At 44.2% G+C, this 112,515-nt stretch overlaps 3 protein-coding genes across 10 annotated transcripts; 2 read left to right on the forward strand and 1 right to left on the reverse strand.

Moving 5' to 3' along the window:
* The first annotated feature begins 263 nt into the window (after positions 1–263).
* FXN (frataxin) lies at positions 264–12,291 on the forward strand. Of its 3 annotated transcripts, XR_010608950.1 has the most exons (6): positions 264–460; positions 2,103–2,185; positions 3,550–3,670; positions 6,520–6,617; positions 10,620–10,838; positions 10,982–12,291. XR_010608950.1 is itself a non-coding variant. In XM_065664009.1 (5 exons), exons 1-5 carry the CDS (start codon positions 329–331, stop codon positions 10,771–10,773), a joined length of 588 nt encoding a protein of 195 aa, XP_065520081.1. In that variant the 5' UTR covers positions 264–328; the 3' UTR covers positions 10,774–12,291. The 3 variants fall into 3 exon arrangements, 2 of the variants coding, with proteins under 2 accessions (XP_065520081.1, XP_065520082.1); XM_065664009.1 differs by having other exon boundaries at positions 10,620–12,291; XM_065664010.1 differs by lacking the exon at positions 264–460 and adding an exon at positions 1,620–1,724 and having other exon boundaries at positions 10,620–12,291.
* A 4,350-nt stretch (positions 12,292–16,641) lies between these two features.
* Positions 16,642–83,230, forward strand: TJP2 (tight junction protein 2). 6 transcript variants are annotated; one of them, XM_065664005.1, is made up of 25 exons: positions 17,200–17,287; positions 29,657–29,777; positions 58,429–58,519; positions 60,605–60,658; positions 62,609–62,733; positions 64,314–64,416; positions 65,103–65,682; positions 67,317–67,420; positions 67,577–67,730; positions 68,688–68,796; positions 68,917–69,056; positions 69,551–69,614; positions 71,588–71,738; positions 72,498–72,606; positions 73,269–73,479; positions 74,715–74,902; positions 75,874–75,969; positions 76,077–76,156; positions 77,196–77,406; positions 77,831–77,931; positions 78,301–78,513; positions 78,877–78,987; positions 79,921–80,253; positions 80,682–80,767; positions 82,323–83,230. In XM_065664005.1, the coding sequence occupies exons 4-25, from the start codon at positions 60,614–60,616 to the stop codon at positions 82,489–82,491; spliced, it is 3,483 nt and encodes a 1,160-aa protein (XP_065520077.1). In that variant the 5' UTR covers positions 17,200–17,287; positions 29,657–29,777; positions 58,429–58,519; positions 60,605–60,613; the 3' UTR covers positions 82,492–83,230. The 6 variants fall into 6 exon arrangements, with proteins under 6 accessions (XP_065520079.1, XP_065520080.1, XP_065520077.1 ...); XM_065664004.1 differs by lacking the exon at positions 58,429–58,519; XM_065664007.1 differs by lacking the exons at positions 17,200–17,287; positions 29,657–29,777; positions 58,429–58,519 and adding an exon at positions 16,642–16,897.
* Positions 83,231–88,522: 5,292 nt separating this feature from the next.
* LOC136005966 (interferon alpha-2-like) lies at positions 88,523–89,775 on the reverse strand. Its single transcript, XM_065663861.1, is given in 2 exon segments — positions 88,523–89,090; positions 89,699–89,775. Coding segments are annotated over 2 exon segments (645 nt in total).
* Positions 89,776–112,515: the final 22,740 nt, after the last annotated feature.

Genomic DNA, 112,515 nt, shown 5'->3' on the forward strand with positions numbered 1-112,515 from the left:
ACGCGCTGCCAAGGCCGAAGGGTCCGGCCGGCGGCGGAGGACGATGCCCCTCAGAAACACCCCCAGTCCCCTGACCCGCAACAGCTGGGGAAGACCCGTCCCGCCCGGGCGTCGCGCTTCTGCCCGGGAAGGACGAAGAGATGTGCCCGTCGGGCCTGGCCCGCTGCTCTAGGCCTCGCCGGCGGCCGCCGCACTCCCCCACCCCACCCCACCCCAGATCAGGCCCGTGGCGCCGGCGGAAGAGGGGTAGCTCCGCGCCGCCTCCCGCTCGCTGCCGGCGCGGCGCGTTGGCTCCTTCCCGGCCTGCTCCGCGGCGGGCAGCGGCGACATGTGGAGACGGGGGGCGGCCGGCGCCGTTAATGCCGCGCAGCGGGTGACGGCCATAGCGCCCCGGCGGCAGAGCGGAGTCCCCGGTTGCGCCCCGCTGGCGTTCGCAGCCGCTTCCGGCCGCGGGCGGACGGTGAGCCTGAGGTGGCAGGGTAGCGAGATGCGGCCAGTGACGCCAGGAGGGAGGAGGCGAGGTGGCAGCGCTGCCACTGCCCCGGGGTGGCTGGGGCAGCCTCGGCAGCGTCGGCCCAGGCTGCCGTTGCGAGTGGCCCTTGCGGAGGGGGGGAGAGGGGAGGAAGGGCAGGGCGGCCGCGGAATATCCGACGCTGGTCCCGTGCCGGTGCTGCAGGCCCGTGGGGCTAGTCAGGGCGGCCCCGGTGCTCCCCGCTGGCCGGCCGGCGGCGGGGAGCGTCATTGCCTGAAGCGGCGCCGAGGCGGGCTGCCAGACCGAGCAGTGCTCCGGTAGCGGCCGGCCTGGCTGGAGCGTGGCTCGGCCCCCCCCTGCTGTACGCGGGAGCACCGGAGCGCAGAAATGTGGGGCCGGCGGTGTCGGCCTTTTCGGAAACATGCAAATACACCAGTTCTGCGCTGTGGGAACGGGAACAGCGAGAGCTGTCAGAGGGAATCATACAGCTCCTCTGGGCAGCCTGTGCCAGGGCCTCGTCACACTTACGTTAAAGAATTTCCTCATAATACCTAATTTAAATGTACCCTCTTCAGTTTAAAGCCATTCCGCTTTCTCACTGCGTGCCCTTGTAAAAAGTTGCTGTTGAGGTTTCATGCGCGCCCCCTGGAGGCAATGGAGAGCAAGTACAAGGTGTCGCGGGAGCTTTCTCCGGGCTGAGCAAACCCGGGTCTCAGCCTGTCTTCATAGGAGAGGTGCTCCAGCCCCTTCCCGGCCCTTCTCTGGACTCGCTCGGGCGGGTCCACATCCGTTTTGTGTTGTGGGCACAGAGTTGAATGCGGTACTCCAAGTCTCACGAGAGCAAAGGAGAGGGGTGGGATCACTTCCTTCAACCTGCTGCTCGTTTCTATGCAGCCCAGGATATGGTTGGCTTTCTGTGCTTTGAGCACACACCGAAGCCAGCTCATGTTGACTTTCTCATCAGTCAACACCCCCCAAGCCCTTCTCAGGGCTGCTATCAGTCCACCTTCTGCCCACCCTGTAGCTGTGCTTGGGATTGCCCCAACCCAGGTCTAAGACCTTGCACTTGGTCTTGTTGAACTTCATGAAACAGCGTTTTTTTGTTTTTTTTTTTTTACAGAAGAGATTTGGAATGTGAAGTATGATATTAGCTCTTTTCTAAATTAGGAGGATTCAGGGCTTCTGTCTCCTTCACTTGAAAACATTCATGGCTTCTAACAGAGGGGACACAAAGTTGTTGATAATGAATCATGTGAGTAGTGGATATTTGTGAAGATCTTGGCCTGAGCTAGTTGTCTGAAGTTGCTCAGTAATTCTGTAGGAGAGCAATAGGAAAGAAAACAGTTCTCTTTCCTAATTCACTATTCTATGAATAAGATCCTTTTTTTTCTTTTCTTCTTTTTTTCATTAGTTTGTGTCAGAAAACAAGGATATTCTAGATTGTGTCAATCATTCAAAGACTAAAGCTACATAATTCTTTCCTTATTAGCTCTGTGACACAGAGTATGAGTATTTTACTTGGGGAGGATGGAAAAGTGTTCAAGGATTTACCTAATTTATGTGACAAATATGTAATTTATAATTCTTTGTGGTTTAACTTTTAATTCAATTTTACTTACCCTTTCAACAGCAATTACAATATGCTTCAGAGGTGAAGAGCAAGACTGTTTGGTTCATGAATTTAAGAAGTGCGGGAACTCTGAATAACACAGGGTAAATTTTATTTTGAAATATTCATATGATAGTGCTGTCTCTGCATGTTTTTAATAATCTGTAGGTATGGTAAGGGTATCAGCTAATATAATTTTGATGTGATGATGGAAAAGAACAGTTTTAACAAAAAGCATTTTGGGTGAATTTCGGAAGTCACTTAAGAGATAATTGATGTACCTAAACACAGGTGTCTAGCACCATTACACATATGTCAAAATATGTGAAATTTCTACTTGTGTTGAGAGGATGTGACACAGTATCTGTCAGAGTTTTCTCCCATCTGATGCAGCTGTTGGAGGCCCAGTGAAGGATTCTGCAGGTATCTAAGATAGTTCTTAAGTACCTGAACTGCACCTTGAACCAGTATGTGAATCCTGCCTTATTCTGAGGCTTTCCATTCTCCTTGCCCGTAGGTTTTTCTCTGGTGTTCCTCACATAAATGGCATAGAGTACATTTCAGTAACAGACTAGCAAGAAACTTAAAAATATCTGTATTATCAACTGAAAGATACTGAGTCACCATAGTCCATAGTAACTGTTGTATTGCTGTACCCATTAGCAAAAACTGAAATGATTTCATTAAATTCTCTGCTGCTAGACATATCCACCTACATACTGTATTAAAAGTTAACACTGATACAGGTGGAAAAACTTAAGTGATTTAATTACATTTGGCTAATTAAACTAACCTAGACTTTGTTCCCACTAACTTTTTGTACTTATTTAAAGAGGATAACAGAAGCAGTCTCACAAGTGCTGTAAGCCTTACGTAATGGCTACAAAGGTGCTTTAAGACTCTCTGAAGAAGAAGGTAATTGTATGTATTAGTTCATAAGCACACTTTAAATAATGTCTAATTACCAGGCTGTGTTGGTAATTTAAGCTGAGAAGTCAAATGCCGTATGTGGACATGGCATGTGATAATGATGTTTCTAACCTGGTTATAGCTATAGCAAGTTTCTTACAGTCAAGTAACATTCGCTTCTGAGCAGGAGGTTCTTGTCTCTTCATAAAGTTCAAAACTAAGTAATTCTTGCACAAAGTCCTTTTATGAAAATCTCTGGTTTTGAAATCTAACTTTCTCCTCTCTCTCTCCTCTTCGTAAATAGAAGTCAGTATAACTGAGGAAAAAAATACATACTCCTCAGTTAAGAGAGCTCTACTACCAAAATTTCTAAGTTCCACCTACATTTATAAGGTGGATAGTTAGCTACATTACATAAAAAAGAACCCAACTTACTGCTTGTTTTATATGCTCGTTTCATGGACACTGTTTCCTCCAAGGTCATTATATGTTTTTATTATAGGGAAAATACTGTGTTCTACAGATTTCTCCTAATTATGGACTTGTATGTTATTTATAGGTCTTTAGATGAGACCACTTACGAAAAACTGGCTGAAGAGACACTGGACTCCTTAGCAGATTTCTTTGAGGACCTGACAGATAAGCCTTTTACCCCAGAAGATTATGATGTCTCTTTAGGGGTATGTTTTAAGCATTTTATTACCAGTGTAATTACTGTACTTTGAGGAAGAATTTTAAACTAGTCACCTTAGTGCAAACACTTAGAATGCAGTCAGGTTTTACAGCTTTATTGTAAAAATATGCCTGTTTATACTGACTGGAGCAACTGTTCTGGTGAAAAGTAGCACATGCTGCTGTATGATTTGAGGATTTAAAATGTTTAGTATGTAGAGAAAGAGATAATGTAAAATAACAAATGAGCACAAGAGGAGACAGCAACTGGTCTATAAATATTTCTAAGCACGCATAAGCACCTGACATCAGCCATCACTTCTCCCTGGTAAATACTCCCGTAGGACAGGCCTATGTGGCCTAGTACATGTACATGACATGTAGCTGGTACAGCAGTTTCTTTGGTTGCCCTGAATACCAAGAAGTACATTTGTCTTGGCCAGGCAGAGTACATTTATCCTGGCTTTCCGCATGTCAACCTGTGGTATAGAGAAGCAACAAGAGGATGCAATATTTGGATAGTTGCAAAAGTGAGACCAAAGAAAGCTACTGTCATGAGAGACATTGGGCAGCTGCTAGCCTGGTAATTGGAGTCTTTAATAGGTTGCCTAGTCAAATTCTTTTAGAAGAGTGATAGATTAAAAATGTGCTGTCGATTTGTATATAGGAATTTATTAGCTTTATATACAAGCCCTGGAGTGGTTTCTATGTTACAGCCCTCTACATGACTTGGAGGAGAGTGCAGTTTCTCCCTATGCTGCCATCTGCAACACAGGTCTTTCGCTGCCGCATTTTTTTGAGGTCACATAACTTCTGCTCCCTGTTCATGTCTTACCACTAGGAGGTTGCTTTCTAAGAGCCCTGTCATTTAAGGTTTTATGCTCAGGGACCTTGAAGAGATGGTCTGGGTTGCACTGTGAAAAAAAACAACTGAAAAAAACAACCAAAAAAACCAAAACCCACACAAACACAAAAAACCCCAAACAACAAACCACCACCAAAACAAAACCACAAAAACACCCCACAGACAGACCCTTGTAGTTTTCTGACTTGTTCCTTCTTAACTTTGTCATCAAAATGTTCATTCTTTATTTCTTATAGCCAGGATAGAAAATAACAAAATAACACTCTTAGTAGGATTCTGTTGTTGCCCTTAGTAAGTACTGTTTGTTGCTTTAATTAAGGAGTTAATGTTACAGCTAATTGCTTTTCTGGTGAAGAGCAAAACATTGTTTAACCATTACTGTTTGGTGTCTTTTAGCATATTAGCACCTGTTAGCCTGATTTAAAGAGCTTAGGACAAAAATTAGCAAAAAGATTATGATTTACCTCTTTAATATTCTTAGACACTTCATTATGTAAAGATGAGATGTCAGAATTTTACCTCTAGCCGCTGTAGAGTGGATTGTGTTTGACTCTGTGAGGTTCAAAAGGAATTATTTTTACATCCATCTTAATTTTTACCAATTTTCGTTTGTCGCATAAACTGTATGATGACATAATAACATTGCTCTTTCTGAAAGAGGAAAGAGTGAAAGGTTTAAAGAGTCCTAAGTTTCCATTCCAAAGGCTAATGCTGTAGCGCGCCACCAGGTGGCGAACGTGATAAAGTTCTGCCCATGACATGTTATGAACTTGATTTCTTTATACAATTTATATAGTATCATAGGTCATGGCTTAGGTTGGAACGAACCTTTAAAGGTTGTCATGTCCAGGAGAAAAAAAACTTTCTTCGAATATTCTTGTTACCAGGAGCTAACAAACATACATCCAGTAGTACGAAACACATACTACAGTAAAAGTATCTTGCAGTTTAAGGTCTTAAAAGCTGCTGCCTGTGCTACAGGTTAAGTTTGTAGGCAGTAGGTATTCATAAATGAAAGTTTTTTTTCCTCACAGTAAGTGTTTATACATAGCAAATAGCCCTAGCAATGATAGTGGCTGTCCTGACTAAAGCATGAAAAGTGTGATTCCCTTAAATGGAATGCTATAGGGTATGAAGTATTTGAGAAACAGTAGATAAAATACAACTAACCTGTTACCTGAATCATCAAACTGTAATTTTTAATCAGCATACTTTGGATCATCTTAGGTTACCTTTTGTCTAAGTGAGGTTGTTCTTTTAAAGTTAGGACATAAATATTTTTGTCAGACTGTTAACGTATGCTGTTCAAATGCACTTATGAAAATGTCAGAGAAACATGAATCATGTTGTCAGTAAGAAATGCAAGTAAAAAAAGCCCAAATGGTCTAAAGCTGGCATAACTAAAACAAACTAGACCTCATGGACTTCAGAAGTGGAACATTTTCGAGGCATGATTCAGGATATAGGACTTCTTCAGAATTATTGGAGAAAGAATTGTGTTTATTCACTGGGAAACTGTTACAGTTACTCAGGAAAAGTTAGGTAAAATTGCATGGCTCAGGAATCTAGCAGTGATACATAAAGCTGCTTGATTTTGAATCACGCCACTTCTCGATTGTTCAGGAATAGAAAAAGTTGTTATTGAATGATGTTTTAATCTTTGCAGAATGAACTAGCAGTCCTTCCAAGGTGACAGATCAAAAGCTCAAGAATATTATTTCAGCAGTGCCATTGTGAATTGTGCAAATGCAGTAAATCAGACTCTGACCAGAAGGTATAAAATCTAGACCAGACTCAAAGATATGCAGGTTGTCCTAGGTAATACAAGTTTTTGATACCTAATGATCATTCTTTCAAACTATTATTGTTAGGAAAATATTTGGGAAAGTGATACAGAAATGTAAGTTTCTGTTTTATCTACATCAGATACTGTCATTCTTGTCAAGGAACTGGAGACAAATTTTTAACTTCTCTCTTATTTTGTGTTTTGAGAGTGGAGTTCTAACAGTTAAATTAGGTGGAGACATGGGAACATACGTAATCAATAAGCAAACACCAAACCGTCAGATTTGGCTGTCCTCACCCACTAGGTAAGTTACATGTAAGTTAGCTATGTAATGTCTGCAGACTAGGTCGAAATGTAGCGCCCCCTCTTTTATAGCACACCATGGGCTATGTAATATCCTTTTCATAAGTAACCCTTTTGCTCAGTGTAGTCTCAAAATATGATATAATCTAACCATTCGGTAATAATTTGTTGCAGAGGTTTGAGGCACAGTGCAGTATACTGACACATCTAATTAATCCAAGAAATGTGTAATACAGAATTTTCCTATGCTGTTCTGGTCCAAAACCACTGTCTGCAGGAAGATAGCCTGCTCACATTAAAAATAAACAGCATGATTAAAAAAAAAAACACAAAGAAAACAACCCAAGGCTTCTGTTGGAAAGAGTGATGATGATGATGTTATGATCTAAACTTCTCTTTGTATTTAAACAGGGTGGCTCCTTCCCCTTTAAGCTTGTGGGATTTCCTGCTTTGTATGTTTATGTGCTCTACCACTAGTTGTTTTTGTCAAGCACCTGCCCTTTACCAAGCCTTGGCTAGCTGTTCCTTCTGCCTTCTCTAATGCTGTATTTTGGTCCATTCCAGATTTTCTGGTTGGTTTCAGTGGGGAGGACAGGCAGCTAAGTGGGAAAATGTTGTAGCTGTCTCCCCAGAAAAATTTGTGTTCTCTGCCACTGTCTGGACTGAGGGAGTTGGTCAGTGTTGCTGGTGAAGGAACCAGTTAGCTGGAAAGTATGAGCACTCCCAGTAGCTGTGCAGGCATACCTCTTTAATGTTGTTCATACAGAATGTATTGATTGCAAAACTGGGAATAATTTTGCAGTTCTAGAATTCTGTAGCATGGTTTGTGTCTTGGGGGAAAAAAAGCCCACAATGGAATTCAAGATTTTAAGAGAAACAATTTTAATAGACATGAAATTTACCTAAAGAAAAGTCTGGGATACTTCATAAAGTTACCTAAGGAAAAGTCTTGGGACACTTAATAAAAACAGAACTGTAGAAATACCTGAAGATTAATGGATGAAGACTCGTCAAGTAATCAAGAAGATCCAGTTAGGAACTGAATATGATTTTAAAATAATTCAAAGACTTGTGGGACATTTAAACTGCTTGTTGCCTTTTGTTAAATCTACAATTGATGTGTTAAGACCTATGTATATGGCTGTTGCTGCAAAATGAAATTTTTGTTTCACTCAAGAATATAAAGTTTTACTGTTTAAGCTTTGTAAACAAACATGTTTTGTAAACAAACAGTTTCCTTCTCTGGAAGGAAACTAAAGGAAACTGAACTCCCATTCCTATGTTTCCCATTTTTGTCATCAGCAATTCTGGTCCCTCTGCCCTGGTCTCTCAATAGGAGTGGTGTTGTCCTTGTCCCATGATGATGTTCAGAAACAAGGTACTGCTGTTCCCAGGGCTGTGTTTTATTTCTCATCTATAAGGGATTCCTGCTTTGAACAGCTTATACAAATAAATGTTAACAATATCCTGATGACGTTTCTCAAACCCTGGGTACTTATTAACTTTGACTGTCTTCCACTGGAAAGTAGGAAATGCTCTTGGGCCAAAATCTGGCTGGGATCAAATATTTCCAAGCATGACTCTGCTTTAGTGTACTTATGTACTGTATGCTACACATCACACCAGGCTAGTAATTTTTGTACTAACTCCTATCCCAGAATCCTTTTATTAAATAATTTACTTAGCAGGTATGTAACTTGCTAAAGAACAGGTCTAGCAACCTTAACAAACTGTTTTGTTTAGACAGATGTAGGGTGAGTGTCGGAATTTGTCCATTCAGTATATTTTGAAATAGCATAATTTCTGAACCTTGATTCTGTTAAAGATGACTGTAAGATTTTTGTGTCATTGACACAAAGATTTCATGTCTTTCTGAAAACCAAAATTCAGAGAATTCTTTCCAGTTTAGAGCCAACGCTGGTTGAGCTAAGACATTAATGCTCCCGAATATGGAATTTGTGAATAAACATTAAACTTACTTTTTTTTATTGTGAATAAAAATACACAAGGAAAGAGATTAACTCAAAAATTCTCTTGGTGGTATTTTCCATCATCTGCAAAGAAAAATGATTCACCTACAAATGTTTTGTGCTTCCTCAGCTGGTATCATGGTAAACAGTGGTATTTCCTGAAATATGATGCTGCATGTTCGTTTACTTCCTAACATCTAAAAAGCTACTCCAGCACACACTGTATGATCTGGAGTGACATACTTCCTTACTGCCATATACTAGGAACTGAAAGAAGCAAATATGCCTGCTGGTGGTCACTTGTATTGAATGTTATTTGTACAGTAAATATAGCATCTTGGGTTTTTAAGAACATATTCTGAGAGAGATAAATTCTTAAGATTTGAGAGAGAGACATTTTCCTGAATTTTTTTGACCTTCAGTTTGCTATTCTGCATCTATACACTGAAGTGCACTTAAGCTTGCGTTTGCAAAGTTTTACTTAGTCAACAATTTTAAAAGGGGGTTTTAGGGGTGGGTGTAACCTGCCAGCAGTGTGACTGCAGTAATTTCATGTAGCTCCTTTGACTGAAAATACTTCTAAACCTTACACAGTATCTCTTAATAATACCGTAATGTGATATTTTAATTCTTCTCTCTTGCTGTTTAAAAATGTATGCAGACTTCCAATGAGAAATATAATTAGTCTATATTTAACTTTGTAGGCATTTTATAGAAGTCACAAGATTCTTGCTTAAGTTACTAATTTAAATAAAAAATCATGTTTGTACAGCATTTTGAATATTCAGAGGACAGTGGAGGCATTTCATATGCTAGCTATATCACTGATCCTTTCTATGTAACATTTAAAAACAATTCAAATAACTTACGCTTTTCTTTGTCATTAATTAAATAGCCTGTCTTAGCCCACTTTTCATGAATGGCTGCATCCCATTGTGTCATTCCCTAGGTGCAGGACCGTATGGACATTAGGCCGGCGCTGCACAGACAAAGAAATGAAAAATGCTTAGTAAAGTAATTAGAACACATAATCCTGATTCCAAGTAGTTACCACTTAACATACAGGAAGTGAGATTTCACTGGTAGTGACTTTGATTTGTGCTTGCATTTTTGACTCCTCATAGTTTGTTTAGTAGTTGGAAATTTCTTCATTTGACTATTGTGAGTAATTCAGGATATCCAAGTTTCAGATTATGTTTGTCAAAAACCTGCAGATTGTTCTTGTGTATATATAGGATAGTCTCTTTTCCAACAGATCTTGTGCATGGATTGTCTGAATTCCAAGGCATTTTGTCCTGTGAGTTCAAGGATAAGACTGATCATTTGTCTGTTTATCCTAGACAACTTTTTTTTTTTCCTTAGTTTCTTAGCTAATGTTAACAGTAATGAGAGCCTTTCAATCATTCTCTTATTTCCAGTGTGGAGAATTGGGTAGATAGAGAGGTCTGGAATAGAACCCAGGTGTTCAAGTTTCTGTGTTGATACTTAACGTAGGCCTGAAAAGTCAAGCCAACAACTGCATGATAACACAGAGGAAAACAGCATTTTTAAATACAAACCTCCTACATGCCAATATATTTGCTTTCAGCTGGTAAATTCTTTTGTTTCATCTAAGAAGAAAGAGAGAGTGGTGATTTGTGTTCTGCTGTGTTTAGAATATCTGCATGTGGCTGCTGCAAGAACTAATTGATACCATTCATTCACTGTTACACAAATATCCCTTGTAATATTTGTGTGCAAGAAGATTATACAGGTGAGGGAGTAAGGGGGTGAGGGAAGAAAGTGGGGAAATCTGTGCCAAAACCAAGAAGGGAATGAGCTTATGTCAGCGACCAATACATCTTTTCTCCATTCAGGGATGGATATCTGTTGGATGGCTCAGCAGTATCTGTCTTCTGCTCCACTGCCCCAGACTGCCCACCAGCCCTTCTCTGTGCTGTCTGTTCTTTTTCCTGGGGTACATTACAAATGCAGGCTTCCAGCAGCTCTCCATGAATAATCTGTACTTACACAGCATGTGCTTTGTTTTCTAGTGGGCCCAAGCGCTATGACTGGACTGGACGGAATTGGGTGTATTCACATGACAGAGTATCCCTTCATGAACTACTATCAAAAGAACTTTCAACAGCGCTAAAAACTAAGTTGGATTTGTCCTGCTTAATATATTCTGGGAAAGAAGATAGTTGATGATATTTTACCTCATGGAATTTAAAAACTTCAACCACAAGCCAAGCCCTTCCTTGTTTTCTGAGGTACCTGAGCTTAATTCTGTTTTTGTTTTTTTCTTGACATCACTATTTTGTTTTTGTGCAACAAAAATGAAAATACATATTTCTCTAGTGCTTAGTCTTCGGGCTTCTCTGTCACTGCTTCACTCTCTGTTCATGTAGTACAGGTGGAGGAGGTCGCCCTTCCTGTCACTGCATTCCTTACTTTCTTACTGCAGAAGACTTGAATTCTTACTGTCTGTAGTCTTGTTCGATGTACGGACTGACCAACCTGGTGACTTCTGAGCAGCGCACGAATGCTAAACTTCTTTTGGTGAGACATTCACCCAAAAGAAATACCTGTGAATTACATTGATGTAAGTTGTGGTACTGTGAACACATCACATTAAAAGTGAATAACGCATCACAGTCAGATGAGCATGTCGTAAACAAAACGGCTGTTGCAGTAAAAACATTTCATTTTGTGTAATGCATGTAAAAGAGGAGCTTTTCTCTTGGTACTGCTGAATTTTCTCTATTTTCCAAATTCTGCTTTCTTTCACATTATGTTTTGGTTTTTGATGGGGTTTTGGAGTTTCTATTTTTTTAAGCTAAACTTTAAATTACTTCGAGGTCTGTATGGTTGTAAGCATCATATTGAACTGTAAAAGCTGGTATGTCAAGTTTAAGCTGTGCAGCAGTATCTCTGCAAATTTGTTGTGTGAATTTGCAAACTGGATTTCTCTTTCTGTTCCCTTTTGTTCTTCAGATAGTAAAAATACATACTGACTTTTTTTTTTAGTTGGGCAAAATTAAGATTCACAGTAGCAAAAATTTGCACTACTTTTATTCTGCATTTCTTAAATTTGAGCTGAGGTTCACCATCATACAACCAGGCTCCCCTCAGTACCATGCTGATTCAGAAACTTTTGCCTTTTTGCTTCTTATACTTCTTACAATATTTGGACTGATGATGTGTTTTTCAAGCTGCTAAAAAAATAAGGATGAAATAGATTATGTACTTAAAATCTTAAACCAAAAAGCTCTACAAGAAATTACGAACTGCAAAAAGAACACTTCAATGCTTGCACTGGTGGGTCATTACCACTTGTAGGTTTTAATTGCCTGTGAAATGGGCACTCAAGAGTTGTTGACCAATTCTTGAGGAAACAAGTTATACCATACTCTTATAAATTATCTGTATGAAAAGATACTCAGTGCGAAGTGTTTTTCTTCTTGGCTCCTCTGGTGCTTGTGGTTAGTTTTACATGATTCTCTGGCTAGCTAGAATTATTACAGATGTGATTAGTTTTGTCATTGAAAAATAATACCTATATAGCTATTGTTGTCCAGTATTTGCATTTAAAATATAAGCATTGTTACCTGCTATTTCCCACCATTAAAAGAGAGTGTTTCACTGGAAGCAGCTCTTGGTTAATTGTGCATGCCGCTCACCTGTTGTTCAATCAGAATAAAAAAATATGGCAGTTACCTGAAATTTCAACTCGTGTGGGTATAATAATAAAAGGTTTTTTGTTTTGGTTTGGTTTGTTTTTTTAACAAAGGAAAGCTAAAAATAGGCCATCTTTTTACTGCTTTGAACTTAGAACACTGAAAATAATTTACAGCATGTGGAAAATAATAGTATTTAGCTCAATCTGCTAATAGTTCAAATAGCTATTTAAACATATTTGCATAGATGTTAATGACTTGGTACTTTACTCAAGAATACTTTCTCCTTGTTCTTCCTTTGCTTCATCACATACAGCTTGTGTAATTATTTTTCTGTTCTACTTTTCAAAAAATCATTTTCTTAGGTAACTTGCATGCAACATACTAACACTCATGAGAGTCATATTTGGACTTCATTCTACATTCCTTTACCTCATGTGCAAATGTTTATGCCAAGATAAAGTTGCATGTGGAATTCTTAATTCATTATGTAAAGGTGTGATTTCATGCCATGATGATAATGCTGAAGACTGCAGCATTACGTACTGTTTTGAATTCTTTGTGCTTCTTGAAACACGTACTGGAAAGATTCTGTTCAAAATTTGGCCAGTTAGGGTGGATTTTATAAGAGCGCTTCAGCTTTCACATTTGATGTGCCCTGCACTTCATCCATAATGCTACTGCTATTTGTGCAATTTCCTGCCTTTAGGTATCTGAGTAACAAATGGATTTAATCTAACTGGTAAAGATAAATAGTGTCAGCGAGTTCCAATGAGTTTTATCTCGGTGTACATGATGAATCATAGGACATGACTCATTCTTTGCTCTAATACTTGCATCAAACTGTTAAGTTAAGGGCAAGGCCACTGTCAGCCTTCATGCTTCTGCAGAGAGGCTCAGGATGAGCTCTGATCCTAACGTCAAATTGTGTTCTACTAACATAATTTACTTGAATACTCGGATTGTTCTATGGCTACAGACCTGACATCTCATCAATAGTTTCTTGCTTTGCCTCTCCTAGAAGAAATAACTGAATTAAAATCATTTGATACACACTGTGGTCAGTATTGGTAAGAACCAACCAGTTTGTATTGGGGCTGGCACCATTTTTCTCACAAGACAGTTACTCAATTTTTGGTGAAGGAAAACATACTAAGTGCTTTTGAAAGACGGGATTGGCATTTGTAGCTTTATTGGATGCTCAGGCTTGGCAGAGAAAGTGGAATGTGTTGGGTTTTTCTGGGTATATCAAAAGTCTTCACCAATAGCCAGTCACTGTGATGATTGTGGTGTTCTGGCCTACAGTCTGAAAGTCCTAGCATGTCTAACCTTGTTAAAACTCCGTTTCATGTGTGCCAGTGATTTCTTTGGAAGTCTCAGTTGATTCAGGTAGTCAAGCTTACAGCAACCACTCACAGTCTGTATTGCTCACAAAATACAACATTTGTTTGACAGAAATTGTGCCTAAATGTTCGTCTGGTGTTCCTTGGTTCATTTTCCTTTCCACTTAATAATCCTTAAGAAGCATTATCCTTAAGAAATATTACCTCTTCCTTGCAAGACTGTTCCATCATCCTGTCTTGTTCCTTAAAATTCCCAAAGTCTTTTACCAACTTCAATAAATAGGATAAAAGGCCTGTCCTGAAAAGGTGGCAGATAAATAAGGGAAGGGGGATTTGTAGTGAGGTTTGTGTTAAATTACTTTTAGCTCCTGGTTAATGGTTGAACAATGATTGTGCTAACAACCTGGAATGTGTGGGTGTCCTGAGAAGGAAGGTGGAGGCTTGCCAAAATACCTGGAAGAACATTTGAAATAGAAGAGGAAGCATGGGAAGGGCAGAAGCAAAGGCTATCAGGGAGAGATTAATTTTGCCCAAAGGCTGATGTTGGCAGGGCAAGGAAAGACTAGAGGCAAGCAGCAGCATGTCTGGCCCCTCAGGAGATGGGATTTTAAATTTGCTGTACACCATTTATAATTGTAACCAATCAAACATGCTTCAGTCCATTTTGCTATTCACATTACTTTTCTTTAAACTCCTGTTTAAAGCTAAGAAGAAGTCATCCTTGAGTTATGTCCCCCTTTGTCCCAAATTGTCGCTTGTGTAAACTCTGCTGTTGTCAGGCAGAGCGAAGACAAGGTTTATGACCTCCACTTAGGAGAGGCTGTTTTGCTGGGGATAGAATACAGAGAGCTATGGACAATTAAAACTTTTTTAAACAGTTACTAATTACAAACATTTTTTTGGAGTTCAGGTTAAGGAAGGAGACACTTAGAATCATAGAATCGTTAGGGTTGGAAAGGACCTCAAGCTCATCTAGTTCCAACACCCCTGCCTTGGGCAGGGACACCTCACACTAAACCATCCCACCCAAGGCTTCATCCAACCTGGCCTTGAACACTGCCAGGGATGGAGCACTCACAACCTCTTGATAAGGAATACTCACAACCTTCTAGATAAGGAAACAATAGGTGTTTCAAACGAGATGTAATATTGCTGCTGCCTTCTCCAGTTTGCTGAATTGTTTTAAAAATGGTTTGAGCCATGGTAAGTATGCTACGTGATCAGTCTTAGAGTGAGTAATTGTGTAAGCATTGGTAGTTTCGAGGTGTAGGCTCTTCTGCTACTCATTGATGTTCTCTCCTACTAAAAAAATCAGGAATACACTAAATGCCAATAGTATCACTCCACAGCATTTTAGAACCCTTAACCAGGCACGGTAAGGGCACTGTTACAAAAGTAACTTCAGAAAAACATTTAGAGAACTGAGAGATGAAGTTTTTAAACACTCTGTAAGGAAACATGCACCCATCACAGTGTCAGCTGAGTGATCTGACAAACACCTGGAAGTAAGGCTGAATTTCCACTCCTCATGCCTTGGTTCTGCCTGAATGCAATATTCTGTTGTGTGCTGATGATTGAGCCTGTCTGTAGCTGATAGAAAATGACAAGTTACTCAACTAATCCTTTCCGCCCCCTCCTCTGTTTTGCTGTTTGGAACTTTCAGGCTGCAGTTGTCACTTGAATACTACAGTATGCCATGCACAGGCATGTTAATTATTAACTATTGCTACAAGGAGACTTTTTCAATACAACGACTGAACGCAGTTTCGTATTTGCTGTCACTAAAATGGGACCTTTCGGTGCCCAGCCTTCCAAAGTCCAGTGTCTTTGTGAGGAACACTGCCTTCTTTATCTTAATTCCTGTATCAGGCATACTGTACACACCATCACCTGCACCTAACCAGGAAGAAAACAACCTGAATTAGAATGCAGTGGGAATCTAGAGTATTTAGTGTCTGTCGAAAAGTCATCTGCCCGTTCTCACCAGCAACTAACAGCAAGCCACGAAAAACTTGTCAGTAGGTTTTGTGTCACAGGCCTGGTGCTGGGGGATTACACTGATTTCAGAGGGGCTCCTGTGAGGGTTAACCGCCTAAGAGCGCAGATAAGGCATTCCTGGTGGCATTTAGTGCTTTACAAGGCAGAAGAAACACGACTCCAAAGAATCCTGTCAGGGCTGCTTGGCCTCATTTCGGCTGCAGGACATCAGTGATGCCGGGAAGCTGATACCCGTGGAATGCCAGCCTCAAGTGCAGCTCCCTTTTGTAAAGTTGCGGTTTCGGGAACAGTATCGGTACGGCTCGCACGGTGACACTGCGTGTTGTCGCCTGGAAATGGAGCTCCTCCGCCTTCTGCTAATCTTGGGTGTTTCAGCTGTGGGTGACGATGTGAACACCCGGCTCCTCGGAGCTGCCAGAGCGCACCAGTCAAGTGGAGGGAAGTTGGCCGTGGCTCTTCTGCGATAAAAAGCAGGAAAGAACCCGACCCAGCAGCATACGTGCAGAACCACCACTGTGCGGTGGTTATGGAGCTGCCTCAGGGGTCTTCCGGTTAGAGTTCAGCTGGGAAACGATCCCAGGTTCCTAACAAAACCCGACGGAAACAGCACACGCACGCGGCGCTGCGCTCCGGTGCACCCCGCGAGCGGTAGCGGCCGAACAGCTCCGCTCCGGGCCAGCCGCGGGGCGCTTCGGGCGGAGCCGGCGGGCAGAGGTGCGGCCCCCTCCCGGCAGGCAGAACGGGCTGAGAAAGGCCGGGGGGCGAGGCGGCCCCGCCGCGGTGACTCAGCGGCGCTGAGTACCGGGCTGCGACCGGTATTTCCTGTTCTCCCACCCGGCGCCGCCGCCTCTGGGCGAGAGACAGCGTGGGGAGCGAGCGAGCGTGTGTGTGTGTGTGTGTGTGTGTGTGTGTGTGTGTGTGTGTTAGTGAGGGAGCGAGGGCCGGCGGCGCCGGGCGCGGCCCCCCTCAACAGGGGCCAGGCGCAGCCCGCGGACGCGGCCCGGCTCCCGTCCCCCCGCCACGGCACCCCCGGCGCCGCCTGCCCCACCTGGGGGCGAGGCCGGCACCTGCGGCCGGACCCCGCCCCGCCCCGGCCCGGCCGCCCCCGCCCAGCAGGAAATCGCCCGACTCGGCGGGAGCGGCCGCACCGGCTCGGGGCCCGGCTCCGCGCTCACTCGGGCTCGGCGCCGCTGTGGCAGCCGTCGGGGACCTCCGAGGGTAGCGTAGGGCGCGCAGCGCCAGCGCCGGGCCGCTCTCCCGGGACCTGCCGGCCGCCGGCCGCCGCCACACCGGGGCGACCTCCTCGAGCAGGCGAGTACCGCCGCGAGCTGCGCCCCGCTCCGCGCCGCTCCCCTGCCGCCCTCCCGCCGGGCAGGTGCGGCGTTCCGCCGTCCGCCGCCTGGCCCCGCCGCTGCCTCCGCTCCGCGCTCCAGGGGCCGCGCTGCGGGAAGAGCCGCGCGGGGCTCCTCCAGCTCCCTCCTTTGTGTGCTCCGGGCCCGGCTGCCCCCCGCTCGCTTGGTTCCTCGGGCGCACTCCGTCCGCGAGAGCCGGAGCGGGGTCCGCGCTCCCAGCGTTTGCGCCCGCCGGATTGGCCCCGCTCCGAACGCCGGGAGCGCCCCTGGGGCCAGCGAACAAGCGGGTTCGGGCCGGGGATCGGCTGTTGCTAACGGGATTAAGCGGCTCTCGGTGACTTTTCCCGTGGTAAGTACTTCCCGGGAGAGCGCGATACTGCGTGGAGAGCGGGAGCGATGTCACCGGGGGATCAGGGGTGGGTTTACCCCGGTTTTGACCATCGGGAGCGGGGGGGTCGGGTCTGCCTTTCTCGTGCACAGAATGCCTAAAGTCTGTGTGTTGGCACATCCCGAGTGGATTCCAGCCGTGCCTCGGGCTTTGGCTAACTAGGTCAGGGGAAGTTTCAAGTTAACAGGGAACTGTAAAACAAAGGAACGGGCAGTTCCAGGGGCCAAATGCTCGATCGCTCCTTAAAATGCTTTCGCATCGGTCTTGTTTGCCGTGCTGTATCCCAGATACATTAGATTTGAATTGTGGAGTGTTGAGGTTGATCTACCAGTGGCATGTGCTTGCGTTATTAGGCAGCTCTGCCCTTACTTTCCCCCTACTTGAAACCTGTGTCCTCTGCATATTTTTCCAGTGTGAAAAAGTACATACTGTCTGAACATACCTGTGCAAGAGTCGTACAATCAAACAGATTGGTTATCTGAAAACTTCCATACCTCCAACGTTGCTTTCTAATAATAACTCACTTTAAACAGCTGGAATCTCTGAATAATCTGCTCCCTGGCTTTGATTTATAACCTGGTGTTGAACCCAACAGCTAGGATGGTGTTTGAAAGCTCTCAAACCCACAGCTGTGCTCCCACAGAGGCCAGCAAAGGTCTGCGTTGCTTTAACCTTTGGCTGTAGTTATAAGATGGGATGGTTTGAAACAAAATGACTCACCTTTTATTTTGCTCAGCAGAGTTTTATTTTAAAGGTTTAGGACTGTGATTCAGCTGTGGTTCAGAGAAAAGAAAACAAACATGTGCTATGACTGATAAAATAGCTCCTTTTGTTTCTGAAGCATTCATAATCTTAAGGATCCGTCTGTAAACTCTTCCAAGCTCTGACCCTTGTCAGGGTCCATGAGGCCTGCATAGCAAGGATCAGGTACTGGACAGCATGGGAACTTTGCCTGTGTAAGTTGATACTCATTGCTAGATAACCAGGCTGCTTGAAGAGACTTTGAAATGCATTTAGTAAGCATTGTATGCCATTTAGACTTGGTAGGATTTATGCTTAGCGTAACCTAGTGCTTATGAGGACTTTCATCAGGCTTCTGCGGAAGCGTTTTCCATGTATTTGACTCTTCAGTGAGTTTACTGTTATAATTGCTTCAAGGCTGTTATATGCAAACATCTTGTATACCCTGAACATTGCATTCAGGTACTCGTAGTGACTCCTCTTCCCTTTGCAAGAGGAAGTCACTCTGGCTTGGAGAAATTGCTTCTACCTTCAGTTGCATTCTTCATTGCTCTGTATCACAGTGTCAGTAAAGGCTGCTGTTCTCAGAGCCACTACACTGCGGTTTTGTGAGACTAAAGATGAGTGCTGAGAATTACGCAGTGGGGTTAGGATGATCCCAATACTTTGCATGAACTATAATCTCAACAGAGCTCTTCAGAATGAAGCATCAAAATAATTAAGTGTCTGATACTTTTTTTTTGATTGCTTAATCCCCACTTTCATGGTTCAGTGCCTTCTAAGGACAACCAGGAGGTCTTTTCTAGTGATTAAAATAATGTTTAGGCACTGACATGGTTCAGAAATGGGATGTCTGTACCTTTATAGAAGCTGGATGCTTGAAAGCATCAGAAAGTTCCTGGATCATAGTAATGCTCAACTGGGGAATGGCATAATATTTCAGGATTACTTCAAAACTGCATTTAAATTGGAGCAAATCTAGATGGCAGATAGCATTTGTCTGTGTGTTTTAACAGTTACCAACGTTGTCTGTCTCCAGAACTTCCTTGTAGGGTAAAAGAAATCTCTTGTTACAAGACTGTTCTCTCTTAATTGCTGAAGTAACAGTATTTACATTCTCAAGGACGGTGTAACTTTTGTCATGCCTTGGCTGCATCAGTTTCATCCTTCTGTAGTAATTCTGGAACCCATCTAATTCTAATAGGGGAAAGCAAGCATGGTATAACAGCTACTATTTATGGAGGTTAGATGTTTTCAAGTCTGATTTATTTTCAAACAGGTATGAAAATACTCATTGCTGATAAAAAATATATTGAATCTGGCAACTGTTACTTGACATCAGCTACATAATGTCTGTGAATCCTAATCCCAAATTGCAGTAAATTTCTGTGATTTTTGGAACTATAATCTATATGTAAAACAAACATTGATGCCAATTAGCATATAGGGCATAATTATAAGGCCTGTCTTCAGTATGGATCTTGCCATAGTGAAGAATGTTTGCACATGTTGACTTACTTACCTAAAGAGATTGCAGCCCAGCATGGGTATGACTGGTTTTGTGTGGCCGTGCTGTCATATGCACAGCAATGCATGTTATCTGTCACAGTTAAAAGTTTGGTTTCAGTCCCATGACCAAGGAAGTTTACTGAGGTTTAATTTCTACACAGATTTATCTCTCAGATTCTATGACAAAACAGAGCTGCTCGAGGGCAGGGTGCTTTTCTCAGTCACCTGAACCATCCTCTTGCTCAGAAGGAGCAGCGCTGTATTAGATATGTATTTCTGCTGCACTGTAAGCTATGCTTATTTCTTGTCCCAGAGCCTTTAGAGCCTTCTGTTGCTCTTTATTATCCTTTTATCAGTACCAGGGTTATCCTGGTCCTGCCGCAGAATTTTTATTTTCTGAATAGGTAAATCGTGATTTAGAACTTAATGTTATTCTGTGTGCGTGTGTGTGTATTGCCAAACAAAGCATATATTTAACAGTAGAGGGCTGAGGTGGTTTTGGTTTTTTACTTAAATGTATAATCAACACAGGTATTGACTGCTGTATAGGAATTAAACAACTTCATGCAGAAGTAAAGACCACATAGTTTCACAACTTAGACTATTAATGTTTGTGTCGGTTTTTAGTTGCTTTCGTGTTGGTGGGTTTTATTTTCTTTTGACTCAAATTATTGTTTTCTGCAAGTGCCTGTTGCTAGGGAGTGTTGCAGATTTCTGTTCTAAATGAGAACGCAGGCTGTCGCAACTCCTTTCTGTCCAGTGTTATGTGACCCTTTCAGATGTGAATGTATTTAGGATGTTTATTATCCAAGCCTGGTAACAACCCAGTGAGCTGTGGGAGGTTTGGTCTGATATCTTGTATGGCATCTGCACTGGTGTATATTCATCAGCTGCAGGTTTTGTTTTTAGGAAACGTGAGCTACCTAAGTCTTCCTGAATTGAGGTCAGCATTGTCATTGTCCGGCTGAGTGTTGGATCCACATGTAACCATGGATTCTGATCTAGGAAGAAAATCAAACTCAATTAGTGCTGTGTTTTCGTGTGTAATGGGAAAGCGATTTACAAAAATACTGTGTGATACAGTAGTAAGGCCAGTAAGTGTGCAAGCTAAAAAAATGTAAATCCCCTTTTATTCTGGTTAACCCCAATGCCTGCTTTATTTCCGTGCTGTTGTCTTTGCTTCTGTCTTGCACCAGCTTTTTCAAAAAGCAGAACTGCTTTTGAGAAATTTCTTTTTATTTCTCAATGCATATTATGGTATGGAGATTATCTCAGGCGTGGTCTACATACACGTGAAATGTCAGATTTAGGATGTCTTGTTAGGTGTGGGTATGTTTTCATTAGGCTGGGTATGAGTTCAGATATTTTGGGCCATTTCAGATTTTTCGTCAGAATGGCTTGGTAATATCTCTCCCCAAAGTGTTTTGTTGTCATTACTGTTAAATAAAACTAATTCGTTAACATCAGCCTGCATTGTATTGGTAAACTGGGCCTGAACTCAGTAATGTCTGGCTTGGCTTCATATAAACCAAGGTTTTGCATGTTTCTCAGAGCTATTTGTTACTTGCTTTGCTGCCTTGTTGTTTGTTTTCTTTTCTTCCCCCCCCCCCCCCCCTTTTACTTTTCCCTCCTCCTTAAGACACATTAGAGAAAACCCCTAAATCTCCCCTGCATATCACTGTTAACAGCAAGGCTGTCAGTAGTCTGGCTTGCTCTCTCTTTTCTAACATCTGCTTCATCATCTAGCTCTGCTTAATAGCCAGCAGATTTGACTGCTGGTGTCTCTAGCCTCCTTAACACAACTTCGTGTAAGCTGATTCTGAGAATCTCCAGGAACATATGGACTGTTCAGGCAGTGGGCAATCTCTTAAGGAGGGGCTAAAAGCAACTGCAACCTGTGATGCTGTGTGAAAGATGTTTCCACGTCCTTCTCTTTCCATGAAATCACTCCTGTCCCCATGCCCCCAGTCTCATCCTTGATGCTCCTTTGTCTCAAGATTTTTTCAATGGATCAAGCTTGACATACGTATTGATTGATTTTCAATTTTCATTTTTTTTTTTTTAGCTATATGGCCCAAATGAGGCACATATGTTCTGGAAGTTAACAGTTGTCTGTCATCGTTATTCTTGCAACCTGAGAAAAACCATGCAGGAAAAAAATCTTTTCCTTTGCTTTCTTCAAAAGAAAATCCTTTGGTCTGTACATTTTACATCTATTTTTGCTGAGAAATGAGAAAGAACAGGATTTTGTCACGTTCCAAAGATGGAAAGTAATTTGTGGCTATGTTGGGCAATGGTTGTCTCCTCTGTGGGTGGGTCCAAAGTGACTAAAGATGTGATCATGCTTCTGTCATCAGTTTACATGAAGTATGTTCTACATCTCATTAAGGGGAGTATGACTCTGTTTTCATCTGTCAAGGATTAGAGCAAAAGGCAGCTTTTGCTTTGATCTCGTAAATGTTTCTTTAATGCAGAGAAGAGTTTCTGTCATTCTTTCCCCATTCCTGGAAATATGTATTGCTTTCCAAACCGTCCACTGTAATTGAATTTACAGTTTTTACAGGGTGCCTGAAAATAAGGAAACTTCAGAACTGCTTTTGCAAAAGTCATCTGTAGAATTTCAGCTGGTTTGAAATCATTGCTCCAAGACTGAAACATTAGTGGGGTTTTCCTTGCTGTTTCAGCTATGGAAGCACAGAAAAGAGTAGGGAGTTTTGGAACAGAGAAAGAAAAGCTGGCAGTTTTCATGGAGTCCTGTTTTCCTGTAGCCAGTGTACCTTGGTAAGGCCATGACAAGTGCTTGAAGCCTCATGGCATGTTGCCACAATGTGCTGTACCTGTTTGATAGACATGCATGTAACTGGTTTTTCTGTGTTTGGTAAACTGATTAGTAATTAATGTGAGAGATTCATGGGGAAAAAGATTAGTGGAGAATACCAATATAGTGAATAAGCCAAGAATCTTTTTAGCTGAACTGTGGGGTGGTTTCTTACTGTTGTCTTTTGAAATTTGGCTGAGGAACACGAATTCCTGAGGTTGACACAAATATTTTCTTATACCTTAACTCTTAGATGTTTGTTCACTTCTGTGTTCCCAGATAGGAAAATTACACTGTGTTCTTTCCAATAAAACTTGGTTTCCATTCTTCCTGAAAAAATACAAAGCCAGAAGGGGAGTGGATGGTAACTCCCCAACAGGAAGCAATGGAAGACTGCGTGTTTTAGACCTTCTGTTAGTTCTGCAAAAGCCACCCTTCTCTAACAAGTGATGTACTAGCAGCTTTGAGTTTCTGTTTTCAAATAAAGTGAAAGGAAGTTCAGTTGATGGGCCGCCACATAAGAAGGATGTGGAGCTGTTGAAGCAAGTCCTGAAGAGGACTGTGAGGATGATCAGAGGGCAGGGGCACCTGTCCTATGAAGACAGGCTGAGAGAATTGGGTTTCTTCAGCCTGGAGAAGAGAAGGCTCCGGGGAGACCTTAGAGCAGCTTCCAGCGCCTAAAGAGGCCTACAAGAAATCTGGAGAGGGACTTTTTACAAGGGAATGTAGTGACAGGATGAGGGGGAATGGTTTTAAACTGAAAGAGGGGAGACTTAGATTAGATACTGGGGGAAAAAGTCTTCAGTAAGTGGTGAGACACTGGCACAGGTTGCCCAGAGAAGTTCTGGGTAATCCTTAAGGTCCTTCCCAACCCTAAGCTCTATGAATGCTGGTGCAAGGTCTACTGTGTTAGAGCACGTGTCCTATTTTACTGTGAATTTAAAGTATACAAACCTGAATTGCAGACAATAAAGGTACAATCTGATTTTTGTGGGGTACAGATGTGCAGGGTAATCGCATAACTGAAAACAGGTACTACATTTTAGGTTATTTCATTGATTAGCTATTAGGAGGAAATTCTTCACTATGAGGGTAGTGAAACACTGGCACAGGTTGCTCAGAGAAGTTGTGGCTCCTGCATCTCTGGAGGTGTTCAAGGCCAAGTTGGATAGGGCCTTGAGCAATCCGGTGTAGTGTAAGGACAGCTTGGAATTAGATGATCTTTAAGGTCTCTTCCAACCCAAACCATTCTATGATTCTGTGAAGCTGATAAACCGTGAGTCAGTCTTAGTCCCTCTAGATACCAGCAGATTTCATGAACAATTTAATCAAAAGCAGCGCTTGGGAGTAATGCGTGCTTATTGTGTGAGCTTGGCTTTTCTGTGTACAAGAGCAGTTGCGGGGCACCTATTTTAGTAAGAATTTATACTCTTTGCCCAGAGAGACAAGAGATGGACCAGAGGTGCACTGAATGCTTTTTAGAAAAGCATTTATTTTGAAAAATACTTTGGGAAAGTTTTTGCAAGAACTGTTAATTAGATCTGTAAGGGGAAAATTTAGTGTTAGAACATTGTTACAGGGGAGAGGAGTGATGGAAAGAAAGAAGTACCAAAACTTCGTAGGAGAAGTTATGGCAGTACTGATCTTCATAACAAAACTGACTCTGAGGAAAGACTGAATCTTATATAGATTAAAAAAAATCTGTGTTTAAGTAAAACTGCATTTTCAGACTGCATATTCCTTACATATCAGCATGCAGCTATGTAGGTGAAAATTAAGTTTTTTCACCTCTAACAGTTGTTTCGATTTGTATTCTGTGAATCTAAAAGATACTCAATTTTATTTTGCTCTTCCAAGATCAGACTCACAAATTATTATTTGGTAATGACTTGAAATAGTTCCATGTGTACATATGTTAACCTACAAACGTGAATGAATATTGAACACCAAATAAGGTAACACAGGATTGTAAGTAATACAGGACCTGCAGTGGTATACAGATATTGCAAGAGCTTAGTATTCTACCAAATAAGTAATGAAGACTAGTGGGTTACATCTTACCAATTTCTAAAGTAGCACAGAATGTTAGGTCACCCCGACAGAAATAGAGATATGCCTAATAATACTAGGGAATAATTAAAATGCACAGTTCACGGAGTTGTGGCTGAAGTCTTCAGTCTTCCTGTCCCATCTGTTCTTTTTACATTTTTATCTATAGTACTGCTTAAGTATGTAGTATTTATGTAATATATATATAAATCATTCATATCTTACTATCTCAGATCTAAGTAGCATTACAACACAATTTCCTTAGTCTTTTTGCAATCAAGTACGTCTCTCTTAATACTGCAGTTTGACAGTACTGCAGCATTTCCAAAATGTCACTGTTACTTCAACATGTACATCTGTCTCCTCCTTTGTAGTTAGTGCCTGAGGTCTTTGGCATGTACAATTACTTACCTCATGGCTAGAACGATTTTGACATGGGAAGTATTTTTGGCACTGTGTGAGGCATATTTGAATGACAAGTAGGCATCATAATGGAAGTGTTTGTCTTTCATAATGCTATGCAAGCCACATAAGGAAATTTCTCCATGCCTTTTCTGAACAGGTCACATAAATCTCTTGTAACACTTCCAATGCACAGAGCTTTGTGGTGCTGAGGAAAAAAGTTGAAACAAAACCTGTTGTTGTCCATCGCAGTGTCTAAAACAGTCTCAAGTTTTCTGTGCAAATCTCTCTTATTCCCTGGTCGGATTTTACAGAGGAGTTACCTAGTGCTCCATTAGCAGTTGAAAGATTATAGACAGTGGAGATTTAGCAAAGGATTAGTCAATTGGAGAGTGTGCATTATCCGGCCAGGCTTAGAACCGTGATTGTCTCTTCAATCATTTTCATTAGTGTCTTATTCAAAGATTGAGTTACGTAACAGTGACGTTTCTGGGGAATCTGGTAGGAGTTTTTCTTTGGTTTCTCTCTCCTAATAACTCTCCAAGCCTGGGAGAGGAAAAATCTTTACTTTTATTCTTCAGACTCAGCGTGTTTTAAAAAGCACCAGTGATAAGTGCTTCAGATAAGTGAAGAGGCATGACTTCAGTTGCAGCGTCTACATTTGGATGATAATTTAGCGTGGTGGAACTCTTGAGAGAGGCAGGATGCGGTACAAGAAATACATAACTATTTTAGAAGCAGCGATAGGTATTACTCCCCTTAACAAGAGGGAGCTGCTTCCTGAGGGTAGACATGCAAATCTGTGGCAGCATCCAGGGTAAGTGCTAAAAAACAATCAGTATGTAGCTGTGGGCAAACCTGTCCTCACCTTGAATCATGCAATTTTAAAACTTGTTAGCAGAAGAGAGTTGAGTCATTTATAAAACAGTTAATCTTTTTTTGTACCTTCCAAATGGTGTATCTCCTGCAGTTGTGGTTGAACTTGGTGGTTTCTTTGGAGATTTATGTGTACTTCTTGTCCTTGACCAGTAGAATAAGTAGGAGAATGTGCTGTTTTCAAATCTTAAGTTTGCTAAAGAACAGAAAGGATAAGCAGGTGTATACTTATCAGAATGAAAATTAAATGGTTGTTTTGTGTTTGTTGCTTAATACTAACCTGATGTGTGTACATGTGTGTTCTCCCTCACTGTCATTTAAGAAATACATAATTTAGTCCATGACAGAGCTAGCACCTTCTAAAAGTGGAAGACCATTTTTCTCTGTGTGTGCAACTGTTGTTCTTTGCCAGGAAGCAGGAGTTCATCATATTTAGGAATACTGTTTCCCTAAAGGAAAGCTTCAGTTACTATGAGAGAAGTAAATTAATGTTATTACTGTTCAAAATGTGAAATACCAAGCATTCTGGTTTTGTTAAAAAAAAAAAGTCAAGAGTGCTTTCTTGTACCACACAACTTGAGTATTAGGCTTTGGAAAGTTCTTTCTGTTCATGAAGGTTTCCCTCAAAAACTTACGTGTGTGGAAGGGGATTGTCGCTCTTTCCCTCCTGCTCCTGTATAAGTAGCATCAACTTCTTCACAGCCCTTCTAGTCTCTTTGTTGTACATTAGAATGTTTTTCACACATTGCAGAGGAGTGCAAAATGTCAGAGGCTTTTGTTCAAGTGCAATTAATGTTTCCGCTGGTTTGGAATAGTTTCATGTTTAATAAGACTTCAAAGAAGTAACATTGGCTGTTTGGCTATAACTGAACTCAGATTTGTCCTGTAATTTTTCCACAAGAGCACTTCCTTTTAGCAGTGGCAGCAACAGCAGAAGCAATTAAAATGCAGTTCACTGTATGATTTTTTTTTTTGCTAGTTTTATCACCAAAATAACAAAAACTAGTTTAGAAAATATGCTGATGCCAACAGTTTCCAGCCTGTCATGAATATAAGTATTCTTTAAGTTGGTTGTAAATTTCCTATATTGTGTTAATGAGTACTTGTAGGGCTTTTTGTTAAAAATCTGTCCATTAAAAGGGGTTCTTAGTACAATGTATTTGGACACAGGACATTGGAGTGTCCTAGACTGTGACTTCCTTTAATTGTTTCATGTAAGTTATCTACATGCCAATCTGTTTGAATTTTGCAGCCACTCTTTGCATGTTGATTAAATGGTACATGACTGCTCTTGATACTTTGAGAAGCTGGGTTGGAAAGTAATGGTACATTCCTGTAAAATTCCTCTTTGTTTTCAAGTAGGTTTGTTTGGCCACAGTCACAGCTTGAAACAAGCTGTCTAAAAATGAACCTTACTAACTGTAGTATTCATTATTCTTTTGTTTGTGACTGGGACTGCTTGGCTTCCATCTACTTCTGAGTATAAGTCAGTATCGTAAGTGCAAAAGACACTACCCTGTTAATATGTGGATTTATTTCCAGCATGCTTAATTGGGTATCTCCCTCCTTTCAGGAAGGGAGAGGTTTAGTTAATGTGATTGTTGTGCACACTTGGAATTCCAAACTGGTTAAGATGTATGTGGATTATGTTTGGATTTGCCATTCCAGCCATTTCACAAAAGCAGAAAAGCTGTTGTCATTGGACTATAATAGGGATCCCTTTTATATTTTCATTAAAACTTTCAGGGAACTAGAGGTTGGTAACCAACAATTGTGGTAAACTGTGAGTTGAAGAAAAAGTGCTATTCTTTTTTTGTAGCTGCAGAATGCTTACTTTATATAACTGGAACAAGTAAATTAATAACTCACTTTGCTAAATATTAGCTTATTGCTTGACTTCTGGAGGTACCCTGTCATGCTAATATAAAGAAAGTGTTTTAAAAATGTGTATGTGTTGGAAAAAAAACAAAACATGAGGCAGTTGCCAAAGCCTAATATTGAATATAGGAGATATAGAGATCCTCATCTGTCATTATCCCACTGCACAAATCCAGGTGCATGCTTAACTCATATGCTTCCTTTATTTCTCTTACTCATCTCCTAAAATTTAAAAACAAAAAATAGTGTGATGCTAGCTTCAGTGCCATCTCTTGAAAGTTGTGAAAAATTCTGATTAAAAACTCAGACTAAGGTGCTAAAGAAAGCCAGAAAGGCAAATACTTTGTTTCGCTAAGGCATTCCTTTCCATTTCCATATAAAAGGCATTACAAAGTGTGGGGGTCTTCTACTTCTGTTTTCTTTGGAATAATGATGAGATTTCTGTGACAAATCAATTTTCATAACTTTTGGCATCTTCATGCAGGGGCAAAGTGATGGCAGAATAGTTTGGACTTGGCTTGCTTGTGTAACTTTCCTGCAGCTTCCAGAATAGTGTTCCATGCACAGCCTGAACAATAAAGCTGATGTTTGTTCATAATATACAGCATAGCTCTTGCTGCTCTTTATTGTTCACAGAAACTCATATTAAGCACCCTTTTGTTGTGCGACTTCTGAAATCATGCCTTGATTTAAAACAGCAGCTGATTACTTTCAGAAAGATGCTTTTATGCTGGAAGAAGCAGAAGACAGGAAAAGACCTGCTAGCTTCACCAATGTGATGTCTGGCAGGTGCTTACATTTGTTTTTAAGAAGTTAATCTGCGACTAAATATGTTTTTTTAAATATCTTAGAAGTTTTAAGTTTGCTTTTTTAATCTTGGACCTCATTATGATTTTGCTTAGGAAAAAGGGCGTGCCCCACACAAGATGCATCAATAAAATGCGGGGTAGACTTGAAGATAATTGGTGAAGCTCTGCAGAATTCTTTCAGTATCTCTTATGGCTCCCCTGTTATCTATAAATGGGTAATGGGATATTAACCAGACTAAAAGAAGCAAGCAAACACCACCACCACAAAAAAAACCAAACAAACCAAACCTCACCCCCAAAAAAACCCACACAAAAAAACCAAAACCAAACAACCAAACACCCCCCCCAAAAAAAAAAAAACCAAAAAACCAATCAAAATACCCAAAAAACAAAGCCAAACATACACATTGGAGAGAAAAAAAGATTAAACCAAGCCTGTTACAAGTACAGCTAAGATACTCTTCCAGGAAAGTCTGGCTATATCCTTTTTTGAAGATGGAAGACTTTGGAAAGGTGTTCTTTCAGAGGAATTTAGATGATCAAGATGCATGTTTGTTTTATTTTAAAAACAAAGCCCAAAGAGCAAACCCTAACAATTGGCTTCTTTTTCTATTTTTGTCAAAAGTTCTTCTTTCATCTTAGTTAAACCATCCATTTTCTGTTTTCCTACATGGGATAATCAAGGGCTGGGACAAGGGATGGGGTGGAGGAGGAGCCCTCTGACATGGATGCTGAATGAAGGCTAACATACTGCTTGTACAGAAGAGGGGTAGCTGAAGTGCCGTGGAGCAAGGGAAAGAACTGAAAATTACATTGGGAATTGCTTCTTTTCTATCATTTGGCAACTGTTAAGTTACCAGTTGAAGTAATGGAGTGCATGTATCTGACTGTATCTTGAGCATAACCTCCGTAAGAACAATGTTCTTGCCAGTTTAACTTTTTACAATCCAATGCAAACTAAGCCATCACACTAAGACTAAAAATGCATTGCTTCTTGGTGTGCAGGCTTGTGTGAATGCCTTGTGAGGATAGTTTGGAAGTTTGCAGTATTGCTGCAAGTGTAAATATTGCTGAGTATCTCCTCTCTTTAAGCACTGTTTCCACTTGATTCCCAGGGAAGGTAAAGCATGCCAAACTAACCAGGGACGTGTATTTTATATCTTCTTTATATCTAGGACTTCAGTGTCCCAGGCTTCACAGTCATTCTTTTGTGATTATATATTACTGAAACGAAACTTTGTTTTTCAGGGAGCAAACGACTGCACTGCCATCTCCTTGTGAGTGGGACTGGGAGCACAGCTGTACATCGAGCCCAAAGCGTCTCACAGAGAGTAGGCAGAGACATTCAAAAATCGTCATTCCTCAGAAGGTACTAGTCAAGTTGCGTTAGTTAGAACTGACCATTAGTTTAAAACAACAGATTCTCCTCATGTGCTAGCCAGAATGTTCATTCTTTTATCTATGTTTTTAAAAGTTTTTAAGAAACTGTGGTTAATAGAGTAATGTGTTGAAATTGGAACTAATTCTCTGGACTCCCAGACCAATTAGAATGAGCACATGCACATTTGCTGAAAGCTTTGTGATGCAGAACAGGTCGCCAGAGGAGGAGAGATTCCTGCAGTGAACTCAGTATTCTGCTAAAGTTATGCAAATAATAATGCACAGGGCTGTACTAGTTCATTTCTTAGTTAAACAGGGGTAAAGAATGGATTTAATCTATGGTGATGTCCACAGCAAATATAAATATTTAGCATGGATTTGGGGATAAATAAATTCAAGCAAGGAGGGTAGTATTAATGGGAATTGCTTAGTGACTCAGTTAGAGTCCTGGGAAACAGAATAGCCACACACAGGGAGAGTTGTTTTGCTGCATATTTTCTTACAGTGTATCATTAAGGTAAATATAATCCTCTTGGCATCTTAACCTTGCTGTAGAAACCTTCTCAAGTGCTTCCAGAGAGAATATTAAATGCATCCTTAGTTTTATGTGTTGGTGAAACATGCTGGGCTTGTTTTTTTAAGTCATTAACAGATGACAATTTTAAGAGAGTTAAAGGTTTTTATGGTGGTATGTCACAGAGCTGTAATTGACTTCTATTATTGAGAGATTAATAGCTATTGCTGCCTTAGTAATTTACTTTGAAATGTGGAAATCATTTGTACTGTCTTTCTAATTTGTGATACACTTAATCAAATCTACTTACCTGTTAGTTCAGTGTTCTAGGGGTGAGGGGAGAGGGTGCTAGATTTATTAATTTTAGATTAATCCAGATATTAATTTGAGATTAATCCAAATCTAAAGACATGATAAAAAGGAGGAAATAGAAGTCATTATATAAAATAACAAACAGGCCCTGTTCGCTTAGGGCACTGTGTGTGCGAAAATGCGATACAAGAATATTAGTGAAGCGTAGCTTGGCAGCAGTGTCCCAGTTGAAGTCTCCAGCAAGCTCCCCTCAAAATGAGAAACTTTCAAGGATATGATATGGTATGCCAGCCTTACACCAGGGAATGTGGATACTTGCAAGACCAACTGTTAGTGAAAGAAACTCCAGAACTAAGTATCTACTAGAAAAGCTGCATCTAAACACTTTGCCTGTGGGCCCCCAGGAATTGTGGAACTGTCGAGTGAATGGCTGTGTCTATCTGCTTTTTTCCCTGATGATTGTTGTCACTGTTCTCCCTTGGACTCTGACCAGCTCATTTCAGTCCTTCCTGAAAAACAGCACTCAAAAGTGAGCATAGTACCTCTATCTGGGACCTTGCTATTACTGAATAGGACTGCAGAGCTGCTTTGTTTCTTAATGAGGTCGTCAGCAGGAGGTTTGCCAGGGTAAATAGGATGGAGAGAGGCAGAGCTTTGAAGCGCAGTTTTAGTGTTCTGAAGGACTAAGTTGGCTGAAGAACTGCTGTCTGGAGCTTTGTTTTTTAAATTAACCTCTGTATCAGAAAAAATTAACAGGAAAGTTTTGTGTATATTTTGTCTTGTGCATTCTGCATATTCTTTTGCTTGTTCTTAATAAGTATAATGATCTTCATGAGAATGGGATCTTTGTTGTGTTACCTTAATTTGAGCCATAACAGTTGGTTACTTAACTTGGTAATGTTTTTGATGTGGTAGGGCTTGACTTCAAGTGAGGGAAGGCACATAAATTGCTTAAAGCAGAAGATTGTTTCACAGCCTTGAAAAGAGTAATCAAGAAGTGTGAAGAAGACAGGAAGGAAATTAGATGTAAGCAAAATGAATGTTCAGACAGAATGTGCTCAGTGCAGTGCCTTCTGTTTAAAATGAGCAAGCTGGGGGTGGAGAAGAGATTTTTCTTTCAAGTGTCAATATGCAATTTTTTATGGTGTTTGAGGAGAAAAGCAGTACACACCTGTGTGATTTGGACCTGTTTAAACTACATTATTTCGTTCTTTAGAATAGCAGTATTAGGGTTTTTTTAGCTTCTTAAATTAATAGAGGTCAAAGTGCTTGTGCCAGAGAAAGTTGCTTCAGTTTTCATAGCCTGTACAGTAGAGTCACTGTTAAGTTCCTGTTTCACTCCCTAGCAGTAAGTCTTACTACTTCATTTGCTTGCCTTATCAGTTTAGTTTTTAAGACACTGCAGTGTAATTTAAAACATTGTACAGGTGAAAATGTGCTTAGAATAAATAGACCATGTTTCTTATTCACCCCACTATAGTTTTTATGGACTATTATCAAACACCTCTGCATATTCTTACACTATTTTCTATCTATCCTGTGAAATGTGCTCTACAGCTGTTTTCTAACTCACATACTCTTTGCAAAGTAGCAACAAACAGAACAAGCAGTCTTCTGGTTTTAGCAGAGTAAAGTTGTGATATATGAGACCTAGTAGATTTTTGAGAAAAATATACTATATCACTGTATTTGATACTGTTACTATCTCTAGTGCTTTTTCTAGTTGTTCAGCATATAACAGTGTTTGTCTGCATGTTTTAAATTTTGTTGAAGTGCCTAGGTAAATCTGTATGTCTAGGTTTAACAAAAAAAAAAAAAAATCTTACAATGAGAACATCAAAATAAGTGTCCGTGTGAGCCAGAGAGGATCTTCTTCTGTTGATCACCCCAGAAGAAATTGCATGAAGTGGGGGATGCTGTATATGTTGGTGTCTTGTTTCTTCCAGGGTCATCTGTGCTGTCTAAAATAACATCCTGAGAATTGCTGCTTTGAAACTTGGAAAGTGTGTATAGCTGTGCATCCTTAGATTACGCCAGAGACAGCCACCACACCAGACCTTGCAAGCTGCATATAGGTACAAGCTGTACTTAGGAAGTGGAGACAAGAGGCTGGATAATGAACATGTCGCTCTGCTTTAAGCTGGCACCTGAGTCATGTGGTAACCCAGGAATGATAGGCTAATTCAGGTGGAAGGGGACCTCAGGAGGTTTCTGCCATAACCTCTTGCCTAAAATGGGTTCAGCTGTTAGATCAGAACAGGTTGCTTGAGGCTTCAGCCATCCAGGGTTTGCAAACCTGCTAAGACAGAATCAGTACAACCTCTCTGCACTGGGTCCCTGGCTTGGCTACTTTCAAGAGGAGATTTTTTTTTCTCCTTATGTACATTTGAACTTCTCTTGTTTGAACTTTTGCCTGTAATCTCCTATCCTCCCACCACGCAGCACTGTTAAGAACCTGGCTGCATCTCCTCAGTCTCCTCCTGTCAGCACCATCTTGGTAGCACGCCAAGGCATTCACTTATACACATGGAAACAAGTGCAGGGATAGTATTCATGGCTTCAGTTCTTCAGTCCTCTCAAGATAGGTTTTACTCTGCCATATGTGTGCTTAACCCCAGTGGAGAGCTGCATGTTTGAACCATATGTAGCTCCTGAGCAGTGTGAGAGTCAGAGGTCAGGTACCTACACATCCTCTAATCCTGAATGTTGAATCTCTTAGAGCCCCGTTTACTACCTAGAGAAGCAGATGTAATTGGATTTATGAATCATTTAAGTAGGACTGGGCTGACTTACTTGTGTGATTCTGCAGGCTGATGAAAAACAGCAGTGTAAAGAGATTGCCTGGAAGGGAAGGGGGAAAGGTTGTTTGGCAACATGGTATTTTTAGAAACTTCTACAGTGCCTTTCATCAGAGGATCATGAACAGTTGCGTAAAAACAAAAGCAAAACTGACATCTCTGTACAGACAGTTCCACAACTGTACAAGCAGCCTACATTCCCAGTATCTCTTGTTGAAATCCGTTCTCAGTTTTTTAAGGAGGTTGCCTATTTGTGGTACTGTCTAGCAGCACTACTAAGTGTTGAACTTTAACATTTAAAAATAAAACAACCCAACAAAAAAAAAAAAAAAAAAAAAAAGAAAAACCCAAAACCAAAACAACACCCTGTTTGTTAGAGTGGCCAGTTAAAAGGCTCGATGGTGGGGAGGAGGCAGAGAAAACCTGAATCACGGGGAATCCTGAATTCTTGGAGAGAACCAGCAGTCTTGGTTGCTGCAGGCAAGTTGCTAAATAGCCTTACTTAGTTGGCAGGAGTAACTGTGAGAGGCAGCTGCTTGTTTTAAATTTGCATCCTGTAGTGTAGTGTTAAATGGCTCTTCGCTGTGCTGACGTTGGAAGCAGCACAACTGCTTCACTCACAGTAGCGTTAGAGAATTTCGGGGATATGTTCTAGGTTTTGCATGACTCAAGCTACAGCAAGTGATCTTTCTAAATCAGTGTTACAGACTGTGGACTGAATCTGATTGTAGGCAAACAATGTTTGCATTGATTACTTAAACTGAAAATCTCAGTGGGAAATGTGGTCACTAGAAGTTATTTGCATGTTTCTCATAGAGTTAATACCAATTAATCTTTCCATAGAAGTGAATTTAAAATCTCTACATACCCACGTAACACTTCATGAAATCCATATTACATGAAATACAGTTATTGCATATGCAGAGTAGCTGGTCCTAAACACTGCAGAGGACAGCTGCACATTTATAATCCTATTCATGTGATTCTGACATGATGTTAGTAGCCAGCCTCTACTTTTCATGATGCAGTATCCCTTCCAGGACTGATGACAACTGTACCTACATCTCCTGTTTCAAAGGGAGACACTGAGTGAAAAGTGCATGCAGCTATGCCTCCATACGCCATGAATTGTACAGAGATCTGCATAGACAGAACAGACCATTTTGCTGAGTCCCCCACCCCTCTTCGGCTTGTACTGCTGTCCCAGGTCATTTTTATCTGGTTTGTGGGTATTCTGTGTAAGTCACTCGTGATCCACAATACAAAGTCTTGTGGTGGTTAACAGAAGCTGAGTCAGGAGAGGTTACATTTAATTATGCATTTAAAGATGTGCGGCTTTGAGCTGCACTTCAGGGGTTTGGTTTCTTTGGTAAAACCAAGAAAAAAAACTTCGGAAGAGAATGGTGATGCTCCTGCGGAATAGCTGTTAGGTCAGTTAGGTGCTTTGAGTACCTCTTCTCCCTTTTGCTGCCACAGGAGGAAGGAGCTTGTACTGCCAGAGGAGTTCCTGCAGCTCTTGTCACTGGTTACACTGCTATTTTGTATCCTTCCATTTTTTGTTTAGGAGGCATTATCCTTCCCTCACAAGGTCTACTTGGTATCTACGTTGGGAGCATAGTTCAGTCAAAGGGCAAAAAGTACCCAGGAAGTCCTGAAAGTCTGTTCCTTGTGGTTGAATTGCAGGATAAGTAACTTGTAAATTGTTATTGTATGAACAGTTGCATCAGTCCATGTCATCAGTATGGCTCTCTGGGCATTTGTCCAAGCTTTAGTGTGAGCATGAGCACTAGAGGTCACTTACTGCTCACATTTGCAGGCTGGTATGGGATGATGTAGCTGTTTGTTTTGAGAAAAGAACTAAGAAAGTAGGAAAATGTGTTCTCTGTACTCCTGCAAGTGAGAAATTTTATGGACAAATGTGGAAAATATTTTGGTAAGCCACATGTATTGTTTTCTATCTGTTATTGCAAGAAAGTGAGTGAAGGCAAACTGATAGACCCTTATCAGGTGATGATTTGTGGTAAGGGATTGAAAACCAGCCTACTTTGCCTGCATCTGTGGTGCACTTACCTCAGGCTAGTTAAGTGTGCTAACCTAGGTTGCTGGGGAACTTAGCTCAGAGAAGTACAGCCTGGTAACCCCACTGCTAGTGATAAAACTGTGTGGCTTTGATAAGCACACACAACATGCCAAAAGGAGGCTTTAGGCCAAGGCACAGCTTTTGTCTGGAACAAGAAGTAATTGTCCTTTGTTTTGGCCAGGATAGGTGGACCCCTGCATTGCTCTGACTGGCACTCCTGGACTTCCCAAGGCTGTGTCTAGTGGGATAATGGAGTGCTAGCCCTTCGGCTTCTGCCGGAGCCTGTGTGAAGAGCGGTGGCTGTAGGAGGTTGGTGCTCTACCTTATGCTGCTACAAACTTGGCATTTGTGTTATGAGACTGCAGTCAAAGGGATCTAGTAGCTTCTCTTTCCCCTGTCCCACCTTACATCTGACAACTGCTTTCTTTGGAAGAAGTATATTACCATCTGGCTAAACACGAAACTTCATCTTGCTTCTAAAAACTACATAATCATCTGCAGCAAAATCCTACCATATCCAATCAAAGTGAAAACACCTATTTTCATCACATTTCAAGGAGGTAAGTGTTAGATGGTGGTTTTCTCTGCTGATGCCATGGCGTAATGTCCTATGCTGATGTCGCCAACCAGTTCTAGCTTTTTGTCAAGTTTCCTCCAGAGTGCATAGATGTGCAGAAGTGCTCAGCAGTGCAGAGAGTGGCGGCTGTTTTGCCTTGCTCTACTGAGTCTTGTGAATAAATCCTTGATGCCAGATGTTGTCACAGAACCTCTTGTGTGGGGAGTCTGGCCCCTTGTGCTTCATTTGTCCAAGTGGTCTTGACTTCAGTTGTATACTGAACTGCTAGTGTTGCAACAAAAGCTGGATGGTACCACTCACTTGTAAAACTGAGAGGAGAGACCAGCCAGCTGAAGGAAGAGTAAACTTCATGCATTAGCATTTTTGTGCCTTTTTCCCTCCAAATTACATACAAAGTAATACGCTGTTTTGTGTTCTTTTTTTAAAGCATTGGCTTAAGAAAGCTCTTCCCTTGCAATTTGTCCTCATTCTTAATTTCTTTCTTCCAAGAGCTGATTCAAGTATTGACTTGTCCACCCAAAATAATACAACTCCAGGAAGACTGTAGTACTGGGAAAGAAGTCTTTTATTTCTGCATACAGGTGTGGCTGAGCTTCTGTTAGTCTTCTCTTGTTTAGTGCTTTTTGTGACCGGTCATTTGTGCAAGCTCTTGAGAACACTTACCCCAAATACGTGCTTTTTGAAAATACGTAATTATAGCCTGAAAACTGTGCAGTTTGGCGTCTGAATTAATAGCAGCAATGTGGACTTGGAGACTAGTGTGGAAGGGTTGTTAGGTGGTGGGAAGGAAACCCAACCGAAGCTATGGACTTGGGGAGGCCATCAGGTCTTCCTAGAAACACACAAACGGAACAGGTAGAAATGACTGGCATGTTTCTGTGTGGCAGCCCTGGGCTGTGGATGCTGCCTGAAAGCCTCGCTTTGTCAGAAATGCTGCCTGGTCTTGGGCCACGGGTCTCATCTCTCTCCCGTTTACCCCGTGATAGGCGTCAGCCACTCTCTGCTGCCAAGGGCAGGAACACAAGAAATATTTTTGTAAATGGAGAATAACAATTCTTTTCTTCCCGGGGAGAATGAAAATGTTTCTTCGCCTTCCCGGGGTGACCGCGGGCTTGATTGGCTGGCAGCGGAGGGCGACCAGGCCCCGACAGTACAAAGTCGCTCTGTGGCGGGTTCCTCAGTACCGGCTTTGTTCCTGGCGGGCTCCGGCCGCCCCCGCCGGCAGCGGCCTGACCGGCTCCCTCCAGCCCTTCCTGGGCAGCGGGGGCGAGGCGGAGGAAAACCGTGCCCGGGGCTAGCGGCCGGGGCCAGGGGCGGCAGCGGCCTGGCCAGCGATGTTACTATGGGAGCGATGCAGGGCTCCGCCGGGAGCGAACCACGGGAGGCCGCAGGGGGGGCGGAGCAGGTCGGTAACCTCCCCGTCGCCCACCGCGCTTCTACTCCTGACGGGCTCGCCCGCTGGCACCCCCCGTCCCGGCCGTGGTAGCGTCCCCCCGGCAGGGACCCCGCGGTCGCGGGGGGCGAAGCTGGGGTGGGAGGAGGGAGGCGGCGCGCGCGTGCACAGGTGCCGGCGCGGCCGAAGCCCGCTCTAGCTGTGCCCTGGCGGCTGCCCGGGGCCGCGCGTGTGAGGGGCACCCGGTGCTCGCGGGCGCCGGGAGCGCGGCGGTGGGCCCCGCTGCAGGGCCGAGCACGGCCCGGGGTTTCCCGGTTAAATCCGCGGGGGGCAGGAGCAGACGGGCGGCGGGCCCGTGCCTCAGCCTTTGAACACCGGGACAGAAAGCGTAATTGTATGGTTTAGATACGGGTTGTGCTCGTTACGCAGGTCAGTGTCTTAGTCGAAAATACCCTTTTCTACGGAGAAACACACCAGGTTTGAAAAAAGAAAATCTTGTGCTTCCTGTCCCTGACACTTTTTTTCGTTTTGTTGGTTTCTGTGTTTTTGTTGGGTTTTTTGAAGACTGTTTAGTATTTATGGGAAAACATGCTGGCGTATTGCTGAACAATCTGTGTAGCTACAAAGGAGCTGCACTTAGGAGTGGGCAGCAGCACGTGTCAGGCCTGGAGAGGCAGTGTGGTGTGCATGTCAGCGTGCAGGAAACTGGGTTTGTCTATAGTCATCTTCCCAACCCCAGTAAAACTTGGACGGAAGCTATAAACAGAACTTACTTGAGCGTCACAGTTTGTCTTGTGGCCTTTAGAATAATTAGTAAGTATCTGTCCTTTAAATACAGTGGTTGTGTGTGTTAGCCAGTATCCCATATTGCACATCTTATGGGTGTTTATTGGCCATTAGCTAACTTACCAGTTGATACTTTCTTTCATACTGTTATTTCTAGTGTGTGTGGTTTGGGGTTAGTTTTCTTTTTGGTTTTGTGGTTTGGTTGGGGATTGGGGTTTTTGTTGTTTTGTTGGGGGTTGTTGTATTTGTTTGGGGTTGGTTTTGGGGTTTTTTTGGGGAGGGGAGTTCTTTTTGTGTGGGGTTTCTTTTTGCTTGTTTGGTGGTTATTCTTTAATAAATCACAAAGACTCTGTGGGTGATCTGAGAAGCTATCCCATGCTTATTCTAACCTTCAGTTATCTTCCTCCTCTCTTGTACTTGTCTGTTTCATCTCTTCTGAATCCGTCTTGTTAGCTTTTTGACACAGATCCCATTGTATCTGGCACGTTGCTGCAGTACATTTAATAAGTAGGTGTAATCATTTGCTGATGGTTCTGGTGAGAGAAAAATATCCATGCCAATGTGTCAGTGATTTGTCTTGCATGAGGTTAAAGTGTGTTGACCTGAGATGGACGGAAAGCCTAACTGTGTGTGAGCTATAGTAGTTACAGAGCTTGTATTTACAGGTGTACAATTTAGATGTAAAATTTAACTGGCTATTGCTTAAATACTTGTGAGTATGGAATGGTTCCTGAAGTAAGACACCTTGTAGTGTGTATCAGCAAGCAGTGTATTGGTAGACGTGCTATCCGTCTCCTTGCATGTGTTTCACGTACCCATATCTTTTGGACCTGTTTTTATCAATATTGCCTTTTTGAAGTAATGACAATGCTTGTTGGCTTGATTCAAAAAATGTGGGTTGTCAGGTCTCTACTGAGCACATGAGGTTTCTTCAAACTGTTTTAGGGTCTGCCTTTCATGTAAAGAAAGAAGAATTAAATGCTGCTTTTCGTCTCATATCTGAGTTCATGCAGTATGGAAGTAGGTCGTGTTGGCTATGAATTCAGTGGCAACTTCTCTGATCAGCAAAAAGGGATTTTTGGTTGACCTTTCCCTCCTGCCCATTGTTTTGAGACTGAGAAAACTCATGTTTCTTATGCATCCTGTACTTAAGTACAATTTAAAAGGGGAGAAGTTGTCAGTATGGCTCCTGCAGTGATTATATTCCTTATATTATGGTTAATAATAAACCACGAGCCTGTTTCTTTTATAAAGGCAACAGTTTGCTAAAAAGCTTGGGTTTTTTTGTATGTTTGTTTATTGGGGGGGCGGGACAACAAAACAAAAAGCAAACAACCAAAAAGCAAAACACAGACAGAAAAGTAATCTGGAGAGATACTGCCGCTACAATTTTTAGTTTCCTCTTTGTTTTTCTTAATAGGTTATGCAAACGATGTAAAATATATTACTATACTAGGAATTCTATTTTTCACGGCTTTTGAGTATTAGAACTGCAGACAAATGAGGATTCAGCTGACACTGGAAACATATTTAGAGTTCTTAGTGTAACAGAAAGTGTCAAGTTGCAGTATTTTCTTAGGAAGCTGATGTCATTGATGCTGCAGGAGTCTGTTTTTGAATGACCTGAACTGTATATGGTTTATGAGCCAAATAGCATAGTGCAATTCATTACTGTTAAAATTGCAAATGAACTTAATCACTTTGCATTTTAAAAACATATTTGGAATGCATTCTTACCATGAAAATGAAGAACTTGCCAAGGATTTTGTGATCTGTGCTGATAACAGACCTGTACTGCAAGTACCAGCCTTAAGGCAGAATTATGTTCCTGAATGTATCTTAACTGGAATGTACAGTGGAAACTAATATGTACATGCAATTATTCTTGATGCTGTGTAAGAATAAAACATCATCTAACTTAGTAAACAGCAGGAGAGGTGCCTTCATGAACCCTCCAGGCATCTTTATCCTATCTAATAACTTAATACAATAAAGATGAAAATGCTCCTTCAAGGCTGACAGTGGTAGTAGTTAACTAAGCAGGCAGATGATTGTCAGCAGCTTTCTGGGTGTTAGTGCCTTGCGTTGTGCCCCCTGAGATAATGGGAGCAACATCTTCATATATTCCACTCTTTGAGCCTGTAAGATCTGATAAACAATACTGCGTTAGTGTTTTACAAGTGCAGTTTGGATAAATGTTTCTTGTTAGAAAACCATGCTGTCAAGAAAGGAAAAAAAAAATCTTGAAAAATAGCTGTGCACTAACAGCTTCTTTAAACAGCTACAAAAAATAGTACACCTATCCATTATTTATTTATTACTTAATAATGTATGTACTCAGCCTACCATGTCTTCCCTTGCACATGTGTGCCTATTCTGTGGTGGGAAGGCATTTCAGATGCTCACCCTTTATGATTCTTAGACAGTATGAGCAGAATGTCCAGCTAGACTGTCATTCCGGACTCCACAAACAAAGCTGTGAGAGGCAAATTGTTGGCCTTTGCCTGAACTGAACAGTGCTTGGCACTAATTGCTCTTCTTTCTACGCTCTAGCACTGCAAAAATCTGCCGGATAATGTGGGTTTCTTCTAGTGACCAGGGCTGAGGATTCTTTTGTCAGTGTTGCAGAAGTTTTTTGAAAATTTGCAGAGCAGAATGAAAAACAGATTACATTTTTTATTACACTCTTTTGCCAAGTAACTTTTATTCCAGAAATAAAGTGGTCAGTAGTTTTGATTATTCTGTTCATAAAGTTGATACATTTTTAAAGCAATTGAAGTAGCACGGTTGATTGGTAGGATAGCATGTATGCATGTGCTTCTTAGATGATGCCATCAGAACTCCTGTTCGTGTGTCGAACTGTACTTGCATTGTTTTGTCTGTGGGCTAATAATTACAGTTTGGCTGTAAATTTTTATTTTCTAGCGCTTTGTTTCCTAAAAGTCTTGCTGTTCAGTGTCGAAGCAGGGACGCTGTTTCTGACCCGGTACTTCAGCAGGAGCTCCTTTGCAGTGCTTTACCTTAGAATGATGTTACAGTAGATCTCATTGCAAACAAACAGGCTCAGACTTTTAAAGACGTGGTATTGATTGCAGATGGATGCCTGCTGACCTTTCCAATAGCTGCTATACACTCAGAGCCCCTCTGGCAGTCATGCTTCACAGGCTATTGGTGTGCGGTGCCCCATACACCTAAAAGGTTTAAGGGTTATATAGGTTAAGATGGGAGAAGAAGTTGGGGAGATCTTCGGTCATCTGCCTTAGACACACTTGTCAAGCTTGTCATGTAAAACATGGGAGGCCCTGCACCAGAGTACTGTTGGTTGCTTTGGTGTATGTCAAATTCTTATACTCTGACATATGGGGATGCCTTGAGTATGTTTTGTTGTTTTCTTGTAGGGCTTTTAATTTTTTTTTCAGTTTACTATGATGCCTTTTTAATTTTAGCATTGCTGTGGTGTTAAGTATAGAATTTCATTCATTAAACTTAATCCATTAACTGCCTGTTATAATAATTTGACATAATTTTCCATTCTTTCCCAATTTTTTTTTCCTGCTTTACCTTGTAGAAGCTAATAGACACATTCCTAATGTTTTCTGCTGCAATAAGGATGAACTAAAACTCTTGGATCACAATGATTTGAAAAGGGATAAAATTTCTCTTACCTTTTTGTAAGGCTTGTTTGTTTGTAGACAGGTATATAACTTCTTTTTCTTTCAGATGGAAAAAAAACAGAGCACTTTGTTGTCACGGTTTGCTTCTGCTTTATGCATCAGAAGGCCCTTAAAATGCATAGTGCTCTTTTACGTGGCTCAGACCACAACGAGAAGACTTTCTGGTGTGAATGAACTTTCAGTTGCTACCAAAGTGAGCTTTGCTCTGGGTGGTAACTTAATGTAAATGTTTATGATTCTGAGATGTTTGATTTCCTTTTAGCCAAATATGCAAACAGATTCTCTTGTTTTTCTTTTCCAGTTCTTTTCAAAGCCTCATGTGGTTTATGAAAGTGACTTACAGTTACAAAAGGAGGAATAAAATTTGATCTGTCACTTGCTGATTTGGTTCTGGTAGTTTATTCTTTGTGTTCTTCAGTTTACAGTTCAGTGGAAATAGCACTGTTCCATAGGGCTGTGTCAGTTTGGTTTCATTTAATGGTTGAAGCAAAGCCCAGAGTTTCCTTACGTTGGTGTTACATACCTGTGAAGTGTTGACTTGGTAGAGAGATTGCATCAAGGGCTTCATTTTCAAGTTGTTCTGCTGGTGTGCTTTCAAGTGAAGCAAGAATGGTTGCAGATAAACTTGGATTAGTGCTTTGGGAATGAATCAGCAAAGTGAAAGTTACTATCTCAGTACTAAAGAAAAGGGACAGCTGATTTCACCTCCCTGCACCTTATGTTGATTTGTAAGTGATTGTTTGCTGTCATTAACGCTATAGATAGGAATAATTTCTATGTGAATTGGGGGGTGTTTGAAATGGCCTCCATAATTGCGTGTTGAGATTTAGCAAAGTCATGCACGTAACTGCATGGGATACTTCAGCTTCACATCCAAATCTGCAAAAGGATGGAGGAGTGAATTTTACTTTCGTTTTACCACTGTCATCTGCCCATGTGTTGCTCTCTTAATGAGGTTTCTGAGTGTCATCAGATAAATGGTAAGTTTCAGTGTAACACAGCTGTGTATAGGTTGCTGGTGATACTGTCCCAGAAAATTTCAGAGCTGCGGGGAGCATTTGTGCTTAGTTTTATTGTTTGAGGAAGGAACTGTACTCCTTTGGAGGCCCTGAGGAGGAAAACGCTGTGAGCAAAGGGATTCTGAATGTTTTACTGGAGCAGGTGCAGCTGGATTAATCCACTGTCTCATAGTAATTGAGATGTTGGGAGGGACTTGGTGATGTTTTGTTTGTTTGCTGTTTCCTCTTATTCCAAATGTATTGGCAGGAGTATCAATGTAAGACATACCCTTCATACGCAATTCCCAGATTTTTATTTACATTTGTGCATTCCGCTCTGTATGACAGGAAAATTACTGAACCCCCTTTTGCAACAGGTTTTGCTTTAGTTTTATCATGTCCTGTGTATGCCTAAAGCTTAGGGGTAAACTTCAGCTGTGCTTTCTGGCACAACTGAGTGGGCTGTTGAGACATCTTGAGAGGGAGAGGCGAGTTGCTTTTGGAACCTGCAGGCAGGAGTATGGTAGTAGAAAAGGAATGCAGAGCGCTGTGACTGGTGTGACTAGAAAACACATAGAGATGGCTAATAAATCCAGCTGGCTGTTTTGGCGTGTATCTGAATGCTGCTGAACTTCAGGCTTAAAGCTCAAACCAGCTTAATTTTATAGAGATGTGATATAATTTGAATTTTCAATTTTTAACCTTTAACAGAAATTTGAATTACTTTCTTACTGTTATGGAGATTTAAATGCATTTGGAGCTTTTATTTGTCTGCCTTGTGTTGTATCAAACATTCTGTTTGACATTTCTGTTTTGTGGGGTTAGTGATATGGCATTGTAGTTGTATGGAATTTTGCATTGTTTTATGGAGTTTTAGTCTTAGATGTGGTCAAGTGTACTAGTAACATTTATGTATTAGCACAGATCCGTATTCAAGTTTATTTCCATTGGTCACGAAAAGAAAACTAATGTGACAATCCTACTGCTACAGGAATGCTCAAACAAGATTAAAATGCTTCCAGGAATACAGCATACCATTCTTCTATTAATAGAATTAGAACAAAGGATACTGGAAACCTTAAGAGGGGAAGAAAATCTGGTTTGGGATGAAGCTCAGAAGCTAACAATTGTATTGTTTGAATTGTCTTCCATTTGTGACTAGATGATTAAATATATATGCTGCCCTGACTGGATTTTATACCAGCAATTAATTAGCCTTTTAGAAGCAGGTGAGAGGAAGCAGTAGACAGGTATCCAGCTTGTTTTTCTCAGATTCAGGAGGTGTAAGTGTTGAATAAGAACATTTGAGCAATTCTGTAAGAACCATGGCATAGCAAAAATGCAGTTTCCTACAGTAGTTGATACTAGCATTGGTCACTTTTACTGCTTGGTTTGCTATTTGAATATGGGTGCAGGAAGCTGAGGCATTCAAGAGCAGTAGCAGTAGAAGGTGTATCAGTAAAGTTGAATAAAACTTCAACTTTATAAAACTACAGAGCTTTGCACTGTATCATGCATATGGTGCTTTGTTTTTTTTTCTTTTTTATTTAAAGATGCTTCAAGAGTAAAAGTTGTGCTTTGACTGCAGAGAGTAACTGATTCTGAAATGAGACTTGAGGATTGGTGGCTCCACTTATATTTGTCACAGTTTTTTTTTTTTATTGGTTTGTTTAGCATCATGAAATTGATTATGCACACCTAGTGAATTTAATTTACCTTCCCATCAAATCCTGATACTGCAAGTATATAGGAACAAATTATTATTATTATTATTATGATGATTATGATGATGATGGTGATGATGATGCCAAGCAGAAGGTGTTCTTCTTGAACCTAGCGTATGCCCAAACTGCTGAGGCACTTATTATCAGACTTAATTTGCATGGGCATCATGGCAGGGAGGTTGTAACTAGATGATGTTAAGGTCCTTTCCAACCCTAACCGTCCTATGATTTTATCTTAAGGAGCAGAAGGTACAGAAACAGTGTGGCTGGAAGGAAATGTGGTAGGTTTTACAGCTAAAGTAAATGGGGATGGTTAAATCAGAGATAGCCTTTAAAGCTTGTGTTGATTAGGTGAACTGACAGTTTAGTGCTCTTTCAGTAGCATTACCATCTAGTGTATTTAAAAAAATTGACTAGCACCTTAGTCTGTCAAGGTGCTTAGTGACAAGGTGAAAGCCTAGGAAAACCGTTCAGAACACAAAACAGGAAGTGAACTCTTCTTTACTTTGCAGTGTGTGTATACATATGCTACGTTGATCTGTCAGCATCCTACCTGGATTAATTTTGATCTTTGACTGGAATTGCTTGGCTTCCAGGTTTTTATCTCCTGAATCCTTGCTGTGTTTTTGAAAGAAAGGTGCGGGGAAAAATCTCCTTTAATACGAGATTGGAGGAGTGAGGTTAGTTCTTTTCTTTAGAACCCTTTCATCTCCTGTGGGAGAGTGAATTAGTGTTTCCAGGGCTCCTCTGCTGGACTGGTGCTACACATCCTGGAATACTTCGGGAAGACCAGCTTACCGCTTTCCTCTGTGAAGCAACGTGTGAAAGGAAGAAAATTTTGATGCAAAAAACACCAAAATGTTGGTTCCCAAGCTGTTATTTCTTAAGAGGCAGAAATAGTTTTTGGTCAGGGGTCATGGAAATAGGTCTGTTTTCTTCTCAAAAATGACAATTTCATATTTCAATGGCAGTTACTCCCTCACAAATTTTTAATGATTGGTTGCTTCCTGCTGGAAGCAGTGCACCAATTGCATGTAATTTTCACCCTTCTTGAATAGGCTTTAATTTGTAAAGGAATACTGTACTTGTTTCTGATAATGCATGTGTATGGATCTAAGTTCAGTAGAATTCAGCTGTAAACTACTCTGCTCATGTCTTCCACCTCATCCCAGAAAGGTTTGGAAGTTTTACATATATATTTTTAATTTGTGTAGCATGCAAAGGTATAAATTGATGCTGGGTTTCAAGTTCTGAATTTGTCACACTTTTCTGGGTAAATACTGCTTTTTGTTCTTCTCACCATTCCCCCTCCCTACCTTGTGTAGTAGTAAATGAGGACCAGCTCCTTGTAGCATACCACTAAAGCAGTTCAGGTGGCTGCTTTAACTCCCTTCCAGTAGTTAGAGAAGGAACAGGCAGTTGTTAAAAAGACTGTTTGTTCAATAACCATCACCATTTTAAGAAGGCACCACACAATCCTAAATCATTTCTGTGTACTGAAGTGGTTAACTGTTGCGCTTACTAGTGGAGATCAGAAGTACTGTGAAGTACAAAAGAATGAAAATTCTGAGTGGTGTTGCTTGTCTTTTCTGGTATGATGATAAATTATGACTTATATGTCAGCAAAATACAGACCTTGAAGGACCTCATTTTTCTTCCTGAAAGTGTAAACTTATGTTCAAGTTAAAAGTCACCTGGAAGCAGAGGCTTCACTCCAAAAATAACAATAATCAACTATACTCCTTTTTATTGTTAGTGCCAGAATGTAGCATTCTGACTTCAGGTACCACTGTCATGTTCAAAATCTCATTTAGGATTTTTCAGCTACCCATTTTGGCGGTGGTGCTTTGGTATGATTGATGAATAATATGCATGGTTTATCTTTGGAGTACCAAACGTTTCTCTCTTTTTCAGAACATAAAACTGCTTGGGGAATATTTTTATTTCCTTCTTATAAACAGTGAATAAATTCTTGCATTTAAGTGCCTTAAAATAATAAAGGCACTTTAACTTAATGAAGTTGGAATTAAAGAAATATCTGCTTGACTGATTGTGGGATATATGTTTGAGATAAAAGAAACTAAACAAAAAAGCCCCATACATCTAACACTGTGCTTTAACATAACATTTCCTACAGTTTGTAGTGTGAAAGGAAGGTTTTGAAATGGGATTTTGGCCTAACATCTTGTTGGGCCTTTCTCAGAATTTTTGAATTTACACAAATCGTAATTACAAAAATTACTCAAATGCCAGTTTGAGAAATAAATAAATTAAGATACTGTATAATATTGACTCTAGTTCTTCCGAGCAGTAATACCATACTGTGTGCCAAAGCAAAAGCCTGAAATTGTCATCCTAGAGCTCTAAAGAAACTCTATACTTAACATCTTTCTGGGCGGGGAGCGGTATGTGCCTCAGCTGCAGCATCACTGCACCACCTAGTGTCTCCCTGGGCTAGCTGTGAGTTGTACCCCTCGAATCTCCACTCTGGCTTATACGGGTTGTCTGTATTGTGCAAAAATAACTTGCCAAAAACCTTGGGGGTTTCTTCTGGAATATGATGTTCCTACTTCTTTGTCCAGTCTAGACTTTTAAGTCCCCTGCAAATTCAGAAGGAGATGGAAATGCAGCTCCTGGTGCTTCTGTGTCTTTGCCCCTTTCATGCTGCATATCTTCTGCTTGTCTGTTTTACAGAGAAGATAAATTTAGTGTGTGTGTATATATTATGTATATAAAATATGCTTGTATTACTATATATTAATATATGTATTATATACAGACTGAGCAAAGAAGAGATTCAGAGCGGCCCTGCAGAAAAGGACTTGGGGGTGCTGGTCGATGGGAAAATGAACATGAGCCGGCAGTGTGCGCTTGCAGCCCAGAAAGCCAACCGTATCCTGGGCTGCATCAAAAAGGAGTGTGACCAGCAGGTCGAAGGAGGTGATCCTGCCCCTCTACTCTGCTCTTGTGAGACCTCACCTGGAGTATTGTGTGCAGTTCTGGTGTCCTCAACATAAAAAGGACATGGAACTGCTGGAACAAGTCCAGAGGAGGGCCACGAGGATGATCAGGGGACTGGAGCACCTCCCCTATGAAGACAGGCTGAGAAAGTTGGGGCTGTTCAGCCTGGAGAAGAGAAGGCTGCGTGGAGACCTCATAGCAGCCTTCCAGTACCTGAAGGGGGCCTATAGGGATGCTGGGGAGGGTCTCTTCATCAGGGACTGTAGTCACAGGACAAGGGGTAATGGGTTAAAACTTAAACAGGGGAAGTTTAGATTGGATATAAGGAGGAAATTCTTTCCTGTTAGGGTGATGAGACACTGGAATGGGTTGCCCAGGGAGGCTGTGAGTGCTCCATCCCTGGCGGTGTTCGAGGCCAGGTTGGATGAAGCCTTGTGTGGGATAGTTTAGTGTGAGGTGTCCCTGCCCATGGCAGGGGGGTTGGAACTAGATGATCTTGAGGTCCTTTCCAACCCTAACCATTCTATGATTCTATGATTCTATATCTTGGCATTACATTAATACCTGCAAAAGCCTTCATAAATGTTTCTTCTGGAATATGTGTAAATAGACACGATACATAACTTGTTAATGGTGATCAGGATGCTAGAGTAAAATCTATGTGTGAGGTTAATAATCTGTTGTTTTATCAAAGATAGAATAAAAAGCAGGAGATTATGTTTTTCTCATAAAGTACCCTTAAAGCCACTCAATTTTTATGTCTTTCCATTAAAAATTTTCTGTGTGTTGCTTTTATTTCCCTGCTCCTGTCTGGATGGGTGGGCCCTAGGAGTTGTGGTGAATGGAGTTAAATCCAGCTGGCAAACACGTGGTGTTCCCCAGTGCTCAGTACAGGACCCAGTTCTGTTTAATGTCTTTATCAGTGATCTGGACGGGGGATCAAGTGCATTTTCAGTAATTTTGCAGATGACACCAAAATGGCTGGGAGTGTTGATATGCTGGAGGATAGGAATGCTCTGCATAGGTATTTGGACAGGCTGGACCACTGGGCTATGGCCAGTGGTACGAGGTTCCACAAGGCAAAGTGCTGGGTTCTGCATTCAGCAGCATTCTGCATCCTGGCCTGTATCAGAAATAGTGTGGCTAGCAGGACCAGAGCAGTTATCATCTCCCTGTACTGGGCACTGGCAAGGCTGCACCTCAAATCCTGTGTTCAGTCCTCTCATTACAAGAGAGACATTGAGGTGCTGGAGCAGGTCTAGAGAAGGGCAGCAAAGCTGGTGAAGGGTCTGGAGCACAAGTCCTTTCAGGAGCGGCAGAGGAACTGGTGTTGTTTAGCCTGAGTAAAAGGAGTCTGAGGACACCTTGTTCCCTCCAGTTACCTTCTCCCAAGTAACAAGTGATAGGACAGAGGAAATGACATCAAGCTGTGTCAGGGGTGGTTTAGATTAGATAACAGATTAAAACTTTGTCACTGAAAGGACTGACAAGTGTTGGAACAGGCTGCCCGGGGAAATTGTTGAATCAGCATCCCTGGAGACATTTAAAAGACACTTTAAAGATACCAATAGAGCAAACCAGTAGGAAAAGATGAGCAACTTGTTGATGCTTTAAGAAGCTGTTTTGGCTTACTTTGAAGAACCAAACAGCAGAATTCATGGAGTGAGTCAGGGAGCCACATGTAATTGAGAAGGAGGAGCATTGGAAAGCATAGTGGTCAAAAGGAAGTTGTTTCGTTAGTATCTTCCTAAACCGTACCCAGTTAGGTGTGTGTTTCAGAAAAGAAACCTGCATTACCAAAGATGCAAAGAGGTGTTGGTCTTCTGTGAACCTTCTAAAGGTGTGTTTCTAGAGTCAAAAAAACTTAGTGAGCCTAAGAAAGCCTCTAGAAAGCATGCAAACAAAAGCAGAAAACCACCCCACCTTGGATTTTAATTAGCTATTTCTAAGATAAATTGTGGATTGAACTCTAAATGTTTTAAGAATGTCCTGATTCTCACCTTTTTTAGCAACATAGACTCATAGAACAGTTAAGGTTGGAAAGGACCTCAAGATCATCTAGTTCCAATCCCGCTGCCATGGGCAGGGACACCTCACACTAAACTATCCCACACAAGGCTTCATCCAACCTGGCCTCGAACACCGCCAGGGATGGAGCACTCACAGCCTCCCTGGGCAACCCATTCCAGTGTCTCATCACCCTAACAGGAAAGAATTTCCTCCTTATATCCAATCTAAACTTCCCCTGTTTAAGTTTTAACCCATTACCCCTTGTCCTGTGACTACAGTCCCTGATGAAGAGACCCTCCCCAGCATCCCTATAGGCCCCCTTCAGGTACTGGAAGGCTGCTATGAGGTCTCCACGCAGCCTTCTCTTCTCCAGGCTGAACAGCCCCAACTTCCTCAGCCTGTCTTCATACGGGAGGTGCTCCAGTCCCCTGATCATCCTCGTGGCCCTCCTCTGGACTTGTTCCAGCAGTTCCATGTCCTTTTTATGTTGAGGACACCAGAACTGCACACAATACTCCAGGTGAGGTCTCACAAGAGCAGAGTAGAGGGGCAGGATCACCTCCTTCGACCTGCTGGTCACGTTCCTTTTGATGCAGCCCAGGATACGGTTGGCTTTCTGGGCTGCGAGCGCACACTGCCGGCTCATGTTCATTTTCTCATCAACCAGCACCCCCAAGTCCTTTTCTGCAGGGCCGCTCTGAATCTCTTCTTTGCCCAGTCTGTAGCTGTGCCTGGGATTGCTCCCACCCAGGTGTAGGACCTTGCACTTGTCGTGGTTGAACTTCATAAGGTTGGCATCAGCCCACCTTACAAGCGTGTCAGGGTCCCTCTGGATGGCATCCCTTCCCTCCAGCATATCAACTGGACCACACAGCTTGGTGTCATCGGAAAACTTGCTGATGACGCACTCAATCCCACTGTCCATGTCAGCGACGAAGATGTTAAACAAGACCAGTCCCAGCGCCGATCCCTGAGGGACACCACTCGTTACCGGTCTCCAGCTGGACATTGAGCCATTGACCACAACTCTTTGTGTGTGGCCATCCAGCCAGTTTTTTATCCACCGAGTGGTCCATCCATCAAATTGATATCTCTCCAATTTAGAGAGAAGGATGTCGTGTGGGACAGTGTCAAGCGCTTTGCACAAGTCCAGGTAGATGACATGAACTGCTCTGCCCCTGTCCATCAGTTCCGTAGCCCCATCATAGAAGGCCACCAAATTGGTCAGGCAGGATTTCCCCTTAGTGAAGCCATGCTGGCTGTCACCAAGCACCTTGTTGTTTTTCATGTGCCTTTGCATGCCTTCCAGGAGAATGTGCTCCAAGATTTTGCCAGGCACAGAGGTGAGACTGACTGGTCTGTAATTCCCTGGGTCTTCCATTTGCCCCTTCTTGAAAATGGGGGTTATATTTCCCTTTTTCCAGTCGTCGGGAACTTCACCTGACTGCCATGATTTTTCAAATATGATGGCCAGTGGCTTAGCAACTTCATTCGCCAGCTCCTTCAGGACCCGCGGATGGATTCCATCAGGTCCCAAGGGGTTGTGTACGTTCGGGTTTTTAAGATGGGCTCGAACCAGATCCTCTCCCACAGTGGGCCCAAGGTCTTCATTCTCACAGTCCCTGCATCTGCCTTCTAAGACCTGGGTGGTGCAGTCAGAGCCTTTGCCAGTGAAGACCGAGGCAAAGAAGTCATTCAGACCCTCAGCCTTCTCCAAATCCAGGGTAGCCAGTTCTCCCGAAAGCTTCCTCAGGGGGCCTATGTTGTCCCTAGTCTGTTGTTTGTTTGCTACGTACCTGTAGAATCCCTTCCTGTTATCCTTAACATCCCTAGCCAAGTTTAATTCTAACTGGGCCTTAGCCTTCCTGACCTGGTCCCTAGCTTCCCAGACAACATCCCTCTACTCTACCCAGGCCGCCTGTCCTTGCTTCCACCTTTTATAAGCCTCTTTTTTCCTTTGAAGTTTCCTCAGCAGCTCCATATCCATCCAAGGAGGTCTCCTGGCCCTCCTGCTGCACTTCCTTCTAGTTGGGATGCAGCACTCCTGAGCCTGTAGCAGGTGATCCTTGAATATCAGCCAGCAGTCTTGGGACCCCCTGCCCTCTAGGTCTATATTCCATGAAACCTTGCAAAACATGTTCCTGAAGAGGCCAAAGTGTGCTCTTTTGAAGTCCAGGGCAGTGAGCTTGCTGCACGCTCTTCTCGCTTTCCTGGGGATCTCAGATTCCACCATCTCGTGATCGCTGCATCCAAGGCTGCCCTGGAGCACCACATTCTCAACGAGCCCTTCCCTGTTGGTGAGCACAAGGTGAAGCGTGGCACCTCTCCTTGTCGGTTCCTCTATTACTTGCAGAAGGAAGTTGTCTTCCACACAATCAAGGAACCTCCTGGATTGCTTGTGCCGTGCAGTGCCATCGTTCCAACAGATGTCAGGGTGGTTGAAATCCCCCATGAGAACAAGGGCCTGCGAGCGTGAGGCTTTTCCTATCTGTCTAGGAACAGCCTGCGAGCGTGAGGTCACACCTGGGTCGGAGCAATCCCAGGCATGGCTACAGATTGGGCAAAGAAGAGATTCAGAGCGGCCCTGCGGAGAAGGACTTGGGGGTGCTGGTCGATGAGAAAATGAACATGAGCCGGCTTCAGTGTGCGCTCACAGCACAAAAAGCCAGCCGTATCCTGGGCTGCATGGATGAAGCCTTGTGTGGGATGGTTTAGTGTGAGGTGTCCCTGCCTGTGGCAGGGGGGTTGGAACTAGATGATCTTGAGGTCCTTTCCAACCCTAACTATTCTATGATTCTATGATTCTATCTGTCTGTAAAGCGCTTCATCCACAGAGTCCTCTTGACTAGGCGGTCTGTAACAGATCCCCACAATAATGTCCCCCATTGCTGTTCTCCCTTTAACCCTGACCCACAAAATCTCTGTTGACTGCTCACCTGTCCTCAGACAGAGTTTCATACACTCTAGCCTATTCCTTTTCCTTTCAAAGTGTTTGTCCTGCATTATCAGAGTCTTCAATGTAATTAGTAAATGTTTGGCTTTAAATATATAGGAAGCACAGTTTTCCTAGGCAGTATCTTCCTGGCATGGACAGGTAAAAATTTCCTTGAAAAAACAGTTGGGTTTTTTTTTTTTTTTTCCTCAGATGAGACTAGTGTATGCATTACTTGGATATTTATACATGGAGCCTTCCAGTTTTATTTAGGTGTTACTTTAATACAAATTTGGAACGAATAAACCTATTCAGAGATTACGTTCTTTACTCAGTAGTCCAGCAAAAGGATGCCTTCTGCCACATTCTTTACGGGTTCTGAATATGAAATAACTGGTGTCCAGGTTACTTCTTATTCCTTTAATTTTTCTGGAATTGCAGAACAATTAAATGTTTGCAGAACTCAAGCCACACACTCGTATTTTGATGTGTTGCAAATTTCTGCAAAAATTCTTAAACTGTAGATGCTACTTCATGGGTGATCCATTCGAAGAATGCTAGTTCAAGGACTGCTGCTGTGGGCTTACAGTGTGATACCCTGTGTTACATTTAAGCATAATTCGTCACTGGCGTGCTGTGAGCTGGATTAAGTGATATATTTTGAATTTAAAAAGTGCACAACTTGTCCGAGCTCCAGATCAGCAGAGGTCTTCTGGGCATATGCAGCATTTTCCCACCTCCTTTTCTTACTCTTTTTTCAACAGTCCTTGTGCACTAGAAAATCTGGGCATTATGCAGTGAATGTTAGTAAAAGAGTTTACAGTGCAAATAAGACCTTGATGTGTTTGTTGATTAATATTCTCAAAGGTCTCGTGAACGGTGCTGTTGCCCTTCATCTCATCTCATCTCATCTTCATCTCTGCATAGGACTGAGTTTTAGTTCAGTTTACAGTCTGGAAGGCATTTGGAGTCATCGTGCAATGAGAGGTAGAAATGAATACAAGTTCTGACATCCCCGGAATTTTTCCTCATCTGTTAGCTGGCTAAAAGTCCCACAATGGGAGAAAGTTGACCCCTGTTTTCCTATGGCAGGGGCTGTTGTAAGACTTCTGATTGATAAATACAGAGGAAATCACAAAATCACAGAATTGTTAAGTGTTGGAAGAGACCTCTGGAGATCGTCTAATCCAACTCCCAACCCACATGTTTGCTTCTTTGCACAGCACATTTCAGTGGAAAGGCTATTCAACTTGAAGTCAAATAGCCTGAATTATGCTCTTGGCTCTGCTTACAGTTTTGGCACTGGGTATTCTTCAGGAAAGCATAGTTTTGCTAACTGAAATAAAAATTCACAGTGAAATAGTGCTGAGTACAGTGTCAAGTGATGACTGTGGGTGTTGTTGTCATGCCAGATTCTAACTGTTCCCAAAAGAAGTAAAACAAAAAAACCCTTAATTATTGCCTAATAAACAGTTCTCATTTGATGGTTTTGAAAGTTTTTGTGCAACTCAAGAAGTTTGGTCCTTGGATCCCTGGAATAGGCATGTTGTACTTGCATAGCATTTGCTCGTGCTGTTCTAGATAAAGTTTACAAACTATACAAAGTGATGAGTTGTCCTGGGTTCAGCAGTAGCAGTCATTTTTTTCTCCTTAGTGGCTGGTGCAGTGCTGTGTTTTGATTTTTTGGCCCGGGAACAGTGCTGATAACGCCGATGTTTTCAGTTGCTGCTCAAATGTTTGGTCTGGCCAAGGACTTTCTGAGCCTCATGCTCTGCCAGGGAGGAAGCAGAGACAGGACACCTGACCCAAACTGACCAAGGAGGTATTCCATACCACAGCACGTCATGCCCAGGATGTAACGGGGAGTTACCCGGAAGGGCTAGGGCACTGCGGGGTTGGACGAGGTACCGGTCGGTGCTCGGTTGGGTGGGGTTGGGCGAGTTATCAGTCGGCTGGTGTTAAGGTGTTGTATTCTCTTTCCCTGTTATTTCCCTTATTATTATTGGTGGCAGCAGTAGTGATCTGTGTTATACCTTAGTTACTAAACTGTTCTTATCTCAACCCGTGGGAGTTGCATTCTTTTTGATTCTCCTCTCTGTCCCTCCGAGAGTAGGGGGAGGTAAAGAAGGGGGGAAGTGAGTGAACAAGCTGTGTGGCTGGGTTTAAACCACGACATTAGTGTAACTTGTCAGTGAAATATGATTAAGAGAAGTTTTTGATGATGTAATCTCTTTTGCATTAAAACCAGTTCTGTTTGTGTTTCTGTGTAATGACATTCAACTCACCATGTCTATGAGGAACAAATGATTAGAAATGTTATGCTGAATTTACATTTTCTTTAAGTGGGTCTTTTTAGATAATCCTTATGTTTAGATTACTGCTTCTAAATGCATTTTGGGGAAAAAAAGTGTTTCTCACATAACTGTAGTATCTTGGGTCTTCCATTTTCCCTGTCTTGAAAAGGGGGGTCATATGTCCCTCCTAGATCCTAAGCAAAGATCTGCTGTACCATACACAAATACTTCATGAAAGCATATCTGCAGAGAGGAAGAGATCAAAACAGGCAGTGCTAGGTGTAAGACTTCTGACTGGCTTTTCTGCTGAGGAGACTAGACTCTGCTGAGGTAAGGAAGCTGGTTCTTCACCTGAGTGGAGGAGTTGAACTGGATGATCTTTAAGATCCCTTCTAACCCAAACCATTCTATGATATGATATGATATGATATGATATGATATGATATGATATATGATATGATATAATATGCTATGATACGATATATGTGCTCTAGAAGCGGGAAGCTTCAGTCAGAGGCTGGTGTTAGTGTGTTTTTCCTGGACCCCCTTGGTGCAGGCTGAATGGATTTCACCCTTGGCAAGTTAGCACTGAAGGTGCAAGCCTGTGTTCATCCTAGTTCTTCTGGCTAGTGCAGAGATGAGGTCACAGTCAAAACACAGGATGTTGTATTCAAACTTGATTTTAAATGGAAAAAACTAAAAAAAAAAAAAAAACCAAAAAAAAAACCCTCAAAACAAACAAAAAACCCCGCACACCCACACCCAAAACTTGCGCATTTTCTGTTGCATCCTGAATTCTTACTCTTCAACAATTAAATTTGTTCCACTAATGAAAAAGGCAATCTATGAATGGAGGTTTTGGTTAGTATTGTGTTAGTATTGTGTCCATGCCAGTATCTTGACATGTTCCTATCTGTTCACAGCCTGTGAAACTTACATAAAGCAAGGGGAAAAGTTCACTTAAGGCTTATTAAATTTCACAGCATTCATGCAGTACAGCTGGAACCGATAGCTTCACCTATTTTTCAATACAGTCATCTGTCTGGCTGTGTGATTAGCTTGTCATTCTTATACATAACTTACTAAAAGTGTAAGGGCAGAGGGAGTGTCTCTTATTTGCAGCTTTTGTAATTTTTATTCTCTTTCCGTTTTTGTTTGTTGGAGCCAAGTCCATAGTCCCACAAGTGTTTAATTTTACATGTGCAGTTGAAGGGGTTACTCAAATGTGTATGGTTATTTCTTCATAAGGACTTCCTGGATTCAACAGTTAAATTAGTAAGATTTGCTCTTTGATAGAGGCTGCTAAACCACGGTGTTACTCAAGATAATAGAGTCAAATGATAATTTTTACTATAAAATATTATAGCCAGCATATGAATTTTCAAATAATCTTCACTGTGCTTTTTAAGCCTTTTTTTCTCTAAAGTTTCAAGTAGGCTCCTGGCGGGGTGAGCCCAGATGTGCTTGGAAGAAGACTTAACTTGCTACATATCAATCTGTTTCTGACACTGATTTTTTTTTTTTTTTTGACAGAAGATTACAGTATTGCTTTTTCCTGGGGTCTCTTAAAGTGAGAGTTAAAGTCCCAGTAGATTTCTCTGCTGTGGTTTTGATGTGTTTCTGTGTGAAACTGAGAGCAGGATTTGTTTGAGTATGTAGGCCACTATTGTATTAGAATTACATAACCAGGTTGAGTGGTGGAAACAGATGAAAAGGCGGGGATGTAGGGCGTCCCCTCACAGATTATATCCTGCAACAATGAAGACAGCTCAAGCTCTGCAGAGAATGTGGTCACATGCAGTCAAAAAGTTGGGGATTTTGAAAGGGCACGTGAGTTGCTTTTTGTTGCATCTTGCTCCAAATCTTCTCCCTCTTCCCCTCATAAACCTCTCCCTTCTCCAACTCACTTTTATAGCCAGATAACTGTTGTGGCACGTCTTCTGGTTTCGTTCTTCTTTCAGTGTAAATGAAGTTGTCTTTGGTGACCTGTGATAGCAAGTAATTGCATAAATCTCTGATGACTGTCAGAGTTGCAACAGCTGCCTGTTCATAGCACACAGATGATTTTAGCACTTTGACTAGTTTCCTGCCAAAGATTCTGTTAAGCAGTTTATTTTGGGTATGTAGAAAGCACCTCTCATTTTGGTATATGAGCATTAGGCATATTTAAGTAAATCCTGACTACAGTGTTCTGATTAGAAATAGACTGACTTTAGTCACTAAAGAATTTTGACTAATTCCAGTAATTTGCATTTACTGCAGGTAGCTTGGTATCTGTGTGAAACCTGGGTAGACTTGCAAGACAGTTACTAGGACCAACTGGAGGGGGGGTTCATAACCATTTTGCCTGCCTTTCTCTCTCCAGTGTTTTGGAGTGCAGTCTCGCAGTGAAATTGTGATCCTATAAAGGGATGCACAGGCTGTTCAGGACCCCTTTGTCTTTCCTTACAGGTGAAGTATGAAGAAATTGGCAAGGTGATGGAGGCTTTTTGTGACCCATCACTTGATGCATTCAGATGAGAGTCATATAATTAGATGTGAAATACAGAAATACTGTGATTGTGTTGAAGACTTAAACCTTAGCTATGATTGAGTCCTCAACTGATGATTTGTAACATTTGTAGTCTCTTCCTCCCTCTCAATTTTCACTTCTCCATTAATCTGTCAGTATGGGTTAGCATTGTGGCAATGGCAAGCAGAAGTACGTTTTGTAATGTTAAAGAGATTATTGCTTAGAGATTTGAGGGAGTACAGATGTGTTTTCTGCCTTATGGGCTTCCAAGGTGACCAGTTAGTTCTCTGAAGTATGTTACAGCGCCTGCATAGCTTTATCAGTATGGCAGAACTAGTGCTGTTGTCTTGGTAATTCTGTTGCACAAAATCAGTTTTGCAAGTACGTTGTGTACCTCACTAATATAGCATACAGCAAATGGGAGAGTTTCCCAAGGAGCAGTTTCTGAAAATGTGTTAGTTTAACAATCCCTTATGAATTTAAAAGTGAATTGATTAATTAACTTTTGTTTAATGGTCTGTAACAGTTCCAAGCTAAAAATAATCCCCCAAAATTTACACCTAAAGTGTCTGAGGGAGTCACTAAGGAACTCTTTCTAGGCACAGATGAGATGAAACTACAGGTCAGCATCTTGCAAAATCTTAATTGTACTGTCTGTAGAGAGTAGTTTCTCTTACTGCTTATTTTTCTACTAGATACCAAGAGACTTACTTGTCTGAGCAGAATGATCCTGTTAGTTTATGATGCTTTGATTTACTACATGATGCATCTCTCAAATTGTGCAGAAGGTATTACTTGTGCCGCTTCTCATGGCAGGCCTAGTTTTCTGGAATGAAAATTTCTGTGAACTTGCCTGTTTCATACGCTTAAAACTGTCTCTGACATTTTTACTGTGCTTTTCTCAGTCCTTTTTCTGCAGTATTGACTACAGCAGTATTGACTATTTGTTCAGTGCAGTATTTTACTGAAAAAGTAGTCATTTCTCAGGCCTTCTTTCAGTAGGTAGTATACTGAAAGACCTGATGTTAGAGTTCCTGGAAGAGTAAGGCAACTATGCTGCTCTTTGTCCCCACAGGTAGTAAGCTCTGGTCGATTGCATCCTGCCTGCCTTGCTATTTTGCCTGCACAGGGCTGGACTGAGTATTCTAGGCTGGGAGGTAGTGTTGGTAAGAACTGCATACAGTACAAACTGAATATAAGTGATGTTCTTGTTACACATGTAAGTTTTTGAGGCTTTTATGCAGTGAGAAGGATAGAAAAGATTTTCCATCTCCCCTGCTTCTATAAAATTTGATCCCACCTGCTTGTCCTTCAGATTTTACCGGTCATTTGATGCTGTCTTTCATTTCTAAAACTTTCTTCAGTTAAGTCAACTGGAATTTAAAAAGGCACTCAGGCCCTTCTTTAGCACAGACTGGTTTTCTGCAGAGCTTAAATATATCATATAGACGAGCAGGACAGTGGTGGTGGAGCTAAGGGTCACTAGTAAGTAAACTGTTTACACATTTTCATACAAGCCAGACAAGCAAGCCTAGTCACTTCTGTTTATGGCAGCATAACAGCAGCTCAGAAAAAGCGCTTAGTTAAAGGACAAAATTTTACTTTTGGAAAGTTCTTTCTGTAAGGGAATATATTTAGTGAGACAGTTCAATGTCAGCAAGTTGAAGGATTAGACATGTCAACTGGTTAAATGGGAATATTGGATAAAATAACTTCACCATGTGCTTCAGCAGAGTAATTCCTTGACCTGAGACATACTGATATAATAATAACAGTAACAATTATAAATGTGACTCATTCTTGGCTGGTCTAGACAAGTAGAAATTTAGAAATACTTTGGTTATTTCCAGTGCAAGCCATCCTCTGTTCCAGCTATTTTTAATGAATTTTAATAACATCCAGAAGGTTCTGGAAACTGGAGAGCATTGTGCATTTTCTGAGAGAACAGTGGAAATTTAACCCAGTTCAGTTTTATAAAATTCCTGAAGAATGCTGAATATCTTGCATATTCCCTCGGAAATTCTGACCAGGACTTGTGTTTTAAGGGTTTTTTTTAATACAGTGAATGTGCAATGGAAAACGTAAGCCTAGTTCTTCTTTAGGGTGCTCAGAATCCACTGAAGAATACACTGTAGGGTTCTTTGCATTCCAGTGACAATGTCCATAGCTTCCTAAAATGTCATGTACTTGCAGAAGACTTTTTCTCTGGAAATTGGGGAAGGTGCTTTAAAGTACAGGCATACCCTTCTTGTGCCACTTCTCTGTCTATTGTTTTGGAGTTTAGTTGCCAGTAATTCCTTTTAATGCCTTTAAAAAGACCATTTAAGTCAAAACTGAGCTTCTGTCTGAACTTCAGTTTTCTAAGCAAATTCTTAACAAATTCCTGAAAGAGATCACCGCTTTTGGCAGTAAAAAACAGATAAACCTACAGCATGTATGTACTCCTGTAATTCCTGGATTTTTTTTTTCTGGAATGGATGCTTTGGATTTTGAAATGTTTGCATTGCATCAAACATTGTGGTTCATTTTTCTTTTCATTTTAAAGGCACAGAAGGGGTTGGCTGTATACTATATGATGCATCGCAATATGATTATCCTGTACTATATTTTAAGCTGTGATGTTGGAAAGATTTCAGGTTATATCAGATAAACTGATGAGTTCAGGACCAGTTTTAACTGGAAATGTGGAAAAGAGTGTTTCTGAGAAGTGTCACAAAACTGAATATACCAGTGCTATATAGTGACATACTGTGCTTTCCTGTAGAATTTAATTTTTCAAGTGGAACCTAAATACTCAGTTATGTAATTCATAGTGGATGAACATTTTGTTAAATCCACATGAACAAGAAGCAAAAGATTTGAAGGCGAGTTCATTTTGAAAGCCTCACTTTCTACTGCTAAACTTACTGCATACTGGAGTAGAGAGTATTTTGTGTGTTATTTGAAATGGGGCTGCATAATGCTGGTATGATCTGAATTACATGCTTTTGCAGAAAATTAAATACTTTTACAGAAAACCAGAATGGGCTGTTAAATAGGAGAAATGTAAAGGGATTCTGCCACCCTGGACCTATTAATATTTTTGAAAGAAAATTTATAATTAATTGAAATACATACATTTCATACTGACTCTACGAAATTATCAGAGTATGCATATTATATTTATACCCATGTTTTAATAGGATATTTCACATTTTAATTGAGATGGTTGTATGCTTTGTGTTTTACTAATTGGTTTCTGTGTGTAACAGGCCCCAGGCATGGAAGAGCTGATATGGGAACAGTACACTGTGACCTTACAAAAGGTGAGTGAGTGCCTGTTATATTTTTAGTTAACAAATATTCAAGCCCTGGTTTACTCTTTAAGTGTATTTTACGATAGATGTTATTAGCATATCTTAGTCTGGAATAGGATTCAGTCATTGTCCAGATCAGGTATGTTTTCCATTTTCAAGGTTAATTGCCAGTTAGTTACTCATGCAGTAGTGTGACTCTTTAATGTTAAGAGTAAATTAACAAATTAAGTGTTAATATATTTGCTGATGTTTGGTCTTTGTCATGACAGTCTAATGTACCACATGCCAGCCATATCTTATAGTAATAACTGAACATGTTTGTGCTGCTTTTATTTTTTATATACTGTAATATCTACCAATGTAGAATCTAGTAGAAAACTACTGTCACCGAATTCTAAAGTGTGTGGGCTACAGATGTCACTTTTAGCAATTTTTCTGAGGAAAGAGGAACTATCTCATTATATAGAGTCCTCCTAAGTTATAGTAGACCGCTTGTTTACAATGGCTAGGCTGCCACACAGTGATACAGGATAACTTTGATGGTGGTGGTCTTCTCAACTGTTCTGATGATCAGAGTTCAGTGAGTAACTTCTACTGTGCTCATTACATCTTTTCACATGTTCTGCAGTGAACTCAACTTGGATGACCTAGGGTAAAATAGTGGTCTTTCTTGTTTTATGTGCTGAATTGTTGAGAAAGAATTGGTTTTTTAGGTTACAGGGGTGGACAGGAGAAACAGTGTAGAACCAGACCTTAGTTCCTGTAATGTCCAAGTTTTCGGATCTTGAATGTAGTGTAAATGAGTATTACTTCTTTGCCTCAGAGACAGGCTTAAACTACTGAAGTGGCAAAGACTTTTGGACTTGGTGCTTCAGCCACTACCATTGAATTTTACTGTTATTCTGAATCTGTATTGTTTTGGCTCAAAGCATCAAGCTGCTTCCTGTAAAACAAAAGTGTGGTAAGTGAAGTGCTGTTTAAAATTCCTCAAAGGAATAACCAGTTAATATTGACATTAGTGAAATGTGAGCTGGCATCTGATAAACTGCACACTAAGTGTGAGTTAGGTGAAAAGCGCCACTCAATTTTGGTGTACTGGTACTATGTTAAAACATTTTGTTAAATGTAGCATAATTCGTATGTTATAGTGATAGGAGGTGTATGTTAAATAGCTGATAAACATAAACCCTTGCATTTAACAAAATGTTTGGTTTTACACACACCTTCTTGTCTGCAGTTCAGTTATGCTAGCAGTTCTCAGGTCTAGTGTTACAGATGTGCTTCCTTCAGACCCTAATTGTTTTTCCCTGATTCTGTGAATGATATTATGAATGCCATCTTAGGGTTTCTATGAATCTGGTATTTCTGTGACTATAAGTTTGGCATAAATTACGTACTTAAAATAGTTGATTGTGAGAGAGGATAATTATAGAGAATTTACAAGTTCACTGATTGCTTTATGTAATCAGCCCCAATATTGTTTAGTCTGGTGAAAGAGTAATTATTACAAACTAGATAGCAATATTGATAAAGATGAGATCCTGGAAAAGCTGTTACAATTTTCCAAGCATCACAAACAAAACAGATTTATCTGACAGTAAATTTGATATGAATAGCTAGTGGGATGGTGGAACAAAATGCAGGCTAAGTTAGTGAGTCCTCTGCTTAATTACTATCACAAGGCTATAGACTGAGGTTGTGGAACATGGGCACATACTGTTTTGTTACATGGATCTGTAAATGCGTTCCTTTTTTAAATCTAGAGGTGCTGTGTATTTCTGCAACTCGCTGCCCACAGCTATAATATTTTAAATAATGTTGAGGTAGGGTGCCATTGCAGGAACATTCATGTTCTAGGAATCATTCTGTGATTCTATGATTCTATGTTACTCTTACTTCTCCTTATCAAAATACATATGGATAGAATTGATTTTTGTTGTATTTGTTTTTGTTGTAAAGGATTCAAAACGAGGATTTGGGATTGCAGTTTCCGGTGGCAGAGATAACCCTCTTTTTGAAAATGGTGAAACATCAATAGTCATTTCGGATGTTCTCCCGGGTGGTCCAGCAGATGGATTACTTCAGTAAGCAATTTCTTTGGTTTGTAGCAGTGACCCCTACACAACACCACTATCATCCATCCTGTTCCATAATTACCTGGATTTGGGAATAAAGTAATGTCCGCAAATTACGTAAGATACTAGGTAAATTGATGATAAGGTAATACCAAGCAATTTTGGGCACATTCAGACAAAATACGTTCTGAAGAAAACTGAGTGCAAAGCCGTTCCTCCAGCAAACCAAGGAATATAGATCTAACCTTCAGAGTGGAGAGGGAGTTAAAAGTCTGCAATCCTTTCTAAGGTTGAGCGAGCATACAGAGATCAGAGCGCTTAAGGTAGTGTTACAATATTTGATACTATCTTTGGACTGAGAAGAGAATTATTTTAGCTCTCACATAAAGCACAGATGAAATGATACTGGAATAAAGCATGCTGTTCTGGCATACTCATTCAGTAAAAGTAATTGGAAAGGTATGAAAAGATGCACAAAAATCATTCAGGAATTGGAGAAGGTGCCTTACAAAGAAAGGCTTAAAGAATGTAATCTTATTTAAAAAGACGATTGTGATGTGACTTGATTACAATGAAAAGAAAATAATGGGTACTAGAGATTTCTTTTATTTAGCATAAAACAGTACAGTAACCAGTAGTTGGTTAAGCTAATGGTCTGACTGTAAAGTTAGTACTGAATAGTCACCAGAATAAACTAATACAAGGAATGGTAGATTTTTTTATTATCCTTTTTTTCATTTCTTCATTTCTTGTACTGAAATGTCTTTCTGGAAGAAAATGTTTTTTCATTTAATCGTTCGCTATGGGGCTGTCTCCTGAGGGTGACTGAGTTAAGTCTTAATGGTCTGTTTGACATGCAGGAGGTCTGAATTGCCCAGTTAGTAATCTCTTTTGGCCTGTGTTTTAGGGCATGGGCGACTTTTTGTGGGTTATAGTGTCATTGTTCCTCCCCTCTCCTCCTTTCTCCTTCTCCAGTCACCTTTCTTCAGAGTAGATGTGACCTGAATACCAGTCTTTCAGAAGAGTGTACTGGAGTGATACTTGTCTGGATTTGTCTGAACAATGCTGTGGCTGCAGCAGTTTGAAGCTCTCTTGAAATTCTTATGTTGATATGAAAAAAAAAAAAACCAAACCCCTAGCACTAGATGTGAAAGACAAGGAGTTTTGAAAGAACTAAAATAAAAATAAAAATTTTAATGGTTATCACAATCCTTTTAAAAGAAAATCTTCTTTGACATTCTGGCAAGGTACTTAAGATGGGCATAGTACATGTACAAAGATATACACTGCTTCCCAAAGTCTAGCTTCTAAACATACTAAAAGCTTCTTCTAGTATTCAGGTATTGTAGTGCTTGTATAACAAACACAGTTTTAAAACAAAACTCCCTGTTAAAGTGAACGGAATCTAAAGGTTCCCGTGGGAAAAAAATAGATTGTTCCAGTTTTCATGAAGACTCAAATACTTCTCTTTTTTGTTTGTTTTGGGTGTTTTTTGTTTGTTTTTTTTTTTGGGGGGGGGGGGGTGTGTGTTTGGTTTGTTTTTTTTTTTTTTTCTTATTCTCTTGTTTTTTGCCTTCTTCCTGTTCCAGAGAAAATGACCGGGTGGTCATAGTTAATGGGACCCCAATGGAAAACGTTCCACATTCTTTTGCAGTTCAGCAGCTTAGGAAGAGTGGAAAAGTTGCCACCATTGTAAGTAAATTACGGATGTGTTCAATTTACATTGATATGTACCTGTGTAAGATTTTGGTTTTCTTCTATGAAGTGGACTGTAAGTGCATAAAGCAAAGCAAGCCTTTGCTCAATATAGTGTAGACAGTAAATAAACCAAAGCAAAGACATAGCTTCTACAAGTGAAACAAGGGGAAATTAAACAGCATCATAAAGTTACTCTGTTGAAAAATGTATATCCTCAATCTTCAATTTTAGTGAGTAATGAGTGGTAGTTAGAAAAAACAAAAGTTATGTGAGGCAAATGATGTCTTGCATAACAGACCTTGTCCAAGAATTTGCTGTCCAGATTGGCTTTCATTAGTTGAGAGTCATCTATAGTTCTTACGGGGGCTTGTCACATTTTTTACAAGTCATCTAAAAAAGAAAATAAGTATTTATTACTGATACTCTTGCAGAAGTAAAATTATGTGGTCACTGATCTGATTTTATTTTGAATTCTTCTACTATTCTTTATCCGCCCAGTTAGTAAGTATCTGTTACGCACATCTATATAATCTAATTTACTGGTTGTTCTGTAGGTAGAACATTTTTCTCACCCTCCCGTCTACCCCCATTTGAAGTGTGAAGAATATTCATCTGTTGAATTTCACATTCTGACCATAAGAGGGTTTTTTTGGTTGTTTGTTCTGTATTGCACTGAACAGGTCGTGAAAAGACCAAGGAAAGTGCAGGCTGCAGCGCTGAAGAGATGCCCCTCCATTGATTACGACGACAGAGCTTTAGATGTAATGGATGACCATGCAGAATTTGATGGCAAAAGTGCTCGAAGTGGCTACAGTGACAGAAGTTGGCATAGTGGTAACGGAGGGCGCAGCCAAAGCTGGGGAAACAGCCTGGATCAGAGCTATCGAGATGAACAAGACAGAGGGCGTAACCGAAGCAGAGACCGCAACAGGGAATGCAGCTACAGCCGTGATCGAAGTCGTGGTAGGAGCATTGACAGGAGCTTGGATCGAGACTACAGAAGAGATCGGAGCAGGGGAAGGAGCATTGACAGGGATGGTGGCTATGAACGGGACTACAGAGGAGACTACAGCCCACCCAGCTGTAGTCATGGATCTCAACCTGATCCTAGATACGGGAGGGAAGTGAGGAGTCGAAGTCGGGACAGGCTTCGTTCCCGAAGTCCTTCTCCTGAAATACACCGTCAGTATGACTACCTAGGACCACAGGATCAGAATGGACCAATCAGCGTTCTCTTAACTAAAGGCAGACACAATGAAGGTACAGTAGGGGAAGAGAGGAACTGTCTTGTAATACAACATGCTACTTTTGTCAGGGAGGGAAAGGAGCTGAATATTCTCTGCTTTTGTTGAGTTTTCAAACTGATTGCTTAGGTTGTTCCTTTATTTTTTGTGGCTGGTTTGGGGTGCATTTTCCCCCAGCACCATGAACTTGTATTTGAACAAAGAACTGTTCACCCACATCATTTCAGTCCTTTCAAGCCACTGTGTCCTTTCATTTTCCATTATCTCTGCCCTGTTCTTCTGGTTCTGGTGGGAAACATGGATCTGCTCATGATTCAGGTTACACACAGCACATGTATAAAAGGGTCAGCTACAGTGGGTGGAGAGTAGGCTCTCCCTTCAATAGTGCACTTCTGCCCTTCAGTATAATTAAATTAGTTCCAAGGACTGTTGAGTTGTTTGGTTCTCATACTTCAGGATGTAGTTAAAGAATACTGAAATAGCAACAGCTGAAACAGCCTTTTCTTGGCTGAGTATTAGAGTGTGTAAATGAAAGCCAAAAGCCTAATCTTTCATTTGATGTGAAATACTCTTGTGCTATAAAGTGTATCTGAGATTAGGTTGTACATCTTTTCTGTTTTGGGGATTTTCTTGGGTTTTGTTTTTGCTGGGTTTTTTTGGGGGTGGGGAGAGTTGGTTGTTGGTTTTGGTTTTGTTGGGTTTTTTTTGGCAGGAGGGAGTGTCTTGGTTTGTGGAAGTTTTGCGGGTGTTTTCCGTATTTTTCATATCTGTTACGATTTGTAAGAATTTTTTGCTCACATAATCTTTGCATGCAAGAGCTAACCTTTTTTTTCGTGGACTGTGGCAAGGATCCCTTTCCCTCCTTCCTCTTCTTTCCCTGCGCATAATGTTTCTACTGTCAAAGAAAATGCAGATAGGTATACAAATAACGAGAAACTTAAGGTGTCTTTGTGAAGTTTTATATGTAGGTAGTAATTCCATAATAATTTCTGCCATTCATATGGATACACCGAAGAATCATTCAAATGTGATTTTTATTTTTCATTTTTTTTAAGCAGATGTTTCTTTCCTTTTCTGTTGTTCTAGGATGTATGTGCTGTAAGACTGTTGCCTTTATTTTTAAATAGTAAATATACTATTAATTACTATTAATAGTTACTAATAAAAGTAACTTGGATCAAAGAGAATAAACGGGCATGGAATGCCCTTTGCTTAAAACAACTGAAACACTTACTGGGCTACAGATGGGACAGGTCAGCATGCAATAGCTGGTTTAAAAAAAAAAAACAACAGCCTCTCTTCTATTAGCACTTTTTGACCCTTTTTGCTCTCTACACCATGTAAAATATGATACAGAGAGAGAATCTAGTCCAGCATGTTAATAAGCACCTCTAGAACAAAGGTGTTATATTGCTGTTGAAGGTACAGACTGATCACCAATCTGTGATTGGTTTAGGACTGCTGTTTGTTCTCACTATAATGGCACCACGGAGAAAGAATAGTTAGCCTAGGGTTAAGTGGGTTTACTAGGTCTGCATTTTTTTTATTTTCTCATGGTGTAATGAGGTGTGCTGCATATATACTGTAGTGTTAAAAAAATGCGTCCTCACTCATCTTCTAAAATGCACTGGATTATTTCCCTGATTCCAGAATACGGTCTCCGACTTGGAAGTCAGATCTTCATAAAAGAAATGACCTGTACTGGCTTAGCTACCAAAGATGGCAACCTTCATGAAGGGGATATCATTCTCAAGGTTTGTTCTGGTTTTTACTTCTAGCTGTTTAGCTGGCACTTGTTATAGTGGTTACTTTAGAGTAATCATGTTATAGTTAAGTTCACTGCTAAACTTGAGTACAGTATGGACTTGTTTGTTTACTTGTTCATGTTATTGTTGCCTTTTGATGTCCAGATCAATGGTACAGTGACAGAGAACATGTCCTTAGCTGATGCCAGAAAACTGATTGAAAAGTCACGGGGAAAGCTCCAGCTGGTTGTCCTCAGGGACAGAAAGCAGACGCTGCTCAACATTCCTTCACTGAACGACAGTGACTCAGAAACGGATGGTGAGGTCTAATGTGGATAAAAAGTTCTGAATTCTATGTAGAGTGGAACTAGGTTCTTAATAAATATAACTAAACACAAAGAAACCTAACTAATGGTCAATTAAGCATTAAGCTCACTTCCTTTAGGTGAAAGAAAAATTTTGTAGTAATCACATGATTATATTTTGGGCAGGGGTATAGAGAAGCAGTGTTGTTGGCATAGCAAAGTCAGTCTTCCTGCTCTGAATAACAAGTCAGTTGCTTTAATAAAAGAGTTCAGTTTTAAAAACAAATGGGTTGACTGCTCTCTTCTTCTGGGGGCATTAGCATTCATGGCAGTGTTCAACAGGAGGGAAAAATTTCCAGAATAAGAGGAAATTAAGTCCCTCTGGACAATTGGTTTCTATTTCCAGTGTCTGTTCTGTACAAATGATCTCTCATGGTGTATGTGCAATATTTCTCAATATAATCTTGCTTTGGAAAGGGCATAGAATTTTGAGGAGAGCAGGATGTTATTTATTGCAGGATATTTGCATCTCTGATATCAGAATACTGGGTGCAACTTTCGTAAATTTTACTGTGAAGACAGATACGGTTCAGGTCTAAGAACTACTCTGTTTCTTTTGTCGCTGAAAAGCAATGATGGAATGACTCCTAACATGAACATGGTCTTCTGCTTGGGAACCTATATGTGACCCCAAATAAAAGGCTGCTAACACCAGTTAGTGAGTTTGTGGTATGCTCAAGGTAGTTTTGTGATGTGTGTTTCCTGTGAAACCTCTCTGAAATATTTTCAGGGTGATGGGGGAGTGGAAGCACTACTTTCTGAATGCTAGTCAAATCCAATTTGTAATGAGAGTAGGTTTAAAGGTTCAGTTTATGTTAAATGTGAAAGCTTTGTAAATAATGTGGGATCAGATGCATGTGCAGATAATTTAAACAAATCCTGCATTTCTTAATTTGCTGTTCTCTTCACAGACATTTCTGAAGTAGAATCTAACAGGTCATTCTCCCCTCAAGATGATGGATTACATCATTCTGATCAAGATTCACATTCATCCAATGAAAAGCTGAAAGAGAAAACAAAGTAAGAAGTGACTTCTACTACTTTTGTAGTCCACTATTCTAATGCTTGTCAAAGAAATTATTAAAATACATGGCATTCTTATACAATTTCACTACACTTTTTTCTTTTTCTTTCTTTTAGTGCAAAAGATGATCCATCCAGTAGGATGTCCAGGATGGGAGCAATGCCTACACCATTCAAGTCGACTAGTGACATTGCCACTCCTACTGTTACAGCTGCAGACATAAAAAAAGAACCGAAGTACCAAGATGACCCTGCAGGTCAGAATCTGAAGCTTTTGGTTGTTTTTTCCCCCCTGGCCACAGAATGTCTACTCCCCCAGTCATGTTGACATATCTGGTATACTCTTCCTGTTAATCCTGTCCTTACACACAGAGACAAGGTCTGTCTTTGCTTAGTGGTGCAGGGAGAGAAGAAACACCTGAGATTGTTTGAAGGCAGTTTATCAGAATTACCACCTCAAAAAGCAAGTAGTTTACTAGAGCATCTACTAGCCTATTGCTGTAATCAACCAAATGAAGCTATACCTGAAGTCTTATCTGACTTACTTGAAGGAGTTGTGTATCCCTCCTTGAACTTTGTTCTTTTTTCAAGAACAAAAAAAAAGGGAAGTAAATCGGTCCTAGTCGAAGAGATGCTTGAAGTTGAAATCTGGCCTGGAGGGGTTTGGTTGCTATCAGATAGTTAAAAATTGCTGCCACTTACAACTTCTTGTAATAGCTCAGTAACTTCTGTTGGGCTTTTTTACATCCAGGATCTCAACCAAAAGTTACAAGAACAATTCTTAAACCCAGCCCTGAAGATGAAGCCATATATGGGTAAGGCAGCACTTGCTGTGTTCTTTTGCACTGAGTGTTTTTCCAGTGACATCTACCTGGTTGTTGGTTGCATGGGTTTGGTTTTGAAGTTCTGGCTTTTTGCCTAATTGGAGTGATACTCCTTTTATAGCTTAATGCCAAGAAGAGATGACATGGTTTTTCACCAACCACATTTGAGTTAAACTTAGGTTTAGAAGTACCCGCCTGGAAGTAGAGACTTGCCTTCTACCCAGAAGATACAGAACTATGCTTCTGGGCTTGCATGGGAACATACACAATGGTATATTTTTATTCTGTTCTTTTTGGCAGTACTTGGATCACAGTATTTGGAGTACTGTGTCCATTTTGGGGCTCCGCAAGATGAGAAATATATTGATACACTGGAGTGTATGACAGGAGAAAAGACTGAGAAAACTGGGTTTGTTAAGCCTGGAGAAGAGGGCTGCAGGGGCATCTTACTGCTGTCTTCAGTGAACTAATACATAGTGAGTGTAGAGAAAACGGAGCCATACTCCTCTCAGTGGGGTACAGTGGTAGGACAAAGAGCAAGGGATGCAAACTGAAGTATGGGAAATTCTGACTTGATACCAAGAAGAAAGCTTTTGTTACGAGGTCGTTAACCACTGGAACATCTTTCCCTTGTAGGTTGTGTTATATCCACTGCCAGAAATACTCAAAAACATAACTGGCCAAGGCCCTGATCAGCCTGTTTTGAGCAGAGGGCCATTCTAACCTGTGCAGTTCTATGGAAATGTATTTTACACCTCTTCTGTTATTTTATGTGTACACAAAAGACAAACCTCCCTTTCCCCACAGTACTAAGATACAAAGAGAATGTCCTCTTTAATTTGTAAACTAGGTTCTTGCAACACAAAGCCAAACGTACGTGTGTTTTTTTACAAGCTGGAAATTTCTATGCAGAATTTCTTTTCTTCAAATGCGAGCCTGTTGCAGTTCTGGTCTCCGCTTAGAAGTGAACCAAATGCTGCTTTAAAAATTTATGCGTGCGGGGGTTTTTTTTGTGATAGAACCTAGTACTGGTGATTCTTTAATAATTAAGGTACTTAAAGTTTCAAACTGTATTAATAGTAAATCAGTTTCTGTGTTTTCCTTTGAGAGTTTCTGAATAAAGAAGGGAGAGGAGCACTGAGATTTTAAGGAGAAGCCTAGAGATAAGGTTTTGAGGATATTCTGTAGCTTGGAGTATTTTCTTAAATGGATTCTCTTCTCGGATCTTTTCTGGGTTGGACCCTGCATATGTTGTCATTGATGTGAAAATTAATCAAGTGATTATTTTGGTGAAGGGGAGTTTATAATACAGGCTTAGGGTATTACTGAGAAAGGCTGACAGATAAGTACTGTCCTCTGTTGGAAGGTCACTCAGACATACAGCTTTTCTGACAGCAAAAAAGCTGAACCTAGTTCAGTAGCCACCTCCCACTGCAATATGAAAGGACTGATTGTTAACACACCAATAGAGTGTACTTGGAAATACTTCTTACTACAAGAGAACTTGAAGACTTCCTTCTAACAGACATGTTAAACTGCAAATAAAATAGGTATACATTGAATTCATATGACAGTTCTTAAGCATACAGAGGAAAGAACAATAAGTATGATTATTTACAACTCGAGTATTTTCACAAAAAAACCCCAGCCTGTGAGAGAGGATCTAATACATAGGGGACTATTCTGGGACTTCAAGAACAGGGAGTTGTTCTGCTCTGTCAAGTCTCTGTATACCACTTGGATCCTCTTCCTAGTTCAGTTTTCACTCTGAAAAATGCAATTCTTTGCTTCCTTCCTTCAGTGTTTACCTGGGTAAATATAGCCTAAAGAGTGAAAGAAGGGGACCAAGAATATTATTAATATGATTTTGTTGAATGGGTTGCAGTTATTTTTCTCAATAACCTGTTATTGTCATATGCCTGACATCTGGCCTTTCTTCCTTTTCCTGTTTGTAAATCTTGTAGTCCTAATACAAAAATGGTGAGATTCAAGAAAGGGGACAGTGTTGGTCTACGACTGGCTGGTGGAAATGATGTAGGGATATTTATTGCTGGAATTCAAGAAGGCACCTCAGCTGATCAGGAGGGACTGCAGGAAGGAGATCAGATTCTTAAGGTATGAGTAGAAGTATGTGTCCCTGGAATGCAAATCACCTTTATGTGCTTTGTTTTCTTCTTAGTGGAAATATGGAAGAAATTATGATCTTAGGAAGTCAGGTGATTGCTTTAGAAGTGTATATGTGTGATGGAGAAATGAGTTTTCTAGGGAGATTGCAAGCCAAGCTTTAGTTTGTTTAAAAGATTCTGTGAAAGGGGTAAGGAGGAAAAATACTAATAAAGAAAAATGTCCCAAGATAGGAGAACAATTTTTCTGTACAATGCTTCTTCCCTAGTGTTGGATGAGGGGAAAAAATGAGGCCAGGATATTTTTCTTCTTTCATCTTTCTCCAATTTCCTTGGGTAACAGTAATTTATTTTCTCAGTTTCTGAATTATATCATCTATGTCCTTCTGTCCTCTTATATTCTTATTTTTTGCTGAAAATTAAAATAGAAAACGAATGTAATTTTTTTTTCTGCCTCTTTTCTCTTGTGATAGCCTTGATTTTTCAAGGTCTTTCGGAGCCTGTTAAAGAAACAATCTAGCCATACACATCCCAGACCTTATTACTTCAGAAAGATTGCTGTTAATTGCTGTAATAAAATATTTCTTATGGCAATGGACATCAATATTGCCTTGAAAATAAAGTATAATAATGGAAAAGAGTATTTAAGATTTTTTTTTTTTTTTTTGACACGAAACAGGAATCTATGGTTACTCCTTTTATTGTTGATCTTTCAGGTGTTGATATTTAATTTGTTGGGTTTCGTACTTAGGTAAACACTCAAGACTTCAGAGGCATTGTTCGGGAAGACGCTGTTTTGTATCTCTTAGAAATTCCCAAAGGTGAAACAGTAACAATTTTGGCTCAAAGTAAATATGAAGGTAGGTTCTTTGAACAAAATGTGTGTGTATCTATGAAGCTGTTTTGTCAGTGAACCACAGATAATCTCTGTTGTGCTTATTCCTGATAACATTTTAGTTATCCTCATTTTCAGTCCTTTAGAAGATAGCTGTATTCCATACCATGAGGGTCATACAGGTGTGCGTGCGTAATGTGTTTTTCAGAGCACTTCTCCATCTCTCATTATTAGCAGATAGCATCTATGCTTAATCCTGAAGCATGGCAATTTAATGCTTGTTCCTTCTGCTTTTCTGTCTGTACCAGCTGGCCTAAGATCTTATGATGTTAGCGTTCCTTTTCTGGCAGTCATAAAGGATTCAGTCAGACAGCAGCAAATGGACAGGTTTATGGATGAACAGTTAAGGAGCAAGCAAAGCCTCTTGCTTTCCTGTTGGAGACACAGCCTGCTGTAATATTGAAGCTGCCTTTTGCTTTGGGAAGGTGCAAGTACCTTTAAGGACTATATGTGTTCAAGTATAGAACACTTTGGATAAAGTATGTGTAAGGGCAATGGGTGTGAAGGCTGGTTTTGGGGGTTTTTTTTGAGTGTGTGTGTGGGAGGACTTCAAAACTGTTCTCTAGAATGACAGCTTTGTATTCTTTCATACTTGAAAGAGTAAATAAATGGAAATTCCTGTTCTAGTCTACAGAGACATCATGGCCTGTGGCAGAGGAGATTCATTCTTCATCAGGACTCACTTTGAGTGTGAAAAAGAGTCACCACAGAGCTTAGCGTTCACCAGAGGCGAGATCTTTAGAGTAGTTGATACACTGTATGATGGCAAACTGGGAAACTGGCTGGCTGTAAGAATTGGAAGTGATCTGGAAAAGGGCATCATTCCAAATAAGAGCAGGTAAGGTGGCATCCTGTCTTCCTACCCATTGTTAGAAGTAAGATTATTTTTTTTTCCAAAAGTTTTTTCTTCCTGGCGTGTGTTTTTTCCTTACTGGGCCTATAAAACTGTAGATTATAGAACCCCATGGCATTAGGTGAAGTGAGGATGAGAGAAGATGGCAGTACCTCCATATAGTAGATCAGGTATTTGCAACACAGAGCTAGAGCTCCTGTCTCAGCAATCAATGAAGCATGGACCAGCTGCTTCAGTTCATCTTCTAGAAAATGGGTGCAGGGTCATTTTTTTGCTTTTCCCCCACTTTTCTTCCCCTCACACCACACCCTTCCCTCCTTCCCTCCTCCCCACTCCCGTTTTCCAAACAAATCTAATAAAGTGAAACAAAAAAACCCTATACCTTAGGAGCTCATGACTGTGTGTGCAGGAATTCTCTGATTAATCTTTTTTTAAAGGAACTTCAGTGCTTGAATTTCTTTTGTATATCCTTATGAAAAATGTTTCAAAAATTTATTCCAAGGTTATTATTTCTTGGTAGCTGTAGTCCTTATTATTGTGTGAAATACTGAGTGAACCACAGCAATATTGTTAGCTTAAATAGCTTTCCTAGTCAAAATCCATGTGAGGGAAAAGTAAGTGTTCAAATGTGCACAGTGCATAAAAGTATTAATTCACACACACACAAAAAAATCACAGTATTTTTAGACTATAGCTTTTCCATTCTTGAGGATGGTTGTAACTTTAAGATGGAGGGGAAAAATGCGCACAGTTGCATTGTACTGAAGTTCCTGAAATATGCTGCTTATGCATCTCCCCCGCCTCTTTCTGAGTACATTCTGTCCTCTGTTAATTGATCTCACAAAACTAGCCTTTGTTTGTATGCTGTAGTAACTTGACTTATAAGGCCTAATGGAGAATAAAAGAGTGACAGTAATTTCTTAGGCCTTCAGTTCTGACTTGCACTTTCACCACCTCTTTGCAGTTGCATTCTTTTTACGCTTGAGAGTTACCAGTTTAAGGGGACTCATTCCTGCCCAGCAGTCTTGTAGCTGTGGCAAGTCAGCATTTTTCTGACACTTTGTTCCAAGGCAAAAGAACCTGGACTTCTCCATTCTTTCCTCCACTCATGGCCATCTGGAAAATTACCTGTTGCAGATTCAAAGTACGTTCTTCAGTGAAAGCACTTTTACCCTTTTTGAGTAGTTCTGTAGAAATTAACAATGTGCTTTCTCTGTCAGAGCTGAGCAGATGGCAAGTGTTCAAAATGCCCAAAAGGATGGCTCAAGCGATAGGGCAGACTTCTGGAGAACACGTGGTCAGCGATCTGGAGGGAAGAAGAATCTGAGGAAGAGTCGTGAAGATCTGACAGCTGTTGTATCAGTGAGCACAAAATTCCCAGCTTACGAGCGAGTTCAGTTGCGTGAGGGTAAGTGGCAGTGCTGTAAACCAGCTGCCTATTTATTGCTGGCTGGTTTCATGTACAATATTTGGTTAGCTGAGTAAGTGATTTTGAACAACTTGGGTTCAGTGTTAAATCTGAGCAACTTGAGCTTAAAAATTAGTAAAGGAAAAAAATGAGCAGGATTTTCTTGTTTCCTCAGCTTCCCCTTGGCTAGCTCTGAAAGTACAATCCATATGACCACGATGATTCACAATCTTCAGCTTCCTCATAAATAGCAAGGTAGTACACATTACCTTGAGGCCAAATAAAGGCCAGCTATTCTCAGGAGGGTGTCCAAGTGTAATCAAGGTTAATGTGGTCCATTATCTGTAACTCTAAACTAGGTCTATTGCTAGTGATGTTGAGCAAGTCAAGATAATTTTCAGGACATTCACACAGGATAGTATTATGAAACTAAACAAATAATATAAAGTATCTTAAAGGTGCTCCCAGATGTCAAGATGAAGACTGAGCAATAGAATGGCAATCCCCCATTAACTTACAAAGACTGTCTCTGTGCTTGTTTTGACAAAAGCATAACAGAATTTTGCATTTCTTTGCTTTTTCAAGCTGTCCTACAGCTGATTTAGCATTTGTGTCTTTATTCAAACAAAGCCTACTGGTCACAGTTCATGCTGTGTTGCAGGATGGAAACATTACTGAAGATCTGCATGTTTCCAGAGTGCAGAATCCTTTCAATACATCTTCATTAGACAGAATAAGGAACCTGTTAAGTTACAACAATCTCTTTTGCTTTCTCAGCTGATAAAGTTACCTTTCTGTATGAGTTATGCTGTTGCACAAACTTTTGAAAGAATTTTTTTAATATATTTTTTACTATCTTCCACTTACTCATAACCTTGTATAGTAATTGAGGGTTTCACCTGTGCCACTTTGCTTTTGGTATAAAACCAGTCTTATCTGACTTGGCTTTTCTGCAAATATTTTTCTTTCAGCTGGTTTTAAGAGACCTGTGGTAGTATTTGGCCCTATTGCAGATGTTGCTATGGAGAAGTTGTCAAATGATTTGCCTCACCTGTACCAGACAGCAAGTAAGTTGTCCTCCTAGCTTTCTTACCATCCTTAACTGAGAGAAGGGATAACTTAATAATTGCAGCTGCCTGGCCACTCTAAATAAGTTAAAATGTTCTCTTTGCAGAGACAGAGCCCAGGGATGCAGGTTCAGAGAAGTCAACTGGGGTGGTGCGCTTGAACACTGTGATGCAAATCATTGAGCAGGTGGAGTATTTTTCTGTGAAAACTGCTTATGATCGAAGGCATGTAATTTGATTTGTTTGCTCTTAAAACTTGGAGAGTCCTCACATCTTCACTGCATCTGTTTTGGAGTTGTTCAGCAACCATTTTTATACTTTTATTAGCTATCTTCCAAATGGGAGGCTGAACCCGCTATTAGAAATTAAATTCTCCTATCTTAAGTCCATTCTAAATTTGAACAGTTGGCCATCTGTGTTTTACTGCATACTTTCTGAATTTGACGTGGAGGCTTTACTGTCATGCAATGCTCTTGCTCTGCTGTGACCAGAAACTTAATGGTTTAGATTGCCTCAGAGTTACTGAACTGAACTACTATTGAACTGAACAGGAAGTGACTATGATAACTAAGTCGCATCCACTGAGACTGCATTGGCTCTTTTTATAATACTGTTTAAAGATCAGGTAAATAGATGTAATTCAGAAGCCTAAAAGCTTGGGCAAAAAAGTATGTATTCAGCTTGCCCTGAGCCTAATAAAACCAATGCCAGAGGGGTTAGAATGTCACATAGAAGTCTGCTCAGAGTTCAGGCCCCACTGAAACACATATTTGAAATCCCCATTCATCTTTGCACTAGAAATACCTGAGAAGGAAATATTAAATGTGAAAAAAAAAAAATTACTTCAGCTAGTAAGTATAGATAAAAGCTTACAGATAGCAGACAGAATTATTGTGGTAGTGGAATGTGTGGTAGGGGGAGGTAGAGAGAAAAGCCAGGGAACTTTCACCACCTATTAAAAAAAAAAGGTGGAATAAGTGCACTTAACATGAGAATTAGTTAATGTAAGAATGTGGACATCCAGGCAAAAGCAGTTCAGAAAAATGGAGCTGAAAGAAAAAGGCTGCTTGCTGCGGCTTCTGAATGTCATATAACTGGGGGGAAAAATCCCACCAATTTCTGTTCTTATTTGGAAAAAAAATCTTGTTTTTCCTAAGATACTATGTTCCAAGTACCTCCTGTTGTTCTCCACAAGCAGCACACTGACAGGCCTTTCTTGTTAACAGGATAAACATGCTCTATTGGATGTAACTCCTAAAGCAGTGGACCTGCTAAATTATACCCAGTGGTTTCCAATTGTAATCTTCTTTAACCCAGATAGTAAGCAGGGTGTGAAAACCATGAGACAAAGGCTGTGTCCCACATCTAACAAGAGCTCAAGAAAACTTTATGAGCAAGCAAACAAACTGAAGAAAACTTGTTCCCACCTCTTTACAGGTAAGGAAGAATGTGTGTCTAACTTGCTCACCCAGAGAGTAGTGGATGTGACTCTGTAAGTCTTGAGATATCCACTTACTACTCTGTATATTACCTCATGTAGGCTGGAACTAAAAGGATGTGAAGGTATGGTCATAAGCAGTCCCTTGCCTGACTTTTTCCTAAATTCCTTATTCTGCCAGATTCTAGTACAAAAGAAACTGTGAATCAGCATACTGTTGTCAAATGATAAGTGACTTAAATAAGCTTGGGAAATGGACAAACAATAGAAATACCATGCTTTTGTCAATGATCTAAATTAAATGGCTCTTCTCACAAAACATTCTCACATAACTAGAACAAAAAGTGTTAAACAGCAAAGACTGGATAAAGGATCACATTGCATTTGCTGTGTATATATACTTTTTCCTTCCAATTCTTGCAGCCACCATCAATCTAAATTCAGCCAACGATAGCTGGTATGGTAGTCTGAAAGATACAATTCAGCAACAACAAGGAGAAGCAGTATGGGTATCAGAAGGAAAGGTAAGCAGTCAGTCCGTACTGTACTAAGCTGTACAGATGTCTCAAGACATTATTTGCCAGTAAAATGTCTTCAAAATTTTGTTTGCCAGTGTCAGATAGGTGAGACATGTAGTTTGCTGATGTCTTTCTTGGTAACAAAAGATTACTTATTGTTGTTCTTCCTGTTAACCTTTGGAGCTTTCATCACTAGTGCTGTGGCTAAAGGAGAATAGTTAGGAAGAATAAACTTTTACAGAACTTTCTGATTCTGCATTAGAGTTTCTTTCATTTTACGAAGTTGTTATTAAGGAGTTGTTTGGCATGATGTTAAGACCTAACTAGAGTCTAATTCTTATATATTTAATCTTCTTAATTCTTACTATTTTGTAGATGGACAGTATGGAAGATGATGCAGATGATCGTATGTCTTACCTTACGGCAATGGGTGCTGACTATTTGAGTTGTGACAGTCGCCTGATCAGTGACCTGGAAGACACAGATGGAGAAGGAGGTGCATACACTGACAATGAACTTGATGAGCCTTTGGATGAACCAAGGATTTCATCTGTAAACCGGTCTTCTGAACCTGTACATCATGAGGAGGTGAGATGATTGCATTTTCAACAGAAATGTGCTTTGGACTTTCTGAAAGCCCTGTATGTATGGCTTAAAAGTGAGTTTTTTAAACTGCAGCTTTGTCTTACCTCTGCTAGTGTTTAGAGCTACATTGTGTAGAGTAAAATGGCAATAGCTCTGCTTTTCTGCCTAACTCTGTAGGTTTCCTGATGATGTCTCATCACCTTGAATTTTGCAATTATACCTGCAGTGATTTTGGTCAGGTTGCTGACAGTCATTTGACTCCTGCTTACTGTTCCCAAAATAGTAAAATTGAGCGAGGGGTGAAAATTATTGAATTAGTGGGTACTGCAGTGACTTTTATCTCTTTTTTTTTTTTTTCTTTCATAGAGTTTAAAAAAAAATAATCCAGAACCAAGGGCACAGTTGAGAAAAGCTGGTAGCAGGGAGATCCTTAGAGAACCAAGTCCACCTCCAGCATTCAAACCAGAACCACCTAAGGTAAACTTGTAGAAACAAATCTTAATACAAAGTTGTTCTTCCCAGAGAACTCTCCAGGTGGGACATCAGGAAGAGCAACAATAATGATTAGAGTCTAGAAAACATTGTAAGTGCAGAGAGAAGGAAAGACTGGGGTGTTGCAGGGTAAGTCAGACAGAAAACTTAAAGGATAACAGTTCTTTTCAAATATATTTGGTCTCTATATGCAATAAGAAAGTCTGTTAACAAATTCAAAGGCACCTTTTTAATTCAGCAAGACCACATGTAGGCTGATCATCAGGAAAACCGTTATCTGATGGCCATTATTGTGAAGCATAAAATCAGAATCTGCCACCTCTGAAATCAGTCTCCACCACTGGAAACTCATGGTAACTGTTTATTCCAGCCTTGCTCAGGAATAGTGTGGGGGAAAAGTGACACCAAATTCTAGCAATTCCTGATTTACCCTGAACCCAAAGTTCTTTTTTCATGAGGATGGATGCCCTTTCATACTGCATGTATTCGGAATATGTTGAAGTATACCTTGACAACAGAGATTGAGCAGAGTAGGACATCTGTAAGTTAAAAAAGAACAGAAAACAGATTTGGGTCCTGTGCACTTCTCGTAGTGATATTCTACATTAGGTAGTACTGACGAATCATTTGGGAGGGCAGTTTTCTCTGTGCTGTCCCCTAGCACATGTTGTAGTTGTGTTAATCTTTAACAAATGGGGCAAACATGTCTAAATGTGCTAGTCTTCTGCAGGTTGATGTGTAATATATGAGCATATGCCCAAAATGTTGCAGCAGCGCAAATAACTTGCAAGTGTTTCTTTGGATGAAGATTCACACTATGAAATGCATAGACAAATTACTAATTTCAGATCAAAGGCTTCATTTGAAATGAGAGTTATGAAGTTGCTGATGTAAACTTTGCTTATTTTATATTTACAGGGAAAGTTACAAAACAAAGAGGATCTATATGACTTCCCCAAGAACTATGACTCCAGGTCAAGTAATGTTGCTGTCGGCAGTGAGACTTCATGTGTATCAGCTAAAGCAGCACCACCACCTGTTTCTGTGAAACCTGCCTTTGGGCGTCCCATCCTGAGAAGCTCTCAGCCCGCAGTCCCACCTGCAGAGGAGGAGGCAAAGTTGGAAGAGGAAGGAAGTGAACAAGAAAATACTCCAAAATCTGTATTAAGGAAAGTAAAAATATTTGAGGAGATGGATCATAAGGCGAGGAAGCAAAGAATGCAAGAGCTACAAGAGGCCCAGAATGCCAGGGTATGAAGAGATGCATTCTCCCCCTGCTGTGCTTTCCACCATATAGAACAGACTGCATCCTGAAAATGCAAATCATGCCCTTGTGTTGTGTTGCTTCTGGAAGGCAAAGTTTGGGAAACCACACATTCAGACATACTATTGTGTGGATTGGATGTAAAAAGAGGACATATTTTAAGGCTTCCTGTTGTAACTATAGAAAGCTGACTTCTAATAATCCTGTTGCTTTTGGCAGTTCATTGTTTTCATGTGCAGTTTGAATTACAACTCCAGCAAAAGATAATATAATTGTAGGAATATGAATAACATTAGTTCCCAATATGTGCTTTAATTGTTCCAGATATAGCTGTGACCTGCTAGATCTACCGTCTAGGATCCCTAATAGTTAGACTTAAAAAGAACATTTATTTTTCTCATACTTTCTTTTCAAGCTTGAGATAGCCGAGAAGCACCCAGATATTTATGCTGTCCCTATCAAAACACAGAAGTCGGAACAGAACTGGCCTCAGCCTATGAGGTAAGGTGTACCCAGTTTAAAGCGTTTTGTCTTGATTGTTTACCAGGAGGAGGAAGACTGATCTTGCCAGTTTTCAGGCATACAAATAATCCTGCTTGGTATATTGCTTTGTTGTTGTGCCTCAAAGATTACTGTAAGGTGGGTCAGAATTTCAGTGAATTCGTTTTGTTTTTCAGAGTATTTTTTTTATTTCTGTTCATTTGTGCTGTTTGAGTCACCTGTTCTTTTCTGAACTATATGCAGAGCCAGTTTTTTTCCTAGATCAGTATTACTCAGCTTTTCTGCATTCACATCCTCTGATGTCTACTCTTTCTGTGCTGAAAACTTGATGACTGTTAGCCTATCCTAACAAAAATTGCTGGTTTAATTACTTAATAACACTTAAATGTTTATTCAGTTACAGATGTATTGTGTGGATATGAAAAGTGAAGCTGAAACTTGTCTGAGGTCACCCATCAAGTCTCATCATAGTAGTAGTCTTTCAAAATTCAGTGACCTCTGGACTGCTTGACCATTGTGTCATCTTACCCTACACACTCTATATTTCCGACTTGGGCAGTCACCTGTGCAAAAGCTAACAGACTGTATGATGTCTTCTGCTTTGCAGGACTTTGTTTTTCTCGTCTCTTAGTAACAGCCAGTAGATGATGATGTCATAATATATAATCTAAAACACAAAAAATTATTATTTTCAGATTTTCTTAGCGGGTTCAGAAAAGCATACCTTTTTTTTTAATAGCTTCAGAAGCTTTTTAGAAGTAGCGTAATCTTTAACCACACACACACAATGTTTGCTTACATACAGAAATCAGTGCTATTGCCATTCTATGGGAATGTTAATGAGTGATTCAAGAGAGTATTTAAGTATTGGGATAATGTGGAAGGAGGATAACGTCTTGGTTTTGTACACTGGGGATTGCAAAAATCATGGCTTTTGAAACTGAGAAAATGCCTTTCCCTGGCAGATTTTATTTCTATATATCTGCTTAGTGTCACATTAAATGGGTAGCACCACAGTGTACAAAAACCAAATGTGTGGATTATTTCTGCCCACTTTTAAGGATAAGAGCCCTACTGAGAGGCTTGAGTGAGGAGAGAAGGCTGCCAATGTAAGAAATGTCAGATGAGAAGACTTTGAGACAGGAAACTGGGGACACAAAAGAAGCAGCAGGCATAGAGAGAATCTGGTGTGAAAGAAATTGAGGAAAATGTCAGTTGAAGTAGCAGCAGTGGCTGAAAACCTCTATGCTCAGGGAATAAAGTTCTGTAAAGCACTTTGTGGGGGTGTGTGCAGTGGTGTTTAGTAATACTACCTTTGGCATTCCTCCAGATAGATTGAGTAGATCAAATCTGAACCTGAAATTCCTGATGGAAATAAAATGTCTCTTCAAATAGTCTTATCATGACCATGCAGTTGTTTATGGTCTAGAAGAGATTTCATGAACCTTTCTAGGTTGTTGTGCATGGCCATAAAGCCATTGCTAAGTGTAATTATTTTTCAGACTAGAAGTAAAGAGCCTCTCTCTCTCTCTCCCTCCCTGTCTTGCCATGTTAGCTCTAGACCTCCAGAACCTCAGAAACCTCCTATTAGACCTTACCTGGAGAACCGTGGCAGTTACGGCAGTGATGCAGAGGAGGAGGAGGAGTACCGTCGGCAACTATCAGACCACTCTAAGAAGGGCTATTACGGACAGCCATCCAGATACCGGGACACAGAATTGTAGGCTTGCTAGTATGTGCATGTATAATGCTCTTTTGAGGTTTCTTCCGTCACAGCCAAAGTGGAGCAGTAGTTAGCCTTGAAAAGCTGTATTTTTATTGGGGGTGGTGTTGGAGGGTACGCTACTCTACTTAGACATATCTATACACTGGAACTGAAAGAGTTCATTTTTGGGGATATCAATTATTTTGTTAGCATATAACAGAAGAAATCTCTTATTGCCTGAATGCTGTTGCCTGTTTTATAAGGACCAAATCCAGAAAGTTTGTGTTAATTTTTACTATTTTCATACTTTAACATAAACCCCCTTTTTTCCCTTTTTGCTGCCTTTTTGGACTGATGTGTTATTAAAGTATGATCTCAGAGATACACTTCTTCATGCTATAGAACTAAATTTAAAAGTTTAACCAATAGTAAGTGCCTTTAACAAGAAGCATTTAAAACTGTTTTGACATCTGATACTTGGTGCAAAGCCATAACACACTAAAAGGGGATTGACTGTTTTACCTATCTTTTTTTATCAGTTTCACGGTAACAGTTTCCTTTGCATGTTATTTTTCTAAGTTCATAGATGCATATGCAATATTTCATAAATACTGACTGTACATCATAAAGGTGCAATTGACTGGGTTGTTGGAAAAGACGAGGCTGTACTTGAACAGAGATAGATAATGATGTAGAAATTCAATCATGTATTAAAATTTATACAGACTGCAAATAATAAAGGATATATTCTAGACAAATACTGTGTATCTTATTTTTCCTTTGAACAGTATTAGTCTTCTAGTCTCTGACTTTCATGAGTATACTTACAGCAGTACACTGTTCAGTTCAGAGTCTCATCTCCTGCTGTTCAAGTAGTGGGAAATGTCACTGTTGATGTTCCTTCCCAATGTTCTGAACGTGGTTTTAAAATTTGTTGTGATTTAAAAGAGAACTGATGGAGAACCAAAGACTTCCTGCAAGAGACTTATCTTTTAGAGTATTAACTTCTGCCTCCCCATTCCTGTTCTTTATCCTTAATTCTCCTACATGGAATAAAAGTCCTTGAAAGGGTCAGAGAGAAATTTCTTTTTGCTAATGCAATAGAAAAGATGGCTTTCTAACGCTCTTTTAAAATAAAAGAAGGTAGAATTCGGCCGGCAAATGGCAGCAGTGCCAGGGGGGAGCAGCAGATGCTGGGCCCTGGGCAGGAGGACCCGAGGTGGGTGAAGACCGGAAGCCACGGTGAGAGGCTCGGGTCGGTGGTGAGCTCCTGCCCCAGCTGCTGGCAAGGAGCCCTGTGCTCATATCCCCGGATGCAGAGCGATCACGGGCAGAGGTTTAACGGTGCGGGGCCCAGATGGTCGTTAAATGAGCAACAGGCAGAGGAGGACGGAGTTGAACCATCAGAAGCAGAGCTGTGAGTATCGCAGTGTAACTGATGCAGCAGCAAAACTGCCCTTGGCTTGAGCTCAGCCCTGGCTGCTGGGGAGAGGGTGGTCACAGCTGCAGCACTGCCCACCCGCACAAGGAGAATCCATTGGGATTTGATGTGCCGCAGTCAGCGATGCACCTGCCCCGTGGCAGGGTGCGGGCATTAGGGTGCTGGGAGGCAGAAACCACTTGGGATGCTTTTGCAGGCTGCCATCTGTTGCCACAGTCTGAAGTAACCTGGTTCTGTTGGTGGAGACAATAAAGAACAAGAGTGGGCAAGTGGAGCCATTTGGAACCTACTGAATAAAACTGGGCTGAACTTTCCCCCCTCCAAATGCCCCAGTCCTTGACAAGAGGTTAAATTCTATGGGGCTTGGGGGTAGCAGGAGCTGTTGCAGTACCTGACAATAACCAATAAGGTGTTGAGGAGGGGCAGGCCCCGGATAACACACATAATTGCAACAGCTGTTAGGCCCATTAGCTTATTGGAGAGAACACACAAACATGGCTTTTGGGTACTTGCCCACTAAAAGCTTGCTTCAGAAAAACAAGGGATGGGACTGGAATTAATGTAACCCCTTAATTCTCTGAAAGATGAAGCATTTAAGACTGCACCTGCAGGACCCGTTTAAGACTGCAGTAGGGATTTGTTGCCAACAGTTCAAACTTGTGAGGCCTGAGCCTGCTGCCTCTGACAAAGCCACACAAGGCCCTTGGGAGCAACATAAAACAATTCTATATAATTACTGGAAAGGAGATCGTAGTGAGGTAGGGTGTCCATCTCCCAAGTAACAAGTTGCACAAGTCCAACCAACAGCGATCACTGTGCAGCACCCCTTGAAGGAGTCCTCTGGGCTTGGGGACATCAGCAGCGCCCTGCTCAAGAAGGTTGGTCTTGGAAAATTAATCTACCTTGAAACTTCTTAATGGAGAGAACTCGGGCAGGACATGAATTTTTCTGTACTCATACTCATCCTTTACCAGTTCACTCTCTCAGGCTCCCTTGAAATCAAAGCAGAGAGTTGCCAGTTCACATGAATTCGGGATTTCAAATTTAATATTGCACAGAGACAGAATGAGCTCATCCAGGACGCAACCAATGAAGAGCTTAAATAGCATCTGGAAGCAAATGGCAGTGCATAGCTGCAGTGGGAGAAGTGCAGGAGTGGCAGGAGTGCAGCTGCCCTCCAGTTTGCAGAATGGGCTGTAGCACTTGCATGTCTGCTGGCTGAGAAGAAAGGTTGTCCTCATTTTCCCTGTCAGAGTTTGCTCCTCTAGGAACCCTCAGCACTGAAAAGTTCTTGCTCCTTACCAGAATTTGCTAATGGCAGTTGAAATGTGGGAAACGCTGATATAAATGAGTCATCCTTGCCTATACGAGGCTTAGCAGGAAGATTTTTGGATGTTAAAAATCACAGTCACCTTACTGGGAAGTATCGAATGCAATCTTACTTGTTTTGTTCACCTTCTCGTGCTTTGCATTAGATTTCTAAAGCAAAGTAAATTCATTTTGCCAGTGAAGACTGTATGCTTGTCACCCTCATTTCTTGGTCTCCCCTCCGGTTGCTTCCTGGAAGGGCCCAGAATTATTCCGTAACTGGGAGGGGAAAGACAGTTCAGGACCACCTCTGACGAGGGGCAGGCTGGGTTTGAAGTGAGGCCTCCAGCATGCAGCAGCCCATGGGCACTGACTCCCCATGAGCAGTTCCTGATGCTCTCCCAGCCCACACCCTCAGCCTGGTCTGCCTGCTCCACCACAGGCACTGGCGCAGCTTCCTCATGGGTGCTCGGGAGGAGTTCACAGCTGCCCTTCCTAACAACATGGGCTAATCCTGGATGATTATGCGGAGAGTTATTTCCAAAGACTTTTGTCCTGTTTTGCTTTGGGTTTTTTCTCTGGTTTGGGTTTGGGTTTGTTTTGGGTTTTGCTGGTTGGTTGGTTTTGTTTATTTTTTTTCCCCCAATTTAAAAATGAAGTAAAGCCAGAGCTGACAGAACAGCGCAAACCCACAGAAGAATTGCTTTGGAAAGCTGTAGTTGACTGTAACTTGTAAATACTTTTTTCCAGACTAAAGTCTGGAAAAAGCATTTTTCAGTTCTGCTGCAGCTATTCTGAAGTTTCATGTGGGGTACAAGACATTTGACCCCAATCCCGTAACTCCATTCCAGAAAACACTCTGCATAGATGAATCTCGATCAATTTTAGTGCAGCAGTACAGCACATGTAAACAAGGGCAGTGAGACAAGCCATGAGAACAGCCCCAACTGGGACTGGGACCTGTGCAGCACAGCACTGCCACACCAGTCTTTCAATAAAATTTATGAAACTTTTTTGACCTACAAGCAGTCCCATCTTGGAAGGATTTTGCTTCATGTCTGTTAGATTTTCAACCAGGATTTGAGACTTCACGTTCACTATTTTACTCATTTACATTTGAAAATTATGTACGTAAAACCTGTATTTTGCTACATTTGTTTAAATGCTAGGAAAAATATAACTGGAAAAAAAATAACAGAGAGTTAGCCAGGAGTATAATATACAGCCAAGGTGGTAACATGACAGTGATGAAATACAGATAGTGCCAAAATGTTACAGTGGCAAGAAGAGAGAGGGTCGTCTTCACCTTCGGTTTTCTCCCTTTACCTTAAGGACTCTTAAACTTTCTTGAAAAAGTGAGAATAAAGCAAAGATATATTGGCTTGCTATTTTCTTTTTCCTTTTTATGTGCTGAGCAACTATGTCTGTTCCAGGATCCCCATCTTTAAATGAGTCTTCTCTCTCAGTACAAGTAATTTCTACTAGGTCAAAATTGCCCAAAAAGTAATTGAAATCAAATGCTGGTTTATGAGCTCATGCCCATCATCTCTTGAGATTTCCTTCTTTTGGTAATCATAGAATCATAAAATCATAGAATAGTTAGGGTTGGAAAGGACCTCAAGATCATCTAGTTCCAACCCCCCTGCCGTGGGCAGGGACACCTCACACTAAACCAGGCCACCCAAGGCTCTGTCCAACCTGGCCTTGAACACCGCCAGGGATGGAGCACTCACAGCCTCCCTGCGCAACCCATTCCAGTGCCTCACCACCCTTACAGTAAAGAATTTCTCCCTTATATCCAATCTAAACTTCCTCTGTTTAAGTTTTAACCCATTACCCCTTGTCCTGTCACTACGGTCTCTAATGAAGACTCCCTCCGCAGCATCCTTATAGGCCCCCTTCAGATACTGGAAGGCTGCTATGAGGTCCCCATGCAGCCTTCTCTTCTCCAGGCTGAACAGCCCCAACTTCCTCAGCCTGTCTTCATATGGGAGGTGCTCCAGTCCCCTGATCACCCTCGTGGCCCTCCTCTGGACTTGTTCCAGCAGTTCCATGTCCTTTTTATGTTGAGGACACCAGAACTGCACACAATTTCAAGTCTTTTCTGTGAACCCAATAGCAGTTTATTGATAAGCAATGCGCTTATAAAGAGCTGAAACACTGTCTTTCCAAAATATATAGACATTCACCTACAGTTCTTACACTTGTCTATAAATTTCAGTTTGCCCTCTAGTGACCATTCTGGGTTTTTTTCCTGCACTGAAAAGTACCCTGTTGACTGAAATATGTCAAAACATTTTTATTTGGCAATGAGATTTTTAAGGATAGTTATGAACTAAAAGAAAGCTAAGAACAATTAGTGGGCCAAGAATTAATGTATTCCTACTGCAGGCAAGTGAGACAATAAAAATTTGGATTCTTCAAGAGAGAGCAGCTGAAAATATTTTATGTTACTTCCATAATAATAAAAATGAGGCCATTTCAGTAACAGTTTACTGCACTGAAACTAGGATAGCAGAACCAGAAAGGTAAGTAGCTTGAATGTGCTTTGACAGGCTTGAAGCGGTGTAAAAAGAACCAAGCAAGCGACAGAAATAATACTGAAAAGTCTTGCAGTGGGGCCATTTCAAGTGCTGTTCGTTACAAAGCCCAAGAAATGTACACTGGGTTTTAACATTCGTGGCAGGGTGTCACCAGGTGGAAAAATGGCTCTTATTCTTTGCTCTGCTTCTTTGGTCTTTTCTGTTGTTCTGGACCACGGTGAAGTTCTTAGCTGGCTTTATTTCTGCTATTTCAGCTTCAGGCTCGATACCTGTGTCTCTTGTCACTTCTTTAGCTTGCATTCATGAATGATAGTGGGTAGAGTATGTACACCTGCAAAAGAGACCCGTGTCATAGGTATGGTACCTGAGATCTGGCATGCCATTGCTGCTGTTCCTACCAGTCAATTTTTCATTTAGATGTACTTTTTTTTTACTATCACCACTTTGAATGATACTCTTCTTGATGGCTGGAGATCAGGAAAAGTTTTAAAGTGGTTCCTCAGCTGATGCTTAAACCAATGTGGCTTTGGGATACTTTAGAGAAGTTATTTCAAAGAAGCTTGTGAAGTAAGTTAAAGCGAATTGGAAGAACAGCATTTACTTAAATGCATTACATTTGCGAAATTAAATTCCAGCAACATAATTATTTAAATACAATCAAAACTAATAAGAATCACTGCCACAAGATAGATCATAGAACAAATAATAAATACAAGTATTTTTAAAGCTAAGTTATGTGAGGTCAAAGTCTTTGTACCTTAGTTGTTGAGCTTCCTTACGACTTTATCAACCAGCTGAAGACATCTTCTCATTTCTGCACGACTGATTTCCCAGGAGCACAGGCTGTACTGTTTGTCTTTAAGAAAACAGTCTATTTCTTTGAAGTACTTCTTCAGTTTCAGCCTGTTGGCTTCTTTACTCCAAAAATGCTGGGTCTGCTTCTTGATTGCACATGCCTCCAATTGCTCAATTTGCTGATAAAGTCCATTTTGGAGCTGTCCTAAAGCTGTCTTATCCCAGGCAGCTAGAGTCAGGTTCTTGCTAAAGATGTAGAAGATATGTTGGAAGATCTCTTCAATGGCCACTTTGACAGTCTCTTTCTGTCTGGGCTTTAGAACCTGCTTAGGAAATCTGAAGGACATTTTCTCTCTTAGACATTGTCGAGGAAACTTTTCACCCATTTTGTCCAAAAGTCGCATGCTGTTCTTGACCACTTTTCTTCGCTGTAAAGGAAGGTGATTACACTGAGGACAGGAGGTAGTGCTGGTGCACAACAGTATGATGCCAATTTATATTAAGCCAAAAGCATTAAGCCCCGGGGAGATCCTGGTTCAGCTCTCCTGGTTCAGCCCCCTGCCGTGCTTCCCCCATGCCCATGGGGCCTTCCCATGCACAGTCGTCTGGCCTGTCTGCGACATGGCACCCCCAAAGACCTGGCCCAGCTGTGGGGGCCTTGTGGAAGGGCTCTGGAGGAGTCAGGGGTCCCAGGGTCAGGGAGGCCTTGAGGCAGTGGGAGTCCCAGGAATGGGACGTGGGAAATCTCAGGGAGCTCCTGGGAACCTGTGGGGTCAGGAGAAGGGAGGTAGGGAGCAGGGCAGCCACGAGGCCTGCTGGCCACACAGAGGCACCTGGCAGGCACAAGAGGTGCGGTGCTGTGCTGGTGGAATCACCCAAGGGACAGCATGCAGGGATTGTAGTGGTAGGACAAGTAATGGGCTCAGACTTAAAACAGAGGAAGTTCTTTACTGTGAGGGGCGTGGGGCACTGGAACGGTTTGCCCAGAGAAGCGGTAAATGCTCCATTCCTGGCGGTGTTCAAGACCAGGCTGTACAGGGCTTTGGGAAACGTGGTCTAGAGTGAGGCGTCCATGCCCATGGTGGGGAGGGGGGGGAGGTTGGAAACGGACAATCGGAAGGTCCTTTTGTGAGGTATACAGGAATGATTCGTGCCAGCAACTTAGGAGTTCTTGTCGCCACTGCACTTTATGTGGAATCGGAACCCTTGTGACCATTGTACCGTGTGTGGGATGTATAGGAATGATCATGATTATGACAAATGTTCCTGTCAATACAATGATGAGAGAGAAGAGGAAACCAAGGAATAATCCCTCTTACTCAACCGCTTAGTTTTTCGAAGGGTGCTTTGTTTAACTGCTTGGAACCGCTTTGTTGTTTAAAGAGTGCTTTGATTAACTGCCTGAATGCTTTAAGAGGGTTACATAACTAAGAGATAGATACATCCTGTTACAGGATAAGTAACCAGATAAGGAATGCAATTTATGGGGCTAAGATGGTGGTTAATTGCATGTGAAAGACACCTCCCCGTTAATGTATTACCAAGAAGTTCAGCAGCCTCTTCACTGGAGAAAGACCCCAGCAACAAGAAAAGAATAATGGAAAGGGGCCACGTCGGCATCTGGGTACAGAAGAAGGGATTGGCTGAGACCCCGCACCAAGAAGTGTAAGAGAGTAGACCCCAAAGACCCCGGTGTTCGTCTCTGGTGGAGCGGAGACTCCCCGGCGCACCCAGCGCTGCTTGCTTATTGCCTCTCGATATTAATCAATTGTAATAAAATAATTGAATCAGATCATGGCTAAGACGAAATTTTCATAACGCTTTCCAACGCTAACCGTCCTATGATTCTATGATCCTGTGCCTTGGCACAAGAGGCACAGCTCCTGCGGCCTGTGGACCCAGGTGTAAGGCGTCAGGCAGCAGCACCCGGCACAGGCCCAACAAGGCTCAGGAGCTCGCGTGCTCTGGCTCCCGCAGCAGCTGCCAGGGGAGCGAGTTCTGCCTCTTGGGTCGCGCCTGTGATGGCTCCAGATGGGCTGCACCAGGACAACTGCAGCGTCTCTCCCATTCTGCCTCGTGCCCTATTATGACGTCACAGCCATAACCTCATCCCTTGTCTCCCGGGCCTGCTGTGAGGTCACTTCCACGGCTGCCTGCCTGGAAGCAGCTCGCGCTGTCCTGTGGCACTGTGTGGCTGTGGTGGGAGCCCTTCTGCGGGGTACCGGCTTCAGCTTTTGGCTGTGCGGCTGTGCCTTGGACAGGCAATTCTCTTGGGGCTGAGGAGCTTGCTCTCTCCCCAGCATGCGGCAGAGAAAGGCTCCCTCAGAATCGCAAGGGGTACCAAGATCCCCTTCCAAGAGGAGAGCTGCCCACAACATGGAGATCAGGTGTGTTAATGGAGGATTTGTTCCTCCTGGGGGCCTCAGCTTGGCGCGAGCACTGGCAGAGCCTAGTGCGGGCCTGGTGGGGGACACGGTGGAAAAGCCGACAAGGGTTCTATGCAGAGCAGGAGCCGTGGAGCTTGGGGAAGTCGCTGAAAGGCCCCGTGAGGCCCCACGTCCAACTCCAGCGCTGTTGCTGCCAGTGCCAGCCCGGGGTCCTGGGGAGGGGGACTCGGGGATACCCCTGCTGGTCTGCTGCACAAGCCGTCTTAGAGTGCCTCCTGCAGGCACTGGGCAGCTCCGTCTGCGCAGCCTCTAGCAGAGCCGTGGGACAGCTCAGTCCTCTCCTCTTCCCCTGGGCCTCTGCTGCAGAGAGCAGCCCAGGGGACTTTTGGGTGCTGCAGGGATCTTGGAAAGAGGTGAAGGGCTTTGGAAGAGCCTGTGCCCTCTTCCTGATCGGCACAGGGCCCCTGGAATGTCCACCCAAGGCCAGGCTGATGCAGAAGGGCCCGGGGGGCAGAGGATGACAGAGTGGAAATGGCTGTGACACCTTGCTGCTGCACCGCCTGGCCCCCACCATGGCGGGCCTGTCTCCTGGGAGCCTTCGCCAGCCCTGTCTCCCGGTCAGGGTTTCTGTGCCGGCAGCTCCCACCTGCCTCAGATTACACGGCACGGAGACAGAGCGAAACAGGGCTCTCTCTGTCTTTCTGCTCCACAGGTTCACCTGTTCTCAGGCGGCCCCGGCCACGACCCAGCAGTGGACTGCACGCTGCAGGGACAGCTCACAACAAGAGGAGAGTAAGTTCAACTCTGCTATCCCCTGCAAAGTCCTCTGGACTCCTGCAGAGCTGGAGGAGATGATGCTGGCATGACCGCAGCACACTGGGGACTGCCGGCTGCCCGGCTCTGGGCGCGCATCTGCCCAACAAGTTTTTGCTGGGAGCTTGAATCCAAAGGGGACTGTGAACGCTCACAGGCTGTTACCACCTGACCACAGACAGGGTGGGCAGCTTTCTCAGGAAAGATGCCAAGATCCTCCCGTGCCCTCCTGCCTCCCCCCGGTGTTAACTGAGCCAGAGAGGGTGAGGTCAAGAGGCCGCCTGTCACCCCATGTTTGGGGCTGCACCCAACAGCCTTGCAGAGCCGGCATCATCCTGCTCCAAGGACAGCCTTGCACCAGCTCAGCTGTGCAACTGCGGCAGCGCTGGCTACTGTTCCCATATCCGTGCGGGATCCTCCACCAGCCATGGGCTACACCCCTACGGTGGCAGCCCAGAGGCTGAAGCCTCGTGCTGCCCTCCTTCCCTGGACACACTGTCTGTGTTGTGCCTGCAAGGGCTGCTGCCTGGCCCTCACTCCTTTGCTCCCAGAGTGCACACAGCTGCCCCCTCCCCAGAGCAAAACTCTGGCCCTGACCTGGCCACTGTCCTGGGGAGAGAGCGCCCTGCCCTGGGACCAGTGCCCAGCTCCTGCAGTGTCTGTTGCTCATCCCAGTGGGTGTCCTCAAGCAGGCTCCTCAGGCTTTTGTCTGGTTATTTTCCAGGCGCGGTCTTGATCATTTCTGGTCATCTGGCGCTGGCTCTGCTGTGCCTCCAGCGATACCTCAGTACCTGCATCTGCACTGTGTGCGTACAGCACGTGTTCACTGTGGACTTGGGAGGGAGTGCGATGGGTTGGGGGAGGCTGGCAGTACTGCGGACCAGGAGAGTGTAGCCCCTGCTGGCAGCTGCCAGGGCTGGGTCAGCTGCTTGGAAAGCAGCGAAAGCAAAACCCCTCAGCAGCCCCACTTGCTGTGCGTGTCAGTGGCCGAAACCTCGGCCACCAGGGAGGTGCCCTGGGCACAGAAGAGCGCTCAGCATCAGGGCCAAGGCTGTGCGGAAGAAGGTTGTGCCATGGCCTTGCAAGTGATGACGCCCCTGTACAGGGCTCTGTCCCGGACCATGAGCACTGGTAACACCAGGATTCCCTCGCTTTCAGGAAAGAGATGACCCGGACAAAGAGCGGGTGCTTGATGATCCTGTGCCTGATCTTCTTAGCCGCTGTTGGTGAGCACTGACCACCTGCTGCTTGTGGTAGCGCAGACACACTGGGTGCACATTTCAGATGAGGGAGAGGTGCAGGAACCTGTGTGGCGGCCTCCAGGCTCCCTCCTCTGCAGCTCAGGGACCTCCCTACATGCAGATCCCAGCCGGCCCAAAGACAACTGCAGATGCGCACAGGGAGGAGGCGAAGCGAGTAGGACCCTTTAGAACAGAGGTCCCTGCTTTTGTACAGCTTTCCTCTGCGGACAGGCTGTGCACAAGGTGCCCCAGAACGACTTGCCTAGTCTGCAAACCCGTGCACAGAGGCAGTCCGTACTTCCAGCCTAGCTGCATGATCAGGACGTGCGTGTGGGAGAGGCAGATGGGCAGATCTAGCTGGAGAGAGCAGCCTGCAAAGCTGTGAGTGGGGGCCAGCGAAGGTCTTTCTCTCTCACGGAAGTAAGAGCCTGGTTGCTCCTGTAGCCCTACTCTTAGGGGTGTGCTGGAGGAACCAGAGATAGTGACAGCTAGGGCCAGAGCTGGGCATCGCTTGGGAAGCAGAGCCAGCTGAGGTGAGGGAGGCTCCTCGGCAGTGCTGATCAGGGGGAGGGACAGAGAGATGGCTGTCTCACAGCCCATGGAGCCCCATGTTGGTACTCAGCTCACCCAAGAGAGAACCTCTCAGCGAACCTCTTGCTACCCTGGTGTGGGAGGAGACAGCAGGAGTATGGGGATCACTAGAAACAATAGCAAATTCTCTCTCTTGCTGAACTGCAGCTGGTGCCTACTTTGGGGCCTTTCTGCCAATACGGATGGTGCTGGCGCAGGAGGCGTCACAGGTCAGTGACTGTTGTGGGACAGGAAGGTCCCGCAGAGGAATGCTGCGGACGGTGGGTGGGTAAAGTCGCCAAACCCTCTGTCTCCAGGCCGTTTCTCTGTCTCCAGAGAAACAGCAGCAGCTGCTGCTACGCCCTTCTAGAGCTGCCAGCTCAGGAGGGCCCCTGCAGCTCTGGGACTCAAGCAGAGAGCCTTTCCCTTTCAGGTCATGCCAGACAAGCCTGTGAATGAGCTGATGTCTGTGTGGTAAGAGCCCTCTCCTGTCCCAAAGCTCATTTGGTGTGGGAGTGGCAGCTGGGCCTGTGCTGTTTGCACTCCCATGCAAGTGCAGCACCCAGGGCTCGTGCCTTTCCCTCTCTTTGCCTTCTGCTCAAGCTGGAGGTGAAGGGAAGCACTCCCAAAGCAGGGAAAGAAAAGGCGGCGGGAGCACCTGCGTCTCTACTGGTCTCTGAGCTTGCAGGTGCAAGAGGGGCTGAGCAGCTCTCTGACAAGATGCCCTCTGCTGTCTGCAGGAACTCATTCAGTGTGCTGGGGAAACAAGTGGAGGGGGTGCAGCAGCTGGGGAAGGAGATTACAAGCCTGGTTGCAGAGCTGACAAGTGTGAAGAAGGTGATCCTGCACTTGGGAAAGAGGGCTGGGATGGGCAGGACCCCACAGAGGATGCTTTCCTGGCACCGCTGGTGTGGTTTTCCTCCTCACTCTGCACCCCATACCTCACCGGCGGGCTTCTGCTGTAATGTCAGCATCTGCTGGTTGAGCTTCTCTGCTGTAATTCCCCTTCCCCTGGCCGACTTTAATTGGGCGTGTCCGGCAGTGGAGGACCGCCCAAATCCGTCTACCCGTGCAGGGGAGCCTCTAATAACTCTGTCCTGGCCCCAGAGAGCGGTGACATTGCATGCCCTCTCAGGAGTACCTGGCCCTGGCAAGTCTGAGCCAGTCTGCAGGCTGAGCTGGACAGAGGTGCAGAAAAGGCTATTGGGCCCACACCCACACCCACACCTTGCCTGTGGATGCAAACACTGTTGCCAGGCCTTCCCTCTTCTCATGAGAAGGCTTTGAGCCTGGCAGCTGTTCGGACAAGGCTTGTCTTCTGCCTCCTGACTCAGGCTCCTTCCTTCGCTCTGTGCCAGCACTCCATGCTCACAATGACCATCCTGCTGAGGTGGTTGTCTGGCACGCTTCGTTTCCCCAGGAATTTCAGGACCTAAGAATGGCAGTGTCTGCAATGCCTTTGGAAGAGAACATCTGGATGTCTACCTGGACTCTGAAAAGCGAAGGTATGGATGCTGGCAGGCAGGTCTTGTTGCGCTGCGCTCCTCTTTAGCACTCCCAAATGAGGCCACGCTGCAGACTCCACCGAGCTTTCCTGGGGCCCGAAAGAAAGTGGTTGGGGTGTCCTTTGTGCTCCACACAGTGGGGCCTCAGCTTCGGCCCCCTGCCCTTGCCATGGGGGCTCGCAGTCTCCCAGCGCCCGCAGACCTCCTCTCTGTGCACTGTGAGAGAGACGCTGTGGCTGGTCATGGCCATGCCCTTCTTGCCTGCATCACCTCTGAGGGCACAGGGCTGGGGGGACTGGTAGGCAGCCTTAGAAATACCCTAGAGCCACCAGACCCTTGGAGCCTGGGGCCTCTCACAGACAATTGCCCTCTTCTCCCTTCAGGGGCCATCATCCACCTGCAGAGATCACCCAGGAGCTATGCGTGGCCCTGCAGTGTGTTCAGGTTCCTTTGTGGTTCGAACCATCTGGATACTTTTGTGCAGGTATGGTAGCAGAGGGCTTCAGTGCTGCTTTTGTGCCCCCTAGTAAGGTGGAGGGCAAGCCCCTAGGGTTCTGTTTAGCCTGAAGAAAAGGAGGCTGAGGAGAGACCTTGTTAATCTCCACGACTACCTGAAAAGAGGTTGTGGGGAGGTGGTTCTTTTTCTGTCACCTGAAATTTGGTTCAGGGCAGGGATGGTCATGGTCTTTTGGGGTGGATGCAGTTGGGCTGCAGCAATACAAGAGCAGGGTCTCTCCCCATCTCCTGCCCCCTCATGGCCCCATCTGTGGTGTGAAACACACGGAGGTGCTGGAGCACATCCGAAGGAGATGAGCAAAGCTGGTGAAGGGTCTAGAGAACAAGGCCTCTGAGAGTGGTGGAGGGAAGTGAGGTTTTTTAGCCTTGAGACAAGGAGGCCTAGGGGAAACCTTATTATTCTGTACAACTATCTGAAAGGAGATCGTAGGGAGGTAGGATGTCCCTCTGTTCTCCCAAGTAACAAGTGATAGGACAAGAGGAAATGGCCTCAAGTTGCAGCAGGGGAGGTTCAGGTCGGATATTAGGAAAAATTTCTTCACCGAGAGGCTTGTCAAGCACTGGAACTGGCTGCCCAGGGAAGAGGCTGAGTGACCATCCCTGGAGGCGTTTAAAATGCATGTAGATGTGGCACTTAGGGACTTAAATTAGTTGTGGGCTTGGCAGCGTCAGATTTACAGCTGGCCTCTATGATCCCGAGGGTCTTTTTCAACCTAAATGCTTCTAGGATGCTCTCATTTCCCTTAGCAACCCCAGTTGCCTCCCCCAGCTCCGAGCATCCCTTTTTAGATAGGGTACGGCAGTAGTCAGGGATGAGGCAGTGCGCTGGGCAAAGAGAGAGCTTTCTCCAGAGGTCTGGCTCAGGTGTGCGGTTGTCAGACATTTCAAGATGGATGTTTTCCTCTCCTGGGGAATTCAGCAACTCCTCTTTTCCCATCTGGGAAGATGTCTGGGCACTTCTTCCGTTTCCCAACACACCACTCATTTCAGCACAAGTGCTCTGCCGCCAGTACTACCGGCTGCGGTGGTAGCAGCATGGGCCATGCCACACCCTCCCCGATAACTGCTGTTGCCCTCTGCTTTCAGCTGGATATTTCCCCAGGATATTGCTGGCCTTTCCAAGCATCTTGGAGCCAGGTGGTCATTCGGTTGCCTGCACGAGTCCACCCAACAGCGATCACTGTGCAGCACCCCTTGAAGGAGTCCTCTGGGCTTGGGGACATCAGCAGCACCCCGCGAGACTTCACCGTCTCTGTAAGTCTCTGCTGGACACCGGGGGCTGGGCTCCAGCCACGGGAAAAAGCTGTAATGGGGGCTTGCTGCTCCCTGTGGTCTCTCCCAAGCACTGCTGTGCCGCGAGGGGACGTTTCAGGGAACGCGCAGGGTGGTGTCATCCCATCTGAAGGCTTGTGTTTTAGCTCAAGAGCTCGTCTCCACCATATCTTGGGCCAGCATGCACTGGAGCCACGTGAGAAGGGCTGGGTTGCGGGCACGGACCCGGCTTGCATGTTTTCTCATGGCTTAGTTGAGCCTGACCCCTGCCCTGTGCTTTATCTCCCAAGGGAATGGATGAAGAAAAGGAAACTCTGCTCGGGACTTTCACCTATGACACAGCGGAACAGCCGACCCAGACCTTCCCTCTGCAGGTCTGGGAAGTGTGTGTGGGCAAGACACCAGGGTGGAAACGTACTTTTGCCAGCAAGTCCATTGCAGGAGGAGTGTTGACGGTCCCTCCAGGGGCAGAGCTCCCATCTTGGCTGAGGGAGACGTGGCTGAGCAGCCCTCAGCTAGGGCAGCAAAAGCAGAGCAAGACCCATATTGACCCTACTGGGGGCGCAGCTGCCCAGAGCTCCCCACCTATGCCTGCTGCTTCTTGTGGCTTTGCCAGCGACACACGTGCTGCACGCTGCCCTAAAACACAGCGTCAGGTGGCGAGAGCCAACGGGCAGCACTGTGGGGATGCCCAGCCGGCAGTTGCAGGGTGGCCACATCTCTGGGCCTGAGCTCTGCCGGGTATGCAGCTGGAGGAGCCTCAAGGTGCTGCCACAGCCCCTGCACAGCACTGCTCCCTGGCCACTCTGCAGCACAGAGGCCACGGCGAAGGGTAGGGGTGGCAGGGCAGGTACCGAGCCTCAGCCAGACAGGCGGTGGCAGGGAGGACAGCAGCACCTTGTCCCAGCAGCAGCAGCAGCACTTTCCCCAGGCTCCCTTTTGGCCCTGACCCAGCAAGCCTCAGGTCTGCACAGCGGCCCAGCCTGCTCGCTCAGGCCAGGGCTTTGCTTTGCAGAGGCACAGGGGTGGGAGAAGGGAAGGAGGGAGAAGCTGTCAGCCGGGCCAGGGCGGCAATGCACCTCCCAGAGCAAGGGCCAGCCTGGCAGGGGAAGGCGCGTGGGGCCTCCTGCCGCTCCCTGCGCTCCACAAGTGACACGTCTCTTTGCTATGTTTGCTTTGCAGAATGAGCTTCCCAGAGCCTTTCAGTTTATCAGACTTACCATATGGAGCAACTGGGGCAACTCGGGCAACACCTGCATTTATCGAGTGCAGGTTCACGGGAGGGTAGCGGGAATGAACGCTGCCGGCGGGGGACAAGGAGACCTCCTACTCTAGGAACAAAAGGAAGGAAAAGCCTCCGAGCCAAGGAGCATGGCTGTTTGTTAGTGTGGAGCAGAGCGATGTTGTTCCACAGGCCCGCGCAAAGACAACGCGGGGGTTGGACACAGCGGGAAACCCGGGCAGGCCTGTTGGAAACTTAAGAACATTTCTTGTAACGGCTCGGGCGAGGCACAGCAGTGAAGCAGCGATTTACCACGCGATTTTGCGAAAACGGGTGTCCTTGACCGCCATCTTGTGGTCTCGTTCTGAAGGTTACATTCGTTTAACGGCTCTTGATAAGTTTTTACAGGCCCCAGAGGTGTGTGGAGACCTGGGCGGGGGCAGAGCGCAAGGTATTGCCCACAAGGAATTCCTTGCAGAAGCAGGGAGAAACTCCACTGGGCGGTTCAGAGGCGCAGCAAGCTGCTCAGGTGGCTTGTGCCCGGTGTGATGGGCGCTTCTGTCCATTGCTGAGGCTGCCGGATCCTCCAGTGTGGTCTGTGCACGCTGATGTGGCAGCCGCACACACAGGAGCCGCCCTCGAGGAGCAGGCAGAGCCCCGGGGAGATCCTAGTTCAGCTCTCCTGGTTCAGCCCCCTGCCGTGCTTCCCCCATGCCCATGGGGCCTTCCCATGCACAGTCGTATGGCCTGCCTGCGACATGGCACCCCCAAAGCCCTGGCCCAGCTGTGGGGGCCTTGTGGAAGTGTTAGCGTAAGAATAAACACATAACCACCGGAATGGTTATATGAAGTGCTTTATTGCAGCGCTGGGAAACCAGGGGCACTCGCCCAAATCTGGCTTCCACCTCGTCACACCGCGTCCGCAATTTATATCCTAAAAGTTTCACAGTTAATACATATTCATCATAGGTTACAACATTTAACTAATACATATGCATTAGGGATTGCCATATCCATCTATTACGACATCAGCCTCTTCTGCGCTTGCGCGGCCCCTTCTGGTGGTCGTCTGGTGGTCGTTCCGATGAAGTAAGAGTCTTCCTCAGATGAAGTAAGAAGTCTTCCTCTGGTTGTCCTTTTCACCTTTCCCCCACTTGAGTATATTCCAAACGTTAGCACCCTCTTATCTTCTTTCTGGTATGCTCTTCCAGCTATCTTATACACAGGTTCCACTTGGGTATAGTCTCCAGTACATACTTTTCTAAATCCTTTTATACTCCTTTTACCATATTTGGTTATGCTATGTTTTTGTAGCATTGGGTACAAGACAGCTGTGATATATTGCAACATTAGAACCGCCGTGATACAAAACCACGAAGTCACAGCATTTTCTAATATACAAAACCTCACTATTAATTTATAAATTTCTCAAACATAGTAATTTCTACTATTTTATACAATTGTTTTATCATACAAAATTCTGCTCTTTCCAACAGAAGGGCTCTGGAGGAGCCAGGGGTCCCAGGGTCAGGGAGGCCTTGAGGCAGTGGGAGTCCCAGGAATGGGACGTGGGAAATCTCAGGGAGCTCCTGGGAACCTGTGGGGTCAGGAGAAGGGAGGTAGGGAGCAGGGCAGCCACGAGGCCTGCTGGCCACACAGAGGCACCTGGCAGGCACAAGAGGTGCGGTGCTGTGCTGGTGGAATCACCCAAGGGACAGCATGCAGGGATTGTAGTGGTAGGACAAGTAATGGGCTCAGACTTAAAACAGAGGAAGTTCTTTACTGTGAGGGGCGTGGGGCACTGGAACGGTTTGCCCAGAGAAGCGGTAAATGCTCCATTCCTGGCGGTGTTCAAGACCAGGCTGTACAGGGCTTTGGGAAACGTGGTCTAGAGTGAGGCGTCCATGCCCATGGTGGGGAGGGGGGGGAGGTTGGAAACGGACAATCGGAAGGTCCTTTTGTGAGGTATACAGGAATGATTCGTGCCAGCAACTTAGGAGTTCTTGTCGCCACTGCACTTTATGTGGAATCGGAACCCTTGTGACCATTGTACCGTGTGTGGGATGTATAGGAATGATCATGATTATGACAAATGTTCCTGTCAATACAATGATGAGAGAGAAGAGGAAACCAAGGAATAATCCCTCTTACTCAACCGCTTAGTTTTTCGAAGGGTGCTTTGTTTAACTGCTTGGAACCGCTTTGTTGTTTAAAGAGTGCTTTGATTAACTGCCTGAATGCTTTAAGAGGGTTACATAACTAAGAGATAGATACATCCTGTTACAGGATAAGTAACCAGATAAGGAATGCAATTTATGGGGCTAAGATGGTGGTTAATTGCATGTGAAAGACACCTCCCCGTTAATGTATTACCAAGAAGTTCAGCAGCCTCTTCACTGGAGAAAGACCCCAGCAACAAGAAAAGAATAATGGAAAGGGGCCACGTCAGCATCTGGGTACAGAAGAAGGGATTGGCTGAGACCCCGCACCAAGAAGTGTAAGAGAGTAGACCCCAAAGACCCCGGTGTTCGTCTCTGGTGGAGCGGAGACTCCCCGGCGCACCCAGCGCTGCTTGCTTATTGCCTCTCGATATTAATCAATTGTAATAAAATAATTGAATCAGATCATGGCTAAGACGAAATTTTCATAACGCTTTCCAACGCTAACCGTCCTATGATTCTATGATCCTGTGCCTTGGCACAAGAGGCACAGCTCCTGCGGCCTGTGGACCCAGGTGTAAGGCCTCCCCAGCATGCAGCAGCACCCGGCACAGGCCCAACAAGGCTCAGGAGCTCGCGTGCTCTGGCTCCCGCAGCAGCTGCCAGGGGAGCGAGTTCTGCCTCTTGGGTCGCGCCTGTGATGGCTCCAGATGGGCTGCACCAGGACAACTGCAGCGTCTCTCCCATTCTGCCTCGTGCCCTGTTATGACGTCACAGCCATAACCTCATCCCTCGTCTCCCGGGCCTGCTGTGAGGTCACTTCCACGGCTGCCTGCCTGGAAGCAGCTCGCGCTGTCCTGTGGCACTGTGTGGCTGTGGTGGGAGCCCTTCTGCGGGGTACCGGCTTCAGCTTTTGGCTGTGCGGCTGTGCCTTGGACAGGCAATTCTCTTGGGGCTGAGGAGCTTGCTCTCTCCCCAGCATGCAGCAGAGAAAGGCTCCTTCAGAATCGCAAGGGGCACCAAGATCCCCTTCCAAGAGGAGAGCTGCCCACAACATGGAGATCAGGTGTGTTAATGGAGGATTTGTTCCTCCTGGGGGCCTCAGCTTGGCGTGAGCACTGGCAGAGCCTAGTGCGGGGCTGGTGGGGGACACGGTGGAAAAGCCGACAAGGGTTCTATGCAGAGCAGGAGCCGTGGAGCTTGGGGAAGTCGCTGAAAGGCCCCGTGAGGCCCCACGTCCAACTCCAGCGCTGTTGCTGCCAGTGCCAGCCCGGGGTCCTGGGGAGGGGGACTCGGGGATACCCCTGCTGGTCTGCTGCACAAGCCGTCTTAGAGTGCCTCCTGCAGGCACTGGGCAGCTCCGTCTGCGCAGCCTCTAGCAGAGCCGTGGGACAGCTCAGTCCTCTCTTCCCCTGGGCCTCTGCTGCAGAGAGCAGCCCAGGGGACTTTTGGGTGCTGCAGGGATCTTGGGAAGAGGTGAAGGGCTTTGGAAGAGCCTGTGCCCTCTTCCTGATCGGCACAGGGCCCCTGGAATGTCCACCCAAGGCCAGGCTGATGCAGAAGGGCCCGGTGGGCAGAGGATGACAGAGTGGAAATGGCTGTGACACCTTGCTGCTGCACCGCCTGGCCCCCACTGTGACGGGCCTGTCTCCTGGGAGCCTTCGCCAGCCCTGTCTCCCGGTCAGGGTTTCTGTGCCGGCAGCTCCCACCTGCCTCAGATTACACGGCACGGAGACAGAGCGAAACAGGGCTCTCTCTGTCTTTCTGCTCCACAGGGTCACCTGTTCTCAGGCGGCCCCGGCCACGACCCAGCAGTGGACTGCACGCTGCAGGGACAGCTCACAACAAGAGGAGAGTAAGTTCAACTCTGCTATCCCCTGCAAAGTCCTCTGGACTCCTGCAGAGCTGGAGGAGATGATGCTGGCATGACCGCAGCACACTGGGGACTGCCGGCTGCCCGGCTCTGGGCGCGCATCTGCCCAACAAGTTTTTGCTGGGAGCTTGAATCCAAAGGGGACTGTGAACGCTCACAGGCTGTTACCACCTGACCACAGACAGGGTGGGCAGCTTTCTCAGGAAAGATGCCAAGATCCTCCCGTGCCCTCCTGCCTCCCCCCGGTGTTAACTGAGCCAGAGAGGGTGAGGTCAAGAGGCCGCCTGTCACCCCATGTTTGGGGCTGCACCCAACAGCCTTGCAGAGCCGGCATCATCCTGCTCCAAGGACAGCCTTGCACCAGCTCAGCTGTGCGACTGCGGCAGCGCTGGCTACTGTTCCCATATCCGTGCGGGATCCTCCACCAGCCATGGGCTACACCCCTACGGTGGCAGCCCAGAGGCTGAAGCCTCGTGCTGCCCTCCTTCCCTGGACACACTGTCTGTGTTGTGCCTGCAAGGGCTGCTGCCTGGCCCTCACTCCTTTGCTCCCAGAGTGCACACAGCTGTCCCCTCCCCAGAGCAAAACTCTGGCCCTGACCTGGCCACTGTCCTGGGGAGAGAGTGCCCTGCCCTGGGACCAGTGCCCAGCTCCTGCAGTGTCTGTTGCTCATCCCAGTGGGTGTCCTCAAGCAGGCTCCTCAGGCTTTTGTCTGGTTATTTTCCAGGCGCGGTCTTGATCATTTCTGGTCATCTGGCGCTGGCTCTGCTGTGCCTCCAGCGATACCTCAGTACCTGCATCTGCACTGTGTGCGTACAGCACGTGTTCACTGTGGACTTGGGAGGGAGTGCGATGGGTTGGGGGAGGCTGGCAGTACTGCAGACCAGGAGAGTGTAGCCCCTGCTGGCAGCTGCCAGGGCTGGGTCAGCTGCTTGGAAAGCAGCGAAAGCAAAACCCCTCAGCAGCCCCACTTGCTGTGCGTGTCAGTGGCCGAAACCTCGGCCACCAGGGAGGTGCCCTGGGCACAGAAGAGCGCTCAGCATCAGGGCCAAGGCTGTGCGGAAGAAGGTTGTGCCATGGCCTTGCAAGTGATGACGCCCCTGTACAGGGCTCTGTCCCGGACCATGAGCACTGGTAACACCAGGATTCCCTCGCTTTCAGGAAAGAGATGACCCGGACAAAGAGCGGGTGCTTGATGATCCTGTGCCTGATCTTCTTAGCCGCTGTTGGTGAGCACTGACCACCTGCTGCTTGTGGTAGCGCAGACACACTGGGTGCACATTTCAGATGAGGGAGAGGTGCAGGAACCTGTGTGGCGGCCTCCAGGCTCCCTCCTCTGCAGCTCAGGGACCTCCCTACATGCAGATCCCAGCCGGCCCAAAGACAACTGCAGATGCGCACAGGGAGGAGGCGAAGCGAGTAGGACCCTTTAGAACAGAGGTCCCTGCTTTTGTACAGCTTTCCTCTGCGGACAGGCTGTGCACAAGGTGCCCCAGAACGACTTGCCTAGTCTGCAAACCCGTGCACAGAGGCAGTCCGTACTTCCAGCCTAGCTGCATGATCAGGACGTGCGTGTGGGAGAGGCAGATGGGCAGATCTAGCTGGAGAGAGCAGCCTGCAAAGCTGTGAGTGGGGGCCAGCGAAGGTCTTTCTCTCTCACGGAAGTAAGAGCCTGGTTGCTCCTGTAGCCCTACTCTTAGGGGTGTGCTGGAGGAACCAGAGATAGTGACAGCTAGGGCCAGAGCTGGGCATCGCTTGGGAAGCAGAGCCAGCTGAGGTGAGGGAGGCTCCGCGGCAGTGCTGATCAGGGGGAGGGACAGAGAGATGGCTGTCTCACAGCCCATGGAGCCCCATGTTGGTACTCAGCTCACCCAAGAGAGAACCTCTCAGCGAACCTCTTGCTACCCTGGTGTGGGAGGAGACAGCAGGAGTATGGGGATCACTAGAAACAATAGCAAATTCTCTCTCTTGCTGAACTGCAGCTGGTGCCTACTTTGGGGCCTTTCTGCCAATACGGATGGTGCTGGCGCAGGAGGCGTCACAGGTCAGTGACTGTTGTGGGACAGGAAGGTCCCGCAGAGGAATGCTGCGGACGGTGGGTGGGTAAAGTCGCCAAACCCTCTGTCTCCAGGCCGTTTCTCTGTCTCCAGAGAAACAGCAGCAGCTGCTGCTACGCCCTTCTAGAGCTGCCAGCTCAGGAGGGCCCCTGCAGCTCTGGGACTCAAGCAGAGAGCCTTTCCCTTTCAGGTCATGCCAGACAAGCCTGTGAATGAGCTGATGTCTGTGTGGTAAGAGCCCTCTCCTGTCCCAAAGCTCATTTGGTGTGGGAGTGGCAGCTGGGCCTGTGCTGTTTGCACTCCCATGCAAGTGCAGCACCCAGGGCTCGTGCCTTTCCCTCTCTTTGCCTTCTGCTCAAGCTGGAGGTGAAGGGAAGCACTCCCAAAGCAGGGAAAGAAAAGGCGGCGGGAGCACCTGCGTCTCTACTGGTCTCTGAGCTTGCAGGTGCAAGAGGGGCTGAGCAGCTCTCTGACAAGATGCCCTCTGCTGTCTGCAGGAACTCATTCAGTGTGCTGGGGAAACAAGTGGAGGGGGTGCAGCAGCTGGGGAAGGAGATTACAAGCCTGGTTGCAGAGCTGACAAGTGTGAAGAAGGTGATCCTGCACTTGGGAAAGAGGGCTGGGATGGGCAGGACCCCACAGAGGATGCTTTCCTGGCACCGCTGGTGTGGTTTTCCTCCTCACTCTGCACCCCATACCTCACCGGCGGGCTTCTGCTGTAATGTCAGCATCTGCTGGTTGAGCTTCTCTGCTGTAATTCCCCTTCCCCTGGCCGACTTTAATTGGGCGTGTCCGGCAGTGGAGGACCGCCCAAATCCGTCTACCCGTGCAGGGGAGCCTCTAATAACTCTGTCCTGGCCCCAGAGAGCGGTGACATTGCATGCCCTCTCAGGAGTACCTGGCCCTGGCAAGTCTGAGCCAGTCTGCAGGCTGAGCTGGACAGAGGTGCAGAAAAGGCTATTGGGCCCACACCCACACCCACACCTTGCCTGTGGATGCAAACACTGTTGCCAGGCCTTCCCTCTTCTCATGAGAAGGCTTTGAGCCTGGCAGCTGTTCGGACAAGGCTTGTCTTCTGCCTCCTGACTCAGGCTCCTTCCTTCGCTCTGTGCCAGCACTCCATGCTCACAATGACCATCCTGCTGAGGTGGTTGTCTGGCACGCTTCGTTTCCCCAGGAATTTCAGGACCTAAGAATGGCAGTGTCTGCAATGCCTTTGGAAGAGAACATCTGGATGTCTACCTGGACTCTGAAAAGCGAAGGTATGGATGCTGGCAGGCAGGTCTTGTTGCGCTGCGCTCCTCTTTAGCACTCCCAAATGAGGCCACGCTGCAGACTCCACCGAGCTTTCCTGGGGCCCGAAAGAAAGTGGTTGGGGTGTCCTTTGTGCTCCACACAGTGGGGCCTCAGCTTCGGCCCCCTGCCCTTGCCATGGGGGCTCGCAGTCTCCCAGCGCCCGCAGACCTCCTCTCTGTGCACTGTGAGAGAGACGCTGTGGCTGGTCATGGCCATGCCCTTCTTGCCTGCATCACCTCTGAGGGCACAGGGCTGGGGGGACTGGTAGGCAGCCTTAGAAATACCCTAGAGCCACCAGACCCTTGGAGCCTGGGGCCTCTCACAGACAATTGCCCTCTTCTCCCTTCAGGGGCCATCATCCACCTGCAGAGATCACCCAGGAGCTATGCGTGGCCCTGCAGTGTGTTCAGGTTCCTTTGTGGTTCGAACCATCTGGATACTTTTGTGCAGGTATGGTAGCAGAGGGCTTCAGTGCTGCTTTTGTGCCCCCTAGTAAGGTGGAGGGCAAGCCCCTAGGGTTCTGTTTAGCCTGAAGAAAAGGAGGCTGAGGAGAGACCTTGTTAATCTCCACGACTACCTGAAAAGAGGTTGTGGGGAGGTGGTTCTTTTTCTGTCACCTGAAATTTGGTTCAGGGCAGGGATGGTCATGGTCTTTTGGGGTGGATGCAGTTGGGCTGCAGCAATACAAGAGCAGGGTCTCTCCCCATCTCCTGCCCCCTCATGGCCCCATCTGTGGTGTGAAACACACGGAGGTGCTGGAGCACATCCGAAGGAGATGAGCAAAGCTGGTGAAGGGTCTAGAGAACAAGGCCTCTGAGAGTGGTGGAGGGAAGTGAGGTTTTTTAGCCTTGAGACAAGGAGGCCTAGGGGAAACCTTATTATTCTGTACAACTATCTGAAAGGAGATCGTAGGGAGGTAGGATGTCCCTCTGTTCTCCCAAGTAACAAGTGATAGGACAAGAGGAAATGGCCTCAAGTTGCAGCAGGGGAGGTTCAGGTCGGATATTAGGAAAAATTTCTTCACCGAGAGGCTTGTCAAGCACTGGAACTGGCTGCCCAGGGAAGAGGCTGAGTGACCATCCCTGGAGGCGTTTAAAATGCATGTAGATGTGGCACTTAGGGACTTAAATTAGTTGTGGGCTTGGCAGCGTCAGATTTACAGCTGGCCTCTATGATCCCGAGGGTCTTTTTCAACCTAAATGCTTCTAGGATGCTCTCATTTCCCTTAGCAACCCCAGTTGCCTCCCCCAGCTCCGAGCATCCCTTTTTAGATAGGGTACGGCAGTAGTCAGGGATGAGGCAGTGCGCTGGGCAAAGAGAGAGCTTTCTCCAGAGGTCTGGCTCAGGTGTGCGGTTGTCAGACATTTCAAGATGGATGTTTTCCTCTCCTGGGGAATTCAGCAACTCCTCTTTTCCCATCTGGGAAGATGTCTGGGCACTTCTTCCGTTTCCCAACACACCACTCATTTCAGCACAAGTGCTCTGCCGCCAGTACTACCGGCTGCGGTGGTAGCAGCATGGGCCATGCCACACCCTCCCCGATAACTGCTGTTGCCCTCTGCTTTCAGCTGGATATTTCCCCAGGATATTGCTGGCCTTTCCAAGCATCTTGGAGCCAGGTGGTCATTCGGTTGCCTGCACGAGTCCACCCAACAGCGATCACTGTGCAGCACCCCTTGAAGGAGTCCTCTGGGCTTGGGGACATCAGCAGCACCCCGCGAGACTTCACCGTCTCTGTAAGTCTCTGCTGGACACCGGGGGCTGGGCTCCAGCCACGGGAAAAAGCTGTAATGGGGGCTTGCTGCTCCCTGTGGTCTCTCCCAAGCACTGCTGTGCCGCGAGGGGACGTTTCAGGGAACGCGCAGGGTGGTGTCATCCCATCTGAAGGCTTGTGTTTTAGCTCAAGAGCTCGTCTCCACCATATCTTGGGCCAGCATGCACTGGAGCCACGTGAGAAGGGCTGGGTTGCGGGCACGGACCCGGCTTGCATGTTTTCTCATGGCTTAGTTGAGCCTGACCCCTGCCCTGTGCTTTATCTCCCAAGGGAATGGATGAAGAAAAGGAAACTCTGCTCGGGACTTTCACCTATGACACAGCGGAACAGCCGACCCAGACCTTCCCTCTGCAGGTCTGGGAAGTGTGTGTGGGCAAGACACCAGGGTGGAAACGTACTTTTGCCAGCAAGTCCATTGCAGGAGGAGTGTTGACGGTCCCTCCAGGGGCAGAGCTCCCATCTTGGCTGAGGGAGACGTGGCTGAGCAGCCCTCAGCTAGGGCAGCAAAAGCAGAGCAAGACCCATATTGACCCTACTGGGGGCGCAGCTGCCCAGAGCTCCCCACCTATGCCTGCTGCTTCTTGTGGCTTTGCCAGCGACACACGTGCTGCACGCTGCCCTAAAACACAGCGTCAGGTGGCGAGAGCCAACGGGCAGCACTGTGGGGATGCCCAGCCGGCAGTTGCAGGGTGGCCACATCTCTGGGCCTGAGCTCTGCCGGGTATGCAGCTGGAGGAGCCTCAAGGTGCTGCCACAGCCCCTGCACAGCACTGCTCCCTGGCCACTCTGCAGCACAGAGGCCACGGCGAAGGGTAGGGGTGGCAGGGCAGGTACCGAGCCTCAGCCAGACAGGCGGTGGCAGGGAGGACAGCAGCACCTTGTCCCAGCAGCAGCAGCAGCACTTTCCCCAGGCTCCCTTTTGGCCCTGACCCAGCAAGCCTCAGGTCTGCACAGCGGCCCAGCCTGCTCGCTCAGGCCAGGGCTTTGCTTTGCAGAGGCACAGGGGTGGGAGAAGGGAAGGAGGGAGAAGCTGTCAGCCGGGCCAGGGCGGCAATGCACCTCCCAGAGCAAGGGCCAGCCTGGCAGGGGAAGGCGCGTGGGGCCTCCTGCCGCTCCCTGCGCTCCACAAGTGACACGTCTCTTTGCTATGTTTGCTTTGCAGAATGAGCTTCCCAGAGCCTTTCAGTTTATCAGACTTACCATATGGAGCAACTGGGGCAACTCGGGCAACACCTGCATTTATCGAGTGCAGGTTCACGGGAGGGTAGCGGGAATGAACGCTGCCGGCGGGGGACAAGGAGACCTCCTACTCTAGGAACAAAAGGAAGGAAAAGCCTCCGAGCCAAGGAGCATGGCTGTTTGTTAGTGTGGAGCAGAGCGATGTTGTTCCACAGGCCCGCGCAAAGACAACGCGGGGGTTGGACACAGCGGGAAACCCGGGCAGGCCTGTTGGAAACTTAAGAACATTTCTTGTAACGGCTCGGGCGAGGCACAGCAGTGAAGCAGCGATTTACCACGCGATTTTGCGAAAACGGGTGTCCTTGACCGCCATCTTGTGGTCTCGTTCTGAAGGTTACATTCGTTTAACGGCTCTTGATAAGTTTTTACAGGCCCCAGAGGTGTGTGGAGACCTGGGCGGGGGCAGAGCGCAAGGTATTGTCCACAAGGAATTCCTTGCAGAAGCAGGGAGAAACTCCACTGGGCGGTTCAGAGGCGCAGCAAGCTGCTCAGGTGGCTTGTGCCCGGTGTGATGGGCGCTTCTGTCCATTGCTGAGGCTGCCGGATCCTCCAGTGTGGTCTGTGCACGCTGATGTGGCAGCCGCACACACAGGAGCCGCCCTCGAGGAGCAGGCAGAGCCCCGGGGAGATCCTAGTTCAGCTCTCCTGGTTCAGCCCCCTGCCGTGCTTCCCCCATGCCCATGGGGCCTTCCCATGCACAGTCGTATGGCCTGCCTGCGACATGGCACCCCCAAAGCCCTGGCCCAGCTGTGGGGGCCTTGTGGAAGTGTTAGCGTAAGAATAAACACATAACCACCGGAATGGTTATATGAAGTGCTTTATTGCAGCGCTGGGAAACCAGGGGCACTCGCCCAAATCTGGCTTCCACCTCGTCACACCGCGTCCGCAATTTATATCCTAAAAGTTTCACAGTTAATACATATTCATCATAGGTTACAACATTTAACTAATACATATGCATTAGGGATTGCCATATCCATCTATTACGACATCAGCCTCTTCTGCGCTTGCGCGGCCCCTTCTGGTGGTCGTCTGGTGGTCGTTCCGATGAAGTAAGAGTCTTCCTCAGATGAAGTAAGAAGTCTTCCTCTGGTTGTCCTTTTCACCTTTCCCCCACTTGAGTATATTCCAAACGTTAGCACCCTCTTATCTTCTTTCTGGTATGCTCTTCCAGCTATCTTATACACAGGTTCCACTTGGGTATAGTCTCCAGTACATACTTTTCTAAATCCTTTTATACTCCTTTTACCATATTTGGTTATGCTATGTTTTTGTAGCATTGGGTACAAGACAGCTGTGATATATTGCAACATTAGAACCGCCGTGATACAAAACCACGAAGTCACAGCATTTTCTAATATACAAAACCTCACTATTAATTTATAAATTTCTCAAACATAGTAATTTCTACTATTTTATACAATTGTTTTATCATACAAAATTCTGCTCTTTCCAACAGAAGGGCTCTGGAGGAGCCAGGGGTCCCAGGGTCAGGGAGGCCTTGAGGCAGTGGGAGTCCCAGGAATGGGACGTGGGAAATCTCAGGGAGCTCCTGGGAACCTGTGGGGTCAGGAGAAGGGAGGTAGGGAGCAGGGCAGCCACGAGGCCTGCTGGCCACACAGAGGCACCTGGCAGGCACAAGAGGTGCGGTGCTGTGCTGGTGGAATCACCCAAGGGACAGCATGCAGGGATTGTAGTGGTAGGACAAGTAATGGGCTCAGACTTAAAACAGAGGAAGTTCTTTACTGTGAGGGGCGTGGGGCACTGGAACGGTTTGCCCAGAGAAGCGGTAAATGCTCCATTCCTGGCGGTGTTCAAGACCAGGCTGTACAGGGCTTTGGGAAACGTGGTCTAGAGTGAGGCGTCCATGCCCATGGTGGGGAGGGGGGGGAGGTTGGAAACGGACAATCGGAAGGTCCTTTTGTGAGGTATACAGGAATGATTCGTGCCAGCAACTTAGGAGTTCTTGTCGCCACTGCACTTTATGTGGAATCGGAACCCTTGTGACCATTGTACCGTGTGTGGGATGTATAGGAATGATCATGATTATGACAAATGTTCCTGTCAATACAATGATGAGAGAGAAGAGGAAACCAAGGAATAATCCCTCTTACTCAACCGCTTAGTTTTTCGAAGGGTGCTTTGTTTAACTGCTTGGAACCGCTTTGTTGTTTAAAGAGTGCTTTGATTAACTGCCTGAATGCTTTAAGAGGGTTACATAACTAAGAGATAGATACATCCTGTTACAGGATAAGTAACCAGATAAGGAATGCAATTTATGGGGCTAAGATGGTGGTTAATTGCATGTGAAAGACACCTCCCCGTTAATGTATTACCAAGAAGTTCAGCAGCCTCTTCACTGGAGAAAGACCCCAGCAACAAGAAAAGAATAATGGAAAGGGGCCACGTCAGCATCTGGGTACAGAAGAAGGGATTGGCTGAGACCCCGCACCAAGAAGTGTAAGAGAGTAGACCCCAAAGACCCCGGTGTTCGTCTCTGGTGGAGTGGAGACTCCCCGGCGCACCCAGCGCTGCTTGCTTATTGCCTCTCGATATTAATCAATTGTAATAAAATAATTGAATCAGATCATGGCTAAGACGAAATTTTCATAACGCTTTCCAACGCTAACCGTCCTATGATTCTATGATCCTGTGCCTTGGCACAAGAGGCACAGCTCCTGCGGCCTGTGGACCCAGGTGTAAGGCCTCCCCAGCATGCAGCAGCACCCGGCACAGGCCCAACAAGGCTCAGGAGCTCGCGTGCTCTGGCTCCCGCAGCAGCTGCCAGGGGAGCGAGTTCTGCCTCTTGGGTCGCGCCTGTGATGGCTCCAGATGGGCTGCACCAGGACAACTGCAGCGTCTCTCCCATTCTGCCTCGTGCCCTGTTATGACGTCACAGCCATAACCTCATCCCTCGTCTCCCGGGCCTGCTGTGAGGTCACTTCCACGGCTGCCTGCCTGGAAGCAGCTCGCGCTGTCCTGTGGCACTGTGTGGCTGTGGTGGGAGCCCTTCTGCGGGGTACCGGCTTCAGCTTTTGGCTGTGCGGCTGTGCCTTGGACAGGCAATTCTCTTGGGGCTGAGGAGCTTGCTCTCTCCCCAGCATGCAGCAGAGAAAGGCTCCTTCAGAATCGCAAGGGGCACCAAGATCCCCTTCCAAGAGGAGAGCTGCCCACAACATGGAGATCAGGTGTGTTAATGGAGGATTTGTTCCTCCTGGGGGCCTCAGCTTGGCGTGAGCACTGGCAGAGCCTAGTGCGGGGCTGGTGGGGGACACGGTGGAAAAGCCGACAAGGGTTCTATGCAGAGCAGGAGCCGTGGAGCTTGGGGAAGTCGCTGAAAGGCCCCGTGAGGCCCCACGTCCAACTCCAGCGCTGTTGCTGCCAGTGCCAGCCCGGGGTCCTGGGGAGGGGGACTCGGGGATACCCCTGCTGGTCTGCTGCACAAGCCGTCTTAGAGTGCCTCCTGCAGGCACTGGGCAGCTCCGTCTGCGCAGCCTCTAGCAGAGCCGTGGGACAGCTCAGTCCTCTCTTCCCCTGGGCCTCTGCTGCAGAGAGCAGCCCAGGGGACTTTTGGGTGCTGCAGGGATCTTGGGAAGAGGTGAAGGGCTTTGGAAGAGCCTGTGCCCTCTTCCTGATCGGCACAGGGCCCCTGGAATGTCCACCCAAGGCCAGGCTGATGCAGAAGGGCCCGGTGGGCAGAGGATGACAGAGTGGAAATGGCTGTGACACCTTGCTGCTGCACCGCCTGGCCCCCACTGTGACGGGCCTGTCTCCTGGGAGCCTTCGCCAGCCCTGTCTCCCGGTCAGGGTTTCTGTGCCGGCAGCTCCCACCTGCCTCAGATTACACGGCACGGAGACAGAGCGAAACAGGGCTCTCTCTGTCTTTCTGCTCCACAGGGTCACCTGTTCTCAGGCGGCCCCGGCCACGACCCAGCAGTGGACTGCACGCTGCAGGGACAGCTCACAACAAGAGGAGAGTAAGTTCAACTCTGCTATCCCCTGCAAAGTCCTCTGGACTCCTGCAGAGCTGGA

This window comes from Lathamus discolor, chromosome Z, assembly GCF_037157495.1.
Source record: "Lathamus discolor isolate bLatDis1 chromosome Z, bLatDis1.hap1, whole genome shotgun sequence".
NCBI classification, from domain to species: Eukaryota; Metazoa; Chordata; class Aves; order Psittaciformes; family Psittacidae; genus Lathamus; species Lathamus discolor.

What these genes read in the sequence shown, in the direction of transcription:
- FXN (XM_065664009.1), top strand. Translation starts at nt 329, where the DNA reads ATGTGGAGACGGGGGGCGGCCGGCGCCGTTAATGCCGCGCAGCGGGTG. An exon ending in CTTCCGGCCGCGGGCGGACG is followed by an intron (nt 461 to 2,102) that starts GTGAGCCTGAGG and finishes CCCTTTCAACAG; the next exon opens with CAATTACAATATGCTTCAGA. An exon ending in ATTATGATGTCTCTTTAGGG is followed by an intron (nt 3,671 to 6,519) that starts GTATGTTTTAAG and finishes TTGTGTTTTGAG; the next exon opens with AGTGGAGTTCTAACAGTTAA.
- TJP2 (XM_065664003.1), top strand. Translation starts at nt 37,412, where the DNA reads ATGGGAGCGATGCAGGGCTCCGCCGGGAGCGAACCACGGGAGGCCGCA. An exon ending in CCGCAGGGGGGGCGGAGCAG is followed by an intron (nt 37,475 to 60,604) that starts GTCGGTAACCTC and finishes TGTGTGTAACAG; the next exon opens with GCCCCAGGCATGGAAGAGCT. An exon ending in CCAGCAGATGGATTACTTCA is followed by an intron (nt 62,734 to 64,313) that starts GTAAGCAATTTC and finishes TTCCTGTTCCAG; the next exon opens with AGAAAATGACCGGGTGGTCA.